At 45.4% G+C, this 144,179-nt stretch overlaps 1 protein-coding gene across 7 annotated transcripts; it reads right to left on the reverse strand.

Moving 5' to 3' along the window:
- Nucleotides 1-18,505: 18,505 nt before the first annotated feature.
- Nucleotides 18,506-115,673, reverse strand: fgfr3 (fibroblast growth factor receptor 3). Of its 7 annotated transcripts, none has more exons than XM_049596105.1 (18): nucleotides 115,229-115,673; nucleotides 110,320-110,544; nucleotides 77,551-77,814; nucleotides 72,808-72,861; nucleotides 57,963-58,132; nucleotides 44,106-44,229; nucleotides 43,790-43,980; nucleotides 35,186-35,330; nucleotides 34,430-34,605; nucleotides 29,227-29,375; nucleotides 28,813-28,934; nucleotides 27,363-27,473; nucleotides 27,086-27,276; nucleotides 25,289-25,411; nucleotides 24,791-24,861; nucleotides 20,963-21,100; nucleotides 20,309-20,414; nucleotides 18,506-18,680 (listed from the first exon to the last, which is right to left on the reverse strand). In XM_049596105.1, exons 2-18 carry the CDS (start codon nucleotides 110,465-110,467, stop codon nucleotides 18,516-18,518), a joined length of 2,448 nt encoding a protein of 815 aa, XP_049452062.1. In that variant the 5' UTR covers nucleotides 110,468-110,544; nucleotides 115,229-115,673; the 3' UTR covers nucleotides 18,506-18,515. The 7 variants fall into 7 exon arrangements, with proteins under 7 accessions (XP_049452062.1, XP_049452063.1, XP_049452059.1 ...); XM_049596106.1 differs by lacking the exon at nucleotides 35,186-35,330 and adding an exon at nucleotides 37,805-37,949; XM_049596102.1 differs by having other exon boundaries at nucleotides 34,430-34,602; nucleotides 72,796-72,861.
- Between the last annotated feature and the right edge of the window lie 28,506 nt (nucleotides 115,674-144,179).

The raw sequence follows: 144,179 nt of genomic DNA on the forward strand, positions 1-144,179 counted from the left end.
ATTGATGGTGCAGTGGAGGGCAGACGTGAGGAGGAGATCTGTGCTCTCTGTGGAGCTACCTGCAGCCAGCCCAGGGTGAGACACAGAGGACAGACAGAGACACCACAGAGACAGACACACAGAGACACACAGAGACACACAGACACAGAGACACACAGAGACACACACAGAGACACACACAGAGACACACAGAGACAGACAGAGACACACAGAGACACACAGAGACAGACAGAAACACACAGAGACACACAGAGACACACAGAAACACACAGAGACACAGAGACACACAGAGACACACAGAGACAGACAGAGAGACACACAGAGACACACAGAGACACACAGAGACAGACAGAAACACACAGAGACAGACAGAGACACACAGAGACACACAGAGACAGACAGAAACACACAGAGACAGACAGAGACAGACAGAGACACACAGACACACAGAGACACAGAGACACACAGAGACACACAGAGACAGACAGAAACACACAGAGACAGACAGAGACACACAGAGACACACAGAGACACACAGAGACACACAGACACACAGAGACACAGAGACACAGAGACACACAGAGAGACACACAGAGACACACAGAGACAGACAGAAACACACAGAGACAGACAGAGACACACAGAGACACAGAGAGACACACAGAGACACACAGAGACACACAGAGAGACACACAGAGACAGACAGAAACACACAGAGACAGACAGAGACACACAGAGACACAGAGAGACACACAGAGACAGACAGAGACACACAGAGACAGACAGAAACACACAGAGACACACAGAGAGACACACAGAGACAGACAGAGACACACAGAGACAGACAGAAACACACAGAGACAGACAGAGACACACAGAGAGACACAGAGACACACAGAGACAGACAGAAACACACAGAGACAGACAGAGACACACAGAGAGACACACAGAGACACACAGAGACAGACAGAGACACACAGAGACACACAGAGACACACAGAGAGACACACAGAGACACACCGAGACAGACAGAGACACACAGAGACAGACAGAGACACACAGAGAGACACACAGAGACACACAGAGACAGACAGAAACACACAGAGACAGACAGAGACACACAGAGACACAGAGAGACACACAGAGACACACAGAGACACACAGAGACAGACAGAGACACACAGAGACAGACAGAAACACACAGAGACACACAGAGAGACACACAGAGACAGACAGAGACACACAGAGACAGACAGAAACACACAGAGACAGACAGAGACACACAGAGACACAGAGACACACAGAGACAGACAGAAACACACAGAGACAGACAGAGACACACAGAGAGACACACAGAGACACACAGAGACAGACAGAGACACACAGAGACACACAGAGACAGACAGAGACACACAGAGACAGACAGAGACACACAGAGAGACACACAGAGACACACAGAGACACACCGAGACAGACAGAGACACACAGAGACAGACAGAGACACACAGAGAGACACACAGAGACACACAGAGACAGACAGAGACACACAGAGACACACCGAGACACACAGAGACACACAGAGACAGACAGAAACACACAGAGACAGACAGAGACACACAGAGACACACCGAGACACAGAGACACCACAGACACACAGAGACACAGAGACACACAGAGACACAGAGACACACAGAGACACACAGAGACAGACAGAAACACACAGAGACACACAGAGACACACCGAGACACACCGAGACACAGAGACACCACAGACACACAGAGACACAGAGACACACAGAGACACAGAGACACACAGAGACACACAGAGACAGACAGAAACACACAGAGACACACAGAGACACACAGAGACACACACAGAGACAGACAGAGACACACAGAGACACACAGAGACAGACAGAAACACACAGAGACAGACAGAGACACACAGAGACACACAGAGAGACACACAGAGACACAGAGACACACAGAGACACAGAGACACACAGAGACACACAGAGACAGACAGAAACACACAGAGACACACAGAGACACACCGAGACACACAGAGACACACCGAGACACAGAGACACCACAGACACACAGAGACACAGAGACACACAGAGACACAGAGACACACAGAGACACACAGAGACAGACAGAAACATACAGAGACACACAGAGACACACAGAGAGACACACAGAGACACACAGAGACACACAGAGAGACACACAGAGACACAGAGACACACAGAGACACACAGAGACACACCGAGACACAGAGACACACAGACACACAGAGACAGACAGAAACACACAGAGACAGACAGAGAGCTGTCTCTGTCTTTGTTGTGTACCTTGACGGTGTCCCCATGTGGAAGCGTTCTCCCTCGGCCTTAATGACTCCTAATTTCATGGCAAATAAAGGAAACACTGAAGCCTTTGAGTCTCGCTCCATTTATGAAGCTCTGAGACAAACTCACATTCTGTTCCAGTCGGAGAGCAGCTGTAAGTGTTCCTGCTTATCTACCAGTCGACCTGCGAGTGCACTCGCTTTGTTGTCGAGATCTCGTTCTTCAGGTTGTGCAGTTTGTCTGAGATTCATTCCTTCACGCTGAGACTCTCACACACTTTCTATACTCAGTGATTATTGTCCAGCTGGTCTCTGCTGTGGACACAGGCTCAGCAGGTAAAGGTGCTGTGTGACAGATACAGACTGAAAACATTAAAAACAAACTTGTTGAAGGCGTCTTTCATGTTGCAGAGACAATCTGCTGAGATGAGGACGCTAACCAGCTCCAGTCTGTCCTGTCCATAATACCACTCATACCTCCAGAGGAGACAGTAGCCCCTTTTACACTGTCTTCAGGTTGGGGACATTGCAACGTTATTCTGCCTCATTGTTCTGAATGTAAGGACGTCTCTGAACCAAACAGGACAGACAGCAGGACAGGACCATGGGCATGACGAGTGTGATGTTTGGACGATGTGTGCAACTCACTGCGGGAGATTTAAAACATAGCTGTTAGCAGTTAGCAGCTAACTCAAAGAAGAAGAACAGCAGCTGTTAGCAGTTAGCAGCTAACTCAAAGAAGAAGGACAGCAGCTGTTAGCAGTTAGCGGCTAACTCAAAGAAGAAGGACAGCAGCTGCAAAGAAGGCAAGGCAAGTTTATTTGTAGAGCACAATTCGTACACAAAGTAATTCAAAGTGCTTTACAGAACAAGAAAATGCATTAATATCACAATACAAAATGAAAACATAAATAATCATTATAAAATGAACTTTAGAAGGGAAGAGTGCAGATAAGATCCTTTCAGTCATATGCACAGTGAAATAGAGCTGTTTGGAGCCTAGATTTGAACATTGTCAGAGTAGAGGCCTGTCTCACATCTTCAGAAAGACTGTTCCAGATTTTAGAAGAAGAGCAGCAGCTGTTAGCAGTTAGCGGCTAACTCAAAGAAGAAGAACAGTAGCTGTCTTCACCCTGGACACTGGGACACCACAGCGTCCCCTTGTCTCCATCCTGGACACTGAGACACCACACTGTCCCCTCCTCTCCGTCCCCTTGTCTCCGTCCTGGACACTGAGACACCACACTGTCCCCTCCTCTCCGTCCCCTTGTCTCCGTCCTGGACACTGAGACACCACAGCGTGACCCACAGCAACATTTTTCCCCCATGATGGCACATGATGGGTGAACATGTCAAAACAGCTCAGAGACGACTCTCAACAAGCGCGGCGTCCCGTCACCCTCTAATCCAGCAATTAGAGCCGAGGCCAGAGAGATGGAACAGATGTTCCATAAATGGGAATGGCAGAGGGAGTCCTGGCTGCCCGTGGTATTCCTAATCTCTCCGAGGAGGAGGCTGGAGGAGAGGAGGGGAGCGGAGGGGAGCAGCCACCCTGCAGCAGCACAGACGGGGTCAAACAGACTCCAATAATTCATACGGCTTGTTTTAAACACCAACAGTGTCCAGAGGGGTGGAGTCTGTTTCATGATGGGTCATTATGCTTCAAGTGATTATCAGATCACTTTTCTACAAGTGTAGAAACACACACACACACACACACACACACCTTGGGAGGAATGTGTCCGATGAAGTATTCGTGTGGTGGTTAGAGAGAAGGCAGATTTCTACTTTCTAAAAGATACTTCACACATCTGCTTTAAGCACTGCACATACACTAATGTGACACCATGAACACCTCTCAGGACTGACTGACTGAAATTAAACTATCATCACATCCTGCTCTTCTCGTTGTCGGCGAGCTCTGTGCCTCACCTTCCAGTGCTGTAAACACTTCACCCTCAGAAACACTTGAGTCAAGTTTCCAAACTGCGTTTACTAAAGAATGTCGTCTGTGGCTGCTGATGTTACGTCTCAACCTCCTCACATGTTGTTAGAGGAATGTAAGAAGAAGAAGATTCAGAGTCTCACAGAGACTGAACACAGCGAGGAACTGGTTTGATTTAATCAGAGTCTGGCTTTGTAGCAGCCTGCATCAAATGTTTCTTCTGACAAAGTGAAATCAAATCAGAAGTCATGTGACTTCAGTGTGAACGTACGTGTTTCATCCACAGCCTGAATATAAAGATGGACGACACGTCTTCACTTCCTCCCACTGTTCAACACTGAAGCCAAAATATCTGGGATGCTGCCGCTGCCATCTTGAACCAGTGACATCATTTGGAGCCAGAGTCTATGCACTTCGACAAACATCAACATGATAAGAACAAAAGATAAGAAATATTACCACAAGCATGAAGGGGGCGGGGCTTATGACATGTCAATATACAGTAGACAGGAACGTCCTGTGTTTGTGACCCATCCACCACCCAAACCTGCCTTCATACCAGACTGCCTCCTGGCTCGTCGTTACATGTGGGATATGTGTGAATTTTGTTGCATTACTTTTCGTATGAAAATGTACAAACAGTTCATGAGAACAGCGTGAACATGGAGTAAGTGTGCACGTGTTACTTCTGTCCTCAATCTGTGTTTTGATCACTGCGCACCTACGTGATGTGTGTATAATTATTTACTCTCCCTCGACACAGAGCTGCTGCACCACTGATATCTTTAATTAAACGTGCAGGTTACTGGTTGTCTTTGCTTTAACAACTCTGAACTATAACCACATTTATCACAGCCAGTCACTGCTCAGTGAATACTCCACAGTCCACCTGTGTTAGAGGAGAGCGCTGTTGGATCCACAGTTGTGTCTGCACGACTGCTTTAGACGGTGTGAAACTGATTTGTACAGTCAGAGTTTGGTCCGTTAACTTCCTGTTCTGAAGTGGAGTCCAGCGGTTTGACAGCGAGCTGCGTTTGGCTGCAGAGTCAAAGAGTTTTATGAGTTCGTTCTGCGGTCCAGAGAAACAAACACTGTGAAATCAGTGACAGTAGAAACCTGCTGTGAACACAGAGACACACCAGACGAGGATCCTGAGATGTGCTCTGTGTTCAGACGTTCATCATCCATCTGCTGATGGGGTTACATTAAACTTTACAACGTTTGGTAAAGTTTTAAAGTCCCTGCACTGTCAGCTGTCAGTCAGAGAGTATGGGCGGGACCAGGAGGCTTCTTTCCATATATGGATTTCCTGTCGATGCAGTTTGAGACTCTTGACTCAGTTTTTCTTTTCTGTTTGTCCTCAGACATCATGTTCGGCTGCACAGGAACACCTCAGTTCAAGTCAGTCAAACCTTTCACTGAACTTTTTTTATTAATTTATTTCCACATTGTGACTCTGTGTGTTTTCATGTTTTGCTTTTGAAACATTTGAAAAAGAATAATATCCAAAACCAACTGTTGCCTCTGTGAGCGACACCCGAGAAGCTCCCCGCTGTCAGAGGGGCATCCACAACCTAAGCAGCAAACAAACCTATGTTGGTCCCTAAACTATCATCAGGTCTATTCCTGCCGCTCGCTGGGACCCCACTTCTCCAAGGAGCGCTGAAAACCGGATTGTTTTACACGCACCTGTTCCTGAACGTCACTCGGCTACACGCCTGTCTCTGAGGGAGTGCAGTTAATCGCTGATTTGGCACACTTACAGTGACAACATACCAAGGTCCAGTTTCAGGAGCTCACTACACACACACACACACACACACACACTGATACTCCCACGCCTACACACACTCTCACACACACACACACAAATAGATGATCAGTCAAACCTCTGACCCGCACACATCTACACACATTCAAACACACAGTGTCAGGGACTGTTCTTCATTATCAGAGGACGAGGGCGGCTGCTACAGGAAATGTTTTCACGTTCATAAATGAGTTATTAGATTTTTAAAACTTTAATGTTTGAACGTTAAAAGTTGAAGATGAAATAAAACACGTCTCAGTTTGTCTCTCTTGTTGTGCAATCAGTTCACGTTCGATGAAATATCACTGTTTAAGATCAGATTTGGTTTTGTTGGTTTTTTTTTCTGATGGAAGCATTTGTTGTACATGATGTGTTCAAGGAGCATTGGAAATTTGAAAAGTAATACAAGATAGTTTTTACAGTTTTTGGCTGATGAATGGTGTAAAGTTAGAATGGCAGGTTTTTTTTATTTTTTTTTATTTTGTTTTTTAACGAAGCACCTTTCAAATTGTCTTTTTAACATTTAAAAATCAGCTTTTTAAAATCATCTTTTCTCTTTAAAAATCATCTTGAACTTTTCAATCGCCCTTTTTCTTTTGAAATTTGGCTTTTTTTCTCCTTTGAAAATCTGCTTTTTAAAATCACTTTAAAAATTGCCAGAATCAAAAATCATCAGTAAAATACAAAATGCAGTCATATAAAGTTGTTTGCCTCTTCTCTAAGCCAAAATAAAAACCTTAAGTCCCTCTCTGATGCTATAAAAGTCATTTGACATGCCCCCCCTATTCAGCATCAGCCCTCCTCCCCTCATAAATAAAGAACGGTCCCTAACCACTAACACAATAATTGTGTAACCTCATGATGAGACGACCAGTCCGGCCGCTCAGCAGCCATCTTTGATTTCCCTCCGACTGTTGAGTCACCAAAATAACTTGAGACTGTGTAAAACACATAAAGCTGCGTTTTCAAAGGCCGAACTCAAACGTACAATTATTTTCAGTTGTCGGCAGAAACGGGGCCGAAGTTTGTGTATCCTGGAAGGCTCGACGCTCTGTGGCTTTGACTGAATGGGAAACAATTAAAGTGCTTCTTGGCAGCACATGAAGCCAGACGGCGATAAAAATGGCTGAGCTTTTCACTGAGCAAGGCCCCACAGCTCGGCCTGTCTGGAGTCATGAGAAGCTTCTAGAAATCTGTTTTTCTGCTGGACTCTGGGTCGGCCTCTGCTCCTCTCTCTCTCCTCTCCTCCTCCTCCTCAGTGTGGGAGCTCAGGACACTCTGCAGCTGCACAGCACAACTCTCTTATCACTGGGAATGAACCCTTGTTGCACAGTACCTGCTCACTGTCCTGGTTTATTCTCTGAAGTCTGTCAGTCAGTGTCCACCTTGTCCCTGAAGGAGCCACTGTAGGAACGATGGTGGGTGACACTTGGAGGTAACAGGAAGTTGTCAGTAACATAGACTGTGTATGGTTGGTCCCAGTGGTTAATCTCTGAGGCTCGGTCACCTTCAGTTTTTACATGGGCGCAGTGATTGGTCACCAGACCTGAGGGTCGAGAGGTGGAATGAGCGCAGAGCAGTTCAGAGATGTAACCAGGTGTGTGTCCTTTAAAAGCTATATCACCACTGGTCACGCTTGGTCAGTGACTTCCAGCGTCACACACCCACGAAAAAAGCCGTCCTTTCATGTCGGCATGATGTGTGGCCGCTCGCTGTTATTGCTCAACGGTCGGACAACAACCACATTTTGAAGGAAAAAAACATCAGTTCAGTTGGTGGTGTTGTACTGACGTAGTGCTTTTATTTTGAAAGAGACTGTATCAAACTGTACATTTCCTGTGAAAACAGAAGTGTATTTTGAAAACAGACAATGCATGTAACAGGCTGAAGTTGACACGGCGTCCCAGAACGTCAACAACCAACACACCCAGGGTACCTTGGACGTCATATGTGGACGTGGAAAGTCCATGACCAAATGTGGACATGTGACGAGGTCACAGTGAGGATGATGATGATGGAACAACAGAGACACTACAGAGAGGACGTGTTGTATTTTACAGCTCAGAGCGTTTCAACATGTTGATAACGAAGAAGGAAACAGATCAGGTGAACCATGAAATAGTAATATTTTCAGATAATCCTCACAGCCCATGAACGCAGCACGAGGCAGTGGAGGTAACTGGGACGTCTGCTGGTTCCTCTTTGAAGAACAACAGACGGTCAGTCGGTGACATCTCTGTAACATCATATTGAGCTTACACTGCCAAACCTTCAAACCAGTGAGACGCTCAGTCAGTGTGTTAAAATGAATATTGCTGTTGAACGTGCCTCAACCAGTAATAACAGAGTGTCACAGAAAGACTGACATTATATTTTACATTTGAGTTAAAACCCAAAAAGTTTGAAAGGTTTGACACATTTAAATTGTGTTGAGCGGATTGAAAGCTGCAGCGTAAGGTTGGGACATACATGCAACAGAAAACAGTTTCTTATAAGAAGTCACAAACAAGACAACGAGTGAGGAGCCTCTTATATAGACCCCGCCCACACCTCCACACAGGTGTCCTCACTCAGTCATCAGTCGGTCAATCTCATACAAGCATTCACAGTATGACATGTATACAGTTGTACAGGCTGTTTCCAGGTGTCTTTGGTTGCTCTCTCTGATTTCAAACAGCCTCTGAATTCACACACTGATGAACTCACACTGTGGGACATCAGTTTTAGGACTTTGCTGCTCAGTGGATTGCTGTTCACTTTGACAAGGTGACATCACAGACTGGATGTCCAGGGTTCTGTCACATTTTCATGGAGAAAATTTCAAAACTTTTCAAGGACCCACAGTATTAAAGACATTTCTTGTCCTACTTGTCCAACATTTTAAACATGTCAGATTTAAACTTTGTTCAAACATAACTTCAGCTCACTGGTATACATGAAGGGAGACACAGAACACGTGATGGGAAACAAAATGATGTCACACATAGACATATCAAAGCAACGTGACGTCAACAGCTTCAGAAAATAAATTTGCTGTTATGTTACTTATGTGGACAATTATATTATCAACAGGAAAAAAGACCAGTGTCACGCCAGAATGCCACTGGATGCGTGTCTGCGCTGGTTATCTGCTGCATGCGCCACCGTCCATCAACACCCACCAGCTGCGTTTGCCGGACAGCGGAAGTCACGAGGACCCACGAGATCTCGTGAATTCACGCATAATCGCGCGATATAACAAGATGTAGTTTCTATAAACAGAAGCACAAAACCAGAGGAGTAGTAGGAAGACATCTGGGTGCACCTCCATGATTAACATCTCCTTGTCCATGGTGTCAACGGGGTGAAATGACGTCTGGAAACCTCTGACCTGTTGACTTCAGGCCTGCCTCCGCCCATTATGATGTGTTCAAGGTGTAGTGCAGGGAAATATGATCCGTCGTGAACACTGTGTATTTTATTTTGAAAATTAACTGGATGTTTTATTTTGCTGCGTTGTGCTCCGGCATCCAACAAAAATAGAAGTCCTGTGTATCTGTTGCGGAGGGCTCCAGAGCGCCGCAGCTGTGACGGAGCCGGAACGCAGCACAGCCGCAGCCGGTGGAAACACACACACTGACTAGAATTGAAACGCTGCCGTTCCGGAGCGCAGACGCAACCAACACACATCTGGTGGAATTTGGGGGTTAAGCTTTACAATCTTGCAGCAGCCTCCCCAGTAAAAGTTGGTGCCTGTTGGACCCATCCACCACCCCACTCAGACTTCCACCCCCCTTAACTTAGGTTGTTGTCCCGCTGTGTTTCCCCCCGACGCCACCAGGCGGAATTAGACAAAAACACCAACTGGCCGTGTGTCATGCTGTCGTGAAAAGACGACTTCTTTCGTCGGTGTCTGACGCCAAACTTCACTGACCAAGTGTCGGTATTTGACGACTTTGGAGTGAGACCAGGTTGTTTGTTCTAACATCAAGTCCAAACGTTGTTGAGGGGAACAACTTCCCACTGAGTACCAAAGTCCGAAAACTAATTTTGTCATTTGCCACGAAGTGTATTTCAGTTCAGGAAAACTTAAGTTGAGGTTCATATCTTGTTCTCGTGCAGTCTGGTGGCTCCATCAGAGGTTGGAGTGGAACAATGATGGCGTAGTCTAGCAACCAAAAGATGCCTTGAAACAGTTTCTGTTTATTTCAACTTAAAGGAACAGATTCTGTGAAAAGACTTGATCCACCCGTCACTGCTGAAACTGACCTGAGCAGCTGGATCAGTTCCAGGAGAACCTGTGCTGGTCTCTGTGAAGGAGGGAAACATAAAGTCCACTGACAGTCGTAGAGTCGTGGTATAGAGTGACGACCCTCTGACCGAACCAAACACAGTCTAACTGGAGTTGTGTTTAAGGGCACAAGGTCAGATTCAGGAGCACACTCAGTTTGCTTTAAGTCTAAATTTAATTTGTTTTCAGTGATTGTAAAAATCTTGAGCTGCTGCCATCAGTGAGCAGATGAAGAGATTAATGAGCTTCAGCACGTTTCCTCTGCTGTGAAGAGTTTTAACCAATAAATCTTTACAGAGTGAATTCTCTGTTTGCCGTCTTCACTTGTTGTAAACTCACCAACAGGAAAATATCCTCAAACTAATGTATCAGTAACCCATCACCTTGCAGCAGCTGTAGAGCCACACCTCCTCTTCCTCCTCCTGCTTCTCCTCCTCTTCCTCTGCTGGGCCGGGTGAGAGGTGGTTTAAAGGTCGCACAGCGGTCTAAAGAGGGAGAGCGGGCCTGATGACCGACAGCCAACGGTTAGCAGAGAGGAGGAAGAGTGGGGGGAGAGGAGGAGGAGGAGGAGGAGGAGGATGAGGAGGAGGGGGGAATGGAAAGCGTCCACCAGCGCAAACACCTCTGAAACAGAAACATCCATTTAGCAGCGAAAACAAGCCCCCCTCACAAGACCTCCGTGAATGGGCCACTTCAGCCGGCCGAGGAAGTTCCAACGAGGGGCAGGATGTTCCCCTCAGGACGCACTTGAGACGGGCCCCGGGCCAAAAGCCTCAATACATAGACCCCTTCTCTCCCTCTGTCACTGTCCAGCTCTGCCCTCCCACCCGGGCCCAGCAGCTTCAGCAGCCCCCCAAATACCCCCCCCACCATCGCCCCCCCTCCCACCAGCCGTTTACTGAGCTGCAGCCAGCGAGGCGGCGAGGGAGGGCGTGGAACTGTACTCAGCAGACAAAGACAGAGGGGCAAAGACTTTGTGTGATTAAAGAGCAGTTAAGATGCTATGAGAGGCTAATTTGTTCACTGTGTGACAGAATCAACAGGAAGTGGGGGCCGCCTGCACTTCCTGCTGCAGTTTAAAGGAGAACACTGCTTTGAGTTAGAGTTTGTTCACTGACTGTGTCCTTTATGTGATCACAGCTTTTATGTTGTGAATATAAATTCACTTTGTCAACGTACATGTAGCTACATGCTAACGTCAGGGAAACATGATCTTGGTTCTACCTGATTTCAGGTTTTGGTTTGGAAGCTTTTACTGGTCATTTTATTACAGTACAACATGCTGCTGTACTTCCTTACAGTCATTCTCCAGCTGAAAGTACACTGCTACATGTAGCAACATGCTAACATTAGGGAATTCAGTAATCTTGGTTGCAGATGTTTTTAATGTCTCTCATATTAAGAATGGCAGGAGATGCCACTATATTCCGTCACAGTCATGCTCAGCTGCAGTGATGGTGCAGAGACAGAGCGCGCAGATTCAGATCAATAATCATTAATAATGTGGATAAAATGACTGAGTGGGTTAATACCTGGGAAGAAACACAATTACTGCATCATCAGAATAAAACCAAAATCTCAGAGGATATATAGTCTCCTGTTCACACCTGACCTGTGCAGACGAAGCCAGCTGAGTATCTGTGCTGTACTCTGGGTCCTGTCACCACGTCGACCGCTGTGTTTCTTTGTGTCCAGAGCTTGTTTGTTCTCAGTTTCAGCCACAGTCAGTTTGTGTGGAAGGAAAACAGGCCTCGATATCCTCGACTGTGTCGACACAAAGACTTCAGACAAAACAAACTCTCCGTCGTGTGTATTTTGGGTCCATTTCATTCACATAAACTTTCAAACTTGTGATTTGTTGGTGGTGAATCATAAAGTGTGTTTGTTTCTCTCAGTGACAGACAGCCGACACAGCACACGCCATTATAACATGTTTATTGAAAACCTTTTTGACAGCATAGTTCGTCAGGCACAGAGAGAGTTGTGATCTAGTTCTTTCCCCCGCTGGGAGCTGTTGGCCCCGAGGGGACGATGTGGTGGAATGTTACAGACGATTCATCGTGATCAGAACAGGAACACCAGCGCAACAAACAAGCATTGAATTACAAATAAAAACAATCACATAATGCCAAATGTTAGTTCCACCTGTCTATGTTAGAGACATGAATACAGAGGGAGGAAAATAAATTATGGGACTGGGAAAATAAATCAGAGGACAAACATGATTTTGTCTCCATACGGTTTAAAAAGAAAGAAAACCTGATGTGGAATGCAAAATGAAATGAAGTGAATATGAAAATCATTTCCTCTCTAAGATTCTTATAAAACAGCTCACACAGCTACATAAACTCTACGCATGTACATCAGCAAGCAGATCTCAAACTATAAATTAATGTGGACTAACATGTCGGGTTAGAGCTGCAGGGGCAAAGAAACCAGACGAGCGCTGTGTGGAAATAAAATGTGTAGTTTGGATCTGAGTGGAGGGACGAGTGTGTACGTCTCCTCCCAGCTTCACCTTCAATCTGATCCTCTTTTATTTGAGAGAATAAATAAGTCCGTCAGAGCGGAGACGACAGGAAGTTAAAGGCCCACGTGTGGCTGTACATACAGTAAGAGTCCCTCCCTGCTGACAGCGACCTCGTCTCTCAGTCAATACCAAAGAAAACTCTGAAAACCATGTGTTGTTTTAAACATGTGACATTTGAGGGCCGACACTGTGTTCAAAGCTGATTGATTTCCTGTCTTGATGAAAAAACCTGGAGCTGAATTTAGACTGTTTTAATGAAACTCCAGACCGACCTGATGGGAGCTATGAGGGTGAGACACATGCTCGGTGCACCTGAAACTGTGATGGCGTCTGCTCAGGTGCTCTTTGGGTTGTTTTTAGCCTCCTTTGGGAAAACAAACTTCAGTTTAATTTCTTATAGGGACAGATAATATATAATCAATATATAAATGCATGTCAGATAACTTTTTTTCTGATTTTTAAAAAGCGATTTCTTAACAGCAATTAATTTTTTTTTTCATTTTTTAAAAACTTCAAAAGTGATTTTTAAAGAGCAATTATTCTAAAAAGATTTTTTTCCATTTAACTAAAAAAAAGCTATTTTTAAAGAAAATACATTTTCTGTAAAAATGGCGAAAATGAAACCAAACAGGACTTATCTTTGGATTTTTAAATTTCTGATGGCCTTGAACTTGTGACGCCAGAAAAAAAAAAATCACATCTGAGCTTAAATATTTCATCAAAATCACTTTATTTTACATCTCATTTAAAATTTGGCCAAAAATAAACCGTTTGTACGATGAGAGTGAAAAACTGAGACTTTTCAACTTTTAACTTTCAAACGTCAAAAATCTAATAAGTCATTTATGGTCATGGATTTACCTCCAGTCACTCAGGGAGGGTCAAAATAAAAAAAGCCTGTGATGAATTAAGAACAGTCGCTATGGACGCCTGTTGCCGTGATTTCTGAGTGTATTTAAGTGTATTTAATGTCAATGTTTATAGGTCTCCTGAGCTGAAAATCTCTGTGTGAGGAAATGCAGACTACTTTAAATCAAACACTTTGGAGAATGTGGGTTTTCTAACACTGCAGGTCAGAGAGCTGAAATAGGGCTGTTTTTTCTGAGCTGGTGAAAAACGGACATTTTGGAGAAACATGTTTTTCATGCAACAGCAACGAAACGTATCAGTGAAGTGCCAGATCGGTCGAATACTTAATGTGAAGCTTCATGAGCTCCAAAATGGAACAAAAGGCCTGAAGGGAAGTCGATAGGTTCAGTTACTGGCTGCCATTTTTCCTCCTGTGATGGATCTCCTGCTTCACGTGACACACGCAGGAACGCCATCGACATCACACATGTTCAAAACAACACATGGTCTTTAAACAGAGAGACGGAGCTCGACAGGGACGCAGAGAGAAAAGGCTGGGGGCGTGTGATAAAAATAAAATACAGGATAAACGAAGCCAGGAGCAAAGCCTGATGGGGGGCGTCAGTAAAATGACTACTCTACATCATCATCGTCTTCATCATCTTCTGGCTCTTTAATGAGAAACAACAGTGAAAAGCAGATAGCTTTGAATAAAAATACTCTCGCCATAGGGAAAGCTTTTACCCAGCATGGAAGAATAAATAAAACAAACAGCGTTTCATCAGATCCGTCCGACCTTTACACACAAGTGCCTTCTCATGGCGTTCGCTCCAGATTAAAAACCAAAGGCTAATACTTCCATCGCCTGCTTCTGTGAGAACTGCTTCTTTATTCAGTTATTATTTTTGCAATTATACATTCAAACGTGATCAGAATGAATCAATCTGCTGTTTGTTGGCTGAATGTTTTCAGGCACTTCATAGATCTGGGCCCAAACTTTAAACAACGACTGGGTGAAAGCATTCACTTCACAGAGGCCTCGTGTCTGTGCACAAACCAACCACTAAACATCATTTACATCAAAATCTCCCAGTGTAGCAAAACAGTTAAATACAGGTTCTCACTCCTTTAAGTACTTTAAATATTTGGGGGCGATGTGTTTAAGTACTGACAGTAAACTCCGTAGCAAAGTGTTCCCACTGTTAATGTTTAGCAGCGAGTGAATGTTGTGTCTGAACCTTCAGTTCTCTTGAACGTCCCTTTCCCTTTGTGACTTTGCTAAAAACAGACTCTGTAAACATTTTCAACCCGCTTGCTTTTTGGGGTCAGCTGGAGACGACTGCATAAAAAACAGGGGAGATATCCATTTGGCAATCCCATGATCCTTCGCTGCACATGTGACCTCCGCCCGCCTACATTCCACAGTGCAGCATTTGGTTCACAGAACTCGCTGAAATCGACTTTAAGACTAATTTGGCACTTTTTATTTGCTCCCACAGACGGAGCGAAGGATCCTGCACAGTCGTCAGAGTCTCCTTTAACAGACCGACACAAATACGGTTTATATTTCTGTTTGGCCGTGCGACCTGTGAGTCGCACAGCACGCCTTCATTTCAGTATTAATACTATAGAGCAGCGATAAAGTCTCAAAAGTCTGGGCAGCTTTTTCTTTCTCTTATTAACAGCTTTACATTTCTGCCTTCAAGCTGACGTCTCTCTGTGTGAGTGTGCACACAGGTGCTGAGTGTCTTGCTCAAGGGCACATCCTCACGCAGCTTGTTAGCATCGACCCTGTGACCTTTCTGTTACAAGAGTGTGAAGCCTTCAGAGCGACCTTCAGAAATAAATCCTCCTAACTATTCTAACACTGTTTAAACAAACCCTCTGAGTCTCCTTTTGTCTTTGTTTGATTTATTCTGTTTAAATGTCACATTTTAGTTTCAAGGCTCAGAATCAAAGACTGAGACCTTGTTTCAGACCGAAGCCGCTGACGTTCAACGATCACATGTGACTATAAAACAGGAACAGAGAACAGTTTCTGCACCTTTACCGGACTCACAGTATTTTCTCATACAAAGGTTTGTATCTAATGAAACAGCACCAACTTAACTAGCGCCCGTACCAGCTGCAAATTTGCAAATAGGATCCTAAAGGAATGACCCGCCCTACGCTCCCTCTGATTAGCTAGTACTCATTGCCTTCATTGGTTGGATTGGTTAAGGGTTAGCGTGAGCCAATCAAAGACAGAGTAAAGGTGGAGTAACGTCGGCCATTCTTTTGCGATCCTAGGATTCGCAAATTTGCCTACTGGTTAGGTTTAGGAAAAGAAACGTGGTTGAGTGTCGTCACATTATGTAATTAACGTAAAGTTACTTGATGTAGAGTTTTGTACTTATCATAAAATTACTCAGGTTTGGTTTAGGAGAAGAAACACAGTTTGGGAGTCTTTACATTTCGTACTTGCAGTAAAGTTACATACTTAACCTTAAGTTACGTGGGTTAAGTTTAGGAAATAAAATGTGGTCAGTTTAGATACATAACATGTTTGGGTGTTGCATAACATGGCAACACCCAAACATGTTATGTGGTCAGTTTAGATACATAACATGTTTGGGTGTTGCCATGTTATGCACTTAACGTAAAGTTACGTAACGTAAAGTTTCGTACCTACTGTAAAGTTACGCAAATTAGATTTAGGAAAAGTAGTTTTGTACTTATGGTTAAATCACGTAGGATAAGTTTTGGAACAGAAACGTGGTTTGGGAATCTTTGCGTTACATACTTAACGTTAAGTTACGTAGGCTAGGTTCAGAAAAACAAACATGGTGACGACGTTCATTGAAATAACTCAAAGTTCACCTGGTTCCAGTCGTGACACAAACACCTGTTTCTACGGGAAAGTCCACGACCCCATCTTCCTCCTGACTGTCGCTCTTTTTAGTACTTCACTTTTTACTTCCGTCAGCGCGCTGGTCACATGATCACAGCCTTCGATTATGTGGGTTATATATGCATTGTGGTGCATTACTCTATACATACGAACAGTGCATGAGAGCAGCCTGGGACTCAAAGCCCCAGAATGCAGTGCAGCTGAACACAGGGTGAGTTTGGGGTCAGCAATGTAAAACTGACTTTTCTTTTTTGTTCGCAGTTGAGACTTTTTGGCCGACACTTGTTCTCTCACGAGCTTTCACATTTTTTGAATGCCCCGATTTAAAGAAAGAATTCTGGGAGATGTAGTTCATCCCTGAACAGTGAGATCGAATCAATAGGAGGATTTTTCTCTGAAGGCTCCTGATGATTCACAGCTCGTTGTTGTTGATATTGAAAACGTCGTAAAGTACTTCAGTCGTACTCTCCGGCGTCTCCATACAAACCTCCAGGCGCTGCTTATTCTTGCCCAGCAAGAGTCAATCGTTGCTTCGATATTGCAAACGTCAACTTTTCAAACCAGAATTTAAACTCGTCGGAAACGTCAGCGTCCCTTCAGCGGAAGCCTTCAGTTCCCGAATCCTCCTCTGGCGGTTGAATCACACTCGCTCTTATATTCATCTTCCCGTCTGTCATACATTCTTATTTTTTTAAAAACTGTAAACGAAACAAAAAGATGGATCAAAAACCAGAGGAGTCTGAAAAATAACGCCGCAGTTCTGTTGTAAAATAAGTTACAAAAAAAAAGGAAATAAAAATCTTTGCGTACAGTACTAAAATCCTAAACTAAACCTTTCAACTTAAGAACCACGTTAAGTCTATAAATATCTTTACAAATATACACGTTAATTATTCAAATAAACCTTTTCACTTTAAATGATTACATGTTTTACACTTCCATGACAGTGTCTTCTAGACTGCAATGCTTCCATCCTAAAACAATACTTTAAAAATGTAGTTTTGTCTTTACGTACATGGCTGTGGACAGCGATATCATACATATTTGCATTTATATATTTACAATAAATCATTTTCTAGATACATTAAAAAAACAAACCTTATTGTACTAATTACTGAATGGCCCTGACACGTCGCCTCACGTCAGCTGAGGAATTTGTTCCATGATTATCACAAAGGTGTTTTTTCGGGAAGCTAAAACGGGACGATGGCGTACAAATTCATGAGAAAACATTTAAATGCTGTCGTCCTCTCTGTCGTCTCCTGTCAAGGAAAAGTTATCGAGTGTCTTCGGAAGAACGAGTCCCATCATCGAGTCGATTCTGGCTTTGCTGGTTTCTTGTCGACGGATTCTCCTTGAGATCGCAAACCTTTCTGGCAACCTCGGGGCTCCGTGCAGACGAGAGGGTTAAAATCTGAGGTCCCCGCCTACTGGATCGCCAACGAGTCACTGACCAATGCCCTTCATTCCCTCCTCGTACTTCCTGTTTGTCCACATGTTTCAGTCTCAGGAGTTTTTTTTTTTTATCCCAGTAGGCACGGAATGGTTTCACCCCACAGATTGTCCGTAACAAAAACTGGCCCGAGTACAAAAATATAATTTCATTTCTGAAAAGAGGAACACAAACATGGTTCAACGGCAAAAAATAATCCTTCAATGTTCCAAGAGTCTGTTGGGGAGGAGGAGGAGGAGGAGGAGGAGGAAGAGGAGGAAAACTCAGTCAAAGAGTTTAAGACGAATCGGAGCGCTGAAGCACTGTGGAAGTATTGCATGCTGAGTTTTCATTTCCATATCTTGAGGAGTCACTGAGAGGTGTTTGTCAAACTGTGAGAGGAGGTGAAAGTCCGACCGCCCCCCCCCCAGCTCAGGTTTTATGTCCTTATCACCCCGTTACTGGGGAGCTGTTTGGGAAGACAGGGCTCGTCAGGCAGCGGGTCGTGGGCGAACACCGAGTCGTCTCCTGACGAGCAGGTGCTGTTGGAGTCCTGACAGGTGGGCGAGTACTGCTCGAAGGGCACCGCCAGGTCCAGGTACTCCTGTCAGAGGAGAGGTCAAAGGTTACACCACGGTGTCACAGTCAAATCCTCTCCGTGCTCACATGAAGAATAATAATTTACTTTATTATCACTCAGATATTTTAGTTCAACATGATTTTTGTTTACATGTTTCTTCCTCACAAAGTTTATTTGACATCGTCAGAGTTGTTTTTGTGGTTTACATGACGGTGATAAAACAACAGTCACCAAAAATAAATGTTGACATTGTACGTTCCTGCAAATTACAAGTGTGTTACATCTGCATGTTTCACACGTGTCATATGTGCATTTCTAAAGTGACGTAGTATCTGAGCTGACTGTCATCAGGAGCTGGAGGGGGAACATGGTCTCACTCCAGAGTCGCTGAATACCGGCACGTGGTCAGTGACTTCCAACATCAGGCACCGATGAAAAAAGCCGTCATTTCACTACGGACTGATGCGCGGTCGGTTGCAGCTGTTGTTCAACAGCACCCGTCGGTGTCAGAGCGAAACACAGCGGTACAACAACGAAAGTAAAGGTGGTGGAGGCGCAAGTAGGGCGGGTGGGAGGGATGGTGTAACCACGTGTGTGTTTTGTTGAACAAAAAAAAGTCAATTAGAGGTGTTGTACCAGCGTAGAGCCAACACACCCAGGGTACCTGGGACACCATATGTGGATGTGGAAAGTCCATGACCAAACGTGGACATGTGACGAGGTCACAGTGATTTTAATAAGTGCTGATGCTATAAAAAGGGGGTTATGTCCTGATTGACAGCTGTGCGTGCCAATCAGTGGGCTCACAATCCACAAGATTAGTTGGACGGGTGTATGGGCGGGAATGTTGTGCACGTCATATGTGGATTTGGGGGGAAAAAAAAAAAAAAAAGTGGATATGTGACAAAGTCTCAGTGAGAACGTGCGGAGGGGACGGTGGATGGCGTGACAGCGAGGAGAAACAGCTGCAGAGCTGCAGACACAGTTTGAGACCAAAACACAACTCAATCTGTCGTTATTTAGCCGCTCGCCACTGTTTCCTTCGACCTTTAGCCCCACAACATGTGTGGCTTCACGGGACATTGTCGCTGTGTTTCCTGTTGCTGCTCAGCCTCCAAACGTGAGTGTTTTTTAGGGACTTGTCGCCGCATGTCCTGTTTCAGCTTCAAAATGTGGGTTTGTAGGCACCCATCACTGTTTCCTGTGCCACCTGAAGCAGGTACTTGCAGCCCAAACATCATCTTGTCCCGACCAGAGCAAGTGGTTTTTAAGTGCACGTTAACAACGTTGTTGAAACATAAAGTTTAAACGTATCTCTACATAACAGCGTACAAATGTAACGTATCCGTCGTCTGCAGAAACGCATGATGTCAACATTTTGTCTGTTAAATTTAAATCATGCAAACAGCTCAACATTTCAAAGAAAGACAGTGAGATGAATGATACATTCTCCAGACTCTGATCCTGCATCAGTTATTCTCTTCTTATGTGTTGAATACATGTAAAAAAACAAAAGGTGTGTAGCTGCAGCCGTCACATCTGACTGTGAGCTGGAGGGTGGCAGTCACTAAATGAAGAGTCGCAGTGGTCCAAGGTGAAGCTTCCTGGTGTTTGTCAGTGTGAGTGAGCAGCAGCTGTGCAGACAGACTTACATCAGTGGAGGTCATCGATAAAACCCGGTCGTGATCTTCTACCAGCTGTCTGAAGGTCGGCCTCTGTGACGGCACGGCGTGCCAGCACTCCCTCATGATCATGTACCTGAAACAGCCACAGCTACAGTTCAGTTTCTGTCTGTTACAGTGAAACCTAAAGCTACAACACGTCCTCTCCTCAGATCTCACACTGTTCCCTCTGATCCCTGCTGCTCTGCTTCATCTGCAGCTGGATGCTCACGCTCTGTAATTAAGCCTAAAGCAAAGTAAAGGCTCATCACTCTCAGTTTTTACTTTCATTTGTTGTGTTTCCAGCTGCAAGAAGACACTGCTCACCACATGGAGGAACTCTGAGACGAGGAGAGAAACCTAAACGAGCTGCTGGACCTGCAGGATGATCTACAGCAATAAAAGAAATATGATGTATGGCTCAGCTCGTCTTTTAAATCTTCTATTTGATCTTTTTTTTTTTTTTTTTTTGCAAAGATTTGTTTTTATCCAAAGGTGCTCAGATTAAAGTGCAGGCGCAGCTCCAAAAATGTGTCGGGTTTCTGTTCGTGCATTTGAAAATATTATTTAAAAAGACAAAGTTAAAACACAAGGACAGTTTCCAAAGACAAAAGCAAAGCTCCAGATATCCATAAAGACACGTACAGCTCATGGGTGCAGTTGGCAGGTTTGTCCATCCGATGTCCCTCCTTCAGCAGCTTAAAGAGTTCCTCTACAGGGATTCCCGGGTACGGCGAGCCTCCCAGGGTGAAGATCTCCCACAGCAACACGCCGTAGGACCACCTGAACACACACACAGGACAGAGTAGAGGTCACACGGTGCTCACCGCCTGAAGCGTTTACAGACGCTTGTGTTCCTCGGATAAACTGATGAATCTGCTCGAGCAAATATTGATCTTCAATCACGTCTACAGCTCTCCATTTAAGAATCAGTTTGACATTCTTATTGTTCAGGACAGTCAGTCGATACCTGTAAACATAAACAGCTGCAGCCTCGAGCCGCAGACGAGACGAGTCGAGACCCAAAGTCATCAGAAAGAAACGGAGGATGGGTTTTTCTTTGTTAACAGATACAGAGCTGAGCTGAAGCAAGATACTTTAACTGGTGCTGTCGGTCTGTTTCTCATTGGTTCACACTGACGACGTCACCACAAAGCAAATCAGCTCATTGTTGAGTCCAACTGAACATTTGAGCCAAATTTAAAGAGGCCTTGAGGCATTCTTTAGATATCGCGTTCACAAGTGTGGGATGGAAGGATGGACATTCGGCCGTGGCGTCGCTGGCATAAGAATGGGTCACAAACACAGGTTCAAACATGGAGCACTGATTTCCTACAACAGCTGGACTCTGTAGTTTATAACAAACATTACTGAGTGAAGAATAAACCGTACACTGGTTGGGACTATTTTCAGCGGCGGATTGATACACATCTGATGCTGTAGTGAGTATTTCTGACAGCAGGACGGTGTGTGTGTGTGTGTGTGTGTGTCCAGACTAAAGGAACATGTCGCCCAGCGGCTCACTGATGTGTTTGGAGCTCCGACGCTTCTTCATCCTTTACGGGCCGATCACACAGATGTGACAGGAAACACCTCTGAATACATAATAAACATTTTCAACAGGAAACCGACTGAAGACAAATGAAACACGTTCAAAGAACATCAGCAGCACATGGACACTTTTGTTTCTGCTTATGTTTCATCAGTTTCATAAAATCATCACTGTCATGAAACTGTGAGGCCTGTACGAGCTGCAGGAATATGGAACTATGTCTCTGGTGTGAAACTTTTCATAAAGCAACACTTTTATATTTCGATGTAAAAAAACATTTTAAAGTGATCCAGTTTAGATCTGATGAGAAACAGTCACTCATCTTTACACTGTTTTAAGCGTAGGGGGAACTCTTCTGACACATCCAACAGTTTCTAAACGGCCTGCGAGCTCTGAACACAACCTGAATATAAAAACGTATCACAGTGTATCTGCAGTTTGAGTCCAGCTGCTGCTGCCGGCTCTGCTGCACCTCTAACCCGAGCCGTCCTCTCTTTGTCTCTCGTCTGCAGCTCAGCGTCTGCATTATTCCTAAATGGCTAAAAATGAGGGACGGTAATCAGATAATGACGTTTATTAAGCCACTGTACTATTGTTGGTCCAGTGAATCAGAATCAGACTCCTCCTCCCTCCGCGGGCGCTCAGCGGGGTTTAATCTAATTATCCACACTGCGGTCTGGAGGCTGAAACACAGTGAGCCTCCGTCCAATCACACACAGAGAGACGGACAGAGAGGAGGCTGAGGTGAAAGAGAGACGTCAGTATTCAGACGTAAAACTGAAACAACTCAGAATAACTCGTTATCACTGCTGTGTCGCAGACGGGAACTAATCAGGTCTCTGGGGTCAGGACAGGGTCAGGGGCCGTTTGTTCTGTATGTATGTGTATCTTACTGTTAGATCAATGTTCTTTTCGACATTTTAGAATATTTTCCTTAATTTTATCGACATTTCGCAGAAATTGACTGAATTTTTTGCAACATTCAAGTAATATTTTTGGAATTTTTATGAACTTTTTTTTGACATTTTATTACCATTTTTTCAGCTATTTTATAATTTATTTTTTGACATATCATTAAAATTTCCCATAAACCTTTAATGCTTTATTCCGCCTTCACACCAGGGCCACATGACTCTATGGCAGTATTTATCAGCATTTATCGCTCTGGCTCCTAATGGCAGTGATGAAAACACAACGCCCATGTCAACATGAAATTTTAGCCCCTTCAGTCGGCGAGATGCAACGACATGCTTCCAGAAAACATGTCCTTCAATGCCCAGCAGCTGAGACATCGATCCGAGTGAAAGACTGAGTCAGTAAGAGATATTAAAAGAAGTAACCACAGTTAGGTTGTGGATGTTGTGCCTCCATGCTCCTCTATGCTGTTTGCCTGTTCACTAGCCTGTCTATGACGTCACACATGACAGCTCTGCTCTACTGTGAGAAAGGAGTCTGTCTCCATTTTAGCAGGTTTAACTCTCTGTATCAGTCTGCTGAGGAGGAAATCAGTCAATAAACAATGTCACTGACTCCTGCAGCAACACGAGCTGACAGTCCAAATCCTTCTCACACCAAGCACAGATCTTCATCCTAATAATCTGCACAGAGCTGATTTAGAGGGTTTGTCTGGACGCTGTGGAACATTTGTGCAGAGGGAAAATATTTGGATGCCACTTTGGAGAGTTAAAGGATTCATCTGCCCTCAGTGACTCTGGCATCTGAATCCACTGACCTCAGGTCTGAATTCACAGGTCGATCAGGATGTGATGGTGCAGATTGTTTGTCTGCCTGAGCACCGTGTGCAGCAGCAGCAGCAGCAGCAGCAGCTCACTAACAGTCCAACACAAATGGCTCCCTGCGTGTCATCTCAGCCAGCTCTGCCTTTGGAGAGCTGCAGGAGCTGTGATGCCAGTTTTGCCGTGTGAGCTGCTGCTGCTGCACAACTTCCCTGACGTGACGTCGTCCTCTCCGGCTCTGGCTCTCTGCTTCTTGTTTGACTGTGTGACAGAGTAGTGTTTTAATTGTCCCCCGTCTGTTTCAGCGTAACGTGTTTCAGTGAAAACCATCACAGGTCAGAGGTCACAGTCCCCCAGGGCGCGTGAGAGTAAGCTGGCTGCGGAGCGACTACTGTATGAAGGGAGGAGGAGGAGGAGGAGGAGGAGGAGGTTTGGCGGGAGGATCGGCTCTGTAATCCAGACCTGCTGAAATAACAGAGCCGGCTGATTCTCTTCTCGGCTTGTTCCCAGTCTGGTGTAATCACACGGCGAGCCAGTGTTGACAGGGGCCCGTGTTTGGCTTGGACGGCTGTGCTGGGGACACAGCGTCTGGCTGCGACGGGTGGCGGGGGACCAGGAGCAGTTTGGGGGGGCTCAGCTACCGAAACACAGATTGACTTTGTGACCTCCTCTCCTCAACTCCCCTCTCTGCTCCTGATGGGAGCCATCAGAGGCTTTAAAGGTGAGTGTGTCTGCGGCGGACATGTTGTGTAACCCCCCCCCAGGGAACACCTGGCGTTAAATCCACTGACCCTTTTATCGCCGTCTGTTCTGGGGCAGATTGGCTTCATAGCACCTGATAAACCCTCTTATCTCCGTCTGTTCTTGGATCTACGTTCAAAAAACAGCACTGAGTGGAGGAGGCTCGTTGTGTTTCTGTCTCTGTGATGTCGCGTTGGGAGATTAAAGAACAAACGCGGCGAGGAATGTGGCGCCGCCGATACACAAGAAGCTCAGGATTACAGAGTGAGTGCAGATGACAGCGAGCGCTAAGGGAACGCTACCATTCCACATTCACACGCACAAACTCAGCGTTTGATGCTAACACGCTCAGTCACGATATTTCAACACCCGGATTCCTCCGGTGAACGGCGGCTCCACATGAGCGGGCAGCTGGCATGTGACGGTGCGTTTGTGCAAACTCACACATCGCTCTGGTGCGTGTAGACCCGGTCGAACAGAGCCTCCGGAGCCATCCATTTCACAGGCAGACGACCCTGCAACAACAGACAGGAACAACACACGGCTTCAGTCAGCAGAACCTCTCTGTCCACAGCAGACAGTCGGCCTCGTCTCGCCATCGCTGTCCGAGTCCTTCACCTGCAGCTGACCTGTCTCCTCATAAGACACTTTAGTTCAGCAGGTGCAAAGTGTTTACGTCTGATTCTGATTAAAATGACTCTGAAGCTTCACCTGCTCAGAAACTCAAATAAACACAAGAAGTTTGTGCTCTAGAGATCACAGAAAATACATGTTTGTTTCTTTTCTTTCTCTGGAGTGTAAAAATCTCCTGGAAGGTCGAACTCATCTGAACACTGCTGTGGAATCTGTTCAGGTTATTCTCTCACAGAGCATCTCAAGTGAAGGATATCGTCCTTGCTCTGACACAACGAGTCAATACTGTGTTCACAGAGCGAGACTCACGTTGGTGGTCTTTTTGTAGTAGTCTATATTGTGCACGTCTCTGGCGAGACCGAAGTCGGCGATCTTCATAACGTTGTCCTCTGTCACAAGGACGTTTCTGGCTGCCAGGTCTCTGTGGATACACTGAGGGGACAGGAACAATGGATCAGACACAACAAACTGCACACACACACACACACACATACACACACACACACTTGTACACTGATGCACTGCAGGCCAACAGCTTTCATTTACCATCGTCTGACTTTATCACCTCCAGCACATCCTTCAGACTTACTCCACAATATGAGCTAACCTCAAAGGTGTACTGTGCTGGATTTCACTGAGCAAACAAACAAACAAACAAACAAACAAAAACAACACATTTGGACTCATACAGCAACAATCTCTCTCTCTCTCTCTGTCAGTGTGTACCTATCTACAAAAGCCTGTCGACCCAGCACAGTGACAGTAACAGGTGAGTTAGTAGCTGCACGATCCCAGAGGAAACTAATAAAATTGCAGACACAGCACCAAAACAACCTAAACACGGTGAGGAGAGACGCCGAGTGGACAAAGCTCGTTCCAAATTGAAGGTGAATCAGTGGTTGGCGTTTACTTTCTCCTTCACTGGCGAGCACTGCAGGAGAGGAGCGACGGGGATGAAGAGCGGTGCACAGTCAGTCTGTTTCCTGTTAGCTTGCTAACGCATCAGCTTCTCTATTAAAACTAATGGAAGGTTCCCACAGTGGTGCAGTGGCTCTCTGTGTGCAGTGTCGGGGGAGGGGCCACGTCTGAATCTTGTGTGACACGTCATTTCTCCACGGTGAAGATTTAAAACCTGATTAACTGTAGCTACAACACTGATCCTTTGTGTTAGCTAACCTATCAGGCTGCACTCACTAATGTTTTATGTTTTACAATAGAAAGTAACGCACCCAAGTTCACACATATCACACATATTGTGAAAGGCTGCGATCATGTGACCAATGAGCTGACGGCAGTAAATAAGGAAACAGCCCTGAGTGCTTGGATGGGACTTTCCCCTGGAGTCACGTGTTCAGATCTGTGTGAACTCTGAGCCATTTTAAGGCTCGCCATGTTTCTGTTCCTGAACCTGACCTTCATAATTTAACGTTAATTACGTAGCTGTATGTTAAGGACCTAACGTCATTCACGGGGCAAACATTTGTAGGATATCATACAAACTGTTCTGTGAGAATATGTTGAACCTACGGTGCGTTCAATGAGCCCTGGCAACACAGAATCCAAAAGGCTTCAAATGACGTCACCAGCACATCCAGAATATTATTTACAGTCTGCGCTGTGGACCTGATATCAGCTGGTGCTGCTGACAATAACTAACTTGGCTACAACTGGTTTACTAACAACATCTTGGTCGACTCAGGTGTGACATCACTCAGGTGTGACATCACTCAGACATCAGCTCAGACTTCTGACTTGTGAGGTGAGCGGAGGACAGCGCTCAGTCCTCATTCTAATTCTGTCCATAAACCTGAAAAATAAACCTTGAAATAACTGAAAAGGTCAAACTATGATTTGATTTCTGTTCAAACTGAGGCTGAAAGAAATGATCTTAAATGATATTTACTGCATTTAACTGTCCGACGTGTCAAAACATACTGCCTGATTTCACGATTGTCGAGGTGGGTTAATAATAATGATAATAATAATAATTAGTTGAAGCTGTGAGGACTTTTCCTCCACACACACACACACACACACACACACAGGCTCAGCTCGGTGAAACAACATTAGCATATCAGCGTTAGCGACAGTGTCATGGCGGCTGACCTTCTGCGAGGCGAGGTACTCCATGCCTCGGGCCACCTGGTAGGCACATGACACCAGGTCTTTGAAGGTGAGCTGCTCGTCGGGGATTTTGCAGGTGTCGAAGGAGTAGTCCATGCCTGGTGGCCGCCGCGCCCGCAGGTACTCCCTCAGGTTACCTTTGGAGGCGTATTCCACCAGGACGTACAGAGGACCTGCGAGCAGCAGAGCACACGGTCACTTTCAGGACACAGTTAGTTACCGTGTCGATTGTCTCTGCTGTAATGCAGCGCTGCCTCACCGTCCTGCGTGCACGCTCCCAGCAGGTTGATGATGTTTTTGTGTTTCCCAATCATCTTCATCATCTCCATCTCTGACACCAGGTCTGACAGATCTTTATCCGTGGCGTCATCTGAGACAACAAAAGAGAAGGAAGAACAAACCGTAGTAAACATCCAGAGACAGAAACAGATACACAGAGAGCTGAGTCTGAGGCAGAGAGAACGCAGAGGACGCAGAGGACAGAGAGGACGCAGAGGACGGAGAGGACGGAGAGGACAGAGAGGACGCAGAGGACACAGAGGACGCAGAGGACACAGAGGACATAGAGGACGGAGAGGACAGAGAGGACAGAGAGGACAGAGAGGGCGCAGAGGACACAGAGGACGCAGAGGACACAGAGGACACAGAGGACGCAGAGGACACAGAGGACGCAGAGGACATAGAGGACGGAGAGGACAGAGAGGACAGAGAGGACAGAGAGGGCGCAGAGGACACAGAGGACGCAGAGGACACAGAGGACGCAGAGGACAGAGAGGACAGAGAGGACACAGAGGATGCAGAGGACACAGAGGACGCAGAGGACACAGAGGACGCAGAGGACGGAGAGGACGGAGAGGACGGAGAGGACAGAGAGGACAGAGAGGACAGAGAGGGCGCAGAGGACACAGAGGACGCAGAGGACACAGAGGACGCAGAGGACAGAGAGGACAGAGAGGACAGAGAGAACGCAGAGGACGCAGAGGACAGAGAGGACGCAGAGGACGGAGAGGACGGAGAGGACAGAGAGGACGCAGAGGACACAGAGGACGCAGAGGACACAGAGGACACAGAGGACGCAGAGGACACAGAGGACGCAGAGGACATAGAGGACGGAGAGGACAGAGAGGACAGAGAGGACAGAGAGGGCGCAGAGGACACAGAGGACGCAGAGGACACAGAGGACGCAGAGGACAGAGAGGACAGAGAGGACACAGAGGATGCAGAGGACACAGAGGACGCAGAGGACATAGAGGACGGAGAGGGCGCAGAGGACGGAGAGGACGGAGAGGACAGAGAGGACAGAGAGGACAGAGAGGGCGCAGAGGACACAGAGGACGCAGAGGACACAGAGGACGCAGAGGACAGAGAGGACAGAGAGGACAGAGAGGACACAGAGGATGCAGAGGACACAGAGGACGCAGAGGACATAGAGGACGGAGAGGACATAGAGGACGCAGAGGACAGAGAGGACGGAGAGGACATAGAGGACGCAGAGGACATAGAGGACGCAGAGGACAGAGAGGACGGAGAGGACGCAGAGGAGAGAGAGGACAGAGAGGACAAAGATGACGGAGAGAATGGAGAGGGCACAGAGGACTGAGACAGACAAAGCGACTCTGTGTGCAGGAGTCAAACACAGACACAGTTCAGCTGATGTCCTTCAGGACATGTCAGAGCACAGCTCAAGGTGCAGAACAACAATCACTAACCTTTCAGCATTTTCACAGCAACAGTCAGCGGCTTGTTGGGCTTCTCCTTGTCAATGCCGATGGCCTCGGCCATCACCACCTGACCGAAGCAGCCCTCGCCCAGAGGTTTACCCAGAGTCAGCCTGAAACACACACACAGCTCACAGTTTAGCTGCAGGCAGGGCTGAGGGAGGGTTTTTAAATTCATCTCTACAGTTCTGAACGAGGCTGATTTGTAGCGAGGAGGAAGGCGTCACTGTGACCTTGATGTATCAACGGCTCGCATGTTTTTACACACAGAGCGCTACAAGGACAGCGGCGCCCGATCTGTCGACTCTCAGATATGTTTCCTGACAGCGTGAAAGAAGCCTCAGCGCACCATGTTTCCTGTCTGACAGACGTCTGACTGGAGACGTGCGGAGGTGCTTCTCTTACCGTGTGCGAGGGAACTCCCATTTGGGGTCGGAGGGCAGCTCCAGCTCCGAGACGTTGGCGAGCATCGGGCCGTCGCTGGATGACAGGCGGGCGATCCGGACCAGCGGGGTGTTGGAGTTCATGGAGGAGTTGGAATCCAAAGACACCTGCTTGGGTGCAAAAACAAACTGTTATAGACTCTGAAAAGGACGGAGTGATGAGTGTCTAAAGAAGGAAACAGAGGAAGGACGTCTAACGTGACCTTTGACCCAACACTGAAGGTTTTAACACAGCATCTCACACCTACCAGAAACTGCAAGACTTTGAAAAACACTTAAGGATTCAAATGTCGCATCGTCTCACATTTAGAGACAGTGTGAGACGATGCAACAGTGAGATCCCATTTCCTGCTCCTGGTGGAAAATATGGCACCAAACTCCCTTTAAGAAATACCACATTAACAATTCCTTACCAAAACACAGAACCGTAGAAACACCAGATAAAAGGCGTCACGTGTCGACAGTGTTCTTGTTAATTCGGCATCAATATAATCCATGAAGATAAACTGTGTTTAATACAAACTTTACATTTTGGATTTTGTCGCCTCGACTCTACGAGCCTCAGTTGGAGAGAAGAACTGTTTTAAACATTCAGATTAATCAGGGCTGATTGGAGGATCAGACACAGACTCTTGTTCACTTCAGAGAACTGAGACCGGGTGTCCCCTCCATCTTTACTGTCGACCTGGTTTGCTGCTTCCTGGTTGGTGCTGCAGAGAGCGCTGCTATTGGCTGTTTCACAATGATCACGTCACTGATCTGCAGTATTGCCAAGAGCCAAGACTTATTCACTGTTGAATCAACAATGATTTCTCAATGTTGATCCATAAACTTTAAATGTTGTTTAAAAAATTGTTTCAACGTTGAAACAGATCTTTCTGAAATTTCAGTGTTCAGTTATAAGAATTTTGTTAACCTTTTCACAACCATCAGAATTAAACGTTAGAACAACAGCTGACATTATTTCAACCACATTTCAACGTTGGAGGTCGGTCGTGTGTCAGCTGGGTCATATTAAACATGTTTAATTTTGTGGTGAAGTTGCGATGAGAAAAAGACTTCAGGCAGCTCTGACTGAGTTTTACCACCACGTTACATCAAGAGGTCGAGATCACGAGAGCCAACGACCGACTGAGGCCAGACTCTCAGGATTTTATTGCAACACTGGAAATTTAACTACCGACTTTACTCTGAGTTCTTACCTTGATTGAGAAGTTAGAATTTAATCTTCGACTCAGAGAGAAGAAAACTAAAAGCTTCATCAGTGAGTGATGTTTAACTTGTTTAAAACATCATCATTCACACAATTCTCACTTTATATTAAAATATGTTTTGTAATTATCTTCTTTCACAAGTGTTGAAGAGTCTCAGAGAAACTAAACTCACCTCACATCACTGGCAGAAACATTTTTCACGTGCTAGTCTGATTAGACATGTTAAAGACGAGGCTGACGACTGTAAAACTGTAAAACTGTAAATATAATGAATCATCTGTGACTGAATGTTGAAGCTCTGGTTTGTACAACGAGCTGAACAATTCACACATGAACACAAATAATCCATTTCTGGGATTTTTGGACTTGTTGATGTAAAAACAAGGTTTAAGGACGGCGTCAGTGATTGAACGACCTCACGATACGACACACTGCAGCATCACACATCTCAGGAGTGATGTCAGCGCTCTCTGAGAAACAGGCGGGCCGGTGACACCAGCAGTGACTTTAACAAACAGCCGGCTTGTGGCTGTGCGCAGGAGGAAGCAGGCGGTAACAAAGACGAATGAAGGAGGGAGCAGAGGTGGGCGCTCGCGTGGCGAGGTGGGATGGACGTCTCTATCCATCAGTGGGCTCCATTTCCAGACTGGCGGTCGTGCCGCTGAGCCCGCAGGCTCGACATCCTCCCACCCACCATTTATCTGAGTGCCAGGGGAGCTGACGGCTCCGACCCGGCCTCTGATGAATCTGTTTGTGTCAGAGTCGCCGGCTCGGCCCCTTCAGGTGGGGTCCTCAAACAAAAATGGCCACTTAACAGACTTCCCTCCTGAACATCTCCTCTGGAGCAAAATGAGAAAAATGCTGAGAAGCTTCAAAAAAAAAAAAAAAGAAACGGCCTCGACCACAATTTCAGAGGCATGAAAAGTAATATCTGATAGAACATGCCAAGGGCTTTATGGGAGATTTACTCAGAGTTATGAAAAAGAAAGGAGAGAACCTGGAGATTAGCTTTATAAAAACCAAGCAAAGATTACAGAAAAATGCAATAAGACCTCTCCCTGCACGACCTTATAAGAGCATGAAGGTAAAAGATTAGGCGCCACAATTAGAGCATCATTCAGACGAGCAGTGTTCCTCCTGATTTAACCCAACAAGGCTGCTTTTATGTAACCAGGACTAATTATGAAAATACATCATTGTACAACCATTCAGGCTAAATCCTGCCTTTGGTTTCCAAAGTCATGAGTTTGTTCTCCAGGAACTGAATTATGGCCGTCGTCAGGAAGAGTTTTCCTTTCTAAAAGTGCATCTTTCTGTATTTTGAGCAGCACAACCCTTCAATTATGGAGCTGGGAATCTGGAGCTGGCTCAGAGCGACCACACGGCGGCTGCAGGAATCCAGCAGGGCGGCTGCAGGAGTCCAGCAGGGCGGGGCAGGACGCACACACTCATCTGCATTTTACACATCATCTTTATATCCACAGAGCCGTCACAGGATGAACAGAGTGACATTCTGCTCTGCTCTGCTCAGAGACGTTTTGAGACAGAGGGGTAACAAGAACAGAAGCAGAGCTCAGGAGCTACGATCGAAGTCTTTTCACTGAACAGACGAGGATTTCAATTAGTGAGCAGACGGAGAGCCTGCAGACAGATCTCTGGCCTGACCTGCTCTGAGCTTTTCTCCTGACTTGGACGCGTCTGATTCTCATTTCTGTTTTGACTCCGACTCGTCTTCATCGAACCGCTGATGGATGTTGACTCAACTCTTGTCTCCTGACTGTCAGCAGAGCACAACCCTGCTGAACAGTCTCACTGAAAAACATCTTTTCTACCACTCAAACCAGAACTCACACTATGAGTGAAATTGATTTCTTTATCTGGCAATCACACATGTAAAGGGACAGTTCACCCCAGAATCAAAGAGAAACACATTTCTCCTCTTATTTGTAGTGCTACATGTCAGTCTGGATAGTTGTGGTGTTGGAGATATCGGCTGTACAGATGTCTGCCTTCTCTCCAGAATAGTGCAACCAGTGCATCTATAGCCCTGAGCTCACTGAGCCGGTATCAGGTCTATTCATGATAATACAGCAGAGTCCTGAGCTCAAATTATAACCAACCCCAACCTAATCAAGAAGTGTTTGTTTCCATATCTTAATACTCAGCCGACACATGTGAGAACATTATCAATCTCCTCATCTTAAACTCTGCAAGAAAGCAAATACACAAATTTCTCAAAGTGTAGAACTTTTCTTTTCATCCTTGAGATTCAGCTTATTTCCTGTTTTGGTTCGGAGCACATTTGATTCATCTCGTCCTGCTCTGTTTTCTGTCTGAACTCTGTCTTGGATCTGACTCGGACTCGACGGAGGTGCGTCTTGAACGTGGTAGCTGAGAGATGATGAGGTGAAGAGCTGTGCGGGCTGCAGGCTGCAGGCTGCAGGCTGCAGGCTGCGGCAGCGACGACGCAGCTGCTCCACTTTATGTTTCTCTCCCAACAGTTGAGGGGTGAGTGTGCGTTACACAGAGTGAAATCTAAAACTCACACTGACAGTCACAGGAGAACATAAATATCCCTGAGCTGAACCTGCTCCAAGATAAATGTGAACACATGTCAGCAGTGTGATGCCTTCCAGCGTCCAAGCGACGTCATCAAAACAGCAGGACACACAGACGCACAATAACCTTGGCTACTGATTCACACTGTGTGAGTCTCGTCCTGCGAGCAGCTCGTCTCTTAATGTTACAGACAGATATCGTAAATAAAAACTCCTCTGCAGGTTCCTGTCTCTGTGGCTCTGATGCAGATAAATGACTCTGTTTTTCCACGATGCTCTGACACTCAGGGAGCTTCCCTCTCTTAACATCCTTACTGCTTTCTGCACTGTTGAGGCTGTTTTTCAAAATTATTCTGCTGCAGTTTAGTTTGGAGAAAAAAAGTTTCTGATATGTCGTGTTTTTATTAAGACAATGTGGGACTTCTCTCCCAAACTCACTGTGTCTGGAATTCACACTGGAAATTCAGTGTTTTCCCAGGAAACTCAGCGATATCTCTGAAGCCAACTAAGTGCTGAACAGTTGTGGCAACAGTAGCTCACAGATTTCCAGGGTTGAGAAAAGAACTTCGATTAAGGTTGCAACTGTATGAGATTTTCACGCTACATTACCGTCTCAGAAAATACTGCAGTAAATGGTATTACACATTTATTATTATCAGTTACGATGATCTTTAAAGAAATGACAACAGATTGTTTTTAAAAAAAAAATGTACACAATATTATCACTGTCAATTTTATACTGCTGCAACCACAGTGATGATCAAATTATGTCATTATAGGAGTACAGAGTGCCGATTTATGCTAAATCTATCAGTGCCAACTGTCGGTACATGAAAGCACATCTGGGCTGCAAAGTGCCCTGCAGCCCGGAAGACAGCAACAGAGCTCATCAACCAGCAACAGAGCTCATCAGCCAGCAACAGAGCTCATCGGCCAGCAACAGAGCTCATCGGCCACGCCATCAGCTGCTCCATCAGCCGCTCCATCTGTGCAGCGCTGATCTGCTGCAAAACCTTTGCATCTGGATCATTTTCTTTTCTACATTATTTTGTTATTCTGTTCGGCCTGCAGATGACAAGCAATGAGCTCTTTTCTCTCCATTGTGGGAGATTTATGTTTTTGCTGTCTGATAATGTTTGTGTTTGTGTCTGGATGATACTTCTGTGTTGTGCGTTTGGATGATGGATGACGAGAGGTTAACACACCAGAGTGTTTTCTAGCATTTCATGAGATATTTTAATTCAGCTTTGTGGAAAAAATAAAATCAGATTGCTCCATAATTCAAACTCCATCATGTTGGACCAAAGTTTTCTGCCCTGAGCTAACAGCTGACCAGACAGAGAGAGAAAGAGGGAAAAGTGTTGATACGAATCTTGTATCTACTTTCTGTTACCTGTCTCTTGAGGGGGAACTTTGACAGTTTCTGCACGGGCGGCGTGGGCAGCGTCTTCTGCGTCGTCATCCTCATACGACAAAGGACGACAATGACCACGGCGAGGATGAAGAGCACGCAGCCCGTCACGTAGATGAGGATATCGGCGTAGTAATCCTCCTTCTCTGGGCTCACTGCTTTGGGAGGAGGGACGTCAGTCAAAATACAACATATCATTAATTCATAATTTATTTTCACATCAGATCTCAGCAGAAATATTTCTTCTGAATAATTAAACACAAATGTTGCTTTGCTCAGCGCCACATTTCACCCCAGCAGATTCTTTTCTTTGGAAGAAGGTCTATAAATCAGAAACAGATCAGGAAGTAATCAGCTTGTAGTTTTATCCTGCAGCAGGTAATTGCACCTGTGATATGCTGCTCCCCAGGGAGGTAATTATTGTGTTGAACACCCAACACAAAAAAGTTTTTAAATTGCCTCGTAGCCTTGAGACATTTAAACAGACGATCTGCTCTGATTAAAAAGCCTCTTTCTTTCAATGGAGGCTGGAGTGCACATTCGGCTCGTGCGATTACACAGAAGCAGCGCATTTAAAAGGTGTTAACAAGTGACAATCTGCGATAATGTACGATAATTAGGTTTGAAAATGAGCGTCAGAGGTCGCGGCACTCAGCAAAACAAACACAGTACAGTGACAGTCACAGTTTGATGGAGGTCATGGAGGACGTGGACGACAGAGACAAAAGAGGAATATACCTGGAAGCACCGTCAGCCAGGCAGAGTGATAAGAATAGCCGATAGAGTTTCCTGCCAGACAAGTGTACTCGCCCGCATCCTCAAAAGACACATTGGTCAAGGAGAGCACCTCTAGCTCCTTATCTGTGGTGTTAATACCTGCCGTCTGTGGAGGATGAGAGGGGGAACAGAAGGAGGAGGGAGGACAGAAAGAGGAGAGATATCATGAGCCCAAAGCTTCTTAGAGGAAACACCAAATACACCCTTGAGGAAAGGACAGGAGTGAGGATATGAAGGAGTCAGCGGTATTGTTTTCTTCTGCTGACAGCAGCTCCACCACCACCACCTGAAAACACCCAAGCAGCACCGTCACCACGCTGCGACAGAAGCCTACTGGTTCAATCTCAAACCACAAGTCGTGACAATTCAACACACCTTCGTCTTATCAAGTCTTTCAAACCTATTACATCCTGAAAGTGAAAAAGTCTGACATGACAGTGAGATTAATTTACAGGGGACAGACTGTGCTCATTCTCAGGTTGTACTTTTGGTTTCTAGCTGAACATGTTTTCATGATTTAATGTTCAGAAAACAAATTACTGTCGGACCGCCTGCTTTCACAAGGCACTCTGTTTTAGTACCCGTCTCTTTAAAACTCCTCCTTTTTTTGCCTACTCCTACCCTACTGTGCTGTGATTGGCTATTACTACTCACTCTGATTGGCTAGTGCATCAATGGTTAGTACTTGCCAATCACAGCACAGCAGTGTGGGACTAGGCTAGCTAATAACAAGCTTTGGAAAAAAAAACCCCACATCATTGCAGCCGTGGGAGCGACTGTAACAGAGGCTAGCTGCACTTTCTACCATTACAAATCATCAATCAAAGCTTCTAAACCAAAATCTTTACAACCGGTCATGTTCCAGCGCGAATGTGATCCAAAATCTGGGAGAAATTAACATCGGCAACCAAGATGACATGTTTCCCTGACGTTAGCATGTGGCTACATGTAGCAGTGTATGTACACTTGCAGTGTGATGTAATGAGCCTGGAGCAGATGACAGTATAAAGACATCCTTCACAAGCTGACTTTTAATTTTACATAAGTTTATTTCATTATTTGAAATTTTGGCCTCGTTTACTATAAACGTATATCATTATTACGACATATATATGACAGAAAATTAGCACAGTAGGTCCCCAGTAATCAGTTTCAAATCAGCCTGTTTCAAGAATTTGCTCGATTCAAGTACGGCAATCTGGTTTATTTTGTCTTGAAGATACTGCATTTATGTAGAATTAAACTAAAAATATTCTCACTGCAAAGTCAGATTTTATCACTTGTTTTGAAAGACCAGGACTCTGGTGCTCAGCTCGAGATAAAACTTGATAAGACACACGTTTTTGCAGCACAACATGTGAGTTTGAATTAAACCAGTGTGAAATTTACCTGTCACCAAAGCAAAGCAGATCCCTTCACCAGAAATGATGGCACCTTGCCGGTGTGCCGACAACATCAAATGTGGACAACGGGAAACTTTCATACTGTTTTGGACATTTCAAAAGATTGTGATGCTGTTAATTATAATATCTGAGCATCACACTTGGAGTTTAGGATGTTGTTCTAAAATGTTTCTTGGCTGTAGTATAGTCGTAGTAGAAGTAGAAGTATTTTTTTCTAGGAGTACCTCAAGGATCTATCCTGGATCCACTGCCTTTTTTTTTTTAAATAACTGGGGTGCCTCAAGGATCTATTCTGGGCCCATCGTTTTTAAGAAAAATAAATTCTAATGGACATGTTAATGATTCTTAAAGATCTTCTACCTTTTCGCATGAAGAGTTTAGTTCACTAATACAAGTTTTATTTAAACAATGATCCACATTTTTCAGTTGTTTGAGCCGAACAAACTTTTATTCAGTGTCAGTCAGTCAAAGACTGACTTTATAAAACCCCACAGACTTTATAAAACCCCACAGATTCAGCATGATTGCTTCTAAATAACCTTGAAATTGCTCAAAAAAGAGCATCAGTGAAGTTGAGGCTTTTCCTCTTTGACTAATGGCTGATGTGATGACCAGTGGGGGAGTTTCAAACCCAGTGTCTGATGTGGCTTGGTGGGGGGGTGGGCGACTCTCATTCCCGGGGCCTCAGTAATGAACAGTGACATCCAGACTGAGTCATGAATCAGAGTCCTGCTGCATGCTTTCATATAAAAGCACATTAATACAGCTGGAGAATGCACTCCCAGGCAAATCAATACTGCTCCGTGTGTGTGTGTGTGTGTGTGTGTGTGTGTGTGTGTGTGTGTGAGACGGTGGATTGTGGGAGGGTGAGGCTTTTGAAGTTGTCGCAGTAATTAAAGGTGTGATATTGTGTTTGTTATCGATCGGGGAGGAAGACAAAGTGGCACTGGGCATTAAAATGGATGATAGCTACGAGCTAACAGAGTGTGAGCATTTAAACTCAGCAGAGGAATATCTTTGTGTGTGTGTGTGTGTGTGTGTGTGTGTGTGGTCCTATTAGAAAGCCAGTGAGCTGATCAAACCCACAACCAGGAGGAGCCCCGCAGAGAGGATGAGGAAGAGGAGACACAGCAGAGGATCAGATGAAGGTGGCTGCGACCTGGAGCTCAGGATTTACCTGCTTTGTGTACCTTTAGCCAGAAAGCGTTTTCTGACTTGCCTACAAAGTTTGTGGCACGACACCAGTACTTCCCAGCATGCCTCTCTGTCACGTTGTACAGTTTCAACTTACTGTGGGCCTCAGTGTGTTTACTGACAACACTCTGTGGAGGGAACAGTGAGACGCACAGTGATGCCGTTACAGCCACTTCCTGTTACAACACATGTTCACAACATACATGCAAACACACACAAATACACTGCAAACATTTTACATTTGTGTCCGAGTCAACAAATGAGACGCAACTTATGAAACAGTGACCTTTAAAGGAGCAGATTATTTCTCAACTCAGCTAGCTGTTTCCAGGTTTTCATGCTGAGCTAAGCTAACGATAGCTCCAGCTATAATAACTGTCAGTCGCAGGAAGTGAAGCGTCACATTTACTCTGTTCAAGGTGCTCAAGTCATATTTCAAATAAACTGTATTTATAAGAGATCTCGACAGCTTTCTTTCATGTCACACACCTGGAGAATTTTCTTGTGCTGCAGACGTTGCCGTATTGTGTCGTGCACTGTGATTGGTAGTGTTACTGGTCTCTGTGTGTTACTGGTCTCTGGACTTTAGTAGCTTCTAAAGTCCAGTTCAGACCAAAGATTCACAATGAGACGAGTAGAAACTACTTACAATGCTCCGGTCTTCAACATGGTAATGCTGACTGTGTAGATGAATAAATCAAGTTAATCTCAGTGGAGTGGGCGGAGTCAAAGGTCTGGACCCAAGAAACCTCAAATACCTCGTACAAACCCAATATATAAATGCAGAACTTATACTTGTAACTGATTACTTTGACACAGGCCGACAAGTGTTGGTAATTTAAATGGAAACACACACACACACATGCAGAGAAGCAGGCTGTCTGTGAGATTAAACCTGTAGGATCATAAACACACACACACACACACGTACGTTTCATACACACAGTAACACAAACTGTCTATCTGTAGATTAAAGGCATTACAGTACGTCAATCATCCTAAAGTGTGTGTGTGCTGCGTGCATAAACACACACACACACACACACACACACACACACACACAGGCTGTGACGGCTCTCCAGCAGAGAAACTGCGGATGAATAATTAAACGGGCAAAGCACATAAAGGAGAAAACATATCATGTTTTATGGCGCTTAATGAACATCCAGGGCTCGGCTCCAGACGCCCCCCCCACGCCACAGCGACTCGCTCATCGTTAACTTTTTTTTTCCAGGCATCAAAAGAGCGATTCAGGCATTTCTTAAAAAAAGAGATCTTGCATGACCCCCCCCCCCCCCCCCCCCAGCTGTGTTTAACTCCTACAGTTTATATACCACACATGAGATGTCGCAGAGGCTGAAGGAACTGTGGTAGGGCCACAGACACACACACACACACACACACACACACATCTCTGTAAATACTGTTTCAATTATGTGGTAGTCGAAAATAGAGCGTGGAGCCGCGGTCTGGGCTGACAGGCTTTCTTCTCCCCCCTCTTCTCTTTCTGTTGGCCCGTCTCTCTCCTCCTCTCCCTCCCTCCTTAATCTCTCCATCTTACTCCTTTTTCTCTCTGACTGTCACCTCCTCCTCCTCCTCCTCCTTCTCCTCCTCCTCTCCCTCTGTATCTGACACACACCTCGTTACTGAAATCTGCTGGAACGTTCACAGATCGGCCTCGTGTTTCACTCTTCAGTCCAACAGATCGAGAAACATTTCTGTGACACCTCCAACAACAGTAAGAGATTCTCACGGTGTGATGATAAACATCTCACGGTATCACAGAGTCTTATTTGAACAAATGTTTTATTACTATGACTGAAACCTGAAACCATTGTGTTGCTGGAAGTCTGTGTAAGAAAACTCAAAATAAAGCTGAGTTATTTTCAGTATCGTAGATAAACAAATGTACGCTGTATGATAATCTTTATATCACCTTGTCACCTGCTTATCTCTGCAGCCCCCCAGTGCAGTTACATTAATGTGAGAGCTACAGCATGCAAAGGGTTAAATAATCAGAGGGAGACATTAAAGGGGCGTCTCGTTCTCTCTTCTTGTAATAAATTATTTAATTATCACTCATTACACACAAAGAAAAAAACATTGTTCCAGGCAGTGTGACGAATCATCAGATGCTGTGAATGAGCCACTTTTAAAGTTAGTTCAACATTTAATCAGTGAACCTACAGCTGCAGGGAGGCTTTTATTTCACCTTCATGTCCGGTACTGATGCTGTACCAACACTGTGTGTGGATGCTTACCCTGCGCTGTAACCTGACGAGCACCTCCTCACATATGTGACGACACGCTGCAGCGACGCAGACCTGCAAACTGTTTCCCTCAGTGGAAACAAAGATTTTATTTACTTTATTTCACGGCTAAGAAACAATAAGTTAAAGTCCTGGTGTGATTTATCCTGTAAAGTAAAGTCCACTAGCTGCCAGGCTAATTCATACAACTTGATCTGTTGCGATAATTAGGTTTGTATAAGACAGTTGTTTTGTCAGTGAGCTGTAATGGAGCTGAAGTTACCTTTGATAAAGGTTGCTTTGCTGTTGTCCCTGACTTCATATGAGCAGAGGAAATCTCTGCTAGCTGCTAGGCTAATTTATACAATGTAAAATGCCATAGGCTTGTGCTAATAATGTTAGCATGTTGTATTTGTGGGGAAACTGTGTCCAGATAAAGACAAGTGCTTGTGTCTGTGAAGCTTGTGAGTTAACTGAGCTGAATTGTGTCCTTTATTTTAAACCTGTTTTACGTGTTTGTTGAATCACTGCACAGAAACACAACGGGAAGGTTGCAGTGATACACTGGCGTTAAGGTTTACTGAGTCACAAGGTACGGAGTCCACAAGAACCCCAAAAACATTTAGTTAAAAGAACCAGAATTTATTAAACTAAGATTGACTCAGTGTGTGAGTCAGTTATGAAAGCCATGCAGGGACGTGTGTCAGGTGTGCTGCAGAGGTGCTGATGCAGGGTGGACGTCTGCCGTACGGACGGAGAGTGAAAACATGAGGCAGCTCTTACAGGCTGGAGGCCCAGGTGAGATTCATCAAGGTAACGACCCTCACATGTCAGGTGACTGCCTGATGAACATGAACACCCTCCGTCACAAAGCTGATGCACATTTGATTATCTATGATATTATTTTGGGAGACTTTACACAAACTTCATTAACAAAATGTTTCAGTAATAAAAGGTTTGTTCATTAACAGTACTCTGTTGTCTCTCCTGTGAGGATCATTCTCACTGGTGATGATATAAATTCTGTCAAACTGTGAAACCACAATATTTTCTGAGGTGGTTATCAAATCGTAAAGAATCTCATACTGCTGCAGCCCTGCTCAACACATAGGCACAGTAACTCTGACGCCAACTAGTGTTTTGAAGTGTATGAATGAGGTAACAATCTTCTTATCTCGCTCGGGACTAAAAAGAAAGACATTTGCACTGTTCAGCAGAATCCTAATAAATCCACTCTAATCATCAGACCTTCAGTTTCCCAGATTCTTACTCTGATGCCAACTGATGATGGTTAAAAATAAATTCTATTTTCTGTCCAACACATGATGAGAAGAAGAGGTTATCAGGCTGGTGAGAGGATCCATCAGTGAGGCGCTGAGTGTTCACAAAGGTAATTAATTAAATCTTTAAGTGTAAAATAATCCATCATATCACTGCTGCAGAGGAAGAGCTGAGACCCTCCTCTTCCTCTGCATCATCATTATATTACAACTGACTGCTGAATACAGTCGACCTCAGTCAGAAATCCATCACTCCAACACACACACACACACACACACACACACAGCTGCAGCGCTCCATGTGTCACTCTTCTTCTTCTTTTTCGTCTTTTGTTCACTCTCACTTTCTGTCTCTTCTGTCGTTTTAATTTCACCCCCCCCCCGCCCCCTCGCTCTCTCCCTCCCTCCATCTTTACCCACCGCTCCGTCACACACTCTCTCCCTCCCTGCTGACTTTGCCCTTCCTTGTGTTCCTCCACTCATTTTTTCCATGGCTTTTTTGGGTGCCTCTTCCCTCTTTCCTCTCTCCTCCTCCTCCTCAAACCACGCGACGCAGCACATCTGACGGCAGCGGCGGTTAACAGAGCCCCGTCTCTCTGCCTGCGTTGCCGCCACCACGGCAGTTAACTTAGTCCAAACCAGATGTTTGTTTTATTCCCTCGCTCTCGAAAGAGAGGCAGAAAAAAGAAAAGGGAGAGGCCAAATAAGAAAGCAAAAGGCTTTCTTGGCTTTTTTCGATGGGAGTCTTCCTCTCTTCACCCCAAATTTATATATAAAAAAGAAAACAGGCCTCTCAGTGGGTTAGGGTGTTGTCCTCCTCGCTGAGGAATGCTGTCGACTCTATTCCTGAACGCCATCGCTGCCTGGAGAGGTGATGAGACCTCCACCAGTTATTCTATAACCCTCCTGAGACCATCTGACACCTTCACCACGCTGTTTATCTAACACACACACACACACACACACACACACACACACACACACACACACAGGGAGCACCTGCAGATGCAAATGCAGCTCAGGTACACTCATTCTTTCACAGTCTTGCATGTTACCTGATGTATAATTGAAGAGTTCATTCCAGAACAAGTGAACAGGGCCACTCAGCAACAAGACAGATCATCAGCCAATCAAAGTTGGACCGCCGCCGCTGCTGCTGCAGCAGCACATACGAACTCCAAATGTCCAAACTGTGATCTTTAAGGTGGATTTATGCTTTTATCAGGGCGCTACTGTCTCATATAGTTGTGTTTGTTTTGTCTGCTGGCATTTTCTTTCCTCTCTCTGCCCTTTTTCTAATCGGACACAAAGTCAGAACGAAGTCCAGCATGTTTGAAATTCAATAAGTAAAGTTCAGGAGCAGATGCAGACACCTCGGGGCTGTGCACGCTGATCACATCAGATGTTGGAGATAATCATTAAAATAATCTGCTCTATCTGCAGTCAAGCCACACAAACAATCCTCAATATAAACCTTCACGTCGTCATCACAAAGTGAAAGAGTTGAACTCAAACTGATGACAGGTCCGTCTGCTGCTGTGGTCGTCTGTGGGTAAAATCCCAAATTAATAATAAACCAGTCTGTGTGAAGCTTTCACAGAGAGACAGAACAAAACAAGAACTGTCTTATCTTACGTATGACGCAGAGGACACAGCAGCAGAAGTTCATTCATCGATTAAGTGATTTCACACATATGACGCGAGTCACACAAAATATTCTAGCATTCAAGCTCGTGGGAGTGACACAGCGTGAATATGTGCATTGTGTTAAGAGTGAATGCGTGTGTGTGAAGTGCTGAATGTACGACAGGATAAATGAGACTTTGATGATGCAGCAGGAGTTCTGTGTAACTTCAGCTGATCAAGAATATAAGATATTGTTCTAGATTCTCTGTTAACGGTGCAAGAAAAACACAGTTTCTTTACAAATCCAAGGCACCTCACACACAGGGAGTCACTTCTACACAAATGGTGATTAATGTGAGTGAAATACTTCTTTAATAATAATTTAATGTCATGTAATCCTCCCTCAGGAGCTGCCAGTCATTGTTGAGGCTGACACTGGAATTAAGAGCCTCCTTAATCAGCTCCTGTCAGGGCCAACGTGGTGCTGAGGCCACGTCTGAGACCAGAAGCCTGGACTGTGATGTACAGAGATGTTATTGGGTTAATGAGCGACCCTCTTTGTATGCTGCAGTGTGAGGGGGGGGGGGGGCAGGTGAGTCTGTTCTATGCTCATAATCAAGGTGTAGTGTTCAATAAAATGAGCTCGTCAATTTTCCGCTGCAGTGAGAAGAGCCGTCGGCCCCTCGGACCCACCGACTGTAAAAACTCATTAACCCAGACACCTCGCAGAGAATCATTCGCAGCGAAACGATCTCAGGCTGAAATCGACTCCCGGCTGCTGAAACATCACAGACGTCAAACAGCAACACCCACCTTCAGGATGTCCACGTAGGGGGCGCCGTCGGCGCCATAGCGGCTGCCGTTGACCTCGATGTGTTTGAGCCACTGGATGTGCGGCTGGGCGTCGCTGTAAACCTTACAGTGGAACTCCACGTCGCTGCCCACCACCACCGTCTGATTGGCTGGCAGGCCGGCCTGGAGGATGGGCCTGTGGGGGGAGCGCTCTGAAAGAGACAGCGTGGAGTCGTGAGCATGGGTCATAGAACAGTCTTTGTAACATGGATGACTCAGGTGTGTGTTAACTTGTTCAGAGTTCACACAGAAGCTGAGGTGAGTGAATCCTGTTTACCCAGAACATCCAGCTGGTAGGTGTGGGAGATGGCGCCGTACTTGTTCTGCACCACACAGGTGTAGTTCCCCCGGTCTGACGGCACAGCGCTCTCCATCACCAGACTCCACTGCTGGTGTCTCAGCTGGAGGGAGCACAGGGAGGAGGAGGAGGAGGAGGAGGAGGAGGAGGAGAAGGAGGAAGAGGAGGAGGAGGAGGGGGAGGAGAGAACAGTCAGGATATGTTATTTCAACCTGTCCAAGATTGAGAGGATACTGAACCTATTTTCAAGGATCATATTTCAGCCTCTCACATTGTTTTCATGTTTTCCAATAAGAAATCCATATTCGTTCATATCCCACGTATTTTGAAAGGCTGCGATCATGTGACCAATGCGCAGTGACAAGGAGGCAGGAAGTGCTTGTATGGAGGCAGGTTGGGGAGGTGGTGGATGGGAGTCATGTGTTCAGATCTGTGTGAACTTTGAGTCATGTTAAGGTTCGTTCTCACCATGTTTCTGTTCCTAAATCAACCTCTGTGACTTTACGTTAAAGACATAACGTCACTGATGAGGCACAAATATGAAGGATATCATACAAACTGTTGTACATGCACTTTTCTTGGGATACCGTACGAACCGTTCAGTGAGAACAGGCGTCATATTGTCAGTGTATCTCCACTGATGAGCAGACTTGTGTGTTCTGTGTCTCCTCTCTGACTTTGTAGGTTTGTAGGTGGAACTCTGTTTTTGATTTCCTCAGCAGCAGTTTGTTGAGTTTGAGTAGTGAGATGTGGAACTGATCAATGTGTGGTCAGATCGATCAGAGCTGATCGATGGGTTAGAGGAGCAGCTGCTGCAGAGGTGAGTCAACTTTTAGATCTGAACCACAGGATGCACAGATACCATGAGAACATGGCCAGTTTAATCTACAGCAGGCTGGAAAATTGATGGACAGCAGTAAAATAAGAGCGCTGCTGTTCTAAGTTAAAGACTGTTGTGTTCCTATATGAATTAACAATTGGTGCAGTTTCACTTCCTGCTGCTCCGTCTGTGCACAGAGTCGCTCTGAGCTCTGAGACTGTGGTGCTCTGAATAACCAATCTGTATCTATACTCCAACAGCGCTCCCAGTGAGCGGTCAAGTACAAAATAACTGAGCATGTGTTTATCCTTTAGAACGATACAAGAACAATGTTTGAAGATTCACTGAACAGATGCAGATGAAACACTGTTCATTAAATGACACAGCTCAAACAGAAACTGACGCCTCGTTCACTAACAAACGAGCGCTGTGTCCTCTCCAGCAGCAGATCTCTTCCCTCGCTCCTTCCTTTGATGTCTCTGGCCTGAACCATCACAGAGCGGCCGGCGAGGTGAAACAGAGCGAGCTGTGTGCAGAGTGAGTTTACTGGAGGTGCAGCCCCTCTGAACAAACATTTAAACTGCTATTACCACTTTAACTTCTTTGTATTAATTGCAGGCTGGTTGATGAAGAGCAAACGTGATGAAGAGAAACCATCACTGACACTTGATGGGAACCAGTTGTGTTTGCCCACAGCATGACGTCCAGCTGGGATCAAAGGAATGATCAGGTGTGTGCTGCACACTCTGGGTCAAATGTTGAACTGTACTTTGTTGAGATGCAGGATTGTTGCACAACAGTGATGGATTTGACTCAGCATGCCACAGAGCTCCAGATGTTTCAGCAATCATTGCAACTAATTGATTATTTTCATAAGAGGGAGCTGAGCAAAGACTCTTGAAATCATTTTCTTCTCCGTCTGCACTCGGTACAGGCTGGCTTCTTTTTTTGCACCTCTGAAATTGGCTCCAGGGTGCCAGTCAGGAGCGATCCATCCCCGCAGAGTCCAAGGCTACATTTTGCGTAGTAATTTAAAGCATGTGTGTGGACGGCAGCGGCAGACAGATACTAAGTTGACAGATTCAGAAGCTGCTCAGAGGCAGAGTGAGCGGAGCGGCGCAGCATGGCGAGGCGAGAACAGAGAACCTGCTACGCATCGATAGGCAGAGTCTCCACGGGCCAAGAGGGGCGACCTCCGCAGCTTAAGTGGAAACATGCGGCGCAGACGCCGACGCTGTGCTCACTGCTGCGAGACAAGCGTGGAGTGAACTCCTGCGAGAGAGGTCAGAATTACTAAAGACGGGAGTGAGTGATGTCAACAAAGAGCCTTTTTCAGGGTGGAACACTTAACATCACCTGCGTAGGAAAATGTGCCGACCCGGAGAGGGCTTAGTGTTTTCACAAACGTTTAACCCCACGCGTGCAGGTAGGAGGCCAGCCATTCACAGGACGTATATATTAGTAGGTCGAGGATCTCCTCCCCTCCTCCTCCTCCTCCTCCTCCCCTCCTCCCTCTGTCTCACAGTATACACTCCTTGACTCTGTCTTGGAGGCGCATGCGGAAAATAATGTAACAGTGTAAATATTATGCCTGTGTGTGCTTTCTGCAGTTGCGTGGTAACATAGAGCAGCAGCCCGCTCTACGCTGGCAAATGGCTCCACCCCGTCTACCCCTCTCAGAGCTGGGGAGTCAAACTCAAGTCAATGGCTGCTCTCATGAGCAGATGAGTGACGCCTTCTGCTGCGGTCGCCGAGCTCCGAGCTCCGAGGAGGAGGAGGAGGAGGAGGAGGAGGAGGAGGGAAAAGAAAGAAAGAAGTGGCAACGCATGAGGAGGGAAGCTAAAAGGTGGTAAAATACGAGCTGAAGTTGCAGCTCAGAGGCCAAGACCACCAACAGAACCAGAACGAGGCTGCGATCTCAGTTATGATTTTATTTCAGTCTCCATTTCATAAATAGACCTCATTTGATCACAACATAAAGTCAGCGAGGGCTCCGTGCTTCTGCTGAGCTACTCAGACGTTTAATGCTTCTGATGCCACGACATCATTCAGTGTTACTTTCTTTCTTCATTTGTTCGGTCAGTAAATCTACTCGCCCTCTGAACAGTTGTTAACAGTTACAAACTACAACAAAGACTAAAGTTAACTGTCAGGAAACTGATCCTGTTTCTTCCTCATTGTTCTCAAACTTGTGTTCCACAGAGGCTGCAAGTTAGCCTTGACTACAAACCTGTCTGCAGCTTTGCATTTTACATATGAAGCAGCGTTTTATGCATCTGTCCTCGTCAAATATACAAGTCAATAAATAAATGTGTAGGAAGTGAGATGGCTCACTGCTTAGATACTTCCATCGTCAGGAAGAAAAAACATTTGTTGATTTGTTTTTGCCCCATCGAGTGACTGAGCTGCTGAATGTATGAGCGTGGGATTTTAATTGCCCAGTTGGCAAACAGGTAATCCTTATTGTTTTTACCTGACAGCTTCAGTTACTGCAGATTCTGATTATGTTCAGTTTGAAATGTTCGTGGCTGCTGTCAAAGAAAATGACGCATGTTTCCACTCTGAAAATCCCAGCGAAGTTTCAGCTCAATAACAGCTGTAATTATGATGTAATCTGTGGACGAGCGTGTAATCCTTTAATTTAATCTGTCGGCATGAAAATCAAACCAAACTGCAGATACCAGATTCAAACTGGGCAGATTTTAGTCTTATGTTTTATCTACGTATTTGAGGATTGTGATAATTTCACTATTTGATATTTTTTATTCAAATGAAAGTTTAAAAAGAACAAACTCTACGACACTTTGCCCCTCAGTGTCAGTGACGTATTTCTGATTGCCAAATCTTCACAATAACTATTTTTTAAATATTTTTTTGATGGTTTGCATTTAATATGTTTATTTTTATTAATTTAAAAATGAGATTATGTCACTTTTAAAAGAGGAAAATTTAACAACTTTTGCTTTCAAATGAAAAGTCGATTTATAAACAATACAGAAATACTCCTGACCAACTGTATTCACTCAGACACTTTGCTGTTACAGATAGAGCTGGGCGACATGGCCCTAAAATAATATCAGGATATTTTTGTGATAATGACATTCTTGACTATATGATGAATTACTAAAGAAAGTTCTTATTAATATAAGAAGATAGAACTGTAACAAAATCAGTGATGTATTTTTACAGTTTGCTTCAAATCCTCAGTAAAAACTAAAATGATCTCTCATTTCTTTAGTTTGTGAACAACCACAGTAACTCAGAGTCAGATTCTGTTACAATATTAATACTTCAACTAAATCACATTTAAACAAATGTCGCCTGGATCTACAAATATATAAATCATCTCTGATCATCAGGCTGTAACCTGAGACAGAATCACTGTGCTGCTGCCAGAGGAGCCGCTGAATGAGTTCCCTCTGAGCCGACGCCACACTTTATTCCACACTACTGAAGCTCCTCCTCTTTTTGGAACCACCAACGAGTCCATCATCATCATCTCGCTTTTCAGACATGCTTGTTGTTGCCGTGGGTAACAGTATGACAGCAATATGTCAACAAGTCAATGGATTTTTCATAAGATATTAAAGATGATACCAGTGTTATCATGAACGAGATGATATGACACATCTGTAGTTACAGCTCAACTTGGTTGTATGACAGTGGTGGCTGATAGTTAACGTGAAGCCGATCTGAACTGTGACCTCCTAACTGTCACTTCTAGGAACTTTCAGCAGAAGTTACATCGACTTAATTGAGGACTTTAATGCCACCGTTGTTAGTGTGAATACATGCAACAAACACTCAAACTGAATCTCCTGTTCTTTGTTAATTATTAACTCTGAGTGACGTTTCCTCTTTAAGTCTCGTCTGTCTGTCTCTCGGCACATTTAATTATTTTCCTCCTACATGCGGCTGCTGTTAGAGCGTGTTACTCTGGCTAACCTCTGGTGAACCTGCAGCATTAGTCCCCAAACGTGATAATCCCATCCATTCCAATCATGCCAGATTCCAAACAGAATTAAATTATTAAGGAGCTTACGTTCGAGTCATACGAGGCTTTAAAGGTTTTAGGGCTTTGGCTGTGGACCTACAGAAGGGCAGCAGCCATGGGAATGGACAGGCAGCTTCACACTGCAAAAAGTGTGTGTCCAACAGAGACATTAACGTCTTTATATGGAGGAGAGAGACGAGAGGAGGAGGTTTGGATTGGTGCTGAACTGAGACAAATAAAGTTATCAGCTTTATTCTGAGATATTTTTGCCGGCCTGACGGAGCCTGCCGTGGAGCACAGCGAGGTGACCTCACCCTATTGGCTGATTCTTCACCTCTTTAATCAAATCATAAACCACCAGCTTAATGGCTTCATAAAGAGAGAGACAGACATTTCTTGCAGTGTAGCAGTTGTCTGAGAAAACACAGGAAGCTCTGCTCCCTTTATAGTCCAAACCCTCCGTCTTCACCTCACAAAATAGCCCTGTCAGAACCAGCGGGGCCAGTTACCAGAATTTATGACTGTGTCAGAGCCGAGCAGTGGCCCGGATCTGTGCTACCGTCTAATTTGACCTACAGAGAAAGCGGAAATAGATAGAAGCAGCCCCGAGGGCTCGCTATTAAAACTGGCAGAGTCTGTGGCTCTGTTGCCTGAGTTTGGCTCTGCGTGCCGCTGCATCAACATCCAGGAGACGACTGTGAAATTTGAAGTTTGAGAGTTCAGAGGAGAAAAACATGGGTGAGAATCTGTCTTTGACTCCCTGGTGCATTTGGGTGAAACGACAGGGGGGAAAGGTGAAGGAGCGCGGGTGGACTAAATTAAAAAGAGTCCAAAAATAATCTTGCAAAGTGCAGAAATTCCTGCGCGGCCTACAGAGACTCACAACCCGGGCTGTGTTAAACTCCAGCCTGGAAAAACACGGATTTAAAGTGCTTAAAGTCTTAAAAAGTAACAGTGTGGAGCCACTTCAGGAGCCGGCCCTGGAAACCTGTCAAAACAGGGATTGAACAATCAGTTAAGAGCCAAGCGAGCTGCACTAAACCAAACACAATAATTACATTGTCAACTTTTGTCCTGCTTGTGCCGCCGCAGTTTAGCATGAACACAATAAAACCCCTTCCACCATATGTGGCGACACACAACAGCATTGGCTGTGGCTGTCAAAGACTCAGGGCGCCTCAATGGGCCGGCGACACGCCCATCTCTCCCCACCTCCATCTGATGGCTCAATAGAGGGGTGAACTTTGACCTTCAGGCCCTGCCCCTCCACGGCAGAGGAGGCTCAGAGCGCCACAGTTGTCTGGGAAGGTGGAACAATGCTCCGGCACGTCGCCCTGCTGGAATTTCATTTTCCATTTTACAAATGAGCCACACATCCTATTTACCGTTTCATTTAGTTTCAACAGACGCAGCGTTTAGTTCTCTGTGTCGCATCTCAATAGACGGACACAGCGCTCGTCACGTCGAGCTGAATGTGCGAACGACCTGCAGCGTGCTGAACAAACTGAGATTATACATCAGATCTTTCTGATGTGTGCTTTAAAGAGGGATTATTATACGAAACATTACGATATCAGAAACTCAGACGAGTTGACACCAACACCAGTCAAATTCCACAATTCTTAATTTTAACACCACAGTAAAAAACAAATCCTCTGAACCTCAAAATCCGCTCCTTTAATAAAAACACAACATTAAATTATTTTCCAAATGTTTTTCAACTCCTGGCGACCAGAAAAAAATGGCTGACGTGCAGCACTCAGCGAACAAGAAGACGTTTTTCACAGGAGAAGACGCTCGGCGCACGCCACACTGCTGGTGTTTGTAGCAGAGTGCAAACACGTGGTGCTCCAACATACGCCGGCCTCAGGAATAATACGCTTCTCTTTCTGTTGAGTCGAGGAGTTCTTCTTTTGTCATTTTATCACAGACAAGAACACGTGCAGGCGTTTCTGCATCTGTTAGGTTTGAAAGCACCAAATAGGTGCTGAGGAAAAACAAAAAAACAAGTTTTGCCGTTTTGAATTTTCCATCGATCACTGGTACCGAGGTGTCGATTCTCGTTACATCTCTACTGTAAATATTAACACCATTGGACTGTAGTTGTTGAGAAATTATTTTCCTGACACTCTGTTCTCTCTTTAAAAACTACAGTTAGTCAGTAAACATTAAAACTACAAACCAAACTAATAAATTATTTCCAGCAGCTCCTGAATGCAGCGTGATGAACACCAGCACTTTCTCATAACACTGCTGTAAGAAAAGTCCTTCACAAATCTAAAACCCACAAAGAAAATACACCCGAGTGTGAGACACGTGAACCTGACGTGTGTGTGTGTGTGTGTGTGTGTGTGTGTTTGTACATCTCCTCATATCTGACAGAAACAAATGATATTTCAGGCCTGTACAGACGATGAAACCTGCTGTCAGGATGGAACAAAGCCGAACACGCAGCGTTCTGTGAAAGGCCTCTCTGAAGCACTCCACTGTGAAGACAGGAGGTATTTTAGTGGGCGGGTAATGGACCTTAATGGTCCCTCAGTCACTAACTTTCTCTCACACTCATCTCACGGCACTTAGACTAAATGACAAACTGTGCAGAGTGGAGAGGACTGCATTGTGCTGATCACGGATCAGTAAGCAAGTCAGTTACAGTCTCACACACACACACACACACACACGTGCTGGCAGCCCTGAGAGACGGCTGACAGAATCGTCCCATCAGCCGTCCAAACCTTAAAAATCCGACACGGTTGCGATTCATTCAGCTGAAATTAAGCACGGCTGTCGGATCAGAAATGATCTTGTCATGTGAAAGCTGACAGCAGAGGAAGACGCTTCACCTTGAGGACCTGCTGCAGGAATAGAGTCTTTAGAAGGCCATTGTCAGGCTGTCAGGACTCAGGGTGCCCCCTCACCCCTCACCCACCACCCATCTACCCCGACCCGGCACCATGAACTCATCACAGGCACATGTGAGGTGGGCTGACCAGGGCGCTGACACGGACACACTGAATGCACCACAGAAACTCTGTCTGTTATGTGTCTGTCTGTCTGTTACGTGTCTGTCTGTCTGCACAGTGACGATTCAATCTGCAGCCAGCCCATTAATAACATCTGTTGTTCAGTCTTCTTCCGTCTGCTCCTTATGAATCTAAATAAAGTGAATATCCACAGTGTGTCGGATTCTTCAAACTAAAACTGAAGATCATCTCGTTAACAATAAATGATGCATTTAATGTTTCCTGCAGCCACGGCACACTGAGGGTAAATATTATATATCAAAATATCATGAAGGTGCTCAGCAGCATTACAAACACCAGAAAAAAATATCGACATTGTACATTTCTGTAAACCACAGACATCTGTATGTTATCATGAAGCAGATAAACTTTATGTGTCTTTACATTTCAGCCATGCTGTGGCTAAACTGTGCCGCAACCTTTACTATTAAAATTAAAATATTAAAAGAGGCGGTACTGGCCAACAACAGGAGCCATCTGAATAACAGTAACAGCCTGTTGAGCCTGAATGAGCTCATTAGGTCTAAAGGAGCAGTCATTGTTTTGGCTCCTCTGCAGCAGCTTATTCATAATTATTTAGGACTTTAACTTTGCAGCACTGAAGACGAAAGCAAATGAATCGTTCACACATTACTAGATCCTCTGTGTTCCTCCAAGACTTTCCCTTGTTTGGATGTGGAATCCACAGATAGAGAGACTTCAGGTGAACAGCCGAAGACAGAATGAGCCTTAGTGAGACAAACCAACCACCACTGAAGTTGTGTCAGCAGGTAGCAGGCCTGTTACGCACATTATAGTTGATGAAACGTTAAAACATTGTTTAATCGGACAGTTGCAGACTGCAGTAATCACTTCAGGCGTACAACAGTGACAAACAGAAATCTGAATGTTAGAAAATAACCATCATTCATTTCCATATCATGAGATAATCATGAGACATGAGCTTGTTTTTCTCTAGTAGTTGTTGTATAGTATGTTGTGTTTGCTGCATTCTGGTCAGGTCTCTCTTGTAAAAGACATTTTCAATCTCACTGAGACTTCCTGGTTAAATAAAGGTAAAGACAAGACGGAAAAGAAAGGAGAAATAAAATCATATTTTGGCTTCAAATTTCTGCTTTTCTTGGCACTCTCCATCCTGAAAACACAGCGATGTCTCGGCACTATCACCTGGCTGGAAAAACAGTGACAGGATGCTAAAATACTCCGACATCAAGGGGCTAAACGGGCGCCAGGAACACAACGATGGGTCGCTCTAACAGTTGTCGGCAGATTAGCAGGCGTCTCCCCCTCCACCATCCCCTCCACCTCCTGATGACAAAGTCAGCTCTGATACTACCTCACTTTAGAAACGCTGATATGATTCATATGAATCGTACAAATATATAATGTATATCTGTGGTGTGCAGAAAGGTTTTCTTGTGGCAAGTGGGCGGAGCATTAACCACTGTGACTGACGGGACAAAGAGAAGAAACATCTGCAGAAACCTCTCAGGAATAAAGAACAAAGAATGGAGACAGCACAGTGTTTGACTGACAGGTGATCTCTGGGAAATGCAGTGCACAGACACCAACAACAGTCACAGCGTGGCAGCAGCATCTGAAGATAACCGTGTTAAAAAATTAGGCGACAAGATAAATGTATTAAAATCATCACTCAGGTTAACTGGAGACAATGTGACGTGATTCACAGATGATCTTCAGGACGTCACTTTAAAAAGAAAAGACGCCACTGATGAGTTTTGTATTCATGCTTTAAACGGTTTAGCACAGCAGATTGTTCTGGAGGAGGAGGAGGAGGAGGAGGAGGTTAGCAGAGGTTTTGACATGAGGATGGGTGAAGCTGTTACCCCTGACCCCTCTGAAGCCAGACCGTGTCACAGGCTTGTCTGTCAGCCAGCAGCCTGATTCTATAGAGGATGACCTCTGTGTTCACCTCCCTCAAGGCCAACAGCGGCCACATGGTGACGGGCTAACTGGATTTGAAAACTGCTCCGGGACACGACGGATGGAGGAGGAGGAGGAGGAGGAGGAGGAGGAGGAGGAGGAGTGTGATAAGATCCTGATAAAGACACAGAGAGGGACGTCTCAATAACCATCTCACACCTCCATCACTGACAGACGGAATAAACACGCCGATGCAGTAACACGTGACTTTAACATGTTCATTCTGATGAAGACACACAACATCCAGTAAAGTTTAAATTAAGTTTAAGAGTTTAAAGAACAAAGTTAAATGAAGTTCACTGAAAGTAAATTAACAGGTTGAGCTCTGCGCGGAGAGAGATAAGGGAAGTGCTTTCCTTTCTGTGATTGAGGTGAATCCGACCTTTGACCCACTGAAGACACAAAATGAAGACGAGTTAAAGCAGAATCTCACTGAGACGTCTCTGCAGCACAAAGTTGTGAGTGCTGCAGAAAGTGGTGCGACATAAGCAGAGACAACAGAGACAAAGGGCTTTGGCAAAAAGCCTACAACTACCAGAATGCACTGCAACGCACCAGAGCAATAAATGCCTCAGAACAGACTCAGAAACAGAATCTTGGTTCATATTTAATCAGCGCTGCTTAGCTTTACTGTTTGATCTCAGTTTGACTGACATTTTGCAGGTGAAGACCAGGGGCCCCTCACACTGTGGGGCCCCTCACACTATGGGGCCCCTGGGCCTGAGCCAGGTGGGCCCGTTCAGTCTTCCATCCATGTATAAACCTGCCAGAATCAGAATCAATTTAACCACCAGGCTGAACCTATCACGTCCTGTCTGTTCAGACACCTCAACACATCACTGCACCACGAGAGACCTCAGCTCTGTCAGCGTGGGTGGCCACAGTGGGAACAAACCCCACAGCAATGTCTGGAGCCAAACTGGACCCGCTGAGCTACACAGAGCGGAAAATGTCCAGGAATTTGTGTGTGTGGCTCGGTGACAAGTCGCTGTCACAGCTCCACTGACACAACACAGTCCAAGGCCAACAGGACATCACATATGTGGATCCTCAGCTATACATATCAGCTGCTAATTATACACTCAACATCCCACAGGAGAGTGTTAACGCTCGGCTGCTGCTGCACACACACTACGCACTGCACACTCCTCACTGAGACCCCGACATTAGGATCTTAACATGGCCTCCGTCACCACGGAAACATCTCCATACTAACATCTTTAACGTCCCATCGTTGGGTCGAGGTCATATATGTGTTGAGCAGACGCTGTGACGGTCAGTGTGGGATCAACCTGCTGCAACAACACACACACACTTTATCAGCACAGATCCTGACGCTCTCTAAACATGCTGAGAGTCGCTGCTGCAGAGCGTCCTGAGGGCTGCTGACAGGTGTGTGTGAGTGTGTGTGTGTGCTTGTGTGTGTGTGACAGAGGGAGGGAGACAACTGCTGTTGGTCTGCTGGGAGCAGATGTTGGAGATCTCTGTAAACTGTTAATAGCTGCAGGATCTCATTACATTTAACTCTTTAGATGCCAGAGCTCCACTGGGGAGAGGAGAGCAGCTCTCAGCTCCTCGCTGCTGCTGCAGCGCCACACACCAACTCTGCTCCGCTCCGGCCACGTCCACACAGACAGCCTTTCATTTTAACACAGTCTATGTACACACGAGCTTTTCAGAAATAATCTCCGTCCATACGAACCACATATGTTCCTAATGACTAATTTATCTGACATTTAAACACAAGTTTAAAGTTGTTGACTCGTATCAAAGTATGAAAACACTCAGAAACAGTACAAACTGAGCACAACTTCATCTCTGAGGTTAAATATTGTCTGCAGAAGAACACTGTGCACATTATCAGAGCCGATTAAATCATTAATCACATTTTCTAACAACAAAATGGTTTTTTAAATGCTGCTGAAACACGAGACGACAGCTCACGACATAAAAGTTCACTTTATCAAAACCAAACTTCTTTAGAAAAAGAAACGTGTCTGATCATTATTATTATTATTATTATTATTATTATTATTATCATTGCTATTATTGTTATTATTAGCTGTTGTTGTTGGACATCTTCCATGTGTGAGGTTTGTGTAATTGACCTGATAACATTTCTGTGTTGTGCTGATGGATGACGAGGGGTTAACATCCTGTGGGTTCGTTATTGGTTAACGGATTAATCCCCTGATTATGGGTCATGTAGATGTGCAGACATGAAAATAAAATATCAGTAGTAAGGCTGGTATATTCCTGGTGCCAACTAGTGAGGGGAGCAACGTGTAATCAACTAGTCGACTAACTGCACGCATCCCTCATACACACACGCCTGAAAACACGTGTCACATGACCATCATGCAAACTGAGCACGTGATGTGTGTTCTGCTGTAAACAAGGCTCAGATTGTCGACTCTCAGGAAACACTACAAGGATGGCAAAAAGTGAGAGCAGAGATTTCTCAGCTCGGACGGATGACGAGGTGGAACGGTTACTGAAAGTGACACACGAGGAGGACTGAGCGACTGAGAACAGACTGGGAGTCAGTGCAAAGCAAATCTGGTGACAGATCAGAGCAATGCTGAGAGCATTATCCATCACAGAGGAAGTCATGGTGACCCACACAAGACGGATACAGTCACTCAGGTGTGTAGACCTGACTTTAATGTTTGGGTTTGACAGGTTGAGGTTGATAAGAGCCAAACAGGAAGAGAACCTGTGCATCATTTTCAAAAGTCTCCATCTCCACCCGTCCACACTGAAACACAGCAGACAGCTCTGGAGTTTTCAAACTCATATAAACTCTTTAAAACAATGGTCTGCACAAAACAAAGGGCCTCACCTCCTCTCTACGGAGGAGACACACACACTGTGGGGAGGTTTTACGTCTCCTTGTAGTTGTTCTTGTGTCATAATGTAGTCATTTGGGTCTTTCTGAGATATTTTGGGTCATTTTTGGTTGTTTTGTTTAGTTTGCAGTGATTGTGTGTCTCCTTGTGGTTGTTTGGAGTCTCTTCCTGGTCTGTATGTGTTCATCTTCAAGGGGGTTGATGTTAGGTGATGTTAGGTGGAGTTGGAGTGATGTGGACGCTGTAAATGTAGCAGTAGTTGTGCCTTTTAAATTGAAAACGTTTTAGTGAGGATGCAGCCTCAGAGATGCAGTTTTAGTGTCACAAGAAAACAAAAACAAAAATTCTCTCCTCATCATCACTTTACTGAGGATGAAGGATGGAGTGAGGACAGATGGAGGGCGGAGTGAGGACGAAGGACAGGCAGAGGGAGAGTGAGACACAGGACAGAGGGATCGTGGAAGATTTTACATCTCTGGGCATCGTTTTAGAATTTCTACGTCATTAAATTTGAGTTTATTTTGAAGCAAACACACGTTTTGACTGTTTGAATTCCGATGTTGTGACCACACTGAGTTTGTCCTTTAATCCTACAGCTCAGGGCCATTAAAGCAACACTAAAGTAAACCAAGCCCTGTTACTTTAAGCAGTGCCATTCCACATGAGAGCCAGTGTTTAGAGTCCGTCCCATGACAAACTGAGCACAGCAGCTGTTTGCTGCACTGCATTACTGTCAACATTCAGCTAGCACGCGAGCACGCATGTATGTGTGTGTGTGTGTGTGTGTGTGTGTGTGTGTGTGTGTGCGCCACTCTGCTCTCAGCACAGCAGCTCGACCCTACACTTTTATTTCAGTCAGTTTATCCGAGGCTCAGAGCATCCGCGTCCTGCCGGAGGCGTTCGGCCCTGCACCGTGTTTTCTGACCTTTATTCACCGTGAGAAGGTTCATGGAGCGTGAGCGCTCTTTCAGCACTCTGCTTCACACCCGTCCACTTATAGACGCTCACACCAGGGAGCATCGCAGCACTCCCACTCCTCCACTGATGGACACAGCAGGATTAACATGCCTTGCTATAAGGCACTGTGATGGAGGCTGAAGGTGGGCGGAGCTTCGCCTCCTGCTGACAGGGTGTTTTTTTGGAGCTGGTGTGAGGAAGTGAATCTTTAAATGACAGTGCCCTTAAGGTGTCAACATGTGGGCTCACCTTGATGCCTCCCATCCTCTGCTCTCCCTTGAACTCTTTGCCGTTCTTCAGCCAGTGGATGGTCGGCGTCGGGTTTCCGGACGCGGCGCAGCGGAACTTGACGGTGTTGGCGGCAGGAACGGCCAGAAGCTTCTTGTCCATCCGGTCAGGCCTGGTCCAGTATGGAGCCTCTGTGGGGGGGCACAGAACAGGGTGTCAGGTCAGTCATGGAAAACTACAGGTCCCAAGTCATCTGAAATATGAGTATCGAGTCATTTGTAAAGACTCTTAAAACTTCACTGAGTCATTTCTAATTTGTTTGTTTGCTTGCTTTTTTGTAAACTGTTCATCTCTGACACTTTCTGTGACTCCTTAGTCTGGAACTGTGTTTAATTCTGCAGTCTGTTTTTATATTTTTCTTTCTATGTATGATTGTTGTTTATCAGGGGAGGTGTCTTCATGAGCCATGTTTGGCTTCTGACCTCTCTGGCACAATCTTTTTATTCCTGTGTTTTCTACACTCCTGTGCAAATAAATAAATAAACTAAAATAAATGAATAGGTCAAGTCTCAAATCATTTGAGATGAGAAGTCCGAGTCAAGTCTCGAGTCAGTTAACACAACTTTATATCAATACTTAAGTCACTCGAGACCATCTGTCAGATAACATCCTCCTCCTCGTCTTCATCATCCACCTGAATGTGACTATCTGACCTGCTGAAAGTAACGACACTGCTGCAGATAAAGTTATGTGTCCTGCAGGTTACGTCACATTTTTCTTTAGTGTTTCTTGATCAAACACGCAGAATATCTGTTCTAGTAAACTTTGATGACAGGTGAATGTTTCGGGGTCAGTGTGTAAACATGAGGCACAACGAAAGGTCCTAATTATTTTTAAATGTGCAACAATTTTGGACAGAAACTATAGGCGTGGTGTGCAAATGAGCCTCAAGAACAACCTCTCAGGTGGCAAAGGATTTCAAATGAGTTCTTGTCTGTCCTGTAGCTGCGACCAGGTTCTTGAACTGACTTTGGTTCAGTGATTGAAGCAGGTTGAACCCTGAGGTCTGCTCTGTGTGACTCGACTGTGCCAACATGCACCACTCTCTGATCCGCACAGATGAGCCCTTAGTTTTCCATTTTCTGGTAAATTCTCTTAGATCATAGACGTTTGGGGAAAGACCCTGCAGGAACTCATAGTTACATGTTTGAGTAATAGTTTAAAGATGGCGCAGACGTTACAACTTGCTCCTCTGCCCTGTCTTCAGATTGGTCCATGTTGGATGAGTTATGAACACATGTGCAGCTGTGGTTTCACTGGAGGTCTTCCCTCACCGCTCCCAGAAACAACACACACACTACCTGCACACAGTTCTCTGCCCTGCCATCCCCACAGAAGCTGCTGCGCTCAACGTGCACAGTCGCTGTAAAACACAGTTTGACGCACGTTGAAAGGACACAAACGGGTGTGTGAAGCGTCACCAGGACCAAACAAAGCTCATCATCTCCGTCCCCCTCGATAACAATGGCAGAGTTCATTTGAATCGTGCGATCCTCAGAGAGTGGAAACCTGTCAGGGCGATTTATTGAGTTGTATTGAGAAGACGGAGGACAAAGAGGGTGTAGCCAGTCAGAGAGGCCTATTGTTCCTGCTGTGTGGGTGTGGAGGCTGAGAGCACTGAGGCATGGCTCGCTCTGTGTGTGTGTGTGTGTGTGTGTGTGTGTGTGTGTGTTTCCAGGACAAAAGCTGGGGAGGTGGCTGACCGGTCATCAGATGTCTCTTTTACTTTCTAAATGCAGCAGGAGACAGAGGAGCTAATTACCATCTCAATGTCTGCGCTTGTGTGTGTTCCTGTGTGTGTTCATGTGTGTGTGTGTGTGTGTGTGTGTGTGTGTGTTATCAGACTCGGGTCAAACAACAGTTAACTCTCACCCTCAAGCACCACACAGGTGTGTTTCAGGTCAGCTCAGGTGAGACAGGCGTCATCATCAGTGGAGATGCACCGGTCAGTCTCAGATCTGATTCTGTGCTCGTCAAATTAACATGCAGCACGATGATGGTTCACACAGCGGCACAGACGGTGTCCGACTGTTGCTGCAACCTGTTTTAATTTCCAGCTTGTGTTTAGTTTACTTTAGTTTAGCAGGATCCCCATAATGCATTGCAGCAGCTATTCTGAGGTCCAAAGCACCTTTACATTTGTGACAGTGCACAAAACGTATATATAACATTTAACCAAATAACCAGACTAAAACAGTGACACAGACAAACAACAGCTCCTGGTCACATAATCATTAGACAGAAGCTTTTCATGACACCATCTGGGGCTAAACTTTGCTCTGATCACCTGATGACGCTCCATTACTGTAACATTACACCAAATTCGTACATAATACTCAAATACCAACACTTTGTTGTGTTCTGTTTGCACTGGGAAGTTCCAGTCACAAGTTTGACAGACAGACAGACAGATGCCTTTACACAAAGACACAGAAAACAAGTGTAAGAATAAAGAGTGACAGTCTGGTCCCAGCGCTGTGACAGAGAGCTGTTCCTACAGCAGACATGATGGAGGTGCAGCTTTACGCTCCGCACATTGAAAAGCTGCAGTAATAAACTCTTCATCAGCTCCTCTGTCTCGTTTGTGTCTCGTTAAAACAGTCGAACACAGTCCTGTCCTGCATCTATCCGTGGACACGTTGCTGTCGTGTTTGTACGCACTGAATACAGCGTAAAGTGTTGTGAAGAAGAACCTGACGAACTGTTGATGCTGACGACATCTTGGTTCCAACTCGTGTTGTACTGGAGCACAGGTGTGACGTCACTCACAGCTCAGGGACTCAAAACCAGCAGGTCAGAGTTTAAAAAATTAGAAATCGGAAACAGCAGGTCAGAGGGTTTATTTTGTCTTGTATATATTTTTGTGGCTCTCTGCCCATATTGTACAGGACAGTCTAAGTGTTGAAGGAGAGACAGAGGGGATGACGTGCAGCAAAGGGCCGCAGGCTGGACTCGAATCTACGGCCGCTGTGTCAAAGACTCTGCCTTCACGTACACGACGCCTTCTCTATAATAATAATAATTTATTTTGCTCTACAATAATAATACACTAATACATTTATTTAATGTTTTTCTGGACACTCAAAGACACTTTACAGAGAACAACAAAACAAAAGGAAAAACAAAAATAAAATGATCCATCAGAAGGGAAACACTCAGAGAGGGAGAAGAACACAGTGTGAAGAGGCTGTAGGAAGTTTTGAAGACGTGTGTTGGTGTGTGAAGTGTAAACCGCCGGGCGCCACGAAAACAACGACAGAATGGACTTAAAAAAATAAAAATAAAAATGAGAAATCAGAAACAGCAGGTTGGTCTTGTTAAAAATGGGAATCTGAATTGGAGGGCGGGACCTTTGAAAAACTGGAAATTGGAAAAATTGCAGTTGGTGTGTGTTTAGATAAAAACCTGTGTGTGACGGGCTCTGATCATGTGTGTGTGTGTGTGTGTGTGTGTGCATGTGTGCATATATATACATATATATACATATATATATATATATATGTGTGTGTGCATGTGTGCATGTGTGCATATATATACATATATATACATATATATACATATATATATATATATATGTATATATATGTATATATATCTGATCAGAGGGAGATTCAGTGATGAAAGACGGATCTTCTTAGAAAGCAAACAAACAGAGAGTGTGTGTGTGTGTGTGCGTGTGTGTTTACAGACCCTAATGGAGCAGCTGAACGCTGCTCCCTGCTTCACTTAAAGACTCCCCAGCTCGCTCCACGTGCAACCACACACACACACACACACACACACACACACACACACACACACCGCCTCCACCTTAAAAGGGAAATATCTGTTAGATTTCATGACTCGTGTGTCTCTGCGTCTCCTTGCTCGCGGCGTACTTGGAGCACCACACTGTGCAGCGTGGGACGACCCTCTGAGGAGTCTCAACACATTGTTTTCTTGGCATCATCATCAGCCACACACACACACACACACACACACACACACTCTCACACACTCATGCTCGGTCAAACAGAAACACACACTGGGTTTTTAAACAGTTTCTGTTTCTCCTGATGTGTGGTCTCCTTCCTCCTCCTCCTCCTCCTTGTCCTCCTCGTGAGGACACCTTGCTTCAGCCACACTGATGTTTTTACCCAGAAATAGACGCCTGTGTGGATCCAGCACGTCTCCATGGTTTTGTCCCACAAACACGCTGCGCTGCGTATATTCGCTGACCTTTAGCTGCTAAGTGCTAACTGCTGTGTTTCTGCACAAGATCACCTGTCAATCAAACTGAGTGGGCGGAGCTGAAACAGCATCTTTGTGTTTTCTGGCAAATTCATTTTCTGTCACATGTGCCAGTTTTTTGTCTGTTCAAAGCTCATGGCGCTCAGACTAACTGCACCACTCCTCTTCTTCTTCTTACTCAGTCACCATCACTTCCTGTGCAGCAGAGGAAGTGACCTCACTCAGCTGCTCAGAGTTATCACCAAAACAAGCAGCATGTTTCTTAAAGAAACCTCAGAAATGTGACAATCTGACAATAATTTCTGTTTCTACAGTCTCTGGCTGTGATGAGGAAACAACCTTCTTTAACCCGGTGAGTCCCGTTAAGGTCAATCATCTCTTTTCAGCAGAGACCTGGCTGAGACAGCAGCGTATGAAAAAGTCACAGCCAAACAACAACTCAACAAAACCTTGTCTCACCTCAGCTGGTTCATCAGGAACAGACAACAAGTCTGGAGATCTCAGCCTGTAGCTACAGTCAGAGCTCTGTTCCATCACAGTACGATGTATGAGGGGAGTTCACCCAGGATGGTTTTACACATGAACAAATACCAGTGACTGAGCCTACGAGAGGTCAAAGATGGCCGACCAGCCCTGGCAGAAAGCGTACAGTGATGAGTGAGGGTGAATCTCAGAGCACAGTGATGTGCAGTATCTGGCATGTGCAGATGCATTCCTGTACAGCGGATCACTGTGAATCTAGAACCAGTAAAAACGAAGTATGAACTACTATGAAGCACCTCCCCGTTGCTCCACCTCTCATTAGCACTGCACAGTCCCTGAGCTGCTCACTGACGGAGGCCGTCCCTCAGCAACAGAAGAGAACGCAGCCTGTGTCAGTGTGGAGACAGCAGCCAGTCATGTTGGGACTGAAGCGTGTTTCTGTTTCACTGTGGAGCCACACACACACACACACACACACACACACACACACACACACACACACACAGGAATCCCATCCCCTGTTTAATTGGCTGGCTGGAATTTCCTCAGCAGAGGGGAGGAGGGGGGGGGCACCAGAGGAGCAGATACCCCTCAGCCCCCCACAGGGACGGGGTCTGGAGATAACCCTGCCCTGCATGGATATGCAATCAGCAGAGTGGAAAGTGGTTTAACATGACAACATGTGTGAGCTCAGCAGTTCCAGAGTCACGTCCACCTGTCAGCTGCTGCAGAGGTTAACCCAGGAGGGGAAACTCTGCACACGCCTAAAAATACTGCACTGTACTCCTGTTTGTTTGGTTTACACCTTCACACACACACACACACACACACACACACACACACACACACACACACACACACACACACACACACACACACACACACACACACTGGATATGTTAACTGGAGAGAAGTCTTCTGTAAGCAGGCTTCAATATTCAGTCCCACAGCAGGCTGTGCTCACTAATGTTTTCCTATGAAAAGACCAAATTCACACATAACCCATTTATTATGGCTGTGATCACGTGACCAATGAGCTGACGGCAGTAAACATGGAAGCAGTCCTGAGTGCTTGTAAGGAGGCAGGTTGGGGTGCCACAGAAACCTTCTCTTGGAGTCACGTGTTCAGATCTGTGTGAACTTTAAGTCATTTTAAGGTTCGTCCTCACCATGTTTCTCTTCCTGAACCTCTGTAACTGTACGTTAAGAACGTCATTCGTGAGGCGCAAATTGGTGGTACAGCTGCCAGTACTGTGATCAGTTCGTGGGTCCGATCCCACTTCTACCCCTTAAATCTTCTACTTGGTATTAAGTGACCTTGTTTGTGAGATAACACTTGATGAGAGAAGTGAGAAATATTAGGGTCGAGATCTTTCCCTAAGAAATGAAACCCTACTTCATGCAAATCGGCGTGGCCAATGTGCAGGCATACGTCACGCGTAGTAGAGACTCAAGATACCAGTAGTCAGTCAGGTTTGAAAATGGCAGCTCCAGCGCTTGTGTTGTGGCGTGTGCTATGTTTACTCTTCTGAAATGCTGAAAACAGGAGGCGCCTACAACGTCTTCTAGTTCTGATCGATTTTGTTCGGGTAAGTCGATTTGTTTAAATTTTTTAACGCTGTGTTCAACTGAAGTTGCTGATGAGTCCAACCATCTGTTGTTTGTATAGGCTACATTACAATTGTTTTCCAAAACTTGCCGAAGTTGCTGACTTCGTAAGGTGTTCTGGGAAATTTCATCTGGTGGGTCGGTGCTTGCTTGGAATCTAGGGCAGGTTTTAAGTGTTGGAAACCACTTCCACTGCCTCAGTTCTGTTTTAGGACACCACGAGCCTAAACATGAACGTGCACAATCAAGAGCAAGTGGGTATCTGTAGAGGACGTGTGGCTATTGGGCCCAAAGTCTGTAGCATCTGAACTCTCTGATATTCTTCCTGTTTGAACGTATTATGGGATTACACAAAATGATTTGACAGCAAATACAAACTGTTTGATTCTCTTTTCAAAGTTCAACAAGACGCCACGAGTGTTCCGAGGGTTCAATCACTGCTGATGAGGAGGAGGAGGAGACGTTTGCAGTCACTTTGTCTGTTAGAAAGTTACAAACCTTTGGAGGAAACTTGAAGAACAAAAAGAAGCAAATACTTTCTGGTGGATTGTTCCTTTCCTGACTTTTTATTTAGGTTTCCTGTATGTTCTCATGAATTACTGCACTCACTCAAAGCAGCGTGTGTTTGTTGCTGCAGATTCAGATGCTGATTAAACTTTTAAATACTTTCTGTTATTAGAAGAAACAGCGTCAGAGAGTGTGCAGCCGTGCAGCGATCCTGCTGGAGGCCCTCACAGTCTCTTCTGTTAACAAAACACTCTGATTATATTTTAGTTGTGTTTGCACAAAGCGTTGCAGTTACAAGTGTTTCACACACATGAAAAAACACACACACACACACACACACACACACACACACACACACACCCCTGCAGCCTGCTCCTGACTCCTGGCTCTGTGTCGCGGGTCGGAGGAGCGTGACTGCGCGACTCTCTATCAGCCCAACTCCACTGCAGCAGCAATTAGCTGGAGCAGGACACAGTGCGGTGCTGATGGCGGCGGCACAAGGCCCTTCAGGCCCTTCAGCGCTCAGACACCGATCTGGGGAAAAGGAGGGGGGGGGAGAGGAGGGGGGTGTCTAATTGTGTAATTGTATAATTTGCCCTCGCTGACGCCTGCGAGCACACAGGCAGATTTCATTACAGATTACACTGGGGCTCTTTGAAGGCACGCTGCCCCGGAGGGCCTGCAGGGACTCAAGGCAAACAGAGCCGGAGGAATGGCGGGCGCGGAGCAGCGTAGCGTGGCCCGGCGTCCGGCTCTCTGCTCTCCTGCCAGGGTAAACAAGGAGGCTGCATAGCTCAGGAGCACAGCACAGCACAGATTAGGCTCTGTTAACATTCCTCCCCTGACACACACACTGCCCTTTCACTTCACACAGGCTCTGAGTGTGTACGCCGCTTTCCACGCTGCAGCGCACAAGATACTCACTTTAATAACTCGTGTATACGTCGTGTGAGGGCGCAGGGCCGCTCCATCTCTACATGGTTACTTGCTCCTCTCTCAGGTCCACATGGACTCAGTCCACTCAGCCACACTCACTCTGACCTAAAATACCTGATTTCATTGAAGCCAGTCAATAATTATTTTATAACTAATGTTGTAAATAAACTGAACTGTGTAGAGAGCCTGATGTTTCTCTGTTTCTTACTCTTGTTTTCTTTCTCTTTCATGCAGATGTATAATGTGACAGATGGTTCACACGTTGTTGTCAGTTACTGAAAAACACCCCCACAGCTGAGTTACTGTCCCACACCTGTGCACATGCAATGGGCGGAGCACTATTTAAGATCAGTGATGTAAAAATGGTGTAAAACTCTCCAGCAGGACGAAACATTAGTATAACCAACAGGTTGTGAAGCTGAGGAAGAGCAGCGCTCTTTTCAAGACTTAGGTGATACTTTGCAACACACCTGCGTCTGGATGTGAGAGTATATAAAGTCAACTTGTTGCAATGAGAATAAAATCACACTGTTTCTGGTTTGTGTTTTTCGCCACATTAACATTCCCATTAATTGAGCAGATCTGATCAATGTTGCTAAACGTGTCGCACATGTCTGCGTGAGTTCAGTGAGGATCTGCGTAGAGCTGGACCCGCCTTAGAATGATGTCAGTCCAATCAGATTTGCTGTCAAACACAAATATTTGATGATTTGATTCTTCATATAAAGTTTAAAGTCAGCCTTCAGGGATGTTCAGTGTGACAGCGGCGTTCACAACAGTGGAGGTGCAACATTTTTGCCGACTCCAGACATCAAATAAACCCAGAGTCTGAGTCGTATTAAAGTATCTGTGAGCGTCTCAGCAGCAGAGAGAAGATAATGTTATCTCAGAGCTTCATGGTGCAGACTGTCACCTCCTCTGTGTCTGCAGCTGTCTGTGCCAAAGAGCGGCGTCAAAGTCAAGAGCGCTCACTCTGCAAAAATGTCTGGGGACCAACACGTCCTCAGAGGAATAGTGCACAGCACAGTGAGCAGCGAAAAAAAACAACTCCTTGACTTGAAGCTGTCTGAATCAAACCTCCGATTTTAAGAGGCAGCTCTAGTTTTGCAGATCGCTGCTACGATTTGCTGAAAAAGTTGCGGTAATTGGACAAAAATTTGAGATCATGCAGAATTCATGGGGAATGGCTGAATTTGTTTTGTTGTGATGTCAACATCCTGCAGAGGCTGATGACTGTGACACAGCTGATCGCTTTAGGTCTGGAAGCTTGGTCTCACTTAATAATGACTGAAAGTGACTGAGGATCTATTCTGGCTTTTTAAACCAAATATTTTCACAATTTATTTGACATAGTTTAACATGTAACATTCATCTGTAAACAGGGACGACACAGAGACAACAGACATGGCCGCCGTCTCTCTCCTCGAACCAAAACACAGATCCAGTGTCGATCTCACAAACTGCTTGATCATTGATCATTTGTGCGCAGGAATGACTGAGGCTGCTGGGCAGGCGTCTATCTTCTCCGCCTTTTCCCAGAAGGCCGTGGGAGACAGCTGAGCGAGTTGTGGTGGAGAATGAGCTCATGACTGCAGCAGCTTGTCTGTGTGTCTCTCTGTCTGTCCGTCTGAGAACAGTCAGCTGTGGCCAGCAGCATCGTTTCAGCTGGCAGCTCCAGCGCCGCCTCACAGCGACTCAAACCCTCAAAGAGCCGTCTCTCCTCTCACTCTGCAATTTGCTCTGTCTCGCTGTCAGTCAGCGAACGTTCTCTGCCCCTCTCCCTCATTAACAGCCCGCCTCTTTCACCATCTCCACGTCTCCATTACGGCCCTCTCTGCGTGTGGACGCGGATGTTCTTCCGCTCACCAACTGGGACTCTCCGTCTGGCTGCGCGGCTCGTCACATGGCTCCTTCCTGCTGCAGCCGGCTAATTAGCGGTGGCTTAGCGGACATTAAGCAGCGATAGGGGTTTAACGTTTCTGGGCTAATCCCTCTCCTTTTGGCCAGGAAATCGGAGCCTCGTATGTCATGAGGTGGACTTACATCCAGAGATTAAGTCTGGCAGTCTGAGGCTATTTACCGGCATTCAGGATGTCTGCAGTAAGCCGCTGCCGCTGCTGCCACTTTGGCCCATTTAGAAAACACTTGAGGCTTTCACCGCCAGGCGAAGCTGTGCATTCACACACATTCAGGTTTTACTGTGCAGGTGTTAAGCTTATCCGCAGCAACTCTGAGTACAAAGACATCAACAGGAAGCTTTCTGCAGCGTTCCTCTAATCTCTCTGGATAAGAGCTGAACGCCTTCAAGAAGACGGCACTACGAATATAAAGCTAGATTACATTTTGAATTCTCAGTGAGCAAAACGCAGGGATTAAATGCTGAAAGTGAACCAAGACAAAGAATATTAACACACATTCCTGTGCTCATTACATGTCTGAGAGCTTTGCTGCCACTTTAAGAACAAACACAGGCTGTGCGACTGTCGGAGTCATAAACTGAGAGGATTAGGATCAATTAGGAGCCATTAGCTGCTGTGGAACTCTTATTTTTCCAAGCAGCAGTTTTACTAACAGTTGTTACCTGTTTCTGACACTGCGTCTCTCTCACAGCTCCCTCCGCACGCTGCCATCAGCAACAACTGCCTCATTAAAACACTGATTTCCTTCCTGTCAGTGAGGAAATCCTCCGCTTAAAGAAATCACAGCGAGACAGGGAAACAGCGGCTCAACAGAAACCTTTTTATGCTTTAAATAAAGTACAAATTTCGGCAGCATGCTTTCATTAAAAGTGCTTTTTTAAAATGTATTTTTGAGCATTTGTGCTTTTATTTTGGCAGGAAATGAGAGGAGAAGTCTGTTCTATCAGGGGGTCAGTTTATTAGGTACACCTGGCTAAAACGAATGCGTCAGTATACACTGTGTGATTTTGTCACAGACTAAAGACGACCAGCGGTAAAGAAATGTGGCGATATCTTTGGTGGTCCTACGTCACACAGTCAGAGAGGTTCAATCAGTGTGATGCTGTCACCACCTACGTCTACTAACCAACCAATAGAAATGCAGCATTCAACAACTTTGGAGTGAGACTGCGTTGTTTCCTCAGACACGACCACACCCACATCTCCTCCTCCTCTACTTCAGACTTTTTTGAGAGATACACACCACTGTAGCGAGGGCTTGATTCATGTTTTCATTTTCCTCTGACAGCTACAGCGGTGTAGATGGATGCTGTACGCTGATGACGTTTTGTTCTATTGTCAGTGGCCGTACGTCGTAGCCTGTGAGTCAGTTGGCGCTGTCATCGTACAGTCTGTATACAACTAACCTGATGTCGTACCTGAGTTCATCAGATCCATGTGACACAGTGTAGCTGCACTAAACTTATCAGACCGATCAGATCTCTCAGTCTATGGGAGGATGAACACATCTGTCCTTCATGAAGGTTAAAACGTTCAGTCGTCACATTTTAGTCACAATGTTCTGATTGTAGTTGGACGACATCAGATTGGGTGAAACATTAATGACGACCATGTGGCGTTGTTTCAGCGAGCGCAGCGTGAGCCGGCGTCACCGTCGCAGTGTTTTACTTTGACTCGAGTGTGACGACACTTGATTTGGTTCGAAGCTTTGTAGCCACGTTTACAAAGAGGCTTTGATTTTGGTCAGGCGTCCGCCTGTCGCTCCGTCACCACAACAGTTCCACATTTCGCCTCTGGCACCAATTCTGTGGAGCAGTGAAGGTGGACTGGGCCTCAGTTCAACATGTGATGGACTGTTTGACTCTGCTGGCATGTTGCTGGCTACAATAATCTCATCCTGTCGTCGGCCGTCAGAGTTACAAACACTTACAGATTCAGTGGAGACTTTAACACAACTTAAATCCACCTCAGTGTCTCAGACTGTGCGTCGGCTCTATTGTCTCCTCACTTCACCTCCTCCTCTCCCACTGTATTTCCATCATTTCACTTCCTCTCCTCGTCTGCCTCTGACTGTCTGCGCCTCACCTCCCTGCGTACGCTACAACAAAGGCAGCTCAGTGCTGCGTCTGGCTGGTGGAGAGCGCGCCGAGGGGTGGAGACACTTTCTGTCTCTCTGGAGTCATGCTAGCTGACAGAGCAGGGCGTGTAAAGCCATCCCTCATCGTTCTTTGTTCACCTGCACCTGAACTCGGCACGTCTCCCGATGCCAAAACAGCTCACATCACGGTGGAGCGCAGAGCGGGGCCGGCGTTTGATCTGTGTGATAGTGGCGTTTAGTTTGGTGCACCGGGGAGACGCTTTAATGCGAGCACAGCCAGACAGTGAGCGGTTATGAGAGCCATATAATTCCAATTACAGACATAAAACTCAGATAAATCTAATCAGCTGCATAAATCCAGCCACAGTCACATAAGTGCCAATAAACGCTTGGCTCTGACAGACACCATCCTTCATCACGGCAACACGTCAAACTCCAAACTGCAGATTAACTGTTGACAACACAAGAAACACTTTGCTCTCTTCACCTGATCAATAAGCTCTGCTGATGATTCACAGTTTGGGACACAGAATCCATCGAGTTATCGAGCACATGAAGATATGGAGACTTTATCAGGAGTCAGAGGGGCTGTGGTCTGTACATGGACCATGTGCATGTGAGTAAACATGTGCTGGATACCACATGTACACATGTTGTTATCTGAGTAAGATGGTCCTTTTTTGGTAGTTATTGATCTCCTCATCTTATCCCTGTATGTTTTTTGTTTCCCTTCTCTTGTCACTCTTTATATGATGCGTCTTAGTCGTCACATGTCGTGCGTCTCCTCCTGCACAGCTACAGAGCACTTCAAGATGCACAGACACAGTATATTCAGGAGGTTTGCAGACGCAGAGCGGCGATGCTGATGGATTGGTTGATTGATTGATCTGAGCTCAGTTGAGATGAGTTTTGTATATTTAATATCTCAGACTGTTGTTTATTGATCTGTATTAATAGTTAATAATAAGTTTGGGACAGTTGGTGACAATTTCATTTTTTAAATGAGAAATGAAGAGTGAGAAGGAGGGAGGATCATATCAGTGTACACGTCTTCCTGCTGTTTTTGAACATGTCTGTTGATGTTTTGTTTTAATTTTTGTTTTGCTCGAAATAAAGTCATTCATTCGTTCGTTCGTTCAGTCATTCATTCATTCATCCTGAGCCAGCCGGGCAGGGGAGGGAAGCATTAGACAATACAGTCATTTTTTCTCTCTGGAGTTTCAATAACTGTAAAACCTGTAAAACACACAGACGTATATTGATGATGTGTCTGTGTAGATATGATTAATTATTAATACTCTGCAAAGAAACTAAATAAAAAAGAAATGATCACAAATAAATAATCATGTGCAGGTGAGTATCAGGTTTTGCCACCTACTATCGAAACTCTTCATCTGTGTTGAAGTTATTTATTCCAGTTAAATCACAGTCAGGTGCATGTTTTGTTTAAGACACTTGTATTTGACTTTATTCCTGCTGGGTGTCTTTTCTTTGTCAGAAATATATTAAATATGCTGTTTGTACTTGAGTCTATTCAGAAATAATTGTAGTCTCCAATAAAGCAAATAAAAATCACCAGACAGGAAGCAGCGAACCAGGTGGACAGGAAACACAGAGGGGACTGTGGGAGGAGCGAGAACGTGTCTCTGTTCAGTTGTTGTGTGGAGGACGAGGACGAACTGGAGGAGTGAACACATCTTAATTTGTGGAACAGTTCTCGTCTCATTCCCTCTGAAATATCTCTAACAGAGGCTGACAGAGAGCCGAGGTGACAGAGTCCAGATGTTTTTATTAAATGCAGTTTATCTTTATGGTTTATATGGCTGCTGAATTAACAAGAACACTGTCGACATGTGACGCCTTTTAACTGGTGTTTCTACACTGATTTGTGTTTTTGTAAAAAAAAAAAAAAAAAAGTTAAATGTCATATTTCTTAAGGGACTTTGGGTCATATTTTCCACTGGGAGCAGGATGGGAAATCATCTCAGAAGGAATCTAGTTGTAGTCTGTGAACAGTGACGCTGAAGGAACTGCAGTCAGATAAGAAAATGTGGGTGTCACACATGAACTCTTCCTTATTCCTCCAAAATTCATACCTTTGCAGAAAAAGTAACTCTAAACCATGTAAATAAATCTGTATCTTTTATAAATGAATCTCTGTCTTGTCCTGTGTGACCTCTGTGTGACCTCTCCCAGCAGCCAGCAGCTCGTCTCTGGCTTCACGCAGCAGGCTGCAGCAGGTGCTGCTCGTTAAGCTTAACGACGCAGCTCGTGGCACCTTAATGGAGCTCAGGTTGTATTTTTCACATGAGAATTCCTCAACACATTAACGCTGTGAGTTAAGAGCACTGTTGCTAGGTGACAAATGAAACTGGAGGCTGTTTTGTTCTCTCGTTAAAAAATGGAAAGTGATTGTGTTTTTTTTGTTTCACATTTCATGAAGACGTTCAGGCGACAAAAAAACTGCAAAACTGTATCAATAGGTGAAAATAAAAGCCCACATTCAGAGTTCACTTTGACACCTGCAGCTAAAGATCATTGTTGAATATGAAAACTGATTTTAGTTTCCTCCTGTTTCTACTTGTGTTCATTGTTTCTGCTCCAAGAGTTTTATACAAGTGTGTATTCAGAGCTTGATCAAATAACTGATCAGTTGTCGACTGTTAAAATAATCAACAATTCATTTGATTTTTGATTAGTTTGTTTGAATCTTTTAAGAAAAGCTTCTTAAATATGAATATTTTCTGTCTTTTTAACAACAGTACATTTAACATCTTTGAATATCTTTGAGGACGTCATCTTTTACACTGACTGTCAGTTTTAACTTTTCTCTCACAAACATTTAAACAATTCATCTGGAAAATAACTGATGATGAAAAATAACTGTCAGCGGCAGCTCAGGTTGTTTTTACCATGCGCTCATGTTGCTGCTGGTCAACTATCTTTTCTTACATGACATTGTTTAAATTAAAAAAAAAAAAAAGGTAGTTAAAAATAATAATGAAGAATTCACCATTTCCATTACCTGCATCTTCTGGATCTTCATCATAATCTTCATCATCACCAGACGACAGAGAATCTTAAAGGAAAACACAAACAGTGAAATTAATGGTCAGATTAACAACAAATCTCACAGGTGCCAATGATTTCTGGGAGGACAGCGGACACGTCCCCGTCAGTATTTGACACGTCTATTTGTCCCCTTCAACAAAAACGTTAAAGTAGCAAAGGACTTTTATTTTGAACACTGCCGCCATAAATTGATGCAGGAAACATTTCTGGAGGGAGGAGCCCAAACCCCTCGTTACATTCGTGTCCCCGAACATTAAAACTAAACCTGCACTCTGATATTGTGCGTCTGATCTAATCCATCTGGACGTCGTCTTCATTCTTTGACTCGCTGAACTCCGTTAACCATCAGATAACACAGCGAGTCCATCTGGTAAAGCTCCACCACTGATCCTGTGCACGACAAGAGGAACAAATGCAGCAGGAATTCTGCGCACGTTAAACGCCCGGTGGAGATTAAATGGTGTGTGTTCACCAACAAACGACTGGACAAACACACACACACACACACACACACACACACACACACATGCATGAACACATATTAAACCTGCTCATTGAGAAAGTCATGAATGAGCGTTCAGTTCTCGACAACCCAAACATTTCCAAACACGTTAGAGTCATTAGTGCTGCTGTGTGTTCACGTGCATACACACACACACACACACACACACACACACACATGCAAAAACAACTCACAGATGCTAACTCTTGCTAACAGTTAGCGTGTCGGATGACGTCTAATTATTGTGCAGACTGGGCGCTTTAGCTTCGCTGTGTCGCACATTTTCACGGCTGTGCTGTAATTATTTTCAATCTGACCTCCAAGTTTTCTGGTTCAGCTCCGCAGGTCTGCGTAATGAGAGCCAGCTGTTCCCCCGACAACCGTCGTGAGCTCAAACTGCTCCTGGAAGTCCTGGAGGGGAGGGTTTAGTTTCTATGATCTGACACCTCCGTCCTCGGCTCTGCTGCTGTCTGACTCACGCTACCAGCTCTGTCACTGTAAAACTAAAATAAAACTATTGTGTGTGTCCAAATGAAGCTCACAGCAGAACACTGTGAGGGAGTGATTACAGAACGCAGAGAGATCAGAGAAAAGCTGAACCTGAATCAGCAAACATTACAACTTCTCCCCTCGACAGTAACAACAAACAGTATTTACTCGATGTATCAGGAGGTCAAAATGTCACTGAAGGATCCACAAACGTTCAGACCTTGTGCCAAGATATTTTTCCTGGGTCAATAATGAACCTTCAGGCTCAGTAAATTCAGCTGCTGAAACAACTTTCAGCTAATATCAGGATCCCATCACACGACTTTTCAAAGACTGCTGAGAAAATGTCTCATCATATAACACACTCACAACGTATAACATGAAAAAACTGCAAAGTACACGTTACTCAAAGCACCGATGTGGGCCATTGGTTATTAAATGACGTTAAAATGAAACCAAAGTGCTCGTTGGCGCTCTGAGTGACAGCCTCAGCTGCCCATGTCAATCGCTCCATCTCCAAAACACAGTTAAAAGTTGTTGTGGGGCAAAGACATGGAAACTTTGGGATTCATGACCCGACACGTGAAATCACAGTCACATTGTTTTTCAATGTCACTCATGGCGCGTATCACAGCTACGTTACATCAGCAGCTACAGAAAACACATTTGCTGTTATGTCTCATTACGCAGACGATTACTAGAACAATTAATTTCATTACACACAACAAATTTAAAGAGATTTTTTTCTAACTCCATGATTTTTCCAGGCCTGGAAAAGGAGGCTGTGGAATTTCATGAATTTTCCAGGTTTTCCATGACCGTGGGAACCCTGGAACATGGTGGGCTCTGTATAGAACCTGCTGTTCGACTTTACAAGAACAAAAACATTTTTGTGAAGTAAAACAAGAAGGATGGACGAACATGGTGAAAACAAGACTCAATTTGAAACAGTGCATTCGCCAATCAGGATACAACTCCAGGTGAGGAAGTACGGACATTTAATTCACATTTTGTGGACGTTTTAATAATATTTTTTGAATGTTTTATCAACTTTATTTTTGGACATTTTATCAACAGACACCAAAGGTTTCGTCCACACGTAAGCTACAGGGGGGTGTTTTTCAACATCTAGCTTTTTCCGCATCACTGTTCACTGGAAACAGAGCTTTTGTAAAACTCCAACAATGTTCAGGAACTCTGTTTTCAGTTTTGACATACATATATAGACCAAACCACTGTTTATATATTTACAATATCTGAGTAGAAAACCCTCGAGTCACGTACATAAAATCAAACGGCGCTGAGCTAACGCTGCCTCAACTGGTTCCTCCTAAAAACTGCCCACCAAAGCCAAAGTGAGTTTCAGTGTACGCTATGGTTAGACCGCTGTACCTCACAGTCAGACAGACGGGGAAATAAAGATGTTATATCAAAGACTCCCTCTGCAAAAACATTTTACTGAGCACACACACAGTTTGTGATTTACTTTGGTTGGAAACAATTGTACTATTAATTTATCTCCTCCAGGTAGAGACCACATACGCCACTATTTTTGTCTACAGATGATTTCCTGTGAGCTCTTCACGCTGCATCTACAACCTTCTTGACAACACGTCATCATCTTCATCCATCGTGTGCTGCCGATAACTTCCTCCATCCTCTCACATTACAGCCTCCTGATTCCAACATGTGTTCCGTGTGTGTTTGTACAGTACGAGCCGGCCGCTCTCTGCGCTGGCTGGAAGTCGTCCAGGTGCTAAATCTGATACGGCCTCTACATATCTGACACCTTGCTCAAATATTTGAGCAAAAACACAATAGTCTGTGTGTGTGTGTGTGTGTGTGTGTTAGACAGAGCTGAGGCGCTGTGTTTAAAGTGGAGGCAAAAGAACCGGATACTGCCGCCGCCACACACTGTAAGAAATATGACTGCATGTGTAATTTAAACATGAACTGAGTGTTTAAATCAAACAAAATGTCCGACAACACGCCGCCATGAATTTACTTCCTGTGTGGTTTTCTTCCTGAGCTCAGAGCAGACGCAGTTATCTCTTCATACTCATTTAAATTAAAAATAAAAATCAGATTTTGAAGCCAAACATGAGCTGGACAGACGGGCGACTTCTTCCTGTTAAATGCATGATGTGAGGAGTGTGTGTGTGTGTGTGTGCATGTGTGGTGCTGCAGTCAGGAGGTGATGTGTGGATCCAGGAGGAGAAGCTGTCCACCTCTGATCAGTGCAGGAAAAGGCCATTTTCTCCCAGGCTCACAGCCAAACACATGCATCTCTGTGTGTGTGTGTGTGTGTGTGTGTGTGTGAGGAGGTGGGGGGTGAGCTGAGAGGCAGCGAACTCTCTCATTTCTTGCCACCCCATCTGTTTTCAATGATGAAATGTTTGGAGCTAATTGCTTTCTAATTAGTTGTCAATAACAGGCTCAGCTGGTGTCCGTGAGTTTTACGGGAAAAAGCCGCCAGACTTTTAAGCTACTGCTTGGTCCTTCCTGCCCCCCCCCACACACACACACACACTCCTATTAGAGCTGTGTCTGCATCACACACTTGTTTAAGACGTTACTCAGCCTCTTGTATGATAATGAATTTCACCTTTGACTGTGCATCAGGAGGAGAATCTGTGTGAGACTTGGCTCAGTGAAAGTCTGCACCAGTGTCATGCTGGACATGTGTGTGTGTGTGTGTGTGTGTGTGTGTGTGTGTGTGTGTGTGTGTGTGTGTGTGCAGCTTGGCAGGCAGCTAACGCGGGAGTTGAAACGGAGCGGGAGGAGAAAATAATAGAACTTTCCTCCCGAGCGAAGTTCTGAGTGTTTCTCTATGAGGAGCTGTCATGTCCAGACATCAGTGCTGGAGCTGCTGCTCTGAGTCTCTTGATAGGAGACACTTTGATTCTCAGCTGTCCGTCAGACACCGAGGCAGGTCGGTTTTCTGCGAGAGCTCCACATGGTGCAGCCAAAGTGCCTGTTTCTATTGGAGCTCTGTGAGGTGACTCAGGTGTCTTAAAGAATCAGCACGTCTTTGGTGTTAACGCTTATTTAAAGGGAAATGTGCCTGACATATTTTATCCACACTGCATGGAAACATGGACGTGTTTACTTCTTGGTTCGACTACTCGGTACTCATCAGTATATTTATAATTCTCCAGGGTTTTTCCTGCATTAAGAATTACGGTCGGCCGCCTTCATCCTGCCTCCAGCTCGCAGCAAAGCTGTGACATGTCCTCTGAATCCTGTCATTTGTAACAGCACATGTGGCATGACACTGATGTGAAGTCTCTGCATTGTAACTGGCAAAGATGCTGCCAAACCTGCCAAAGGCTTTTACCTGGGCCGATGCAAAGTGTGTACCAGATCTATAAATGCTAAATAAAGCCAGTAAAGTCATCTTTGGTCTCCTTTCCCCGCCGATCAGTGTTCTAATATAGTTTCATATCACCAGTCGGCACTTTTAAAAACCAGCCTACAGGAGTCGCCGTTTGTGAACGCAGCTCTCTGCAGTTTGGTAAAATTAAAAAGATATTCACAGATTCAAACTTCTCTGATCAATAACTCACAAACAAACTGCTGTTAAACCACAAAAATATTCAGTAATTTCACTCATAAAGTGTTCTTAGATTCACTTCTCACATCAGTGCTTTCCTGGAGGTTTTACTTCACTACGTTACATAACACTGACTACAGCTTTAAACTCACCTGTCACCCTGATGGTGTAGTTGCCGAGCAGCGTGTTGCTGTGGGCGAGCCGACACGAGTAGACGCCCGAGTCCTCGTACGACACGTTGATGATGCACAACATCCTCTGGCCCAGCCGCGTGCGGTTGCTAGGCACCAGCCCGGCGCCGTCTTTGAACCAGACGACAGGCTCCGAGTGGTCCTCCAGGTCACATGACATTTCCAGGGTGTCCCCCATGCCCAGGACATAGTCCTCCAGGAAGGCTGTCTCGCTGGACACAGAGTCTGCACACACACACACACACACACACACACACACACACACAGAGGACACAGGCGGTTAGGAGACACGTTTTGTTTCAACATATTTCAGTTATCCATCAATCATACTTTAAATGTACAGATGACTGTGTGTGGTCTTTGTTTATCAGGTAACAATGCAAAGTGTTCTCTGGCGCTGTTCCTCACATGTAAGATAAGCTTCTTCCTGTCTGCATGGTCAGATAGCTTTTAGATTTATGGAACTTTAAATTGATTTCTTAATGTTGTTTGGACATTTGAGGCGTCGAGATTAATTTTCATTAAACAGCAGCTCATCAACATGAAACTGCCACCAGCAGCCTGCGAACATCAGGACATAATGTCACAAGAAGGTAAGATGAGGCAGGTCATGTGACACAGACCCTGCATCAGTTTCCTCATCATAGCTACGCACTGCAAAATCCTAATAATTAAGGCTTTAAGATTTTGTACAAACACCTCCTTCTCCACAGAGTCATTAAGATCCCCCCCGGAAACAAAGAGCCAGTGATGCAGAATTAACCGTCGACCTGCTGGCGAACTATCAGCTAATCTGCCTCTGGAAGTCAGGAAAGTGCAACTTTTTATTCCAGCGTGAGGAAGGAGACAGATCTGGGCTGTGTGGGAATGAACCTCCCTCCTCCTCCTCCTCCTCCTCCTCCTCCTCCTCCTCCTGTCAAACACCAGCTCATTGACTCCAGGAGCTCCGTGTGCCAGCTCGGTCTGAGCCAGGGAAAAATCAACATGTTTACTGGCTCTGCTAAAGATGCCGGCCGCCACTGAGGACGGAGGAGACATGGAGGACACGTCTGGATAAATAAACACTGGGCCCCCTTGTGTCCCCTCATGTCCCTCCATCAGAGGTGTCTCCTCATCCAGACCTCAATTATACATCATCTCCATCAGGGACAGACAGAAAGCTAAGCTCATGCACACTCTGGTCGCTCTGGCAACCGTTCAAACGAGCGCCATGTTGTACACAAACACACTTAGAAGCACTCAAACCCACAAACGAGCTGCTGAGGCAACAAAGTACACAACACAAACGCACACCCACCCATCCGTCCATGGGAAAGACTGAACGAGGTGCGTTAAGAGCGTGATTTATGATGGCAAACACGCCCACTGTTGACCCGCCGAAAGGGCAGCGGCCTTCCTGAGGCTCGCTGACAGGCGGCGGACGTGAACGCAGCGCTCTAACAGACAGCCTCCAACTGGAGTCCAGACGCAAGGTTGGAATCAGGAGTGGCCCAGACCAGACAATCTTCACGGGGAATACATAATAGGTGCTCTGAATTATAGATGTGCTCTTTCACTGTGAGACGGACTGCTGCTGCGGACCGACCCAGACGTGATATCCAGCAGGTAACGCTGCCACAGAAACACATCTGTATGATGACATTTCATGCAGGTGTTAAAGGGACAGTTCAGATCTGTGGCTGTGAGGTTCTGACCCACAGTCAGTGTGTTTCCTCCAGCAGACGTCAGTCCCCCAGTTTGGAGAAGCAGACTGGAGTCAGACACTGGGGCTGAGGATGTGCTGCAGTGGAGAGGGTCAGTAACAAAATGGATGTCAGCCACCAAGTGTGAGCGATATGTGAAATATTTTTACTCCTTTACCATCCAACAGTTTTTCAGACGAGGACTGAAGCTGTTATATCGCCCTCTCTTCTTTGCAAGACTCCGTTAGAAAAATGGTGACTTCACATCTCTGAGCACAGGAGCTGCTGGACTCTTGGCCGGCTCTCATTTCCAACTCGTCAAATACCACAACTTTGTCATTTCAGCGTCAAACACCAGCACCAAAAACCTCCTGCCGCAGCGATATGATACGCAGACAGGTGACGTCAGTTTGAAACGCTGCCAGTAATGACAGTGCTGGGAAAAGGCGGGTGGGAGGTGGATGCGTTGAACAAAGACTGGACTTTCACCCAGGAGCCTGCTGTTCACTTCCTGTATGAATGTTGAGCCAAACCATGATGCTTTTTCTAAACCTAACCACGTGTTTGTTGCACAAGGAAATAAACTTTAAAACTAGTTGATAAACCGATGATGTAATTTTATTTAAAAATAGACTGTGTGCATCTAACGAGCAGAAACTGTACATTTACTGTGAAATCAGAACTTTATTTTGAAAAGACACGGTGCATGTAACAGGTGTAAACTGATGCAGCATCCTGGAAGGTCAACAACAGACACATCCACGCGTAGACGTTAAAGGAACTGACCAAGTGGAGTTTTTTGAGTTGAGATGAGGACACACTGGTCGACCGCTGCCTCGATCAAGACAGTTTTCATGTTATTGTGCAAATTTGGTAACCTGGAAATCCAGATGCCCCGCCCCTAGGAAATTCGAATTTGCTCTGGACGGGGATCTGGCCCCAACGAGCAGAGCCCGGTGAATCGCCATCAGACCAATCAGATCAGTCCATCTGACACAAGCGGGCTCTGGGCGGGCGTAACATGATGAGAGTCTAAAAGTAAACAGCCAAGATGGCAGCTGGGGAAGGACCGCGTACATTCAATTTAGCTTTGGAAGAAACGCTAAGCCAACTGCACTGATCTTTCTCCTTGAGAGAGGAACAGAAGACTGCCCTAGAAGCCTTCGCTTCCAGGAAGGACGTTTTTGACGTTTTTGCTGACGGGATACAGCAAAAGCATAATATATCAGTTAGCCCCACGGGTCGGCAAACACATGGGGCATGATGCCTCAGTTAGTGCCGCCCCTTGGGTAGGAAGGGTGTATGGGTGAGGGCCAGACTCAAAATCTTTCTATAGTTGAGTCTGGATTTCCAGGCTACAAATCTGGTGTTTAAAAGAGTCAAATTATTTCACCAAAGTCACAGAATTACACAAACTAACGTACTGCTGCAGCCCCTGAGTTTAACGAGGTAGAATGACTGTTTCCATCAGTGGAGTCTGGAGGCTCTGACGAGGCCAAAGATGGAGAACTAAATCCAACTTTCCTGCTGGAGCAGGCTGACTGATTGAAAGGTGGAGTGGTGAAAATATTCTCAATATAACGAACACATAAACTGTTACAGAGTATTTTAGGTGGCTGCTGCCCCCCGTCATCAACAGTGCATTGCTTTGCCTCTGTGTCAGTACTGCAGTCTGCTTCTCCAAACTGTGATCGTGTCAACAGACGTCTACAGTATCTGCCTCCTCATCCAGCCCCACTTGAGAGAACGTGACCTCTCCCTTTGATAAAGTGAAGTGAATGCATGAGTTGTGAACTGTTTGCTCTGTCTTATTGCAGCCATTATAAAATCCTGGAGATGTAAAGTCAATAATGTGCTTAACGTGGCTGTGCAGCTCTCGGCATGGCCTCTGGCTTTGACAACAATATTTACAGCACGTCTTTGAAAAGCAGAAAGGCCCATTGAGGAGAAGAAAAACACGGAGGCGTCGCTGCACAGAGCATAAATCCAGTCGCAGCATGAATGGCTCGCTACCTTGGTGTATTACTTATGACCTCTGTGAAAGGAGAGGAGAAAATAGGTCTTAGAATATCTTCAGCTCTTAAACATGCTGAATTGGGCTTTATGGGGCAGATATAATAATCTCCAGAGACTCATAGCTCACTCAGGCTTTATGGAGCCCCAACGCTCCAGCACAACCTCCTCTGGCAGCTCTGAATGAGCAGCGGCAGCGAGGCCTCGACTGCAGCCGTGTCTTTGTATGACGCACACATTTCCTGTTTAAAGGGGTCATCCACCCAAATTACAGAAACACATTCTCTCTTTTTCGCTGAGGACCAGACATTACAGCTTCTTCATTAGGATTAGTGTGTGTGTGTGTGTGTGTGTGTGTGTGTGTGTGTGTGTGAAAGGAACACTTCTGCTTTGATCCTGGGAAAACAGATAGGATGTTTACAGTGCCAGGGGCCAAACAAAATGCAATTTACTCAAAGAAGAAAACAAAACAAAGATGCGTCCCCGCATACATTACAGAAACAGAAACCCTCCAGTTCTCAGGTGTCACACAAAAGAGCAAAGCCGTCTTTTTTCAGTCACCGTCAATGACAAAATATCTGCTGCTGCTTCAGATCCCGCACTTTGAAATGCAGATGTAAATGTGGGGGAGAAAAGCTGCTTTGAATGAAAGAGCTTTCACTTTGTGCCACTGAACAACCTTTCAGGACGGACGGAGCAGACGCCGAGCTTTAGTACAGGCCGTCGCTGCCTCGCTGTACCTTTCAAGCCAACGTCCTGTACTGTGCAGCCACAGGTTTGATCACGCTGACAAGAGACGGCTCTTTGAAATGAGCTCATATAAAGTGTGTCAAAGAGAGGAATTCCTAATTAGTGAATGAGCACTTTAAATTCCTGAAGAGAAAATTTCAGCTGCTGTGTTGTTTCACTGAGTGTGAAGCAGGACGTTACATCAGTCAGCTTCCTCTGCATGTGAGCAAAGGTTAGAAGACTCCGAGTGCAGGCTGGACTCAGACGGCCCAGTAGGTCTCTTGTGGTTCAGGATCTGACAGGAGGCTTAATGAACCTGAGTCCTGGAGAGACGGGCCACGTTTGACCACAGGAAATGTTCCAGAAAGCCTTAAAGCAGCTCAGAGGTTTACCTGCTCTCTGTGCAGCCGTAAGGATCCAAATTTCTTTTCATATTTACGACACTGAAACCACAGTAAAGCTCCAAAAACTAGTCAAACAACAGCTCTGCATATTTCAGACCAGTCGTCAGCAGGACGTGTTGGCACTGAGCGTTTCTACAAACCACAGATATGTTACATTCATACGTGTTTCTAAACTAACGTAGTGACAGACTGTGCTCACTAATGTTGTCCTACAAAAAGAAATGCAGCCAAGTCCTTACATATCCCACGTGTTCTGAAAGGCTGTGATCATGTGACCAGTGAGCTGACGGCAGTAAACCCAGAAGCAGTCCTGAGCACATGTAAGGAGACAGGTTGGGGTGGATGGGTCACAGAAAACTTTCTCCTGGAGTCACGTGTTCAGATCTGTGTGAACTTTGTAAGGTTCGTCCTCACCATGTTTCTGTTCCTAAACCTCTGTAACCTTACGTCAGCTATAACTGTAGCTTAAGGACACAATGTCATTTTTTTGGGGCAAAACTTCGTAAGATATCAGAGGAACTGCTGTCAGTGCTGATGTTTTCATGCAGTGATGGAGGGGGTGGTGGATGGCGTGTCGCCTTGGCGAGATGTAGCCCACTGCACACCTCTGCTCCAGACAAAAGACAACTTTCAAGCTCCCACACATGGATGTATTTCATGATCTGTCGTTTTAGAGCGTCGAGAAACAGGTGTGTTTTTACTGAGACATCGCTGCAATATCAGACGGGACTGTGCCTCCAAGACACGATCTTTTCTGAGCAATAATTAGCCACAGTGTTGTTGAAACGTAAAGTTTAAACACACAAAACCTACAAATGTAAAGTATCTGTTTGCAGAAACGTACAATGCCAACATTAAAACAACAAAAAATTACAACCGCCTAAAAACCACAGATTAATTTACTGTAACAAGCTGTTTCTAAGATAAGATGAGATAAAACTTTATTAATCCCACACTTGCAGCAGCTCAAAGCACAGACAGAAAAAGGAGGGTGACAATATTACTTGAATAAAAGAAAAGTCTCACAGCGGTGAGTTACAAAGAACACATGCGCTCTGTGGTGCTGTCACGTGCACAATGATTTTTAATGTTTTTTAATCTAATTCATTGTTGTGCCGTACAAGGATTTATAACAAAGGCCTACACTTTATCCATAAACTTTTGGGCCTACATGTAACAATCAAAGCCTGAGACCACATGTTGGCGCCCAAAAGAACAAAGGAATCAGTCAACCCCCTTTCTCTGTGTGAATCAGCTGATTCAACCCCAACACAGCACCCCAGCTGACCAGCAGAGGTCCCCTGAAATACACAGCTCCCATTGGGTGAAATCCGCCACGGCCAACCCCGCACCGGTGACGTCACGCCGGGGTATATTATCACAGAGCGTACCTGAGGGAAACGCTTCTGGCTGTGATCCTCATAGCTGATAGAAGTACCCACAACTGTTCCTAAAGCTTAGCAACTCGTCCCACGTGGCGAACGCTTTAGGAAGAGTTATTACTGTGCACAGTTAGACGCGTTTTAGGCCTACGGATTTCCCTCGCTGGTCGAGCTGATCTCCTCTCCTCTCCCTCACTCTGTGCGCCGAGGAACACAGAGTAGCCCGGTACGAGACCACGGATTGACCCTCTCACCCGGATGCCCGCTGATGCGAAGTTTGGTAGATAACAAGGACTGCCTGCTTCAAGAAGAAGGACAAGACCCCCTTCTTTCCCCGAGTGATTCCCCGCTACGAGCCGGAATTAACTCGCCTCGCCAGAGACTTGCCCCCTTGCCGAGGACCCGTTAGCCACTGTGAGCCGCTAACCACTTTACCTCTGCCGCAACAAAGGACGCGCGCGAGGACGACACATCACTCCACCTTCTGCAACAGTAAGAGGCTTTAGCTCTGGGCAGATAGTAGTTAGTGTGTGTTTGTGTTAAGTTTGTAAGGGCTTGTTGATACGGCCCGCCGCGTCCGATTTTGGCTGCAGTGATATTGGACACATATTGCCTGTGTTGCTGCTGGCTGGTATTCTCGTGCCCGGGTGTGGCTGCTGGTAATTCGTCGTGATCCGACCTGGACCGCTTGATTGATCAGTACGCTGTGTTGGTTCAATGTCCAGATTCACGCCACTCACCAGCTGAGCGAGCGCGTCTCTGCGTAACACAGACGGGTTACTGCATCTCAATACCGCCTGCGTGACCACACTGCTGAGTGCTTCCCTTTCTCTCTTCCTCTCTTCCACTAACCTACACTTGGAGCCGAGCAATTCGAACTTCCCTCTCTACCGGCTCCCCTCCTTTTTCTGAGTCGCGTGCTTTCTTGGCGAGCCGCCATAGCGTGACGTAGCTTGCTGCGTCACAGCCGCCATCTTGCTACGCTCACACGCCTCTCTCTCCCTCACACACACACACACACACACACACACACACACACACACACACACACACACACACACACACATCCTCGCTCACTCACCCACGTTCTCACACACACACACACACACACACACACACACACACACACACACACACACACCTTTCCTGATGCTTGCTGGTTGATTCGGTAATGTTTTATAGTTGATAGGGTTTATAGAGCAATGTTGATGTTGGTTGTAAATTAATGTCATCAGTGTGAATAAACCCTGTTATACTGCAAAGAGAAGTTGCTTTGGTTTTTCATTGTATACTGTGATGAAGCTGGTTGACAAAGTCAGTGCCTGAGCTCCACTCCTTCCTGTTCATCTTATAGTTGCTGATATCTCCCTAGAATTAGCTTCCTAAGTGAACAAACTTGAGACTGAATTTACGTCTGATCATTGGTCCGGTTTTCCCGGTGGTGCCCCGCTGTAAGCTAATTTGATTATTATGCTTATGTAATAATTAATTAATTATTAATTAATTAATCAAATATTTTAATAATCCATAATTAATATTAATAATTATGAATTATTGCCAATGATCATATTTAGCTCCTCCTCTTCCCAACATCATCTAATTTGACACTTTTTCAAACAGTTCTTGAGAATTTGTAAAAATAAAAACCTGCTAAAAAGAGTTTAGCTCCTGGGACGAAACACGCTCATTATTTTTCATTCAGGGTTTCAACAAGTAAATGTGTTTTAACCTGCAGAGTTTCTACAGGACGCTTCGACAGTAAGCAGCTAACAACTAATGTTTCCTACCGTTATCGTAATCAACAGACTGTTCACCTGCCAAAAAATAAAATCCACAGATATTTAATTAAACTCTCTGAGACTGCATTAAGACCATCACAGGAAGTCTGCGGGCAGATTCAGGCTAAAATAAACAATAAAATATTATCTAAAGAGAAATTATGAAACTACAGCTAACTGTTTGCATTTGAAATGAATGTGGCCAAAAATGTGTCACAGTGACCTTTGACCTCCAGCCACCAAATTATAATCAGTCCATGCCTGAGTCTTAGTGGACATTTGTGCCAAATATGAAAAAATTCCCACAAGGTTTCTTGAGATGTCACGTTCACGAGAACAGGACGGACAACTCAAAAACATAATGCGTCCGGCTGCAGCACAACTACCAAACAAACAAACAAATAAACAAACAAATAAATAAAGAGGAAATTCAAATCCATTAAAGGTTTGTTGGTGTGTTTGTGTTTGTGTGACATCCTGATGTCAGACGTTACACAGAGACAGTTCATGATAAGAACACAGTGGAGGAGAGCAGAGTAGAGACACCTCTGACGTCACACAGACACATTCCTGTACAGACTTTAGTTGTGTGTGATTAAAAGCACTCACTCAAAGGCTTTGTCTTTTCAGATCTTTAGTGTTTACGTTCTTTGTTCTCTGTGAACCTCTGCATGGCGAGGAGCGTTGATATCAAAGCGCTTCATGAATAAATCAGAGCTGAAGCGACTCTGACGCAGCCGCTAAATGAAAGCTCGGCTGCAGCGCTGTGGTGCCGTCCAGCCTCGTATCATCCAGACATTCCCGCTGCTTTCTCGTCCGGTGCGGCATGTGTGAGCTATCGGCTGCCTGGTGTGTGTGTGTGTGTGTGTGTGTGTGTGTGAAGGGGGCGGGAACACTCTCGCCGGAACCTGGGGCCAGCTGGAAGCAATGTGTGATATGTACTCTGTGAGTGTGTGTGTAAATGTGATATGTACATGAATGTATCTGCCATTGTAAACCAGGAACTGTGTGTGTGTGTGTGTGTGTGTGTGTGTGTGTGTGAGTGTGTGGACGGTCACTCCATAAATCAAGAGGCCCCTGCCCTCCTGGCCCCCCTGGCCCTCGGCCCCCTCTCGGCTCAGTATCATAACAAATAGCCCTTCAGAATAATATAAAGTCTCTTTGAGATAGCGCGGCGGCGCGGCTGTACGTTAACGCGGCGCGTACAGACTCCATCTTTTCTGTCCGTCTGAAGAGGTTTATTTATCCTCTACAAACTTGTCCAGGGGCCGGCGGGCAGGCTGCGGCCCTGGGGATAAAAAGAGCTCTTTATGTGGGAAGCCTTTCCACGCCTGCCTCTCTAACACACACACACACACACACACACACACACACAGTGACAGACTGTGTGAAGGATCCTGGAGGAACAGGAAGGAGTGTAGACCAGACGAAGGAGCTGTCGCCATGGCTGCTGTCATATCAGGTCACAGGAGGGAACACGCATGACGTTACGCTCAGTAAACACACACAGTTCCAGTAAATCCATCTAACATATATCTGACAGGGGCAATAAAACAGGTTTCACTGCGTCACAACAACAGCTGACTATCTGTACGTACAGAAGCTTTATTTAACCCTCAGTTACATAAAGACGTCTTAATGTCAGTGTGACCTCCTGTTGAGTTATAAATAAATACAAGAAGCCACATTGACATAAAAACCTCTTTATGCATCTGAGACCTAGTTCATGGTCAACTTTATTTAACCTTTATTTTGCATATTTAAGATCGACAGGGCTGTGACATCATCATCAGCGACACAAGGAAACTCTTCTTTGTGGAGCACTATGATGATGATGATGATGATGATGATAATGATGCTCTGTGCTTCATTAAAGGGACAGACAGTTTGTGTGTGAGCTGCAGAGTGTCGGAGCTATCGCCCTCATCAACATCAATGTCTCTACAGAAATCATGACCTGGTTACTGAAGGTGATCCACAGACCTTGTTGTCAGCAGTTTCATGTAGGAACTATTTTCTGTCTTCACCCATCAACTGTATCACTGTGCAATGCCAATACCCTTAGCCCTTGCCCACTACCCCTTAGCCCTCGAAATGAAGCAACGAGGGGTAGGGGTTGAAATCTTTCCCTATGAATTGGGACACCACTCACTACGTCAATGCGTCAGTTACGTTCACGCATACGTAACTATTTTAAACAGGAAGCTGCGAGCCATCTACATTTCCAACCGGCATCTACAATGGAGTCTTCGGTTGAGTTCATCCTACCTATCGCATTTACTGTATTTATCATGCTTCACTGATGAACGACAGATGACAGGGGACTTCTGCTAGCTAGCTAAGAAGCTAACATTACGAGGCAGTACAGTTATACTAGCTGGCGTGTTATCGTAATATGGAAAATCCGACAGTTTTGCAGAACAAGACAGATGACAGACGCCAGATAGTGCGAGCTAGCTAGCTAGCTAACAAGCAACCTGACGATGGTAACGTTAGCTATGTATGAACTTTTTTCCCCGTCTCTTACTCGGTGGTAGCCATGGCGACGTCTACCTCGCTCCGAAGGGCTAGTTTCATACCCACTATCCCTCGTTATGCCCCCTACCCCTACACGCAAAAAGGAATTGGGACACCACTACCCCTCGAGGGAATGTGCAAATGTAGGGGTAGGGCTAAGGGGAGTATTGGGACGGGCCCTTAATGTGAGATGAGATAAAGACATGTTTAATCATGTTTAGTTCAGCAGTAGAAACTCAGGACCTACTCGTATTTCTTACATGGGAAAGAGAGCACTGACAAGACGCCAGTTTCTACATAAAACTGCTCACAACAAGCTCTCTTATGATTTCTACGATTTCTGTAGAGAGACACTGATGTTGAAAAAAGTTCTTTTTTGGTGCTTTGAGTCCAGTTTAGTTTATTTAAGAAGGGACGGTGCAAATGAATAAATACACACAATATAAACATGCCAGAATTAGCCAGGAGGCTGTTTTTGATCTGACGTCCCTCGGACAAGATTTCTTCAGTGCTCTATCATGAGCAACTGGACCTGCTTGAGTTCAGCTAACTTCAAGACACTCAAACAAGTCCAGTTGCCCACGACAGAGCACTTAAGGTTATCATGACCTGGACGACTGAGAGTCTCCACCTCAGCCAAGATGTAAAGACACACAATTATTAAAAGCACCAGAGGCAGCAGTGACATATGTGCATATAGAGCAACACTGCAATACAAGCAGGACCTATGGTGAGCAGCAGCAGAAAAGAAGCTCGATTATATTGGACAGAAGGCCGACATCTCCAACACTCTGCAGCTTCAATATTTTCTAATGACCTCTTGCACTTATTTGAATGAATATATATATATATATATATATATATGAATATATGAGGCGGTGCAGGCCGGCATTCACATCAACATTTTTACTTTTCTTCAAGAGCAAATCTGCAGCTGCAGAATCTGTCATCCTTCAGCCTCAGCTTTGTTAACACGTCTCTTCACTGTGAGGTCGCTGTCTGAGCATCTGACACCTCGCTCAAGTGTACATCAGGTAAAAATGCAAAACTCCACATCAGAGTTGAAATGAGATGCCTGTGAATCCAGACAAGAGCCTTAAAATGCTTAGAAGATTGTTGAGTGTGTGCGCGGTGTTTCCTGATGCGTGTCCCTCTTTAAAATTCGGAGGGTATTTTCTGAACGTCACATCTGTCAGTAAACAACTACATTGTGGCATCAGTGTGATGAATTCATTTTCTGCTCTGGAGGAGATAAATGCAGAGTTTTTCATCTCCGCTGTGCTCAACCTGTGAGTCTCCAATAATACCACTGATCCTCAGGAAAAAAAAAGCTTTGCCAATTTAGTGGCCTTTAAACTTCCTGCTGACTCCCCGACTGATTTAAAGTGCTGCTTCAGAGGAACGTCTTGTTGTTTGTCCAGGCTGCTTTGCATAAAGAAACATCCCGCAGGTTCAGAGCGGTGCAGAGAAGCACCATAAACAGTCCCAGATTACAAGAGTCTCTTTCTGTCGGAGCTTAACAGGTACTTTTATTGAGTCTGCTAGAAAAGCAGCAGCACATACCTTTATAAACCAGATCTGCCTTTAAACCACTTCTGAAAGTGATGGATTCCAGATGGGCCACAGAGACATTCATCTTTATCAAGCTCACTTTTCTCCCTCCTCCTCCTCCTCCTCCTCCTCCTCCTCACTACGCAGAGCTAATAATACAACAGGGCCATGTTTCCAACATGTGCCGCGCGCTGCTCCCAAACCAGCGGCAAACATTTTAGCAACAAATGGCCTTTTTTATTGCAGGTAATTAGTTGTTTGCTTCTGCAGCTGAAACAGAACGGACTCTCCTTTTCTCCTCGAACAGGGGGAGCAAATGCTTTCCACATTTCTGTGAACACTTACGGCCAATTGGTGTGCATGTGCGTGACGCTGGGATGTGTGCGGTGTGTCTGTGCACATGTGGGTGTATTTTATCTGTGTGTACTTCACATTAAGAAGAGCTTAGATTTAAACTAGAGAGAGCAATCTGCAGGTGTGAATGCTGCATGTTGCAAAGCTGCTGCTACACTGCAGCGCTGGCTTTAGATGTTGAATAATATTGTTAATGTATGAATGCTGTGGAATATATAAGATTTCTGGTCAGTTAACATTGAGCTGACTGCATCAGTTGGTGGAGTTTCTCTCACTTTCAGGCTCACTGTGCCAAATGTGTCAGTCTGTTTGCTTCCACAGCAGCATTTTTTAAAAAGCACAAATTTTACTCCATTTTGACTAAAACTGATGTGTGTAGAGTGAAAGCTGTGGCCGTGACAGCGAGTTAAAGAGACGTATTTAAGAGGCTCTCTGCACAGTTGAGTCCTCCACTCTAGCCCGGAGCAGTCGTCCCACAGAAACTAAAGTAAAAACCTGAGGAGGGCATTTTTACCATGCTCTAAACAAGTCTGAATATTTCAAAAAGTTTTAGTGGGATTTCAAAGTTGAATGGAAGTAATAATGTATGGAAGATGGGGAAGATTTTAAAGTTTGAATGGAGTTTCTACAAAGAAACAGGATTTGGAAATGCTTGAATAACCTTGAACTTGTGTTGAAATTTGAACACTCCTCCAAATTTCCTGGAAACGCTGAATATTTTGAAAAGTTTGAAAGATATGAATGATAAAAATACAAGCGCACACACACACACACACACGTCCTAATTGAGCTGAATATTTTGATGTTTGCATGAAGTTGAAGAAGTCATTTGTTCCTCAGCTCTTTAAATCAGAGTCTTGTGTGTCGGACACTGAGTATCATAATGAGTCACATGTTGCACTGCATCCACTTCTCATCACGTCTGTGGTTTGTAGCGTTTGTTGAATTTTGCATTTTGCTGTTTGGTAAAATGTTGTTTTGTATTTTTGTATTTATGTGAGACAGCTGACGTCCTGGACACAAGACAACTTCAGAATGTCCTCTGACAATGAAGCAAATCATATTAAACTTTACTATTCACATGAGCCAAGACTAAAAACTTACAATAATACTAAACATGTTTGAGTTTTATGAGCAAATGACACCAAACGGTCCAGATCAGGGGAGCGTGCACTAACTTGATGTAAAACATGATTTTATTCCTACACTGAAAATTTGCCTGCGACAATGAAATCATTTGAAAAGTTGTTTGGCGTGAGTCTGACTTTAGGAACAGAGATGATGGCCAAAACTAACAAAAAAAGATCTGATCTATCTTTTAAAGAAATCTGGTGAAGAGCAGTGCCGGACAGACGGGCGGACAGCCTGGTTCAGACCATGATGTCCTCCACAGCAGCCCGTCTGCTCGCTGTGTCCCGCCAACAGATTCTTTTACTTCTGCTTCCTATGCTGAAAAACCGCAGCGGCTGCCAAGCGTTTGGCACGCTCACCACCCCCTCAGACACGCCAGCATCACATGACCTTCAAACAGGATCTGTGGAGCCCCCCCCCTCCCGACCATCAGCCCCCCCTCCCCCATAAAGAGCACATTTCTCTTCCTCCATTTCACAGCTATGCCCATTGTAAATCCTACTCGTCCTGGAAAAGCTCCCTCTTCTTCTTCACCCCCTCCGCTCTTTTTTCTTTTTTGCAATGTGCAGTGAAAACCCCTAATCTCTGTTTAATATGGTTTGGCCGGATGTAAATACCTTCGGACAATGCCCTTAATCTGGGCCAGCCTGACAACCTCACACCGTTGCAGAGAGGCCTGCCAGGAGAAGATGGAGAGAAAAGAGGGATGGCTCGGCCGAGATCAAGGAGAAGAGGAGAAAAGGGGGAGAGGAGGGAGGGTTTCCCCAGCTTGTTGCCTCTATTCTTCGCCGAGTTGAGCCGTGCTTTATCAAAAGAGTCCCTAAAATCAAGTTAAAGATAGACGTTGCCTCTAAACATCCCGCCCCGGCCTGTGCCAGCCTCTCCCTCCTTTCCTCCCTGCCTCCTCTTCCTCCTCCTCCTCCTCCTCCCCCCCAGCGCCTGGCCCTCTGCTCGGCTGCGCTAACGAGCATCGGAAGCTACTGTACATCCAGAGCATCTTGGCAGCGCCCAATCGTCTTTGCTCCTTTCATAGCCCTCATCATCACCCCCACCTGCCCTCCATCCCTCCAGCCTCAGAATAGGGCCTGGGTTTGGTCCATGGTAATTGTCATTCCAAAGACGAACTGGCCTAGTTTCAATTCAACACACAAGTGTAAGAAGCTCGGCCCACAAAAGCCAGGATGTCTGCGAAGTGTGTGTGGGGCTACGATACAACATAATCACACTTCCTCTAACAACACGCAGGAACCAATCCGATTACAAGGCGGCTTTTTGGATCTCAGAATGTGGGCATCAAAGCAGCAACTTGTCTTTAGACTCAATTTTCCCTTGACAAAGAGATTAGTGGTGATATTTTAAGAGTCAGCTGTGCAGTATATTGATTTAAGGTCACCGCATGAGTTCACACAGGGAGCGCTGGTGCTCGATCAGCACTCCTGTATCCTGAGAGGCTGAAACACAGCAGAGCAAGACAAGAAACAGAAAATGGGGCAAGAGGGAAAAAATAAAAGTTAGTGCTGATGTGGAGAGTTAGCTCCTGAACCTGAGGACAGAAGGAGTCCATTAAAGACATCCAGAAACTGTGTCTCATCTAAACATCTGAAACATCATGTTACATTCATAAAGTGCCGTCAATTTGCAACATCGCCCGCAACCAGAGACTTTAACTGGTCAGTCAGTCTTTTCTAACTGGTCCCTGTTTTCCAACGGTCTGTGTCTGAGTGACACCTGGGGACAAGGATCAGTGAATCTGAGAACGTATCAGCCGGAGTCTCATTGATTCAGCAGTTGATGCCAGTTAACACAACATGATGTAGCGTTCAGACTCGCACCAGTAATGCAATGTGAAAATTCGCATCACGTTTGGCGCCAACACAACATTAGTGGACGGACGTAGTTGGTGTGAACATGCCGCCAGTTGTTGCCCTGCAGTCTGTCTCACTGCTGCTGGATCAGTCTCATAAAAATATTGTTGCCTTTCGTCACTCAGACACAAAAACTCAGGTGAAAACAAATCTAGAGTCAGTGTTTGGTTTGTCCGTTCTGGGCTACTGTAGAAACATGGCGGTGCAACATGGTGATCTCTGTAGACGAGGACCTGCTCCCTGTGTAGATATTAACAGCTCATTCTGAGGGAACAGGAACACAACCATCAGATTAGATTCATTTTAGAGGAGCAGAGTTCAAAGTTCACAGTCTGAACGTGTTTTATCCAAAACATCTACACACACACTGACGCAGCACGAGGAGAACTGAAACGCTAAACTTTGACCTCCGCTGACCCCGACCCTCTGACCCTCTGATCCTCCCCAGCTGGGCCGAGCTGCCCCACAAATGTCTCTGGTGGTCGGTGCGATTATAAGAGTGTGTGTGTGTGTGTGTGTGTGTGTGTGTGAGAGCTGACAAAGACATCAGTGTCATGGAGTGTGATCAATGTAAAGGCACACTTGTTTTTTGGACCTGAACATACACACACCTACACACACAGGCTTGTTCTGAGTCGAGGTATCGCCGTGGCAACGCTACAAACCTACACAGCAGCACATTAAGAAGAAGAAGAAGAAGAAGAAGAAGAAGAAGAAGAAGCCCACAGTGACTGTGTTTACACTCTCTCACTGACTTTGTGCCTCAGAGACGTTCACGATGGCGACGAGAGGCAGCTTTGAACTCAAAGTTAAAACTTCATCTGGACTTTGTTTGTTGATCTGTCTGTTTCTTCAAACTCCTACATGTTGTCGTCACTGTGAATAAAGTCCAGCAGCAGCAGAAAGTTCAAAGTCCAGTCCTTCAGGTGTCTACATGTCCTGTGTTAAACCTCAGAGCTGTAGTTCATATCAAACAAACACTCCGCCTACAGAAAGATCATTTGAATATCATTAGACTTTATACACAGAGATGGCGCTGTAGAGCCGCCATGACGTCCCATCTTTACACAGAACCAAACGATGGTGCCATCATGAGGGTCTGGGCCTCACTGTTTTCACTGTTTGAGGACATTTTCAGCTGCTGTTCTTCTTCTTTGAGTTAGCCCCTAACTGCTACTTCTTAAATCTCGCACGGTGGGTCGCACACAAAACACGTTGTCAAAACTTCACACCCGTCCTGTCCATGGTCCCATCCTGTTCATACAGACACCGTTTCAGTGCTGTTGCTACCTCCCGTGGCAGCTTAAAGGCAAGACAACTCTGTCGTCATATTCCATGATCGTACCTAACATACAGCACGGTGAGGCAGAGTAACGGCGTGACATTCCCACCTTGAACGGGCAGTGTAAAACAGGCTAATTACTCGCCCTGTGTTACGTTGAATTTGTAAAGAAAAAATTCTTTATCTTGTAACAACAACAAAATTATATCATGACATCAGTTTGCAAACTCTTTTGCAGTTTAACCAAAGTCTCATTTATCCAGTCGGACACTCAGCTCAACTTTGTGAACACGTCTTGATGCAGTTTTGCTGTTGTTAAACATGGACCCCTATGACTTTAATTCATTAAACATATACTCCATCTCTGTGTTCATCATTCATTCATGGAGGCACAACAGAGAAAAAATGTTTCTAACTAGCAGCTGATGTACAAATGATCATTTAGAGGGTGAAGTGTTCCTGTGAGAACCCTGGGGTTCATGTCCTTTGTGTTCTGTCTAGGAATGTTGCAGAGAAAGTTAACAATTAAAACTTACAGATGAAAGGAGCTATGAAAGGCTCAGTGCAGCTGAGACAACTTTTAAATTCAGTTTCAGTTCAAGAGTTCAATATTTTCCCACCAGAATTATAAAATGATTCGATCCCGTCAGTGTGGAGAAGCTCTGGATCCATATTTAGACATAAATAGCACATAAAACATTTGCTTTAAAAAGTTGCTGAATTAACTCCAGATAATGAGGACGTTTACAGACAGTGTTTGGTTCCTGTTGTCTGATCTAAATGGTCCCACGGCTGCGTTAACGTGATTCAGACTCACAACCTTCGTGTTGGTAGAAAGCAGTCAAACAGTTAAAGTTCAGACCTGCAGGATGAATCTGTAAAACAGCTTGATCTGACGAGGGTCTGAAGGTGTGTGTGTGTGTGTGTGTGTGTGTGTGTGGGGGGGGGGGGGTCCCTGGGTTGAAATCAGCGGGACATAAAAGTGTTAACGGCCCTGTTTATGATGCTGTTAATGAGTGCGGTGGGACGGTGTGGGTCCGTCTCTCTCAGCCTGGTTGTTACCTCTCTGCGTCGCTCTCAGCTGCTTCTGATCACCAGGAGCACACACACACTTCCTATCCTGCTTCCTGTCCTGTAACTGCTGAACAACCAACCACAGAGCTCTTCGTCTACCTTCCTCCTCCTCCTCTTTCTTTCATGAGCTATCAAACTAACTGATGAGGAAAAATCAGGAGCGTGTTGAAACAAATATCGATCTCCTGTGTGTCTCCATGTCAACATGTGAAACTCTTTAATGCAGGACTGGTGTGTTCAGCATGTTTGTGTGAGAGCAGGACGAGAGCAGGAAAGCCTGTAATCCCATCATCCCTCCCTCCTGCCTCCCTCCTGGACCTGCCTCCACGTCCAGCAGCAGCAGGCCACAGAGAGGAGCCTCTGTTTGGGAGAAAGAACAACTGGAGCACAGTTGTCCCGAGACATCTATACCAGACATCTATACCAACACAGCCTCCACACTGGACAATAGTCCTCTGGAACCAGGCTCAATATCAACTCATTCAAACTTAAACCCCCCCCCCCCCACACACACACACACACACAACCACACCTTCAACATCTGCACAAACATCTGCTTTTCACTTGCACGTCCATACTCCACTTTAAACAGCAAACATGTATGAAATCAACACTTTGCAATGCTAATGTCATCCAACAGAGAGTGTTAGCATTGCTAACAGTTAGCCATGCCCTGCAGGTACCCGACAGCCAAGTGTATCTATGGTAACCACTTCAGTAACCAGGGTGACTGCGGCTGTATGTGCTCCTCTGTGGCCTACAGTCCTGCTCTGCCATTCATTACAGAGTCAATGGAGCCTCCTACAATGCGACAGAGCAGAGCTGCCGCCAACGTGCCACTGAGCAAAGCGCTCGCACTTGACTTCATACAGAGAACCAGCTCATTGGCTGACGGTTTAAGGCTGCGGTTGAACTGACCAGCAGGAAGATGAGTGGTTCTGTGTGTGACTGAAGAGAGGTGATTCCTCAGGGTCCTTCCTTCCTGTGTGATCGATGTACAGTTTCTGTATCCTGCAGTAATCAGTGTGTAGCTTCTTGCCAGGTTCAATATGGCAGCAATGCTGACGTACAAACCAGCGCAGCACTTCTATATCGACGGCAGAAAAGTTTTGCCAAATCTCAACTGGTGGCCACGTCTCTACCGTTACACAGTATATACTGTCGTGTTGCTGGGCCCTAATGGTTGCAATAAATCCTCATAACAAATGAGAAGTGAAAAATATTCAGCCAGCCAAAACTAACATGTCTCACCGTTGAGTTTTTCTTTCCAGGGTTGCAACTTATGTCTGCAATCAAGGTCGATAAAGGTCAAAGATGACGTCATGATCCTTTAAGAACCTGCTGCAACCAGGTTATTCTTCCAAAGCCCAGACACACACACACACACACACACACACACACACACACAGAGCTCCTCTGCACACACACAAACTCAAGCTCGGCTGTTACACAGTTAAAAACAATCCTGTGTTTTCCGATTGTGTCTTTGTGGTGAAACTCAGCAGATAAACCGTCGAACGCCGCGCCAGCGATGAGGAGAAAGTTGTCACACGAGGAAAAAATGCAGTCAATTACCAGATACACCGCACTCAGAAATAACATTTCATGGGAATTTTGAAACAATTTCTGACCTGGGTTATTTTAGAAAACCAAAAGTGGAGTCAGCTCGACTGTCACTGCTGCGCTGTTAGCCAGCACTACACCAAAGTCTCTCTTTCTCTTCTTTCCTTCCATTACGCTCTGCAGACGGGACCAGGGTTTATTATTCTAGCTCTCCTGGCAAAATAAGAGGAGGAGGAGGAGGAGGAGGAGGAGGAGGAGGAGGGGGAGGGGGAGACGTGGGAGGGATGGAAGCCCAGTTTGGTTTCAATATTAGATGTGTCAGCTGCTCTGGACGTGGGGGGGCTTAAACAGAAGCGCATGTGAGGGTGCGAGTGAACACCCCAGACCTTTATGCACCAAGAGGAGGAGGAGGAGGAGGAGGAGGAGGAGGAGGAGGAGGATAACTCACAGTTATGATTTAAGTGATCACACTGTGACCCTGCTGTAAACTGTACTGTACCTAATTATGGTCAAACCAATAAAGCTAATTTGAATTAGTCAGGGCAGACACAAAGACGAAGAGGAGGGATGGAGGAAGAGGAGGAGCAGGAGGAGGAGGATGAAGGCACAGAGTGAGCAGATGTGTGAGTGTGACCACAAGGAAGGAGGGAGAGAAAAAAAGGGAAGAGGAAAAGAGAGAAGGAGGAAGACAGAGGGAGGAGGAAGATGAAAGAGACGCACACACTCACAGTGACAAGCAGGGAGGTGAGCACATACCCACACACACACACACACACACACACACACACACACACACACACACAGTGTGTTTCCATTCACAGAAATGTAAATGTGGTGCAGCAGAGCCAGACAGGACAGCTCTGCTTCTGGTTAGTGGTCACAGAGATGGAGGGGGGGGGGGGGTCCCATGAGTTTATATGAAGTATTTCATGTTTAGCATGTGACGCTGACACACCTTCACAGATACGTCACAACATGCTGATAAATCCAGACATATGACATGGTCAGACTGGTTTGATTGGGAAAGTGAATCTTTATATGTGTGTGTGTGGCTGCAGTACAAACAAAGACAGACGTTTAGCATGTATGCTAACAAGTTAGAGGAGGTCTGTACTGTACGTGCATGAATTAGTAACTAGAAATAATATGCTAATATTAATAATACAATTTATGCACACAATGTAGCTCCGCCCACCAGTCCACCTCATGGTTGTATGACTCCGCCCACCAGTCCACCTCATGGTTGTATGACTCCGCCCACCAGTCCACCTCATGGTTGTATGACTCCGCCCACCAGTCCACCCTGTGGTTGTATGACTCCGCCCACCAGTCCACCCTGTGGTTGTATGACTCCGCCCACCAGTCCACCCTGTGGCTGTATGACTCCGCCCACCAGTCCACCCTGTGGCTGTATGACTCCGCCCACCAGTCCACCCTGTGGTTGTATGACTCCGCCCACCAGTCCACCCTGTAGTTGCATGACTCCGCCCACCAGTCCACCCTGTGGTTGTATGACTCCGCCCACCAGTCCAGTGTCTCTGACAGTCTCCATCCATGTCAGTGAAAACATGGATGCTTCACACACAGAAGATCTATACAATCAGCACAGTTTCAAGATTAGAGTCACCAATTCAGTATCTGACCAAATGTCTCCCCTTCTGTTCCTGAGATATGACGTTAAAACATGATGATGTCACAGTCAAGCTGACCTTTGACCTTTTGACCTTCAGTATTTTATCCTGTCAGTTTGGTCAGAATTAGTGAATGAATTCTTCAGTTATGGACAGAAACATGTTTGTGAGATCACACTGACCTTTGACCTTCTACCTTCAGTTTATTCTTCAGTCCAAGTGGACGTTTGTGCCAAATTTGAAGGGCTACCCTTCAGGTGCTCTTGAGATATCGTGTTCACCAGAATGAGACAGATTCTAAGTCACACTGACTTTGACCTTTAACCACCAAAATCCAATCAGTTCATTGTTAAGTCCAAGTGGACGTTTGAGCCAAAATTAAAGAAATTCCCTCACCGTCTTCTTCAGATATCACATTCACAAAAATGATGTGTAGTTTCAGGGACACCAGGTTTAATTCAGGTAAATTAGGAGGAAGAGAAGTGAAGCAGGACGACAGCCGAGCAAATACAAGAAACATCAGGATCAGAGTGAGAGGGTGAAGTACAAGGCTGTGTGTGTGTGTGTGTGTGTGTGTGGCTGAAGAGCCATTCGGGGTGTAGAGGGGGGGTCGAGGGGCTGAGTGATGGGTGGGACAGATCGAGCCTCTGTGTGTGTGTGTGTGTGTGTGTGTGTGTGTGTGTTGGACTCCTTACAGCTCGGCACACAACCTGCCATCTGTTTGCCTCTGCCAGCAACAAAACACACTCTTCCAATGAAGCTGGCACAAAGCAGGGACACACACACACACACACACACACATGCAGACATATTTACACATGCATGAGGACAGTGTGTGTGTGTGCGTGTGTGTGTGTGTGTGTGTGTGTGTGTATTCTGGCTCCTTCCTGCAGTTTCCATCCATCAAAACAATTCAATCAGAATGATGCAACTCTTCCCTCAGTGGTCATAAATCCAGGTGTCAGAGCGAGAACACTTAACGTCCAATCAAACACCATCAAGCAGCTTCTTCACGGCACTAAAATATTTTGTCAGATTTGACTGCGGCTCCCTCCTCCCTGCGCACCCTCCAAAAGCAGTCCTTCTGATACGACACAAGGAGCCTCTTTGTTCCCAACATGTCTGCCTTATCTCTTCACTATCTCAACAATTTCCTTAAGGGGAGCTTTGTAATTAAAAACCCACCGTATGTCAACGCCGCTGTCAGCCGGCGGACTGAGAACCAGCCTGAACCACAGCCAGAGGACATGTGCAGGTGTGTGTGTGTGTGTATGTCTGTGTGTGTGTGTGTGTGTGTGTGTATGTGTGTGCTGCACAGACATCATTAGGCTGAATCAGGCAGGACAGGCCGCCTTCAAAGAGCTCTGAAAACTCAGAGAAATTAAAAAAAAAAAAAAAAAGGGGATGAAATGATGAGACAGATTTAAAGCTTAAAATGTGTTTGTGTCACGTGACGTCTGCCTGAGTCAAAGTCAAGAGAGACATAAAGAACAAAAATAAAAATCCCAGCGTGGAGAAGGCAGCAGGGTTAGACGTGAGCAGAACACACACACAGGTCTGTATTTTCATCCATAATTCATGGAGTGACATGCAGAGCGGCTTTCAAAGGCCATTAATGAGGTGTATTAATACATACATAGCTGTGGCCTGCGGACAAGGTTCGTACCAAGGCCTCTGGCTCACAGTGACCTACTGATCTACAGCTGTCTGCTAATTCTTTCCATACTCTGTGAGAGCGGCCAAGGTGGACGTTTGACCCAAACCTGAGACGGCCTTTTGACTCGTGGGAGGGTTTTACACCCTGTGACTGCAGATGAACGGAGAGCAGGGACACTGAACATCTTTAGCAGCTTACACTCATCTTCAATCAGTCAAAACAGCTCTAAGTAATGATTGTTCATCCTGCTGCCTGCGTCCTGTCAGCACCAACATCTTCCTCAGTGCCTGACTTCATTCATATTTTTATGCTAACAGCAGATTAAATGATTGCTTGTTTATGAAGGGGTCAATGGTGTGATGAACACACTTGATTCTGCTGCCACCAAATCTACAGAATGAATGTTTGCACTGTACGTTTGGTTTCTGCACACGACAGATGTGTAACATTTGTACACTGTCATGAAGCGGTGACATTTCTTTGCATCAACAACGCTGTGGTTAATATTTGGTCATGTTTAGGCACAGAAACCACCTGGTTATGGTTTGGAAAAGATCAGGGTTTGGTTTAAAATACACAGTTTAGGAGGCTCAATCGCAGCTGCAAAAAACCAACCTCTGTTGGTGGAGCTGTCTCCGCTGGAAAAACAGTGACAGGTCACTCAGGTGCACTGTTAGTTGGTCTCAAACTGGTCTGCAGCTTGTCATCTCGCCCAGGTGACATGCCGTCCTCTGTCCCACCCCTTACTTTATGATATAATATGTATGAAACATGAAAATGTGTATGCGGTTTGTAGAAACAACCAATGCCGACCATGCCCTCTGTGCCTGGCTGCTCCACAACTTGCTTTTAAAGAATTGTTGAACATTCAGCCAAAGTTCTTGTTACCAAATCTAGAACCCAAACCAACATTTCTTTACCTGATGAACATCTAAACATGTCAACATCTGCTCAATAACAGTCGTTAATAGTGGAAGGGTTTAATTTTGACTCAGAGTGCCCCAAACCAAAACATGAAAACATCATGTTCGATTCAGAGTTATGGAGCTGGAGGTTTGGGGGTACTGCGCCAGAAGATGTTGAGCATCAAACACTTGATGTCCTGTTGTTATTGGGGGGTGACAAATGAAAATGTTCCACATATTGAGGGGGTGTGTCCCCTTCTTCTCCCCTGCTTCCCCCCAAAATCTTCACCTGTGCCACAGATCATATTCCAGACATAAGGGAACACGCTTGTCTGGTGCAGACCTCAGTAAAAATCACCTCATCGTCAGTTTATATTTTTTCAGCAACAATTAAATACAAAACAGACCATTTCTACTAAAATCACAACACATAACACAATATCTGTCAAAATCATCACAATATGACGAATATCGTGCAGCCATATTGTCTTCACTCTGAGAGTTTTCTAATGTCAGCTTTCAGTACCTGACAGGCTTCATTCAGTCCCACAGCAGCCTGCTCTCACAAACTGTTCAGATGTTTTCCTACAAAAAGCAGTGCACACAAAGCCATAAATATCCCACGTATGACGAAAGTCTGCGATCACATGACCAACGAGCTGACGGCAGTAAACAAGGAAGCAGTCGTGAGCAGTTTGTGAGGAGGCAGGCTGAGGTGGTGGATGGGACTCTACCCTGGAGTCACATGACCTGTGTGAACCTGCAGTCATGTTAAGGTTCGTCCTCACTATGTTTCAGTAACTTTACATGCTCAGCAGTTACATAATTAACTTAAAGACATCTGTGGGGCACAAATAGGATTCCATACGAGCCATGACATCACGCTGCCTACAGTCATACTGAGTTTAGTGCAGGGAACAGCGCCGAGGTTCAGCAGCAGCCCTGCGTCTGAAATATGAGGCACATTTTGTTTCACAATTTAGTCTCATTCAAAGCGACCATTTCCACTTCAGTCTGTGATCTGATATGAAAACCTTTAATAACATTTTGCTAAGCAACAGCCTTTTTCCACTTGTGCTCAGCTGTGTGTTATCCTTGGAAAAAAAAAACTGCGTCTAGACTACTCTGCAAGTACCTGACGACAATCTGTCCGATGCACAATGTGCTCAGAGCGATGACACAGGACAGAGTTACTGAAATACTGCAGTTACATTTGATCATGTTATTGATCATTGCGTGAGTGTTTGAGAGGGTTAACACAAAAAGTTATTTTGACGGTGTTTTGCTGTAAATCCTGATGGAGAAACATCCTCCTCTGATCTCTGGGTAAACAGCACTAAGATTTGTGCTCACTGTTTAAATCCCATCCAACAAAGTGTCTTAAGTGTCTACTGGATTAAGTGCCTGATGGGCCGAGGATAGAGCAGCCATTGTTCAACCAATCGTCATTCTCCAAAGCTTATTTGGCCCGCACGCTTCCCACGCTTGCCAAAAGATTTCTTGATAGTGTTGCCAGGGAAATGAACATTCATGCAGAGACTCAGAAAGCCCGAGTGAAGCTGCAGAGGAAGAGAGAGCGCTCGCAGTAACTTTACGCTTAAGCTGTGATGAACAGGCGCATAAAGCCCACACATGGAGACCTTCTCATTTACATAATAGGATGATTAAAGGGTGGCGATGTGGAGTGCCCCTCAGAAGATTACACTACCATCATACTTGAGAAAATAACCTTTCTATAAAAGCACACGGGAGAGGCAGAGCTGCTGCTGCTGCGTCTCTACAGGAGGAAAAACACAGGATGAACTCGTTGGCAGGTATCTGTGACCGATGTGACTCTTTATTAACGTCTCACATAAATGTTTGTAAAGATTCTGTAAAGAGCATCTGCGACCAACACTGTCTTGTTATCTCTCGCTTTTAAAAAAGGAAGAAGAGAAAGTCATCATCAGTGCATCACACTACAGACCTGCTGCTGCTGCTCACATCCCTGTGAACCAGCTCAAACAGTCTGACGCTGCTGCTCAGGTGATCGTTTAGTTTTCTTAGAGGAATAATTTGCCCAGAAACTCCCTCCATTTATTACATTAACACATTGAGAGTTCAGCGTGTTCGATCTCAGCTCTCATCTGATTATAAAACGTTGATATTTAATTTAATTTGTCTGTTTAAAGATTATCAGCTGATCAGCAGAAGGTACTTTCAGTACGATGGAGGAATGTTGAGCTGGAACAGACACGTGTGTGTGTGTGTGTGTGTTCAGCACAGCTCAAAACTAAAACAACACTTTGGAGACGTGTTCTGAAATGAGTCTGTAGTTTGGGACCAGGTCTGATCCCTGTGCAGGAAACCAGCTTTTTAAATGGTGGCTGGCGTTTGAATTTGGCAGAGTTTAACTGACATGGTCGTTCTGTTGACGTGTAGTTGGCGGTGGGGGCATCTGGGATACTCAGGCACAAACTGGAGGGCCGGACTGGACAGACACTGCCACTGACTAGAAGACCAGTTGGACAGATCACAGAGTCACTGGCGCAGACTGGAGAGGCGTCTGGCTGACCAGAGGTGCACTTGGACGCCTGACATCACCGACTGCCAACAGGAGTTAGTCTGGAAGCTCTCTGTTCCTTTTTGATTTCCAAGAGGTGTTATCAACGACCTCGGGTCAGAACGCTTCTGGATGCGACTGAACAGACCTACAACCAATCAGAGCAGTGAAACATGACGCAGCTGAGTGACAGACAAATGTAAACACACTACAGCGTGCAGAGACAAGCTGTGTTGGTGACTGAGTGTGGGCGGCTCAGCCTTTGGACCGACTACGGAGACGGAGTAGGAGCGTTGCATCGTGTGTCTAAGCTGATAACGGAAACACAAATCAGCGCAGCATGGCTCGACTGGACGCAGCTAAAAGTCACAGAGGGAAAGGCCCACAGTCTGTACGTGTGCTACTGCGGTAACTTCCTTCACCTCTGTGAGGTGATGGAGCGTTGCTCGTGTCTCACTGTAGACTAACCAACAGCTGTGCAGAGACAGGAGGGATGAACACTGGTGTACGTTATGTGGCGCAACTTGACCCTGTATGGATATAAACTGTGTTGTCTAAATCTATATCTATCTTAAAAATATATTGATATATTATAAAATAAAATCAACATACCACCCGGCCCTGACTCACAGCAAAACTAGTGAAAGACTTTGTAGCCGTGGATCAGCTTTTAAACATCATCTCTCAAGACAAGTCGTCAGTTAAAGACACGTCATCAACAGGTCTCTCTGCTGTATTGGAGATGCAAATCCCTGCTGCACTGGGCCAAAGGCCGAGTCAAACCAAACCAAACCAAACCAAACCAAGCCGAGGCAGCATGAGTGTGGACAAAGTGCTGGTGGAACTCTGGCACCAACAAACCACACAACAGATCAGACACGTCCTGGTTAAATATGAGTTTAATAAAGAGGAACCTTCAGATGGATCCTCCGTCAGAAGGAACAAGACAGCTCTCTGTGCACTGAAACTGCTGCTGAACACACACTGCATGCTGGACTACAGTACACACACACACACACACACACACACACACACACACACACACACACACTGCCTTCAGGACAGCACCGCCTCTATCAAAGACTCACAGAGCACAGGAGAGCTTTTCAAAGACAAGAGTGTGTTGAAGAGAGGAGAGAGGGAAGAGAAATGAAATTCAGCAGAGAAAAAGAAACGACAGAGGGAGAGAGAGGAGTGACGCTGTGTGTCTCTACGTGTGTGTGTGTGTGTGTGTGTGTGTGTGTGAGTGTGTGAGTGTGAATTGTAGAGCCTGAGCGTAAATCTGTGGATGGCGTAGTTTTAACGAGTCTCCTAACGACCTAAACAACCCCTGCTGACATTTACAGTCCTCGCCAGGGGGAGGCAGGGGGGTTAGTGACCTCAGCCACACAGACACATGTAGACACACACACACACACACACACACACACACACACACACACACGCACAAACTCATGTAGACACACCCACACACACACACACACACACACACGCACAAACTCATGTAGACACAACCACCCACCCACACACACACACACACACACACACACACAGAGACATGCTGTCGTTCTGTCTCTAAAAATGAGATGCATATTTGCTTTTTCTCTGGTTGAAAGACATTATGACCACACACACCCATGGCGTCTCTTTCTCCCTCTCACACACACACACATAGATACACGCACACACACACACACACACACACACACACACACACTCATATACACACACAGACTCTCCACTGTCCTTTAATTTCTATCATTCTCTCTTTTCATCTTCTTTTAGTGCCTCCTTTTATAATCCACCTCTGCTCATACAGACATAACATTCACTTAACTGCAGACTCCACGTAGGCCTGCTCACTCTCTCATATACGCACACACACATGCACACACACACACACGCACGCACACAATGCAATGGCTGAAAAGGGAATGTGTTGATTTTATACGTCTGCTGTTTCACAGAAAACGTCGCAGCAGAGGAGCCACATATTTCATGAGAGCTGAACGGGGGCACCGGCTGGGAGTGAGTGTGTGTGTGTGTGTGGTCAGTAAATACAGAGGAGAGAAGAATAACACACATAAACACACACACACACACACACACACACACACACAATGACTCTGTTCTTTGTCATCAGTCTCACGTCAGTCAACTCGGCCTCTCAAACTTTTTTTTTCTCCCCAACATTTGGAAATGCCACCAGAGGAATAAACAACGCAGCTCAGAGACAACGTTAAGGTGCATTCATGGACACTAGGGACTGTTTGTTATTTTTAAACGTCTGGAGGGGAATTATGTTTTTTATTTTGTTATTTTGTTATATTAAATAGCTGTATTTTGTAATTATTTTACCATCATTATTTTTTTAATAACCAAAATAACCAAATTTATCACAGCCAGAAACTGAAAAGACAAATTATTGTTGGATTTTCAAATTTCCGACGGTCCTTGGACACATCATGAGCGACAAACGCTTCCAGAAAAAAAAAAAAAAAAGATGACAAGAGTGAAAAACTGAGACTTTTCCAACTCCAGGGTTTCATCTTCAACTTTTATTAACTTTCAAACATCAAAGGGTGAGTCTTAAAAAGGCTCAAGGAGAAATATTTGGCGCTTCAGGGAGGGTCACACTGCAGACACCCCCCTCCCCTGATGAACAACGGTCCCTTACATCTCACTTACACACACACACACTTACATACACACACTTACACACACGACAGTGTCTTATCTCTCACACACATAAACACAGACCAGAGGACTTCAAGATTTATTCCACAGAGCATTTTAGACGCAGAGTAGTTCTGTTTTTAGGGGTGTTTTTTTAAAGTATAAAATGATGTGTGTGTTGAGCATCCTGGGAGATAAACCCTCTATATGAACCATCATGGTACAGAATACACACCATGTTGTATTCTGATTAATAAAACCTGTTTTACCTCAATGGACTGGTGTTTTTTCCTTTCAAAAACAAACTACGGTGGCCCACAGTGGCCACATTCACACAATCATCAATGACAGCTCAACAAAAACAAGCAAACAATCTAAAATATATTCATGAAGCTTTTCAAACTGCCTCACCGTTACTTTTAATTTTTATTTACATGCTGTAAACTTTGAAGGACATTTCTGTCCTCAGCACCTGCTAATGTCTGACCCTGAAACAGATACACACATTAATCCCCCCCCCCCACACACACACAGAAAACACAACCCTAAGTGACAACTTTGCCCGGCGCTGTGGCGGCTGAGGGGAAATTGTGCCATCTGCCAGTAAACGACAGTCATTTTATCCCCACTGCTCGTCCATCTGTGGACGTGGAGAACTCTGCTGGAGGCCAGGGGGCCACGGGGGCCGCGGGGGAGACGAGGCGCAGGCCGGAGATGCTTACCAGGCACAGAGGCCTCTGTATGTGAGCTCCACAGGCTTCATCTACCTCCTGACTCTATAGACAGGAGCTACTGGAGGACACAAGAATATACTGTGAATGTTTAAAGCTGAAGAAGACACGTAACCATCAGGGATGAGCCTCGCCGTGTCTGAGCACAAGATTCAACATGATTTAAAGATCTTTGTGAGGGATCAAGTTTCTCAAATATCAGTCCACAGATGATCAGAGGCAGCAGAGCATCACATCAACACAAGAGAAGTGAATAAATGATGGCTGATGGTACAAAAAAAAACCTTCAAACTTTCAGCTGGACGGCCTTAGAAATTTATTCATTTTCTCAACTTGATTTTGTCCAATATATTTAATTCAATTCTATGTTTACGACAAGTGTGAGCAGCGTGTCGGTACGCTACACAGCTGAGAGAGCTCAGAACAAACATGTCAGCTGTTTGGAGGTATTTCAGATTTATGTCTTCGTATTTATTTGGAACATTTTGTATTATAAAGTTAGGACAGACATGTTTAAGTTGAGGATGATGTTGCCTTCCAGATAACACGGTGTCACAACCAGAGCTGGCTCGATGCATCTCTCATGAGAAAGTCCTAAAAACTGAAGGTGTGAAAGTTTTCATTGTCGTTAGTTTTCATCTTTGTAGCTTCAGATTTTCCAGATTGTTTGTATGTGTGGTGACGAAGGATCCTCCATCACACGCACACACATACACACACACACAGAGGAGACCGATAAATGAATCTCACACCCACTCCAGATGAGACTTTCAGCATCACACTGAGCCAAAAAACCTTCTACCTCACCTGGAAACGTGTCTGATAGAAACACGGCTGCACATGTTGCTTGTTACCACCTGACCGTCATCCACTTCACATCCAATTAATCATCACAGCCAAACATGACAAACATCAGCAACTTGAAACAATATCCTCTCCACAGATATTTGGCTGTGTTTTCACACCGCACAGGTACACGGAGATCACAGCCTGAACACCCGCCACCCTGAGGGGTTTAAAAAAAAAAAAAAAAAAAAAAAAAGAAAGACACACTCTGCTTGTTGGATGAAGCCGAGCCTGATGGGCTGTGATGGCTCCCAGCAGGGAGGCAATCAGGCGCACACAATCACAACACCTCCATTGTTTTACTTGGGGGGGGGGGGGGTTCACACACAGGTAGAGGATCAGCTGTTGGATCAGCCTGACACAGAGCTGCTCTCAAACCTTTTGGGACGAGTCCGTGTCAAACTCAAGTCGAAATGTGAGTCTCTGAAAGACGACATGACATCTGAACATTCCTTCCAAAGCGCTGATCATTTTTTGCATAGCTGAGACCAAATCCTCTCACTGCAGAGGCACAGAGTTCACACATGAATTTGTTCCAGGTCAAAACATGAGATAAGTCTCAAGTCTCAAGTCTCAAGGTATTCGAGTGTAGCAGCAGTGAAGTCAAGTCCAAGTCTTCATTTTGTGACTGTCGAGTCTACATCTCTGGTCTGACTTCAGTAACTCGAAAGATAACACCATGTGTGTCAAAAGTGTGTCAGAGACTCACACACACATGCACATGTTAAAAAAAAATTGTATGTTTACACACACACACACACACACACACACACACACACAGAGTATGTGGGCTTGCATAAGACAGCTGGGTCGTATCCAGAAAGCGCCCGGCTCCTCGTCTTTCTTAATGCAGTGTAGCGTGTAAAGTGTGTCAAAGACTCATTTTAAATAACTCTCACATAAAGAGAGAGGGAGAGAGAGAGAGAGGGAGAGAGAGAGAGAGGGAGAGGGAGAGAGAGGGAGAGAGAGAGAGAGGGAGAGGGAGGGGAAGAGAAAAAACAACACTTGGCTAACGCCTCAGAAAAAGATTACTCTGCTGTGTTAGTTTTTTTGCGCAATATGGAGAGATTAAAGCAAACACAGTCAACGTTTACTTTGGACTGATCTTTGGGTATTTCTCCGCCTCGAGAACAAAGAGGGAAAATCGCGCTAAGCTCAGCGAACCAAGAACAGTCCAATTAAATCCTCCTCGTAAAAAAAAAAAAAAAAAGACTCCACCACATTGGTATAAACAATAAATGTGCCTTTTGAAATGCCCCTATTTGAAGTGATGAACACACACAACGCGCTTCTAAGCAGATGTCACATACGCATGGAAAATGAAGCATGGAACAATTGAGGATGGAAGCAAGTGTGTACGAGCAGCTAAACGTTCTTGTTTTTGGACGAGGCTTCTTTTCATCCTGCTTTATGACGGAGCGCAAAGCAAACTTGAGAAGGGAATGTTTCCGAGCTGTGTTTTTGTTGTTGTGCTGCAAGAAAAGTTTTCTTTCCTCAGAGACGCTCGTTCGGTCTGTATAACAATCCTAAACCAGAAAATCTTCAGCTCAGGGTGATATAAAACAGAGCAGAGCAGCAGATCCTCACACTTCAGCAACACTTCAGCAACACACGTTCAGTTCACACATTTCAAATTAAAACCAAAGTCCTAAAAAATGAACTTCTATGTGTTCATTTCTTCTGTTTTTTAAATAAAATAAAATCCCACGATTCACACGCAGATATTTTCCAAATCTGGTCAGATGCTTCGAAGCCTTTTCAAATTCACTGCTGATGTGACTGATGGTCTGAATTTTTATTTCAGACCTCCAAATGCCTAATCTGAAAAAATATTTACAATTTTTCTGTTTAAGTCTGAACTGATCTGTTCACAAAACTTTGTCAAATATTCATATGAGCAGGGTTAGGGACACATTTCAACAGGGACGCTGTCTTTGACAAAACACAGTGTGAGCGACGTTCACTAAACGGATACGTTCAGTTCATCGTTGAACAAAAACAGGAGGGCGTTCAGTGAATGCACTCTTTTATCTTGCTGATGCACATTACAGCATGTCAAAGGCTGGAACCGGTCAATATCTGGCCTTTGTGTTTGACAAATGATTTAATCAATTAATCAATTAATGTTTCCAACTCTACAATGAGAAGATGTGCTCAATGACAAACAACCACTTCATGAACGTATCCTACTCAGATTCTGTCTGTGACGTCGACAGCTCAACAGTCCCTCTGACACAGCTGATTAGTGCTCTTTACAAAATCAGTGACACCTTGCTTGAATTTACAAAAACCTGAAAGTCAAGATATTGCATCATAATGTAGCAGATGTTTTCTGTTGATGTGAACTGGAGTGAGACATTCATCAGCTCTGTGTCAACAGCGTGTCACAGCACGCTAAGGTTTGATCTGTGTCCTACCTGTGGGCTGAGCGGTGGGCAGCCTGGCCGGAGCGACGCAGAGAGGCAGGAGGAAGAAAAGCCAGAGTGAGCACCACAGAGCCGTCATTCCTCTGGACGACGAGGTGAGACGCAGAGCAGGGAGGCCCGACTCAGACTCAGACAACATCCTCCATTCGCATGCTGTCCAGCAGAACGGCGGCCTCCACGCCGCAAGAAACTATCCAACAACTCCCCGCCGCTGACCTGAGAGACAACAGACAGGAAGAGGAATCAATCACAGCTGAAGTCTGGATGTTCGTCATGAGACTCTGGTCCACTGAGGTGGAACATTCAATCAGCTCTGAAATTTAGAAATATAAAAATGAGGTTGTGAATTGAACACAGTACAAAGAAGCGCCCTCAGCTCTGCACACATGCTTCCATATTCTGACCTGACATTCCTCACAGATTTCCAGGATTAGAGTGGAAATCCCTCTTTGCAGTTTTTCTCACAAACTTTCTCAGAGCACCTGATGGCAGCTAAGAGACCTGTTCTCCGTGCCCCCGGCCTGCAGTACAAGTTCATTAACCAATGAATTAACTTTGCTGCATCAGGATTAGTTAAGGACGAAGAACAATCACATAATTTTAGACCTTTCAGCCTGTCACTCCTCTCACAGGACTCTTTTCTGCTTGAGAAACTCCTCTGCATGGTTTAGCAAGCGATTGACACGGATTCACTAATCTTCCTGCAGGATGAGGAATGCTGGAGTCTACGGTATCAGTTGCCCAACGTGCCCGGCGGCTCGCAGGAGGAGGAGAAGGAGGATGAGGAGGAGGAGGGAGTGTGACGGCTACGGCGAGCGACGGCGGAGTGCTCTGCTCTCTGTTTGCTTAAGCAGGGAGAAGCTGGAATGCACCGAGGCTGGAGGAGAAAGCTCTGAGAAGTGCCCAGAAAAGCAAAGCACAAAACCCCCCACATGTGCGTGCACACACACACACACACACACACACACACACACACACATCTACCTTGAACACTTTTGGGGACATTACACTGACTTACATGTATTTCCTGGAGACTTTCCCCTAACCTTAACTTAACCAAAATCAGCTTTCCAGTCTGACACTCAGCTTTTGTCCTGATTGCACAAACTGTCCTCAGTTAGCTGGTCTTTAGTCAGCGTCCCCAGAAGGAGCCTAAGTTAGGAACACACAACAACTGTTAGCTTAAACTTTGGGGGCTCTGTCCAGCTTCAGAAAAGCCTTGGCTGTGAGACGTCCACCCGACAAAAACAGACGCACAGGTTTGGCGAACACACACGCAAACATTAGAGAGTGGGCTTTGCTGCGGCACACAGAGGTGTATTGTACACACACACAGTCCAGAGAAAGGTTGTGTTGTCTTAAGTCTTAGCAGTGCTGTTTTTCTTTCTCTCGGAGGACCTGTGACCCACTCCTAGCTCAGCACAAACCCAAGCCCTACGAGGCTCTGTTTGCACATTATCACTCCTCGACACAGAAAACAGTGACTGGGGGAAACTTGACGAGACACACATGAGCAGATAAAGCAGCACAGACACACAGAGTCTAATCCAAACAGTGCACCTCTCATGCTTCAACATACAGCGCTGCGGCCTTTCATGTTCTCTACAGGCACTTGGGTGAGCTCTTCTCGGCCTCTCTCAGCCCATCCTCACCTTCTTACAACACGAGACGCCTACACGCTGCTGCGGTTTGTTTATACAGCTCGATAAGGCCTTCGCTCTGCGGGCGTGGAGGTAGCTGATTGCAGGCCTCTCTGATTTGAAACTTTTGTTTTCTCTGGCACACACACGTAAAAAAAACCTCCAGCGTTTTACAACCACTTGAGTCTGAGAGCTGACAAAGTCTTCAGGGTTGGTTCATGTCAGCGTGCAGATCTGTTTAGACAAGTAGCATGACGGCCTCTCCAGCCATGTGAGGAGACACTGGCAAACAATACCAGCTTGAACTCTGACTAATTTGGTGACAGGTAAAAGTTGAGACTACCTTCTCGTGGTGTACAAAGTGAATCCCGGAGTTTGCCGAGCGGCCAAGAGCTGCAACATGATTGATAGCATGAAAGTGGAACAAATTAAATCCTGTGTAAGCACAGGAGGTAATAAAAGTCCTTCCTTGACAAAACAGAAACATTAGATCCTCTAGTTTCTGAAATATTGAGTGATGAAACTCAGCTAAGAACTTCTTACACCAAAGTGGACACTGAGCGTTGGAAATGAACTCTTCACAGACTCCACAGCGACTGCAAACACTTTGATTCCTATTAACAACCTCCAGAAGCAGAGAAGAAGAAGAAGAGGAGGAGGAGGAGGAGGAGGAGGAGGAGGAGGAGGCGGTATGGATCCCAAAGACCCAGCGAGGAGTTCAAAGCCTCCAAAGTGTTTTCATGCTAATATTTTCTTAAAGCATGAAAGGGAAACACAACCGGCGCGGTGAATAATACATGAACATTAATCATGCAGAACTATCCTCACATTGTAACAGCTCCGAGGCAGAAAAAGGTTTTCACCAGGGTTCAAACCCTCGTCATCCCCTCTCCCCTCTGAGAGGATCAATGCCAGGCCGTCACATGTGAGTCACACCTCTCCGCTGTGTCAGTAATCTTTAATAATTAAGCCGGAGAATCAACAGCCGGGGCCGGATCGACTTTGTCATTTTGGGAAAAGAGGATTAAAGGTTTTTTGGGAGAGCACAAGTGCAAACAGCAGCCGGGTGGAGGGTGGAGGGTGGATGGGTGGTGGAGGGAAAGATAGACAGACACACAAGTGTGTAATGTTCCATATCAGTGCCTCTTCTTCTTCTGCTCCTCTTTAAAAAAAGACTCCCATTCACTCCCGTCTCCTCGTCCCCTCACTGCTCCTCCATGTCTCATCACACCGCCGCCCTCTTTTCACAAACACACTCCAGCGCAGCCTGAGGTGAGAGGAGAGCAGATATCGATCAGCTCTGCATCTTAAAGCTGTCAGAGCTTCACTGTGACTCCAGGTGGAAAGAGCTGCTGCAGGCGCTGGAATCAGCCTCCTGTCATGTGTCCTGCACTGCACGACTATACCTGTCCACATGTTTGTCCTCTGCATGACACAGAGGACACGGGACACTATAGTCTCTCTGGGAAAATAACAACCAACAGAGAATATGATGATTTACCCACTGAGACACAGTGTGGACATCACAGCACGGGGAATTAGAAAGTCAGATCCTTTACTGAGGTGGATATCGACTGTTTTAACTGTTATAGATTTATTATAGTGGATTTATGTGGAGAAGGGAATCCCATTAAGGACCGTAGCACCACTGGAAACTTCCCTTTAAATGTTATGGTCACAGTGTGAGCTCCTGCAGAATACAGGGCTGTGAAATATAAAAACGTTTTGAATTAAACCCAGTGAAGTTCATAACTGAGCATCAGAGACATATTGTAAGTGACAGGAGTCTTACACAGATTTAAGAAGTGGTAAAGCTGCTAATAAAGGCCAGATCAGGTCACATTTGGTTTTTATTATTGGAACATTACAGTGAATTAATGTGTGAGCTGAAAAAGATCAGCTTTTCTTCTCACATGAAACAAGTTGGGGCCAATTAATGCTCCACGCACCGGGATGGTCTCAGGCCAATTTGGGAAATGAAAAGAGGCAATCAGAGTCTCATTTGGAGCCCAAATGTGTGTGTGAGGCCTCTGATTGAAAAACGCTGCGTTATTTCTCGGGTCAATAGATACAATTAATTTGCAGCATTAGCCAAACTATTATCATCCGCACGCTTGTTTAAGGCTGACACGTTTAATAGGCTGACGCGCTACATGTCCCAAATCTCATTTTCAGGCCCCCTCTCCTCTGCTGCTATAATCCCGTCATTCTCTCCGGTGATGCTTCGACATGGTGGGAGCCAGAGCTGAGCTGAGTGGCCACAAATCACCATCTGAATCCGATTGAAGCGCGTGTGTTTGAAGAGGAGGATGAGTGATGTGCTGCTGAGGGAGAGAACCGCACAGCGCGTTCACTCAAAGCTTTCTGGAGAAACTTCAGAGCTGATCAGAGGCATTAGGGCGCGCGGCTGATGTGTAATTCATATTTCTGCTCCCTACCAGTGAAGACGTCACTGATGCAGCGAGGAGAAAAGGCGTGTTCATCCTAACGAGCTCAGGACGCCGATCAGAGCCAATATCTGTGTGTGTGACAGACACATTCTGCAGGAGGCGTTTCACTGATGAGACATGGAGACACAACTTTGATTAGACGCGTCTAATGGCCATCCCCAGCCCGTCCTCATGGACACACCAGCGTGCGTAATTTCATCCATCTGATTTCACACTTTTCAGTGCTGGAATTTTCTGGAAACCAAAGTGCCAATATTTTAAAATTAAGGAAACGTGTTCACACTTTTGATTAAGAGAAAAAAAACCAGCAAGTTGATTTACAGTAAAAATAAAGGAACAACTCGGAGGAGAGGGGGGCGATTTTTAGCCTCGCGGCGTGCGTAATTTCACCAACCTGCGCCACACACACACACGGTGCAGCCAGCATTAATGAGCTAAGAAACACAAACCTGTGCGCTCTCTCCAAACCGAGCTGACACAAATACGCACAGGAAGGACGCGCCGAATGCGCACAGCCCGGGGACGGTCGAGACGTTCCCTCTGCGGCACCTGTGAGATGGCACGGCCGAGGGTTTGGTCCTGCTGCTCCACGATACACACACACACACACACACACACACACACACACACACACACACACACTGAACACACTCCTCAACACAACACGGCCGCTCAATGCTGAGAGACAACCTGTCTGACGCACATCTACAAGGAAGTGGAGCTATTTCTCTCCTGTCTCAGTCCGAGGCTGCAGAGAGCTCATGATAATAATAATAATAATAATAATAATAATAAAACCAGGCCACTCACCCAGAGTATTCCGTCTCCACAATAAGCCTCAGTATGTCAGATTCCACCGAGAACAAAGAAGAAGAAAAAAAAATCAGCCGTAATTTTCCTGTAAACTTTATAAAAACCCAGAGAACTTGTTAAAATCCGTCCTCGCGCGTCACGGAGCAGCTCGGCGACACAGAGTCTCGGATCCTCCTCACGGCTGTCAGCAGAGTCTCAGCTCGGGCACCGCCGCTGCCGAGAGCCAACTTCTCCACTAAATCCTGTTTTCCAGCGCGCGCTGCTGTCCAAAGTGTCCAAAGCTCCTGAACGCGTTCATCCTGTCGTGCACGGGGACGCAGCGGAGCGGGACGCGGACCGGACGCAGTGAACGCGGCTCCTCGCTCGGCTCCAGCGCGGATGCCAGTCGGTGTGTTTGGTTGCCTCGGATCAGCCAACTCGGACTGGTGTCTCTCCTCCGCTGGCTGCCTGTGAAGTACGAGCTGCGCTGCTGCCGTCAAGAGACAGCGGCTGGGAGGAGGGGGGACTTCCTGTCTACACCTTCACAATAAAGGCTCGGCTGATGTGCCAGTGACGCAATGTTTCTCTGGGTTGTGTCTGAAACGGAATCTGCCTTCAACAAAATATATTTCCCCCCAACACTGAATTTAACTGTGCAATTTAAAGGGTGTTTGGTAACGTGTAGAGGTCACGTTTCATCGTTGAAAGCGGTTCAGTTGTTTTTAAAGACACAATAATTAAGATAAATGAATGATAAGACACCAAAACACCAAATCTGAAAACCATGTGTTAAATTTTATATATTCTTGAGTATAACTGCCTTCATCCCTCCACCAGTCCCTCCCTCATTTATTGTTTCTGTTACTTGAATCAAGATATTTTATGAGATAAAGATATTTTAAAATCATTTTCTCAGCACCGAGTTGTTTCAAACTGCTGCATAAATAGTTTAAACTGTAAACCAGATATTAAACTCACTGATAACTTTAATATTAAATAAGCCAGGTCTACACACAGCCTCCTTATGGCACAACCTCTCCAGGTGGATGTAATGAAGTCATCACAGGACGCACACTGTGCCACGCAGCTGCACAGACCAGGCTTTTATTCTGAAGGCCGCAGTGTGTCGGTGTGTGTGTGTCGGTGACTTGACTCTCCTCTCCTCTCCGGTGTCTCTCCGCGGTCGGTCCGGGATGCCTCCTGGCTGCCTGTGCTTCCACCGGGCTGCGCGCCGCCGGGACAGGCAGCAGCAGCAGCAGCAGCAGCGGGGGGAGGAGATCACATTACGGCGCGTCGCTGCTCCGGGGCCGCTGGAGGCAGCAGTGACGCTGCGCTCCAAGCGCCTCCCTGCTCCTCTCTGGGTCCAGAACAAACCTGAAGCCAGAGCTGCTGTTTGAGAGCTGAGTGCACTCCAGGCACTGGGGGCCAATGTGCGGTTTGGGGCCCACAAAGGGACCTGGAGGGGTTTCAGGTGGTCTCTGGGAATAATACTCAGCTGGAGGTGGATGTCTACAGGTAGTTACTGTGAGCAGATCTTACAGGTTTCTCCATCAGGGGATAAAATCCTGAACAATCAGGGGCCCCGAGCTGCACAGGGGCCCCGCAACGTGTCATAAATGTAGCACTGCAGACAAACAACTCAAATGACTGACAGGCACTTTTATTCAAACGTTCTGTTGTACCACAGAGTGAGACAGAAGTGTGTTGAGTTTCAGACCGTGATGTGTTCAGGGTCCAACTATGTGGAAATCTCCTTCTGTGAAACAACACTGGGACGTTGAGTGACTGTTGTTTGATGGTTCAATCAAGACAGCCAAAACGTTTCAAAATGAAAGTTGCGGCAACGTCTGTGACATCACCTGGCCGTCAGCTGGCCGTCAGCTGGCCGTCAGCTGGCCCTCTTTCTTCTGACAGCGTTGAAACACGACCAATTTTTCTTTTGTTTGTTTTGTTGTATAATGCTGATTTGTTTCTGTCCTCAGTTGTATGTAGTATATCTTATGGCTGCAGTTTGGTCGAAGAGACCAGGACAAATGTCCACTGTGTGGGACAATAAAGTTCATCTTGAATCTTGAGTAATAAACAAACATTAAATGCCCAGGACTCTAACCTCCATCTCCTCTGTTAAAACCATCTATCCATCAGAGCTTCTACCTGTGAGGACTTTGTTGCTCTGTGCACTACGTCATGTGATGAAACTTTTGGCTCTTACAAACGCCGCCATGAGACAGGAATAACTTACATGCAGTTGTACGTAAATGGCATCAATGTCCTTTTTTTATATTAGAAAATAGGCGTTGAGTAAATCTCGTCTTTGTACGTGAAGATGACGTCACAGCCACAAACAAACAAATAAACAGTCACTGAAATGTAGTTTGTTTAAAAAACCAAAGATGCGTGCATTTGCTTTTTTCACAGCGATCATCTGCTCAGTGTTTCCTGGTTTGTCAGAGAGCGTCTGATTGGACGTGAACGTCACCATCTGCCTCATAACCACGCAGGCTGTTCTCACAGATTTTTATATGTTTTAATATGAAAAGTAATGCCAACAAATTTGTCATGTGACCAATGTGCTGACAGCAGTAAACAAGGAATCAGTCTGTGGAGACAGGTTGGTCACAAAAAAACAGACTTTTGTCCTGGACTTTCCCCTGAAGACACGTCTTCAGACCTGTGTGAACTCTGAGCCATTTTAAGGTTCGTCCTTGCCACGTTCGTACTCATACTCGTCGTCCTCCACTTATCCGGGTCCGGGTCGCGGGGGCAGCAGCCTCAGCAAAGAAGCCCAGACAGTCCTCTCCCCAGCCACTTCCGTCAGCTCACCATGTTTCTCTTCCTAAACCTGACCTTAGTAACTATAATTGCGTAACTGTAAGTTAAGGACATAACGTCATTTGAGGGGTGCAACAAAGTGTTCTGTGAGAATATGTTAAATCGAGAGGCAGTTTTTAGCATCTGATCAGGATCGTTTTTGGCCGGGGACTCTGTTTGACAAATGTTTGCTGGGGTTTGTTTAGTTTTTGTTTCTGTACCTGATAAAGTATCAAGGAAAACTGTTTACTCTAAAGACTGAAGTCACTCTGCACTTGTGAATAAAATAAAAAGCTGATGGATCCAATAGTTGGGAAAGTTAAGACATTAAGAAAAGTGGAGTTTAGAAAACATCAGATTGTGATTAACCTTACTGAAGGTCTTGTAGTGATTTACTGATGTTCAGACGCTTCACATCGTCTCTTCATGTGATCTCAGTGTGACTCCCCCTTTCACCCACCAGACTAATTGTTGCATGTTAAACACAGTTAAGGTGATGATGATGTCATCCTTCAGGCAGAACGGCCTCCCGTCATTAGCATACTGTCACCAGCTCAAACCAGTGTTTGACCAGTCGGCCCTAAAGTGTGCTGAGTGAACAGTAAATTACCATTAAGCACCCGTTTCATGAGGCTTTAGGCTAATTACTGCCGTCAGGACAGAGGTGATGGCGGCTCTAAACAACGCCACAATTACTGTCATCTCTTCAGCTGTGTTTTCACAAGAGAACTTTATGACGCCATAAAGCAGAGCGACCCTCTGCTAAGTGACTGAGGAGGCTGGAGGGAGTGTGCCGCCGGCCGTCTGTGTTTGTCCACACAAGGTGGGCTCTTCACTGTCGTCTGTGACGATCCACAGCAACACCTCATAAATCATCATCATCATCGTCGTCGTCGTCGTCGTCGTTGTCACACTGACAGATTTATTTCTTTTATAGCATAATAAACTTTGGATTTTGGACTGTTGGTCAGACAAAACGAATCTGTCAGCTCTGGAACATGTGACCAGTATGTTTCACTAGCTTTAATCGACCAAACCACCAAACACGAGCCCTCATGTGTTCACGAGTTGTCAGCAGCTCAGCCGGAGAACGATTGTCATTTGAATAATTGAAAGAGGCCTGAAAATATTCAGTGTTTCACATGTAAAAAAAAAGAAAAAAAACAATGAGGAAAGAGTTAAAAATAAACATTAGTTTGTGAAGCAGAATTCAATAATCATCACTGAACCTTTTGGGTTGTAAACCAACATACTAAACATTTTATTAATTAATCATCAGTCAAGTCAAGATGGCGTCTTACAGACTGCTGTCACCACCTACGTCTACTGACCAACCAATAGAAAATAAAGAAATGAGCCAATCAAACAGACAGACAGCAGCTCGCCATGGAGGCAAAACTAAAGAGCTAAAAGAAACATGAGGAAAACCTTGTGATGTGTCCTCCAGCTCTGACCATGATCGCCTTTGTAAAGAAGGACCAAGCATGGAAGGAAATAGGGGCGGAGCTAGCAACACACACACACACACACACACACACACACACACCGCAGGTGACCACAACACATTAGATTATTTTCACACATCTTAATAAGATTTTTCAAATATTTTATCATCGTATTTTTGGACAGTTTTTAAATATTTTTCAGACATTTTAATAATGTATTTAAAATATTTTTTGAACATTTAAGAAACATGTTTTGCATTAATTTCACAGTATTTTGTGGACATTTTATCAGCATTTTTGCAGAAAGTTTCTTAATGTTTTTTGGATATTTTAAGAATGTTTTTCTGACATTTTATCAACATTTTTTTTTTTACTTTTTCTTTTTCTGACATTTTAATAATGTATTTTGAACATTTTATTGATATTTTTTTGGACATTATTTAAACATATTTTGGGTAATTTTCATAGTATTTTGTGGATTTTTTAATCAACTTTTTTTTTCTTTCTTTTTTTTTTTTACATTTTCTGACATTTTATTATCTATATTCACAGTTGGAGAAGTAATAAAACCAAAACCCGATCACACGTTAACGCAGCATTGTTAAAACGTATTCACTACAGAACACTGTATAAATGTATCAGTGCTTTGCAGAAACGTACAATGCCAACATTTATTCTGCTGACTGGGCTGCCGTTGGCACAAGTATTCACCTACTTTATTAGGACACACCTAAATCATCAGCTCGTACAACAACGCAGCTCAGAAAGTGCTGAGTCATCCTCTGAGTGGTTTGACATCACTCTAAACTTAAATCCCATCAAACGTATCCCGCCACACACAGGTGATGATGCTTCAGAGCTCTGGGAAAGTCAAAAGAAGAAACAACACGCCGCTCTCATTAAAGTAAGTGAAGAAGAGGAGGAGGAGGGCAGAGTGATGATGAAGGCCCGGCTCAGTGACCCTTTGGACTGCGGCGCTCTGTGAGAACGGTCGGTGGGAGGGAGAGAGCTCGGGAACAAAAGCCAGCCGGTCAGGACGAGAGGTCATACAGATGGTGAGAATGCTCAGTCAGACAGCTCGAGTACTGATGGGCAAACTGACCACATGACCTCTGCTCACACACACACACACACACACACACACACACACACACACACACACACACACTGGCACACACACACACACACACACACACACTCCTCAGCTCTCCACCACTGCTGGTGTTAGTAGGAAAAACAAAACTCCTCCCTGCAGCCCCCACAACACCCTGACTGCTAATGAACACACACAGGCGCGCACACACACACACACACACACACACACACACACACACACACACACACACACAGACACACACGCCCACATTCCTCCCCCCCAGCCCTCGAGGGGGGATCAGATCAGCAGGAGATGAAAGGTGAGGCCTTTTCATTTACGCTGGAGTTAAAAATTAAACAAGAAGAAGAAGACGTAGAGGAGGAGGAGGAGGAGGAGGAAGAGGAGGAGGAAGAGGAGGACAGACTCAGAGTTTGATCTGATCTCTAATCTGTGATGATCCAAAGACAGAAACATCCAGACTCATCTGAGCACCTCCTCACTTTGTTACCAGGCTGCATATGATAGCACCAGACGCTGGGAGCATCCACTGTCTTCTCTGCAGCGCTCAGTGTGTGTTGCACATCGCGCGCGTGTGTGTGTGTGTGTGTGTGTGTGTGTGTGTGGGCAACAAACGATTGACTCTTTGTGTGGACGAGGTGGACAAAGGCTGCAGGACTAATCATTAACAGGAGGGACTGTGGATGGACAAAGACGCAGCACAAAGGGAGGGAGTTGATCTCTGAGGACACTTCACACTCGACTAGATGCTGCTCTCTGCTCTGTGCTGCTGACCCACATACAACAACTGTCACACTGCGTCTCTGTCACACACACACACACATACTGTATACAGAGGTTCCCAGCACAGGGTCACGACCCCTCTGATAGGTCACGAGATGAACCGGAGGGGTCATGAGATCACGGAAGAAGAACTGACTGAATAAAAAGATCATTCTGAGTTACATCAGTCGACCAAATCACTAGAAAAAATGTTGGCTGTGTATGTTTCAGCCACAGATATGTTAAAGTTGTACAGTGTTATAGAGCAGATACATCGAAACTTTACGTTTCAATAACGCTGTGGTTTGGTTTATGAAAAGATCATGTTTTGGTTTAAAATACCTGGTTGTGATGGCGCTATCCCCGCTGGAGAGGAAGCTGCATCTCAGCTAAAACAGGTCCTTTCCATGGCTCTGTCCTGACAGGAAACACAGCCATGTCTGGGTAAAAACTGCTGCTTTTTGCCGCACTATCGCTGTTCTATATGCAGCTATGTCTTAGGAAAAACAGCCACTTGTCATGGCACTATGGTGACAGGAAACACAGTGATATCTGGGTAAAATAAGGCTAAATTTTGTGGCACTATCCCAACAGGAAATGCAGGTACTTGGAACTAAAACAACCATTTCTCATGGCTCTGTCATGACAGATAACACAGTGATGTCAGGATAAAAAAAACACCAATTTTTCGTGGCACTATCGAGACAGGAAACACAGCCATGTCTGAGTTAAAAACTACCGCTCATCATGGCTCTGTCCCCACTGGAAAAAACACCATGAGTTGCTCTCAAACACCAGCGTTTGGTGGATAAAAAGCCGCAGGAATAACAGTGACAGGTCGCTTAAAAACCAACCACTCTTACTTGTTGGTCTTGAATAATGCTCTGCAGCTTGGCACAGATCTGGCCTCGGTGACACGCCATCCTCCGTCCCCTCCACCTCACGATGACACAGACAGCTCATATAATGTGTCACTTTAGAAACGATGACATGTATGAAACGTGCACACATGTGACATTCAGGTTTGTGTTAAAGTGCAACGCCCCAAATTTTCTTCTGGCAACTCGGCTGCTTTAGAACAAACTTACTGTGAATCTGTCTGTCTATCTATCTGCAGTGACATAGTGAAACCAGTGACGAGGGGTCACATGAAGAGACACTTATTTTTCAGAGCCACAGAACAAAAGGTTGGGAGCACTCCTGTATGCACACACACCCTCGTTTTGAAACGAGGGTGTTTGTGGACCCAAATGCAGTACCAGGCTCGCAGGAACAGTTGGTAATGACTTTTATTAGCACCACAGCAAACAGGGAATGCAGCAGGCAGAATAAACACAGAATAAAGTTCGTTCTTCGGGCAAGTTGCCCTCACACAGTCTCTGAGGCTCAGATGAGGGGAAGAGAAGCGGCCGTGATCAGCCACGGAACCGAGGGGAAGCTCCAGAGCCCCCGGTTCCACACAGTTCAAAACTCTTTCGGAGAGAGGGGAAGAGATGAAGCTTACGGCAGCCAAAGGTGGCGAGGCAGACGCTCTGTAGGCTGAAGCGCCGGCTGATCGTGCTGAGAAGCCGACGAGGAGTGAGCTGAGGCGAGGTCGGGAGCCGGTGGGGGGGTCGTAGCCAGAAGAGCCGTCAGTGAAGGCAGAAGCACCGTTGAGGAGCAGGCAGGAGGGTAGACGAGGCCGGGCGGAGGAGTCGAGACCAGACGAGCAGGCAGAAACCAGAGACGCTGAAGCAAAGCACGAGGTCGGGGACAGAAGGTAGGTGAGTTTACCGGAAGGCAGACGAGGAGAGCAGGTCAGGGGCAGGTCAGGGACAGGCAGAGTTGGCACCGGGAGATCAGGCAGGAGAAGAACGCTGGAGAGTCTCGCATAATGCTAAAGAACAATCTGGCAGTGAGTGAAGGTGCTGGAGAGGCTTATATGCAGGGCTGGTAGATGAGCTGCAGCTGTGTAGGCAGGTGAGCAGAGTTGGGCTGATGAGGTGGGCGTGGCTGGCAGGTAGAGTGAAGCAGAGGGAGGGGGAGTGGAAAAACACTGCAGCAGAGTGGCAGGAGAGGACTGAGAGACTGGGATTGTGACATGTTTAATCCCAAGCAAGTCATAAAACCAACCAGTGCAGTGAGAGTGTTTAGAGCTGTGCGACAGCAGCAGCTACAACACGTACAGTCCGAGCTGCAGCTCAGCATGTGGAGATGCCACACCTGAGTGATGGAGGCATTTCACCCAACTGAACACTTCACATGACGGGTATCAAACAAAGAACTCTATTAGTATCAGCATCACATTAATGGTACTGGCATCATTACTTTTAAAATAGTTGGAGGGCTGAGTGGCGTGATGCTGCTAATATGATAATTCCACAGTTGTGAACTCATCGGCTTCCTGCTCCTTCTGAGGGAAGAACTGTGAGGATGGTTTTCAAACGGACAACAGCACAAACTAACAAGTCAACATTCACTAACGTTGAACTCTATGAAAAGCTTTGTGAGTGAATCCACTGTTTGAGTAACCCAGAGTCAGATATACTGACTGCAGCATATGTTCCTACATCACAGAGTGTTCTGCCTGTTTGTAGTGGGGGATTTTTCTCCAGTGGATTTAAGAACATAGACATCTGCACATGCACTCATTCACAAACAACATTTGATGTGTGCAACGCCAACCTCAGAGCGCAGGGAGATGCAGTGGATGAGAGAGTGCGTGCAGCGTGACTCCTGTGTAACCACAAATTGCGATGAGCGCCCACACCTCGAAACGAAATGAGATCAGCAGGTTTGGAGGCCGATGTGAGGTGAGCGGAGCGCTCTGCTGTGGCTCTGCGGGGTTCCTGCACACTGTTTGTGTTGTCTCTCCGTCTCTGCTGGCTGTAATGGCCTCAGTAATGGGAGCCTTTTGGAGGAGAGGCTAGAGAAGAGAGCCAGTCGGCCCGTTTGGCACAGTCGCTCCCATTACGCTTGTGCTGAAGACCGCCGAGCTGCGAGTCATTTTCGCACTGTGGCTTGATGTTTTCCTCGCTGTGAGAGAGGAGCGCTTGTTGGTGAGGGCGCAAAACAGTTTGACAGCTTGACACGGAGCTCCTGCGTGTTTGCTCAGAGAAATACATCTAAAGACTGAGTGAGAGTAAATCACTCAGGCACAACTGGATCACTGTGCTCACAGCTCTCAGAGTAAGACTGAGGTCTTGTGAGGGGACACTTGTCTCTTGTGGCAACGAGCAAACTGACTGTGTGTGATTAATTAGAGAAATTATTTCTAATCACATGGGACTAATTTACCAGGACACTGGACTGGGTACTGGGAACCAGTTCTGAATGGGGATTCATTAAGAAACTTGCATTTTGATTTTATTTATTGCCTGCTTCAAGTGAAGTTTGGACCCACTGGGCCTCCGTCTACATCACTGGTAATGCACATGTCCAGAGCAACCCTGTTGCCAGAATAAATGTTGGCAATGTACGTTTCTGCCAATCACAGATACATTTGTACAATATTATGTAGCAAATACAGTGAAACGTTATGCTTCAACAACACTGTTAATGTGAGGTTACCTGTAGGTACAAAACCCACCTGGTTATTGTCATGTTTGGCCTTAAAATACCTGGTGCTGATGGCAAAATCCCAGCAGGAAACAAAGTGTAGTCCCAGTTAAAAAGAATTGCTTTTTGTGCCACTAACCTGTCTGAAAGCACGCAAATATCTCTGGCACAAACAACTACATTTAGTGGAACTATCCTGCTAGAAATGCAGCTATGCTTTAGTTACAAACAACCACTTTCCATGCAGCAATGTCTCGCTAAAAAACAACCATTTTTTGGTGCACTGTCCCGGCTGGAAGCACAGGGCATCTTGCTAAAAAACACAACTGGTTTTCGTGGAAACTCTCCTTGCTGGACATGCAGGGGTGCCTCATTAAAAACAACCACCATGTGCACTATTTCCACTGGAAATGCACCAACATCTCAATCAAATATTCACTGCTTTATGTGGCACCATCCCTGCTAGAAATGCAGTGATGTCTGGCTAAAAAAAACCTGCTTTTCTTTGCGCACTTCTCAAGGCACTATTCTGGCTGGAAATGTGGTGACATCTGAACAAAAAAAACATCCATTCTCGTGGAAACTTAGTAGGTGGGAAATGCAGCAATGTTTCACTAAAAAAAACAACCACTTTTCAAGGCACTATCTCAGCTGGAAATACTGTGACATTTCAATAAAAAAAAAATGACTACTTTTTGTGCCACTAACCTAGCAAGAAGCAAATGCAGTGATGTCTCAGTAACAAATGACCACTTTCCCAGGCACTATCCTGGCTGGAAATGTGGCGACATGTCAATTAAGAAACGACTGCTTTTTGTGTTACCAACCTGGCTAGAAGCGCGCTGACGTCACTTGAAATGCAGCAGTGTCTTAGTAAAAACAACCACTTTTCAAGACGCTCCCACGGCTAATAATGTGGCGATGTCTCAATAAAAAACAATTATTTGTCGTTGCACTGTCCTGGCTAGAAATGCAGTGCATCTCGCTAAAGAAAAAACAAAAGCCTCTTTCTCATGGAAAATTCTCCCAACTGGAAATGCAGCCACGTCTCAGTAAAAGTTTTCATGCCACCACTTTCCCGGCTGGAAACGTAGCTTAAAAACAAATGGTTTTGATGTTGCTGGTCTTGAACAGTTGTCTGCTGCTAACCCTAAGTGTAACACTATCCGCCGTCTCCTTCAGCTCCAAGATGACACATTCAGCTCATTTACTGTGTTGCTTCAGAAACGATGATATAATATGTAGGCAAGTACAAATGTAAGGTATCTGTTGGTGCAGGACAGACTGTATAATGCCAACATTTTCTTCTGCTGACCGGGCCGTCTATAGTTACTAAGTCTGGGGAGTTACTTTCAGTGGATGTTTCTCCAGATAAAAGCTGCTGTTTATGTGTATGCAGAATTCATTTAAAGACTCTTACAGGTAAAAATGAGGAAGTACAAAGTGTTTCACAGGTTTACAAAGTTTGTCTTTATTAATGCAGAATTAAACGTCCAGATTTCTGCAGGGAGTTTCGTGACTTTCTCCCTGTGTGACAAAGAGCTTATGTGAGCTGCTGTAGCAGAGCTGTGAATGTTCTCTTTCTTACTGAATCTTCCTGATGCAGTAAAAACCCCACTGATGCCATCCTCCAAGTAAATTAAAAGAAGTTCGTTAAAGATTATTTGCTGCTATTCAGATGTAGTTTGGCACAAAAGGCCTGAGATGCTAAATCTTGTCGGTGTTGTCCCAGCACACAGAGGCCGGTTGTTCTGCGTCTGGGCCTTGGCACACTCCATCCATCTCCGTTTCCAGCTCAGGCTTTAGCTCCCTTCTGCTCTGATTATGAGCTGAGGTGTAAAACTGAGAGTCAACAGAGCAAACAAAACAAGCCCTCAGCTGTGTTTGCATTTGCACTCACCCAAAAAAACACCAAGAGTCAAAAAGCAGCTCTCTTGCTCTCCTCCGACCGGCCGTCCCTTCCCAGAGAAGTCAGAGAAAATCTGCTGTTTACAGGGGATAAACAACAGAAGCACTCCGCCACACATATCCATTTATATTCAAACTGAACTCACACACACAATCAAAGACGAGGCAGCACTGCCTGTGAGGCCGGAGAGCGAGCTAAACGTCTGGCTTTGAGACGGAGCATGAGTTTGAGTGTGTGTTTGCACGGCAGCAAAACAAGAAAGATTTGTAGAAATGAGGAAGAAAAAGCAGAATCAGATAAAAGAGGCAACATTTGGGGAGATTTCTCTTCCCATGGAGCTTTTTCTCTTTAATTCCAACACAGGCTTAAACACTTCAGTCTGATCAAACAAAGCAGTGTTATCTAATCTACAGACCTGAACGTCAAGTGATATCTTGGTTAAATAGGCAGCTGCGGGTGCTTGGCAAGGAGCTCAGGGTAGAAAAAAAAGGGTCGAAAAAATGTGTAGCTCAGCCTGCTGCGTATCAGCTGCTGTGTGGCTCCAAGAGCTGGCCGACTGCCTCGCTGCCAGCCAGACAGTGTGAAAAAAAGCTCCATTGAACTTTATTGAATCAAGGTGGAGACGGTGGAGACACTGATCTGGGCTCGGATCACAGCGAAGAGGGGCTTTTTTTCTTCCTCAGCACTCAACAGTTTGAGAGAGCAGTGAAACGAATGTGAGTCAAACCGAGACGCTTCAAAATCAGAATTAGACTTCTTGTAAAGTGAAGTGTGTCAGATTTATATAAACTTTCTTTTCCTATTTGCTCCCTTCATCCTTTCAACTGTCCTTTTCCCTCTCTTCTTTCTCTCCTCTCCTGCATCACCTTATTTTCTGTTCATTTTCTCCTTTAACTTCTTTGTTATATTTTCTTCTTTTCAGGCTGCTCTCAGACACTCTGTATGTTTTCAAATGGAAAGTAATTCCCCAAATTCATATATAACCCACGTAATCATGAGCCAGTCATTGGTACCACACATTGAGGAAAGCTATGATCATGTGACCAGTGCACTGACGGCAGTGAACAAGGAGGCAGGTTGGGATGGTGGATGGGACTTTCCCCTGGAGTCATGTGTTCAGATCTGTGTGAACGTTTAGTCATTTTAAGGTTCGTCCTCACTATGTTTCTCTTCCTGAATCTGACCTCTGTAACTTTACATTAATTACATAACTGGACGTTAAGGATGTAGCTTCATCAGTGGAGCTCAGTTTCATTTGATATTGTACAAACCCTTGTATGAGAATACGCTGCTCAAACTCAGTGCAGACTACATTTTAAACAATGATGCGTGCTGCTTGGACGGAGACGGACAGGACATTGTGGTTGCCCGTCATCCTGCCAGTAAAGTACTATAGTTTGCACGCCTGCCCAGGTGTCGTATTTCCATCACTGCAGTTTGGAAACACCTGTAGCTCCTGCAGAGTCATTTGACCCTGGAGTCAACTGTAACCTTTCTCACTGAATAAAAAACATCCAGATGTTAACTGGTGTTGGTGGGTTTTTGAGCTTTATATCTTTCCTTCCTTAAATTCTTGCTGTCTTTATTTCCTCTCTTGCATCTGTCCTTACACCCTCTCCTCTGTCCTTGCATCCTCTCCTCTGTCCTTACACCTTCTCCTCTGTCCTTACACCTTCTCCTCTGTCCTTGCATCCTCTCCTCTGTCCTTACACCCTCTCCTCTGTCCTTGCATCCTCTCCTCTGTCCTTACACCTTCTCCTCTGTCCTTACACCCTCTCCTCTGTCCTTACACCTTCTCCTCTGTCCTTACACCTTCTCCTCTGTCCTTGCATCCTCTCCTCTGTCCTTACACCTTCTCCTCTGTCCTTGCATCCTCTCCTCTGTCCTTACATCCTCTCCTCTGTCCTTACACCTTCTCCTCTGTCCTTGCATCCTCTCCTCTGTCCTTACACCTTCTCCTCTGTCCTTGCATCCTCTCCTCTGTCCTTGCATCCTCTCCTCTGTCCTTGCATCCTCTCCTCTGTCCTTACACCCTCTCCTCTGTCCTTACATCCTCTCCTCTGTCCTTGCATCCTCTCCTCTGTCCTTACATCCTCTCCTCTGTCCTTGCATCCTCTCCTCTGTCCTTACATCCTCTCCTCTGTCCTTACATCCTCTCCTCTGTCCTTGCATCCTCTCCTCTGTCCTTACACCTTCTCCTCTGTCCTTGCATCCTCTCCTCTGTCCTTACACCCTCTCCTCTGTCCTTGCATCCTCTCCTCCCTCACGTCTCTTTCTCTCTCTTACTGATCTGAAAGTATCACAGATGCTCTTTAAAGTATCCGTGCTGCTGTGGATACACTCAGTTTCAGCTCTGGAGCACTGAGTGTTTCTTCCATCACTGCTGGGGGGACAGCAGGACGTCATGTCCACATCCAGAGGACGGTCCAAGACTCACAGCAGACAGCAGACTATACGTTTCACTGTACAAACATAGGTTAACACAGCAGAAGAGCGTGCACGCAGCCAGAACTGTGTGCACGCTCTTCTGCTGAGGCTACATAAACTCAGCTGTCTCTGCTCCTCTCACCAGGTCAGCTACAGCGCCTCAGTTTTATTTCCCGACGCTCTGATCACATGACGTCGGCGCTACATTGGTAATGACACGCAGGCACGCAGGGTAGTGTGTTCACCTGAGGCTACTGCTGACTCAGTGACAGAGAGGTGGAGGCCCTGCGGTGAGGAAGATAAGCTGCGGGAACGTGGCGTTAAAGACAAAGATGAACCTGACTGGAAGCCTCATGCAGTTTAAAGAGTGGGGAAACACATCAGCAGGTCGGTGATGTCATTTCTGGTCCATCGTGTTATTCACTGGAGTATTTTTAGTATAACTCAGTCGCTGTGCTCCAGCTGAGCTCGGAGGAAAATGGTAATCATCAGGTTTGGTGTCAGTCAGAGAGTCGAGTTTCTTTATCTGCAATTTCGCGCCAACGTTTAGCAATAATAGAAGAAGGAATCCATGATGGTGAAGGCTCAGAGGGCATTTCACACCAGCAGTGTGGAAATCGCAGCCAAATAGAGCAGAATCCATCCAATGCAGAAACAGCTTGAGTCCTCAGAGATCTGCAAACTGTTGTTCTGTACTGTAACAGCCGGGCAGGACGCACCTCTGTTACACTATACATTCAGGCTCACTGGGTAAGGCTGTGACTTTATAATTCATGTCTACATGTACCAAAGAAAACCTGATGTTTGAGCTGCAAATATCAAAAAATATATTTAGATTTCACTGATTCTGCTTTTTTATAACAACACTGAAGGAATCAGTCACACAAAAAACTGATGAGACTACACTTTCATTCCCACAGAATAAGTGGTACATCACTGACTATGGTAGTTTAAGTCACCAATCAAAATAAAAATCTCTAAAAGTAAAGTGTTGTATCGTCTGCATGGTGTCAAGGAGCACAGCACCAGGTATTTGATTAAGGTTGGGCAGTGAGTCAGAGGTCTGGACACAGGTAAGGACTCGGCTGCGTTCACAGCTGCCCTGTTTGGTTCAGTTCAGTCACACTCAGGTGTGAACACACCAAACCAACCGGACCGAGACCTTCTTGAAGAGGTGGTCTCAGTCCGGTTCCAAAGGAACTCTGGTGCGGTTGGTTTGTGGTGAGAAGGTGTTGCGACCTGGATGTGAAGCAACTGCAGTCACATGACACATTGTTTGGGTTAAACATGAGCATGTTACAGTCCTGGAGGATTATTAATGTGCACCTCCTCCTGTACTGCCTTAATATGCACATTCAGCACATCCAATGCATCAAAACATTGTTTTCTAGTTGGAGCCGCGTTTGCCTCGTTTTCAAACTGTATGCTTTGACTAAAATGAACAATGACAGCAATATAGTCCACGATGAGCAGCGCTAAAATCAACCTGCGTAGTTGTCCCTCCATTGTGACATTAGAAAGTGTCACATTTATCTTGCAAGTGTACTCTTCTTCAACGTTTGCTTTACTTCCTGGATTTTTCCCACATGGAAATTCTGACCAATCAAGAGCAGCTTTCTCACACAAGGCATTTGATCTGGTCCTCTTGTAAATGCTGCCGTGAGAACACCAACCAACTCTAGGCAATTATACAACTTTGGAACAACATGAGTCCCTGATTCAGACCAGAGGAGACCACTCTAGGGCTGACAGCAGCCTCAGACAGGGACATCAATGTAAGATACATCACTCTGTATCACAGTTTTCATTCAGCTGTTTGTTGATCCACAACAGTGTGAGACCACCTCACAGGTCAGAGTCTGTCAGCTCCACTGCACTCTGTGTGTTATCGCTCAAACATCATGTGATAATGGAGAAATGATGAATTTCAGCTTTAAAGACATGACAGATCTGATTTCTAGCTCGGTAACTAACCTTTACAAGAACGACTCCTGACATGTGATGTAAACTCCACAGATAGAAGCTACAGACATGAGATGTGCCACTGAGGCTCAACTAACAGATCAAAAATAAGACCAGGAGAAAGATCATGCTGTCAAAGTGTCAGAGGTCAGAAACTCTGTCCAACTGCAACATCTGTCCCAGTGGTGGTCTCAGACTGTCTGTGGGGCTGGGGCAGAATAAAATACAGAGGGCACTGGCCTAGACTGCCAAGGCATCATTTTCTGTGTTTATGGGCACAGAATAGAAAAAAATGCTGCTTGGTTTTTACGCTGGAGGGGCGTCCTGGAGGGCTCTGCATCACATTTTGTCCAGAGGAAGATCCTCACAGAAGGCACTGCATCTTGTTTTCTTCACTGATGGCCAGCCTGGAGGGCACTGGAACATGTCATTGTGTTTTCTCTACTGGAGGGGCGTCCTAGAGGGCTCTGCATCATGCCTTCTCCACTGGAAGGACACCATGGAAGGCAGTGCATCACATTTTGTCCAGAGGAAGATCCTCCCAGAGAGCACTGCATCTTGTTTTCTCCACTAAAGTGCACCCCTCAGTAGACTACATCTCAGAATCACCCCAGAGGACACTTTATCATGTCTTATCTAAAGGCCCTGACACACCAAGCCGACGGTCGGGCATCGACAAAGTAAGGGCGTCGGTGAGCTTCTGTGGCCCTAGTTTTTGTGGTGTGTCCTGCACCGTCAGCACTTTGACGTTGGCGTCGGCGGCTTTTCAGCCAATTAAGCATGTGGAATCGGCGGTGGAGTGTTAGCCGCAGCATGACCGGAGGGAAGCACAGCCAGTTAGCCTCCGCTAGTCTCTGAGCTAGCCCCGGCTCTCCGTTTGGATCCAACCGGAGCACCGAGCCCTGGTTTGTTATTCAGGTTGAAGTGGGAAGAAGCAGCGGGTTTATCGGGCAGCTGAGTGAAGTGGAGCCTGCGGAGGAAACACCGGGACCGTCTGGATGTAATAGTCCGTGGAGGTGCTGTGGTGCTCGGCTGCACAGATAGGAAACCCCTCGGCTGACAGGATGTACCACTCTCTCACTCCGCTCTCTCTCACGCAGGCGCAGAACGTACGTGCTACTTGGCCGTCGGATGTAGTCCGTGTAGTGTGTTCAAATGCAACTGACACAGGGCGACGTGAGGCGACGAAGACGACGCAACAGTTGGCTTTTGTTGCAGCTAGTTCTTTGATGTCAGCTTGGTGTGTCAGGGCCTTAACATAGGAGCATCCAAAAGGCACTTTTACTGCTTTTTTTGTGTAACATGGGGGAAACAAAGGGGCAGCAGCCACCCCCCACCCCCCTCTGAGTCCACCACTGATCTTACCTGTACCTTCTTCCAGTCTCTGCTGATAATCAGTTTTCTGATCAGGGTTTCCTTCTCTGCTTCTGTCAAGGAAGAAGAGAGCAAATGAAGGCGCTCTGCAAAGACAGATAAAAGGCTATTTTCTGCCCGCTTCTCATCCAAACGCTATTTTTAGCCTGCTATTTTTTTCATAACCGCTCCCTCAGTTTCTAACCAACATCAAAAAGCCACTGCTACAACCGAGAGCTTGAAAGAAAGATAGAGTGAAGAGAGGAGATGGGCTTCAGAGAGCAGGAGGATATCTGCATGTGTGTGTGTGTGTGTGTGTGTGTGTGTGTGTGTATGTGTGCAGGTCAACGCCAACACATCCACACAGCTGCTGCAGTGTAGCACGGAGGTGATGGAACAGGTGGGGGGATGGGTGGAGTTTGTGTGTGTGAAGTGATGTAAGACGGGTTCAAATGAAAATGACTATTGGCGAACACAGCGCTGCCTCTTTCTCCCATGATTCGGTGGTGCTGCAGCGTGGTGTCCTTTCAACTCCAGCCAGTTGTGTTGCATTCATCTGACGAGAGGGAGATTTTTCTCTCTCTCTGTCTCTGCTGCGTGTGGCTGTTTTAATGACTGTGTGGGAGGGCGGAGAGGCGGAGAGGCGGCTCTCTGACCTGGGTTTCTCATTTCTCCGCACAACACTGCTGGGCTCATCCGCTGGATTGCAAGAGTGGGAGGAGAGGTGGAGGTGAAGAAGGAGAGACTCACACGGCCAGTCGAACCTGTTGGTGAAGCCTGGGTGAAAGGGACACACACACACACACACACACACACACACACACACACACACACACGCAGCACCTCGATGACTGACTTGATTTACAATCTGCCAGTCAGAGCAGATGTTATCTCGTCTGCTGTGAAGTGATACAAGGCCTCGCTGCCTCTCGCCATCCAAACAGGTGTGCATGACAAGTGTTTTGTTCCCAGCTAATTCCTTAATCACTGTTTAAACACATGAATTGTGACTGAATGTGTTTTGTATCGACTGTTTCCACGCTACTGTTTGTTTTAGCTCCGCACCCGACCTCCTTATCGCCGCTCACTGAACTCAGGCCAAACAGTCCACCTGATAATGAGCTTTACATGCAGAAGGAAGAAGGACGTGTGAAAATCTAGGTGTCAGGAAACAAGAAGTTGGAGCAGAGAAGAAACTGGAATTTCAAAACTCACTAAAATACAGCTGTCAGTGTCGAACCTCCACTTGATCACTGTAAAATGAAAAAAGGTGTTCTAGCTAGCTCAGCTGTTAGCAGGAACACTTGCACTCTGTGACCAATGTGACCACGGGGTCAAAGGTTACACTGGTGTCACTGACTTTCAAAATAAAAGCAACTGCAGCTTGATAACAGTGATTTAGATGCTAAAATATTACACATATACTGCACTTCTTTTTACTGCATTTTATTCTGAAAAATAAAACGTAGATTTTTGTTCTCACCTGCTGCCTGCCTGTGTGGAGTTCAGTTTTACCCGTGAATTTATATATATACATAATTTTAACTGTTACACAGCATTTTGAGGATTACCCGTCGAGAACCCGAGAGCTGCTACAGGTCTATGTTGGCTTTAGCATTATGATGTGCTCTACCACATTAGTGGAGGAGTCCATCCATACAGCAGGGTTAAGAGTTTGTAGATAAAAAAAATGCTTTAGATGACATTTAAGAAAGTCTTCACCATAGAAACAACAGCATGGTGATTTATTCTGTCAGCGCACTGTTTAAAGATAATAAACTTAGGTACTGTGACGTCACCCATTGGTTTGTGTACTCCCACTTTGAAGCCTTGAATTTGGCATTTTGACTGTTGCCATCTTGGATTTTCGGAGCCAGAAGACCACATTTGGAGAGGAAGGTGGAGCTAACTGTTACGCTAGCTGTTAGTTTGGTTAGCACAGTATATTTACGGTCTTGGAGCCAGCCTCTAGTGGACATTAGAGGAACTGCAGTTGCCTTCATTTGTCAGCTTGAGATGTTGCCGCTTGGTTCTAAATCTTAAAACTATCTCTACAAGTTCAAGTGGTAAGTTTTTTTGTGACAACTCCAAATCTCGTAGGCAGCAGTGTGGAGTGGTTAGACGTACAACCTTCACATCCCGTCTCCTGCCAACAGTCAGTGTTAGTTTCTCACCACCACAAACTTTTCCTCATCCTAAGCATGTAAATTAATTTTTCCTTTCACCTGGACACAGACATGTTTTCTCACCTGTAATACAGTGTTTCCAAACTTTTCCTGTTTCACTGAACATAAGATAAGATAATCCATTTGCAAACAGGAAGCAGTGAGACAACATGACAATAAACTAAATAATGTAGCAACAGATTTTTGTGACAGTAACAAAGTACTGTATTTTTCATTTGCACTGGTGCAGGTAGATCTTCATGTGACATCATCTGAATCCACAGTATGTAATGTGGTTTTTGGAGCTTCATGAGACGTCATGTGACCGTGATGGAGTCTCATTCACTGCCTGAGTGACTTTGTTCAGGCTTTGTTAACAATCTGTTCAAACAGATGCAGAATGTTACTGATCCTCTTCTGTCGCTGATGTGTAAACAACATGAAATCAAAGCCCTGTGTGTGCATACAGACCATGAAGCCCTGTGTGTGTGTGTGTGTGTGTGTGTGTGTGCATGTGCAGGTATAGAGGAGGAGGTTTTACCTGCGTTCCTGCTCTCAGCAGTGAGCAGGGAGTGTTGCTGGCAGACGGCAGGTATGTCACAGCGTGTATCAATCATCACGTCACTTCAGCTGGCCCCGATCTGTCACGGCGAGGCACAGAAATACCTGACGTGAATTGGCTGAGTGCTGGAGGTGGAGGCGTAGCTTTACCGTAAGACAAGTTGTCTTTAAGAGATGTTATGCAACTGATAGTAAACGCTGCTGTCAGTGAGGTATTCACTGGGGGTTCAGCGAGGGTTTCTTTCAGCTGCCATTGTTTCTAAATGTGGAAGTTTTTAAAAATAAGTTTTTTAGTTTCAGAGATTTATCTGTGGTTGATTACTGTTCATTCAGATCGACTCTCAGTTTTTATTTTCTCAGTTTTGACTCTGATACAGACTCAGTTGATTTGTTGTCTCTGTTTGAGCTGAGACGTCATCAGCTGAAGCTGAAGTTGGTAACTTAAAAAATAACTGTTTGTCATATTTATCAAAACTTGAAGTAGAACACAAGACGGTGAAAAAAAAAACCCATATTCCTCTGCCCTGTCGTAGAGTTTATAACGGCATTGTTGCACATGAACAAAGTGTTGCGCTGTAAAATCAGAAACTCTTATTTTACAGCTAAAGCGACCCAGTCTCACTCCACAGTGGCTGAATACCAGTGCTTGGTCAGAGACATCCAGCGTCAGACACTGACAAAAAAAGCCATCCTTTCACGTTGGCATGAGCTAGTTGGGACAAAGGCAGACTGTTGCATTGCCTCATGTCACCTTTTCCTTGGTCAAAAAGTTCCACCTGAACACACCACAAAGACCTGCTGAGAGGAAACAAGTCTACGCAGCAGCAGACGGCGGTCGTCTGTATTCATCATTCAAAGAGGGAAACATGAAGAGCGTCTTGACGCTAGTTAGCCAGTTAGCACATCAACAACACAATCCAGTGTTGAAAGAACAAATTATATTTATCATGTGCAGGTGAACAAGGACACAAACAACTACAAACTGTCTCTGCTGAAGAGCTCAATGGCTCCTTTATGGACACACTGACACTGACAGTAGTGACAGACGCTCACTGACGGCTAAACACTGACCGTCAGCTTGGTGTGTCAGGGCCTTTAGAGGTCAATGGAAGAAAAGGAGGGACACGATATCTTCATATCTGTCTGTTTTTATATCTGACTTTCTGTCCCCTGGAATACTTTGTGATATAGTGAAGGTTTAAGCAAATCCGTCCATCTGGCCGAGCTGGAGAAGAAAACTATAAGAGGTCATGGCAGCCTGATAAATCTACAACATCTTCTGCAGTTTGGCATCAAAACAAGATGATAAACCTGAGCTTATGGTCCGCCTAATCAGATATTCTCCAGAGCTTTCAAGTGCATCTCATGCTTTCTTGTCCCCTAATGGTCAATATGAGTGTTCATGCTGAGCCAGAATTTGGTAGTGAAGTGAATTAAAAAAATATTTGGAGTTCAGCATTTGTTATGGTTTGACGAAACGCTGCAGGTCTCTGTGTTTTTAACAATTCTCTAATAAAAGTAGAGAAGCTGAGGGCATGACTTGGTACCAGTGTGACCTGTGACACAGATCCTTAAAGTAAACCCATGGTTCCCAACTTTGGGGTCATGCCCACAAAAACAAAATGTAGAAATATGACAAAAATGTATTTTCAGTACAGTTACTAACTGTAAACTTTATGTATGGAGACATGATTTTTTCTCTGTCTCTTGTACAAAAACATTTTTCTGTATTTCAGTCGACCAAGAAACAAAAACAATCCTAACGCTCCATGATCTCCTGACAGTTTTTAACATTTACATTCTATGTTTTATCCATGTCATTCTGTATTTGTTTCTGCATGTAATTATTTACTTGTCTATTTTATTCAGAATGCATTTATTAATTTGTTTGACTGAGTATTTTTTTCTTTGGTGCAAGTTTTAAAGTTTTGGGTTTGTTCTGAGATAGTTTGGAGGTTGTTGGTTCCAATCTTTGAAATAAGTACATATAATCTGTCTGTTGTAATAAAGGAGTAAAAGTTCACCTTTCATGCAACATTTAGAACAAGTCGAGCATATTCACAGAGATAAGCAGAGACACAGAGTGTTCATTGATCGGTCAGTGTCTTCTAACGTTCCCATCTCTATCACAGTTAAATGATAAACACAGCTGTTATCTGCGCCGCCTGGTGAATGTGCTCCAGTGTTGAAATCCTATTTTGCACATCTGTTTGCTTGCACATGCCCACAGCTGCACCTGCGCGCTCTGTCACATGCTATCGGCACACAAACACTAAACTCCACATGCAGATTGTGATCTCTACTCCGAGACGGAGGGAATTCGCCAAGAGCAGCTCAGCACCTCTCTGCTGCAGCGCTCGCTGGATAGAAACAACAAAAAAGAGCAAAATGTGCAGGCTGCATGTCAGATGCTTCCCCGAGGCCGCTGGATCGAACAGCGAGGCCCGTCAGCAGATTCTTACAGAAAAGATCTGACACAGTGAAATTTGGTGGAGCAGAGAATAAACGGCAAACAGGCCCTGTGATACCTGAGCACTCTCCTCACAGACTCTCTGAGAGCTGATGAATTTGCCTAATTCTGATTAGCCTCCTGCTGGGTCGCCTCTCTGTTTGTCACTGGACGGTAAGTTGGATTCAGAGGTTTGTTGAAGTGTGTGAATGGGACGGGACGGGTGAGGGGGCGGAGGAGAAAAGCCCCTCGCCGCTCCAAAGCTATTAGCTCGCTCTCTTTCCACCTGTCACACATTGGTGACTTTATTTTGACTCAGCCGAGGCCCCCTGGCAGATATCAGAGAGATCATCTCCGTCTTAAGCTAAACGACTCCAACAAGCGTTACGGCCCTCCCCTCCCGTCCCCCGTGACCCCCGCGACCCCTCGGCACCACAGGCCGCCTGAGGAGCAGAGGTCTGAGCCCGGCCGAGGAGGAGTGGCCATGGGAAGAGAAGGAGATGGGCAGAAATGAGCTCCGTCATGCAGAAAACTGCAGGAGGGGGGAGGCGACGAATACACACTCCCACCCCCCACAGATATGCACACACAGCTGGGACAAAGAGTGACACACACTCACACACAGATTAGAAAAAAGACTCAACAGTAATCAAGCTCAGTTTTTCTTTCCTCCTCACACTCTTTCCCCGTGTGTTTTCTCTCTCTCTGACACACACGTTTTTCTTTCCTCCCCCCTCTCTCCTTCACACACACACACACACACACACACACACACACACACACACCACCAAAACACACAATAGCAGCTGCGACAAAGCCCTCTGCAGGATTAGCCAGCCTTTGTTGGCAAAACACAAATTACAAGTCTTTTAGCTGTGACTCCGCCCTCCCTGCAAGTGAGTGAGCAAGTGAGTGCTGTGTGTGTGTGTGTGTGTGAGAGAATGAAATAGAAAGTGTGTGTGTGTGTGTGTGTGTGTGTGTGTGGAGGCATGTTCATGTGTGTGTTGGTGTTTCGTGCTCCGTACAATGCATTCAAGGTTCTGTAGAAGTGTTTTGGTGCAGGTTTGTGTGTTTGTGTGTGTGAAGTGTTTTAAAGAGGGGTTTTGTTATCAGTCTCAGGCCGGCAGAGAAAACAGGCGTAACGGAGAAGAACCCTCGACTGAAACACTGAGGAGGAGCAAGCTGTCAATTAGAGACGTCTCTTTTAAAACCGCAGTGCAGCCTCTCCTCTCCTCTCCTCTCCTCTCCTCCTCCTGCTTTACAGGGTTCAAACACCCAAATTTCCCCCGATGGTTCTTCACAGTCTTTGTGTAGCCACATCTGCAGCGTGCACATGATGAAGCTCTGGAGGAGCTGAAGGAGGCGATGCTGAAGGAGGCGATGCTGAAGGAGGCGACGCTGAAGGAGGCGACGCTACAGGCTGCTTTAGTCACTGTTTGTCATTTGTCTTCATTCAGGTGATGATAAATTCCCAGTTAAACTCTGCGGAGGTGCAGCACAGGTCCGTTCCTGTTCTCACTTACAGTTGCTTTGCTGGTGAATAAAGAAGCACAACACAGAGTAAATGTTCAGAGTCAGTTTGATTTGCATTTCTTTTTTGACCAGAGGTGCCGTAAACTTTATCACTCAAAAAGCTGCCAATTAATTTTTTGTGTGTATCATGGTAAACTTTAAAAAAAAATAAACAAATCTCTCTGAAATAAGGAAAGTGCATCAACACAATCAATCAATCATCTCCACATGGGATCATGGGTTTGGTCGTGTGTGTGTCTCTGCAACTAATCTCACAGACTACTGGACCAATCAGCCTAATGTGTTGTGTGCACATGTATGACTGTGTGCTCAAGGACCTCTTGTGGTTGCAGCAGCTGGAAGTGTGGGAGGCTCAGAGACTGTTGTTGTCAGAGTGTTGATGGAAGCTGAGTAGAGCTGGAACAAAGTTGCTTTATTGTCATTGCGGTGGAAAGGAATGTCCTTCCCTTTCAGGAATCATTGAAGGTGGGTGACGGTCCTTTCTCTGATGCTGGGCTCTTTTTGTGGATGTGGACATGGCCACCTTGAAGAAGAGGGCAGCACCAGCAGCCATGCCACCATGGCTACTGGTGCTGCCTGCGTTGGTGCCGGCTCTGTCGGCTATGTCCACAGTGTTCGGCCCTTTTAGAAAGAGGAGAGGAGGCCAGAGATTAATCAGGAGTTGGAGAGATCTCCTTACTGAGTGGAGACTCCGGCCTGGCCGTGGTGCGCTTACCACAGAGCGCGGGCGGCTCCAGTCAGAGGCTTGGCCGTGGTCTGCCTGCTGTGTCATGGCTGGAGGATAATCAGTTTCCAACAAATCATCATACAAAGTGTCGTCTTAATCAGGCTCTGTAATTCAGGATCCATGGTGAGTTTGAAATCTAAGTTTCAGCCTTGTCTTAGTTTGTTAATGCAATCATGTGTTTAGGCATGACGTGCAGTCTGTTCTCAAGAGATCTGAGGCAAACAGCGCAGGATGGTTTGACCAGCTATAAACAGGCGTGACAGGTAGTCAGAGGTGTGGTTGGGCCGTGGCCCCGCCCCTCAACGTAAGATGACAAATTAACATCATTAACATGGTTGTGTGTGTGTTTCTGTCTTTCTGCGTGTGTGTTTCTGTCTTTCTGCAACCAATCTCACAAACTATTGGACCAGTCATCCCAATATTTTGTGTGCACATGTAACTGTATGCTCAAGGACCTCTTGTGGTCGAAAATGGCTGTGTCATAATGGCTGTTTAGAAGTGTATACAAGCACGGGAGGGGAATCCATTTATTGAGCCAAGTATGTGCGACTCCTCTACGACAGGTGGAGATATGCCCCCCTTCAGGCAGGTGCTTGTTGTCCGTGAGTGTACTTTTCTAGTTGATACTGGTTTTGGTTACATTTTCACATCTACTGTTTCACTGGAATGAAAAAACTTCTGAATGCCTATTGTGGAAGTATTGAATCCATATTTGTTTCACAGTTTTTACCGATCACTGTATTGAGGAGTATTTCTTCCTCAGGTTTCCTCTGAGCGTACTTTGTCCTTCAGAGCCCTCTCCTCGAGCCAAAACCAGCAGAGAAGTTATTGATCAGTATTGATCAGCACAGGAGCTCAGTAATCATGTGGGCTGTGAGGTCAGGACACAAACACATATACAAAACATAATGGAGGTTGTTTTTCTCATAAAGGAATATTGAATTTGAGGAGTCGACTCCACTCTGTAAAGTCCTTGTTCATTCATCAGTTTGTCTCAAAGCACTTCTGCTAAGAGAAGTGAGAATAAAATGGATTACCATATTAGTTTGTTCCATCTGAAGAGAATTGGTCTGGAAATGATATTTACAGAAGTTGTCATTTCTATATGCTCTGAGTCGTTGGTGTTGCCTCTGCAGACTTGGCAAGTACAGACAATCTGCACTTTACCAGCCAGAAAAGTTTGAACTAAAACTCTCTGTGGTTGTTCAGACTTCTCTCTGAGTTACGATGAGTTTTGATTCAGGATTACAGAACAGCTCTGCATATTTGCAGAAGAAGCAGCAGGAGCTCAATATTTAAACTTCAGGCCCAGAAATCATGTAATTTGATATCAATGAACCAAACCAGGTTTTACACCCAGGACCGTCTATGATGCTTCAGTAAACCACATTCATGTCAGTGTACCTGACAGAGGTTCACCTTTATTAACAAACATGTCATGTGTCCCCCTAAATCCTCATCATCATCCTCACTGTGACCTCGTCACATGTCCACGTTTGGTCATGGACTTTCCACGTCCACATATGACGTCCAAGGTACCCTGGGTGTGTTGGTTGTTGACGTTCTGGGATGCCGTGTCAACTTCAGCCTGTTACATGCATTGTCTGTTTTCAAAATACACTTCTGTTTTCACAGGAAATGTACAGTTTGATACAGTCTCTTTCAAAATAAAAGCACAACACACACACGTGGTTGGGTTTAGGAAAAAAGAACAGGGTTTGGCTTCTCAATCTTACAGGAAGTGAACACCGGCCTCCTGGGTGAAAGTCCGTGGTTTGTTAGTTTCAGTCCAAATGTAGTGAAAATTTTAAGTGAATTTTCAGACGATGGGCAAAACAAAAATGCAAATTAATGCTTTTCCATCTTCTGCTGTCACATGATTATTGGGAGTCCAATCAGATGCCACTGCAGAAAAGGGCACAAACAGATGACGTAATTTAAAAGTCAAACCTCAAACAAAGGAAAACAATAAATGTACAGTAACAGAGAGAAAGACAATGGAAACAGAGAGTTTTGAACACCTAATATTTCGGCTCTGTGCTCCTGGAGGAGTTCTGCTGACGGCCCTGTGTGCACAGAGAAGCTGTTAAAGCCTCCAGAGACGATGAGGAGAACTTACAGGGGCTCATAATGATGGTACGTCATCAGTTACTCACTGAATCCATTTCTATGGAACGTCTATGTCTTTTACTGACACACAAATTTTTCCATGAAAACAAAAAACATTTGTCATATTTAGATTTTTTTTCTCGTTAAATTTGTGGTGTTTCACTCAGGTTTTTTCGTGCACACTGAAGATATGCGTAAAAAGACATGGACTGAAGCGCACCACTAATCAGCCCCTGACTCACTGGCAGGCAGCCTGCAGCTCAGGAGCCACATGTGGCTCTTCAGCCTCTCTGCAGTGGCTCCCTGTGGCTTTGACAAAAATGATACGGAAATGAATAATGGTTATTTTAAGATCTTCATTTTCATTTATCATTGTTGTAGGTGACATTCTCACAACTGTAGCCTGTACACTGAAAAAAAATGATTTAACATTTTGCCAGCTCAAATGTGCGTCATATGATCTGGCGACTTTTGTGCTGTCTGGTCTCGAGTTTCCTCGGTTAGACTCACTCTGGATTCCAAATCCAAAAAATAAACAAATAGAGGATTTAATGGACAGATTCGTTTGATTTTATCGACAATGCTACAAAGTTTAAGTACCAAATAATCCTAAATATCCTGGTGTAGATCCACTCTGTGGTCGAACATATTAACAAATGCTCATTTCAATCTCTCAGTAATGCTGAAAGGCTGATTTAGACTTAAACGGCTGTTTCCTTCATCATCAGGCTCAGATATGTTTTGCAGCTACAGACAAACTTGTTTTTCTTTTCTGCTTGTTTGATATGAAAGGTTGCTGACTCTTTAAATCAACACTTAACATTACTTTAACCTGGCCGGACTCTTAAATGGAGGAGAATTCATTTCTGCGGTTTTGTTTCTTCAGCAGCAGCAGCAGCAGCCCTGATCAGTCTGCCTCACTGACACTGCTGTGAGCTGTGAGTGCAGTCATGGAGGGTGTTTTATATTATGTCTATACGTTGCTGTGTGTAGGCTATGTTTGTGTGTACTGACTGTGGAAACAAATACTATCCCTCTGGGACAATGAATCTAAATCTGAACCCTCTGCAGTTGGCAGATGTAAGTGTGAAGTCACTAACATGCTTGTGGCGTGCATGAGCATCCACAGCATACAAACATAATATCGGCTCTGTGGTGCCACTGGTGGTCAAAAACTTGAGAGTGGACCTTTAATGTTGGCAGAGAAGTGACCGTGCTGTCTAAATGAGCCTGAATGTGACTCTCTCCTCTTCACAGCTTACGTCTGACGGCACAAACACACACCAACTGCAGCAGCTTCTAGAAATGGAGCATCACAAATGATAAACACAGTGACTCCTCCTCTGACTGCATCCTCTCTGTTTTACTGATTGAACTGTGGATTTTTTTATGTGCAGATTATCTTGGACTAGACGTCACATTTTTCGGAGTCGTTAGGTAAACAGCTGTGAGATGTTAGCGCCTGTAATCAGTTAAGCACTGAGGTCAGCCGTGTCAATATTTTCCCATATCTGCTCGGCATTGTCTCCTTTATTTACCTTCCCTCTCCCCTTTGGGAATAGCATTCCAGCTACATCTTAAGATGGCCCCAGATCACTTAAGCCACTGACCATATGTCATAACTCTGCTCAGGATTAGGCACATTCTCCACTTTATGGGCTAACTTGTGGGAAAGTGTGTGCAGCGCCGGACTACCAGTGTTACTTGGAGAAAATCCACCTCGGATCAGAGTCGGCTGAAGCTTTCGTCTGACCTGTCTTCAGAAGAGAGAAATATTTCACTGGTGGAGTCAGAATGAATAAAATATCTTCAAACTGGGCTAATTAGAGCAAAAATATCTCTCCTCTGATTTATTCTGACACACAACACACGACACGATACATGCAGCAACTTCCTCACTCACTCATCACAGTGTGAATGCATGAATGTGTAATGTCATTAATGTCACTGCAACACAGTTTTCATCTTCAGGTGGCACCAGGTTTTATTCTTGTTGTGTTTGGTCTCCATCGTTGTTGCTAAGAGCTAATCTGGGAGCTTTATTCAGCTGTCAGTCAAACACAAAGGGAGGTTTTACCTCAGTTCTTCTGTCAGAGCACTTTGTC

The sequence above is a fragment of the Epinephelus fuscoguttatus genome, linkage group LG14 (genome assembly GCF_011397635.1).
Source record: "Epinephelus fuscoguttatus linkage group LG14, E.fuscoguttatus.final_Chr_v1".
In the NCBI taxonomy this organism is placed as follows: domain Eukaryota; kingdom Metazoa; phylum Chordata; class Actinopteri; order Perciformes; family Serranidae; genus Epinephelus; species Epinephelus fuscoguttatus.

What these genes read in the sequence shown, in the direction of transcription:
- fgfr3 (XM_049596099.1), bottom strand. Translation starts at nt 110,467, where the DNA reads ATGTTGTCTGAGTCTGAGTCGGGCCTCCCTGCTCTGCGTCTCACCTCG. An exon ending in CTACACCATCAGGGTGACAG is followed by an intron (nt 72,862 to 77,550) that starts GTGAGTTTAAAG and finishes TTTTCCTTTAAG; the next exon opens with ATTCTCTGTCGTCTGGTGAT. An exon ending in TATCGATGACCTCCACTGAT is followed by an intron (nt 18,681 to 20,308) that starts GTAAGTCTGTCT and finishes CTCCTCTGACAG; the next exon opens with GAGTACCTGGACCTGGCGGT.